At 44.0% G+C, this 144,179-nt stretch overlaps 5 protein-coding genes and 1 long non-coding RNA gene across 10 annotated transcripts; 4 read left to right on the top strand and 2 right to left on the bottom strand.

Moving 5' to 3' along the window:
- Positions 1–26,388: 26,388 nt before the first annotated feature.
- Positions 26,389–81,311, top strand: LOC120023749 (cysteine-rich motor neuron 1 protein-like). The gene is made up of 15 exons (XM_038967841.1): positions 26,389–27,069; positions 34,096–34,257; positions 34,484–34,657; positions 50,577–50,819; positions 54,768–54,947; positions 61,553–61,756; positions 63,864–63,992; positions 64,308–64,461; positions 70,285–70,406; positions 73,781–73,999; positions 74,524–74,739; positions 76,243–76,455; positions 77,300–77,425; positions 78,044–78,222; positions 78,814–81,311. The coding sequence occupies exons 1-15, from the start codon at positions 26,781–26,783 to the stop codon at positions 79,003–79,005; spliced, it is 2,802 nt and encodes a 933-aa protein (XP_038823769.1). The 5' UTR covers positions 26,389–26,780; the 3' UTR covers positions 79,006–81,311.
- Positions 81,312–86,073: 4,762 nt separating this feature from the next.
- Positions 86,074–101,696, bottom strand: LOC120023309 (eIF-2-alpha kinase GCN2-like). The gene is made up of 21 exons (XM_038967331.1): positions 101,641–101,696; positions 101,261–101,423; positions 100,831–101,061; positions 100,363–100,438; positions 98,977–99,098; positions 98,747–98,796; positions 98,421–98,589; positions 97,734–97,850; positions 97,530–97,595; positions 97,192–97,362; positions 96,924–97,058; positions 96,731–96,832; positions 96,110–96,238; positions 92,693–92,779; positions 92,208–92,320; positions 92,053–92,111; positions 91,551–91,651; positions 91,160–91,228; positions 90,195–90,239; positions 89,351–89,466; positions 86,074–86,513 (listed from the first exon to the last, which is right to left on the bottom strand). Exons 1-21 carry the CDS (start codon positions 101,694–101,696, stop codon positions 86,456–86,458), a joined length of 2,235 nt encoding a protein of 744 aa, XP_038823259.1. The 3' UTR covers positions 86,074–86,455.
- Positions 101,697–101,831: 135 nt separating this feature from the next.
- LOC120023080 lies at positions 101,832–105,737 on the bottom strand. Of its 2 annotated transcripts, none has more exons than XR_005472663.1 (4): positions 105,674–105,737; positions 104,643–104,758; positions 102,019–102,085; positions 101,832–101,912 (listed from the first exon to the last, which is right to left on the bottom strand). It is a non-coding gene; the product is annotated as an uncharacterized LOC120023080 (long non-coding RNA). The 2 variants fall into 2 exon arrangements; XR_005472662.1 differs by lacking the exon at positions 105,674–105,737 and adding an exon at positions 105,317–105,667.
- Positions 104,734–114,604, top strand: LOC120023079 (actin, alpha cardiac muscle-like). Its single transcript, XM_038967036.1, has 10 exons — positions 104,734–104,886; positions 110,510–110,636; positions 112,154–112,304; positions 112,495–112,623; positions 112,757–112,867; positions 112,983–113,067; positions 113,458–113,619; positions 113,764–113,955; positions 114,070–114,251; positions 114,380–114,604. The coding sequence occupies exons 3-10, from the start codon at positions 112,176–112,178 to the stop codon at positions 114,521–114,523; spliced, it is 1,134 nt and encodes a 377-aa protein (XP_038822964.1). The 5' UTR covers positions 104,734–104,886; positions 110,510–110,636; positions 112,154–112,175; the 3' UTR covers positions 114,524–114,604.
- Positions 114,605–115,254: 650 nt separating this feature from the next.
- LOC120023643 (rho GTPase-activating protein 11A-like) lies at positions 115,255–124,508 on the top strand. Of its 3 annotated transcripts, none has more exons than XM_038967688.1 (12): positions 115,255–115,985; positions 118,715–118,782; positions 118,908–119,004; positions 119,119–119,375; positions 119,478–119,638; positions 119,750–119,890; positions 120,054–120,128; positions 120,538–120,705; positions 120,807–120,945; positions 121,145–121,253; positions 122,073–122,193; positions 122,348–124,508. In XM_038967688.1, exons 1-12 carry the CDS (start codon positions 115,854–115,856, stop codon positions 123,895–123,897), a joined length of 3,018 nt encoding a protein of 1,005 aa, XP_038823616.1. In that variant the 5' UTR covers positions 115,255–115,853; the 3' UTR covers positions 123,898–124,508. The 3 variants fall into 3 exon arrangements, with proteins under 3 accessions (XP_038823616.1, XP_038823615.1, XP_038823617.1); XM_038967687.1 differs by having other exon boundaries at positions 119,475–119,638; XM_038967689.1 differs by lacking the exon at positions 120,054–120,128 and having other exon boundaries at positions 119,475–119,638.
- Positions 124,509–135,518: 11,010 nt separating this feature from the next.
- LOC120023813 (gremlin-1-like) lies at positions 135,519–136,886 on the top strand. 2 transcript variants are annotated; one of them, XM_038967930.1, is made up of 2 exons: positions 135,519–135,633; positions 135,751–136,886. In XM_038967930.1, exons 1-2 carry the CDS (start codon positions 135,519–135,521, stop codon positions 136,068–136,070), a joined length of 435 nt encoding a protein of 144 aa, XP_038823858.1. In that variant the 3' UTR covers positions 136,071–136,886. The 2 variants fall into 2 exon arrangements, with proteins under 2 accessions (XP_038823858.1, XP_038823857.1); XM_038967929.1 differs by having other exon boundaries at positions 135,519–136,886.
- The last annotated feature ends 7,293 nt before the right edge of the window (positions 136,887–144,179 follow it).

Here is a 144,179-nt window from a genome sequence, read left to right as displayed (position 1 = left end):
GTGTGTATGAGTACTTCACTTAATGCGTTTTCTACACTTAATGTGTTGTGAAATCTGTTGTGAAATGTAATATAATATTTATAATTGTACAGTATATACAGTAACTGCCTTAATTTAGCTGGACCCCAGTAAGAGTAGCTGTTGCCTTGGCAGGAACCAATGGGAATCGCTAATAAATACAAATACAAACGACAGCCTATCCCCTATCAAAAGGTTGGCTGGTCGTCATTAGTGTCTGGCAGATCACTTCATTATTCCCTTTGTGTTTACAAAGCTCTACTACACAGGTTTCCATCTTACCTAACTTTGTTGCGAACATATCAAAGAATGAGCTACCAAATCCGCTCTCAGGATTAGGATTGGTTAACTCTTGAGATCCCTCCTTTAGTTTTATTGTCCCTCATTGTTGGAATAACCTAAAAAATTCCTTACATCATGATTCCCTGGTGCCGCTAGAGCAGTTTAGGACTCTGGTGTTGAATGAACTCAGTGAGGATTGCAGTTGTTTTGATTGATTGTGGTGGTTTATTTGTTGAAATTATGGTGTTGAGGTTGTGCCTTGTGGTTATTATTATCCTTCTTGTTTTATTTGTAATGGTCATTTTTCTTCCTGTTTGTGAGAAAATGTGCTCAGGGCAGCATTGGGAATGAGACCCTGGTCTCAATTGGGCTACCCTGAATAAATAAAAGTTAACAAAGAAATACAAATTTCAGCGTTCACATACTAGTGCATAACAACAGTGAGCTGTGTAGCTTGTTGTCACTATATGAATACAGGAGTTATGTTGTTGAACACAGAATGATTTGTGTGGCAACTTTCAATGCATATGTGGAAGTGTGCATCCACAGAATATTAATACAGGGACTTATGTAGCTGGGGCACATGAATATAGGGGCTTGTGTGTGAGGGGCCCTGTGAAGCAGAACAATGGGTCTTTTTCAGCGGGTCACATGATGGGTGTCCCCCGTGTTGTGTGTGAGCTTGAGTGGCCCAGTCACATGAGGACAGGACTAATGAGAAGCCATGCTTCACAATAGGGACCAGAGACCAGCACAAGGCATGCAGCCCCAACCTCATGCAGCCATAGAGTGGACAATACACTGGGAGTTCTGGATGTTGGGGCACCTGGTCTTGTGGTGCATAAAACCCAACTGTATGGATAGAAGAGGAGAGACATGGCACGTGACATGCAGCACAGGGAGAGGATATTCTGTATGCACTTAATGTTCTCCAAGACATGGAATAATAATCAGATATGGACTGATATGATAGATGGGAGTTAATATTCCTTTTATTCCACACGCGTCTCTGTGTCATGGAGATAGGGAACACTTAAGTACAGTATTATAGTATCCCTGACTAGACAAAGACCGGGCTATTTATCTTGAGACAGACAGACAGACAGACAGACAGACAGACAGACAGACAGACAGACAGACAGACAGACAGACAGACAGACAGACAGACAGACAGACAGACAGACAGACAGACAGACAGACAGACAGACAGACAGACAGACAGACAGACAGACAGACAGACAGACAGACAGACAGACAGACCGGCCGACAAGCAGACGGACAGACCGGCAGACAGGCAGGTGTGGTGCTAAAGCTATTGTACCTCAGGGAGGGTTGTAGTATCAGCATAAGTATCATATCAAAGGTAAAGCCTGCTGAATCTCTTGTGTAAAAACTGTGCCAGATCCGAACCATACAGGTTTTGTATTGTGTTGTTTTCAAACCTGAACATGCTGTAGTACAATGCACTGAGACACAATTAGCTTTTAAATAAACAAAAGCACTCAAATAAAGGAGGACTCTGAATTTCCTTAAAGAAAACGAACATGTTGGTGTTTTGTCTTAATTTTCTCCTATGGTAGTAATTAGAGGCAGATTAAACGTCTCAGCATAACTCAAGACCAGCCATCTCATCCGCTTTCACTGCTGTAATCACTAAGCTTTCATTCAAGTTAAATTGAAATGGTTCTTTGGTCACATGATTAGGATTATGAAATCACTCAACCCATGTGACCCCACAGTCAGGGCCACAGCTTTAGGATCACACAGACTACGAGGCTATGATCAAAAAACATCAATCTTCGCTCCTCAAAGGGATTATTCATTTTCAATCAATCTTACGATTAAAATACATCTAAGATTGTAATTATATTTCTTCTTCCCTCTTAACTAAACCCTAACATATGAAGCAGTGCTTTATTAAACATTTGATGAGCCTCAGACTCTTTATTATTTCTACCAAAATAAAGGAAGAAAAATAAGAATAAAGGAAAAATATACACAACTGGCCTTTGGTGTGGTGTGGGCAAGAAGTGGACCGTGGACCAGTATGCTGGTGGAGTGATAACTCTTTAATGTTTCTAGTGCCAGATGAATTCCCCTGAGCTCTTATCCACTCTTAGAGAAACTAGCAGATCCCCAGAGCACCTGATACTGATCCTGGTCAGTGCATGATGGGGGAACTGACTGGAGAATGATTGCTCTCTGGCAGTCGCACAGCTAATGAAAACCATGCAGATTCCTTCTGGCCAGGGGAAGATGCGTAATGGAAAAACACTATGTGCTTCAGGCCGTGAGTGACACATTGCTTTCTAACCTTGGGGACTGTTGGGACGACAGCTGGATCAAAATACAGCAATCAATACCACATGCAGCCAAGAGAAAACAACAAGCTCTCACAGTCTCATGTCAGAACTAGACATCCGTCCATGTATCTCAAACATCAAATTTTGAAGTTATTCCAAACGTCAAATTTCAAAGTGTTTAAGGTTAAGTTTAGGCATTAACTCCAAATGGTTAAAGTAAGGGTTAAGGTTTGGGATAGGCTTAAAACTAAAATCTCAAATACAACTTTCTATCACTGGATTCAAACATGCAACCTTTGGCACCAGAGGCAGAAACCTACTGGAAGGTAACAGCGCTCACTGTTGCCCTTAATGACCAGTTTCCTAAAACATGATGATCGACGAATGCTGACTTGTATCACGGGTGACCTGGCTGAGATAAAATGCATGCATTTGGAGACCGCATAATTTCTTCATTTCAAGGACATAAAATGTATATTTCTTTACAGAAATGTGCGTGTGCGTGTGTGTTTATGTATGTGTGTGGTCTAGTGTGTGGTCTAACTTTACTATCATTTTGAGTTCCAAAGGTCCTCACCAGGATATTTAAACAATGAAAAAGGTAAAAGGGTATTTTAGGCTTAGGGGTTAGATTTAGGGTTATGGTTACAATTAGAGTTAGAGTTATGGGTAGAGGTTAGGGGTTAGATTTAGGGTTAGAATTAGGTTTAGAGGTTAGGGGTTAGATTTAGGGTTAGAATTAGTGTTAGAATTAAGTTTAGAGGTTAGGGTTAGAATTAGTGTTAGAATTAGGTTTAGAGGTTAGGGGTTAGATTTAGGGTTAGAATTGGGTTTAGAGGTTAGGGGTTAGATTTAGGGTTAAAATTAGTGTTAGAATTAGGTTTAGGGGTTAGGGGTTAGATTTTGGGTTAGAATTAGTGTTAGAATTAAGTTTAGAGGTTAGGGTTAGAATTAGTGTTAGAATTAGGTTTAGAGGTTAGGGGTTAGATTTAGGGTTAGAATTGGGTTTAGAGGTTAGGGGTTAGATTTAGGGTTAAAATTAGTGTTAGAATTAGGTTTAGGGGTTAGGGGTTAGATTTTGGGTTAGAATAAGTTTTAGAGGTTAGGGGTTAGAATTAGGGTTAGAATTAGGTTTAGAGGTTAGGGGTTAGATTTAGGGTTAGAATTAGGTTTAGGGGTTAGGGATTAGATTTAGGGTTAGGGATACAAATAGGGTTAGAGTTAGAATTAGGGTTAGTGTTAGAGGTTAGGGGTTAGTTCTAGGGATAGGAGTTAGGGTTAGGTTAACGGTTAGGTTTAGGGTTAAGGATTATGGAAAATAGGATTTTGGGTCCCCACTTGGATAGTAAAACCCATGTGTGTGTGTGCGCGCGTGTCAGAAATACATAAGAGAAGACCAAGAAGTAGAGAGAGAATGAGAGAAGAAGAAGAGTGAGTTCTATTAAAACCTTGTGTTTGGGGCAGTGCCATGGGCGTAGGTGCCAGGCAAGCCAGAGAAGGGGTGGCAGAGATGCTGCCAGGCTTTGTGTTGGCACCGGGCTGCTTCAGAGCTCAGCCTGGTTTCAATCAGGGAGAGAAATGACAAGGAATAAAGCGAGGCGAGGAGGAGAGGATGGCCTGGCTAGTATTAGTCATGGTGATCTGGAAATAAACTTTTACATCCCAAGCTGTTTCATAGTGCCATTTAAAATAGACCAGGTGCAAGCTAATTAAAAATCCCTGCAGTAAAATCACGTCAAAATGTACTAGTAAAGATGGCCGTGTGAGGACAAATAAACAGCAGAGCCAGAGACACATGGTCAGTAGCTGAGGAGGAAGGGAGGAGAGGATGGGAGGAGGAGCAGGAGGAGAAGAAGCAGGGTGTGGAGGAGTGGATGAGTAATCTCAAGAGTTTATGGGTCAGTATAACTCAAAGCTGAATCACTCATTCTCAGATTTATATCTTCAGTTTGTCTATATCGTCAAATGTGTCGTAGTACATCAACCAAGGAAAAGAGGATTGAATTCACCTTAGTCAAACGCTAAACTCTAGTATTACACACACACACACACACACACAACTCTACACACAAAACAGCCATCCACTGAGAGGCACACTCTCACGCACACGCACAGGAGTGTGAGTCTGTCAACACAGGCTTTGGGTATCCTGAGAGAGAGAGAGAGAGAGAGAGAGAGAGAGAGAGAGAGAGAGAGAGAATAAAAAACAGAGAGAGTCGCACAACCCAGTGCTTCTGCAGGTGCTCATGCTTCAGCCCAGGGGAGGAGCAGAAGAGAGGAGTGGGGGAGTAGAGGAGCAGGATTTGAGGTAGGAGCCCAAGCTAGGACACAGCAGCTCCACTCTCCTCCAAAACCTCTCCTGTTATTCTCCTAAGAAGAAGACTGGCAAATGAGGGCCAGGCAAGCACACATTTAATGACTCTCAAACTCTCTGTGGTTTTGAACAGGACAGAGAGACCCAGTGCATGCCAGAGGCCAGATGTATGACAGTGGCAGCCAGTGGGGATAGCGTGACATGAGGATATGTCAACAAAAGGAACTTAACCTTTTTAAAAGTAATCTGAAGAATGACATCTTCTCCGCCAATGAATGGTTTCCATCATGTTTTCCAACAAATTAGAAAAATACATCTTCTGAAGTTCTTCAACATGGAAACTTTCATGGTCTTTCAATCAGAAGTTTTACTTGCCTCTAATGTTCTTCTTGTGATACGCTTCCCCCACTCTCACTCTGTCTCAGACACACACACACACACACACATATATATAAGGGGGGGTAAATTAGCCCCTTCATAAAAAAAGAGAAAAAAACACATTTGCGGATTGTATTTGCTCAGCAGAATTTAATATGAGTGAGTTGGATGTGCTTTTCTTTAGGGCCAATCCCCTGGAGACACATCCATCTCCCAGAGATGGCCAGGACAAAGGGAAGGGGGGTGGGGGGCTGGCCCTGCACAGCCTGACTACAGCTCAAGCAGACAGAGGCCGCCTTGTCTGACAACCCACAGAGCAGAGTGAGTCAAGAGGGGGAGAGAGCGGGGGAGGGAGTGGGGGAGGAGGAGTAAGTTGAAAAAAGAAAGAAAGAAAGATAAATCAGGAGATATAGTGATAGCAAGTAAAACAAAAAAGTAAAAAATGAAATAGAAGGGGACATAGTCGACAGAAACAGTAAAAAGATAGAGAGGGTGCTTTAAAGACCAAGAAGGGGGGGTAGGTGTAACTCCTAACCACCCTAGACAGCCTTGTCAGATTGAGGCCACAGTGTAAAGACATGTTTATCTGCTAAGCAGAGCTGTGGCAGGCTGGATCTCTGCTGGATCCCTGCTCTATATCTCTCTCCACCACCTCACTCATCACAGGCATCTGTCATACGCTGGATAAAGGGCTCTGAACGAGCAAATACAGGCACATGTAGACATACAGAACACAGACAATGTGCCATGAAAATAGCATGATTACAATAATTGATGCATAGAGATTTTGGCCTTTGCAATCCATTATGTTAACCAAAAGAAGTGTCGAGAAAATGCCTATGAGTCATTCAGATGCATATGGAGTAAAATGGCGTTAATGATCTTTAATGGTCCATGTGTGAATCCTGGGGGAGGTTGTGTTATTGTGGCGCAGCCTCTAGCCCCTAGCAGTAGCGGTGGTTAGTTCATTTCCTGAGCCTGCTCCTGGTAATGAAGGAAATGAGCAGAGCGCTAAACTCACTGGCCCTGACCATGTGGTCGCCACGGCAACAACACCAAGCTCAACCAATCTTCAGCCAGAGAGAGGGATGCCCATGCTGCCAGCAGGTATGAGCAGGGATGGGTTATGATGGATGCCAGTGTTCATTCAACACCAAAGTCAGAGGCACAGTGTGTTCAAAACATGTCATTAAGACCACACAACACAATGTCTGAAATGATAGAGGGCTTGTTGAGAGTTGAAAGGGAGAACTAAACCACCTGTATCTGGTGTGGCATCGCGGTTTGGAAACCAGCTCAAATGTAAAAGAGTGAAATGTTACTGCCAGTGCTGGTTGTCCATGGAGTCTGACTCCGTATGCCATTTCTTGTGTGAGATATTATCTTCATCCAGTCAGTCTTTTGAAGAGAAAACGTGATGGAAAGAAATTGGCAAATGCAGAAACCACAGAGAGGGAGGGAGAACTTTTGGCACAATAAATAGTTACTTACTGTATCAACACTGAGCCATCAACAAATCAAACTTTATTCCATTTAATGGCACTGTCACAGTAATATGACTTATACCCACCTATAGTATACAGTATTATGAACAAAAACCAGTGAACTGGTAGTCTGGGTCACATTTGGTGTGGTCTGGGTCACATTTAAACTGGATTACCAACAGATATCCATGACCAACCTCATTACACACTTACCCAACTACCTAGTGAGGCAAGGCTCTGACTGGGGTCTGTGGAAGGTGGAGGGGTGACTGGGGTTAGTGTCTGGGTAGTGGGGAAAGAGGTAGAGGTGTAGGGCGTAGAAGGCGTGTAGGGAGGGAGGTGGTGGTGGTGATGTGTCCGGGCCTGGCCTTGCACCAGCTGGGTTGGGGCCATGTTGCAGGTACCACCAAAGCTCCGATACTATGTGTGCGAGTCAGTCAATGAGTGTGAGGCTCCAGAACAGGTGCAGTAGGTTAAGCTGCAGGCTGCAGGCTCCGGCACGCCAGGAAACAGATTGTTTTTGTGGGCCTTCCTTCCATCAACTCCTCTTTTCCTTTTTTTTGTCTCCCAACAGCCCAAGGGAGCAATGGAGAGGTCCAACCTGAATTTGTAATCAGAGCCTCGGCTCAGGAGGAGTACTTTTCTTCATTGTGAGTAGGCTGAAAAGAGAGTGCTAGAAAGAGAGAAGAGGTGGAAATGTTGCACAGAGACGGTTAGACAACATAGGTGGGTGTATACTGTATAGGGCTGGTGTTTTTAAGAGCAGTAAATGTGTAATCAGACCATGTAATAATATAGAGTCCTCCACCCTGAGGCTGGCTTAGACACACTGCGTCCACTCTACTTCTGAAAGACAAAGGAAATGAATCCCTTGGATAAAGCCTGCCAGTAATGACCCTGAGAAAAGTGGAGGGGTAAAAATTTGCACGGCTGCACACAGGCACACAACCCCTCAGCCCGCTGCATCCCATTATACCAAACCCAGATGTGTTGGTTGTCAGCCGGAGCATATGACAGCCTCTCCTCTCCACACCAAGCTCAGACAGACTCATCCCATCAGGGCAAGGCTTTCTGTGGTCTCTCTCTCTCTCTCTCTCTCTCTCTCTCTTTCTCTCTCTCTCTCTCTCTCTCTCTCAATTCTCTCTCTTTCTCTCTCTCTCTCTCTCTCCCCCTCTACTTCCTTTCTCTCTCGTTTTCCCTCCCTCCCTCCCTCCCTCCCTCCCTCCCTCCCTCCCTCCCTCCCTCCTCTTATGGTTGTGCTGGTCTCTAAAGTGACAGGTAGAGAAAGAAGGCATAGGGGAGCTGGCTCCAGAGAGTCTGCCCTTGTCTATCTCAGCAGTGTCACTATGAAACAGTGATTCACTGTGATGTGCTGCCCTGGTGCTGGCTGCCACAGGCCACTCAGTGTAAACAACACTCTAATAAAGACACAGTCTGTGTCTGTAATGGCACCCTATACCCTATTAAGTTCACTACTTTTGAACAAGGACCATACGGATCTGGTCAAAAGTAGTGCACTATATAGGGCATAGGGTGCCATTTGGGATGCACACACTGTGTTAATATCTACTGCAGGCTGGCAGCATGGGGGGGGGGGGGGGGGGGGGCTCAAAAGAGGTGTGTTGCTACATGCTACAGTGTTGCTACAGTGACATATCTCAGACAAGCAGTAATCATGAACACTGAAAGTTGCTTGCATGATTGGTTTGTAACTTTGTCTCTTAATCCAAATCGATTTGACAACATCTTCCCAACCATAACTGTAAGCCTTCCAAGGCCAAAACAGTAAGGAGACTTTAGAAAACACAACATAGAAAGTGATGTCATTCTCCCCTCTCCTGGCTGATTCATTCTACTGCAGCCTGTGAACTCGTAAATTCCTCTACTTCAAGATGTACCACAGTGAAAGTTGGACAATCAAATATTTCTGGACCAGTTATTGTACAGCGTACAAACACAAGAAAAAAGCAAATTATTTGGAACAACATGTGCCATTCAACACCTGTGACAATAGGACAAATTGCACGTCAAATAGTGTTAGAGGAGAGTATTCAAACCCCTTCACTTTTGCACATTATTTTTCCAGCCATATTCTAAAAAATATATAAATTAATTGTTTTCCTCATCAATCTACACACATTACCCCATAATGACAAAGCGAAAACAGGTTTGTAGAAATGTTTGTAAATGTATTAAACATAAATAACATAAGTATTCAGACCCTTTGCTATGAGACTCGAAATTGAGCTCAGGTGGATCCTGTTTCCATTGATCATCCTTGATATGTTTCTACAACTTGATTGGTAAATTCAATTGATTGGACATGATTTAGAAAGGCACACACCTGTCTATATAAGGTCCCACAGTTGACAGTGCATGTCAGAGCAAAAACCAAGCCATGAGGTTAAAGGAATTGTCCGTAGAGCTCCAAGACAGGATTGTGTCAAGGCAAAGATCTGGGGAAGGGTACCAAAGCATTTCTGCAGCATTGAAGGTCCCAAGAACACAGTGGCCTCCATCATTCTTAAATGGAATAAGTTTGGAACCACCAAGACCTTTGCTAGAACTGCCAGCCCGGCCAAACTGAGCAATTAGGGAAGAAGGGCCTTGGTCAGGGAGGTGACCAAGAACCCAATGGTCACTCTGACAGAGAAACAAGATTCTCTGGTCTGATGAAACCAATATTGTACTCTTTGGCCTGAATGCCAAGCGTCACGTCTGGAGGAAACCTGGCACCGCTCATCACCTGGCCAATACCATCCCTACCATGAAGCATGGTGGTGGCCGCATCATGATGTGGGGATGTTTCTCAGCGGCAGGGAGACTAGTCAGGATCGAAGGAAAGATGAACGGAGAAAAGTACAGAGAGAGATCCTTGATGAAAAACTGCTCCAGAGGGCTCAGGACCTCAGACTGGGGTGAAGGTTCACCTAAGCACACAGCCAAGACAATGCAGGAGTGGTTTCGGGAAAAGTCTCTGAATGTCCTTCAGTGGCCACGCCAGAGCTCTGACTTTAATCCGATCCAAAAATCTCTGGAGAGGCCTGAAAATAGCTGTGCAGCGATGCTTCCCATCCAACTTGAGAGAGCTTGAGAGGATCTGCAGAGAAGAATGGAAACTCCCCAAATACAGGTGTGCCAAGCTTGTAGCGTCATACCCAAGAAGACTTGAGACTGTAATCGCTGCCAAAGGTGCTTCAACAAACTACTGAGTAAAGGGTCTGAATACTTATGTAAATGTGATATTTCATTACCAAAAAACAAATGTTACGTTTAAAAACCTGTTTTTGCTTTGTCATTATGGGGTATTGTGTGTAGATTGATGAGGGGATCCATTTTAAAATAAGGCTGTAACATAACAAAATGTGTAAAAAGTGAAGCGGACTGAATGCTTTCCAAATTCACTGTATGTTTATGATATCTAACAGAGAGACACATTCCTTCATATTTTACATTAGACTTGCAAAACCATCAGAATGGCCCTGTGTAGTAGCTGCTAAGACAGATCAAGGTGACTTTCACAGCTCCAGGGCAGTATACAGTATATGGTAAATATGAATCAGCCTTGGGACATGTTGACCTGAGCCAGACCGGACAGAGCAGTAGCCCCTGGCCTGACAGACTCCTGTCTAGACAGAGAACAGGGCCCTTCCTATCATTGTTTGTTGGCATTGACCAGCAGTAAAAACAGGAAGCTATCTGTAGTCCAGCCAATAAAAGGAGGAAGAGGAGCTCCAGTTGTGTGAGCCAACACAACTTCCTGCTTTGATCTCTACTCTCTGGAGTCTATAGTCTGACATATATTGTCCATAGTCCTGGAGGCTTGGTGATGCTGTATCTCTGAGAGACAGTTTGGTTCATGAGTTTGTTTCAGCACACTCGCTGGTCTCTTTTCAACCTGTTGGATGAATGAGTGAGGGAAGCCAGACAGTGGTTGAGCAGGTAATGTATATGGTATACCACTGGGTGGGAGCACCACATAGTGTAAAAAGTGCAGGTCCATTTACATTAGCTGGTATTGGAGACAGACATTACATCCCAAGTCCTGGCTCTCCCTAAACAGACTGTCACAGCAAAACATATGACTTACATAAGATAATACAAACATATTAAAATCAAATCAATCAAATACAATTTTATTTGTCACATGCTTCACAAACAACAGGTGTAGACTAACAGCTTACTTATGGGCCCTTCACAACAATGCAGAGAGACAAATATAGAAAAGATAATAACACGAGGAATAAATCCACAATGAGTAACAAAAAGGTAACTTGGCTATATACACGGGGTACCAGTACCTAGTCAATGTGCAGGGGTATGAGGAAATTTTGGGGGGTATTTTATTAGGATCCCCATTTGCTGTTGCAAAAGCAGCAGCTACTCTTCCTGGGGTCCACACAAAACATGAAACATAACACAGAATGGCGTAATACAGAACATCAATAGACAAAAACAGCTCAAGGACAGAACTACATACATTTAAAAAAAGAAACACGTAGCCTACATATCAATGCATACACACAAACTATCTAGGTCAAATAGGGGAGAGGCGTTGTGCTGTGAGGTGTTGCTTTATCTGTTTTTTGAAACCAGGTTTGCTGTTTATTTGAGCAATATGAGATGGAAGGAAGTTCCATGTAATAAGGGCTCTATATAATACTGTATGCTTTCTTGAATTTGTTCTGGATTTGGGGACTGTGAAAAGACCTAAGGTGGCATGTCTGGTGGGGTAAGTGTGTGTGTCAGAGCTGTGTGTAAGTTGACTATGCAAACAATTTGGGATTTTCAACACATGAATGTTTCTTATAAAAAAAGAAGTGATGCAGTCAGTCTCTCTTCAACTCTTAGCCAAGAGAGACTGGCATGCATAGTATTTATATCAGCCCTCTGATTACAATTAAGAGCAAAACGTGCCGCTCTGTTCTGGGCCAGCTGCAGCTTAACTAGGTCTTTCTTTGCAGCACTGGACCACACAACTGGACAATAACCAAGATAAGACAAAACTAGAGCCTGCAGAGCTTGCTTTTTGGAGTGTGGTGTCAAAAAAGCAGAGCCTCTCTTTATTACGGCCAGACCTCTCCCCATCTTTACAACCATTGAATCTATATGTTTTGACCCTGACAGTTTACAATCTAAGGTAACACCAAGTAATTTAGTCTCCTCAACTTGTTCAACAGCCACACCATTCATTACCAGATTCAGCTGATGTCTCGAACTTAAGGAATGATTTGCACCAAATACAATGCTCTTAGTTTTAGAGATGTTCAGGACTAGTTTATTACTGGCCAACCATTCCAAAACAGACTGCAACTCTTTGTTAAGGGTTTCAGTGACTTCATTAGCTGTGGTTGCTGATGTGTATATGGTTGACTCATCAGCAGACATGGACAGACATGCTTTGTTTAATGTCAGTGTCAGGTCATTGGTAAAAATAGAAAAGAGTAGAGGGCCTAGAGAGCTGCCCTGCGGTACACCACACTTTACATGTTTGACATTAGAGACGCTTCCATTAAAGAAAACCCTCTGAGTTCTATTGAGGTAGATATGTACATATATGTAGGGGTAAAGTGACTAGGCAACAGGATAGATAATAAACAGTAGCAGCAGCATATGTATGAGTCAAAAGAGTTAGTGCAAAGAGGGTCAATGCAGATAGTCCGGATAGCTATTAGACTTATATCTCCAGCCTCCAGGCTTCTTCTTTATTCTTGTCAAATAGAGATTAGTTCCTAGCTAGCTCCCTCTTTCCACCTAATGACTTGTAAACACTATATTCAAATCAGACAGACTGCAAGTACACACACGCAGGGCATTGCAGTGATGTCCGAATTTTTCCTTCACCTTCATAAAGGTCATACTCTCACATATTTCACGTTCCTTTTCTGGCCCTTATGTCCTAACCCAAAAAGAGACAAGTAATTTTTTTACGCCACGAAAGTGGTTGTTTCACCTTAATGTTTGAGTTTATAACACTGTAATTATGTCAGAATTTACAGCTGTAACAGGGGGCATGGACATTCCAGAGCCAGATGGATGTCTGGCTGTAAATCTGGAGCCTCAGTTACCTGGGGAGATTCCCCCTGCCTGGCCCGCCCCACTCCCACCGCCCGGACACTCACAAAAGGTGAGAGGTTTCCAGATCATTCACATGATAAGGCGCCCTGCCACACATGACCTGTTTACAATCATGGAGGGAGACTAGCACACTCTTTGGGTTATGGTCCAGACTCCTGACTCCTGTTCATCTACAAGCTATGCTGGTTCCATAGTGTCATTGATCCCTCATATGAAGTGACATTGTAATGGGAATTGGACACAAATATTCTTTTAAGTTCCCAATCCACTCTGTAATTCTCCACCAACACAAATACTAATAGACTAAGCTTCTGAGAAGTCACACTTCACATTCCATTCAAGCATGATGGGGTGAGCTAGTATGCCACTTACAAATGTCAAACAAGCTTGTGACCATCCCTTTCTAAGGTCATATTTTCCCGGTGGTGGCGGACGGTGAGAGGCCCACTGTAAGCCGTCTGTCACAAGCATGGTCCAAGGCCAGAGGAGCTCAACCAGAACTGTAAGCAAAGCTTCACTGAGGCCCCTCTCCAACTCCATACTCCAACTCTACATGAGTGAGTGAGTCACAAGTTCTGAGGTGCCAACCACCAAACCCAGAGACACTATGTGTCACTACATCTCTATTAGTGTGAGTGATGCTGTTGGTCCTTGTTTGAATGAGTAGTCAAGGTCCACAATGTCACGGGTGTGCCATTACAACTCTACCCAGGCCTCTGACAATGGACATATAAATGCCAGCCAATGGACCGCAGATGGAAAAACAAAGCTTGCCTCTTCCTCCCCTTCATTGATTGTGAATGGATTTATGTAATGTAAGTGGTTTGATGATAAGTAAATCCTAATAGACAGCTCATGGTTTGTTTGACGTATTGGGCAGTCCGTTTCCTGTATCCCTTCACGTCCCTGAGAAAGCAGGGATGAAAAGGTCCCCATTATCTTAAAGGTTAAACAATAGTGATTACACAATAATATTTATGCCATTATCTCTCTCACACAATGTTAGGGGTCAGGCCTGATTTACTACTTGTGGACATCACTTCACACAGTAGGGTCATCTCATGGGGTTTTCCCACACTTCAAAGCCAGATTGGTGTATAACCTATCATCAGTGCTAGTGAACTCCATGAACCCTCTAACTCTCAGGTGTACTTATTGCCAGGGGCACTCTTTTGTTCTCAGTTCCAGAACGCATCCCTCTCCCTGGCTTTACAACATTGCTGTTCTCTTGACAGCTCAAAAGGTCATAGAGAATCCAACAAGATGGACACATGCCTGCTGTGTCTGTCAGCCTGTCAACCTGCTGTTAACCCTGGTTATTACAAACCCTTCACTGAGAGGAAGACAGTGTTTAACTCCATCTAGACGAGACCCCACAGAGAGAGAGAGAGAGAGAGAGAGAGAGAGAAAAGGAGAGATGCCTCCAGTGTTTGGACCCTCCACTCTGAACCTGGTGAATTGTGAAGTTGGACACTTCAGTGGGTTTCCCAGTGGTGTAGTGCTAAGTATCCAAGTAGTGCAGTGGAGGTATACACCGTATCAGTTAAAAGGGCTGATGGAACAGATCGAAATGTTTACCTTAACATTTTTATAAAATATTATTTCTTCACACGTTCACACCGCAGTACGCCTACACGTGGATGTTCCAAAATGCAATTTGCGGGAAAACACAGTTCTAAATGCACACTGCACATGCAAGTGGTTTCATGGACAGAGATGGAAATATCTGTAAGAAGGAGGGGGGATTAAAAGATGCAACAACTGTCATGATGTCACGTTCTGACCTTAGTTTCTTTTTATGTCTTTGTGTTAGGTTGGTCAGGGCGTGAGTTGGGGTGGGTAGTCTATGTTCTGTTTTCTATGTTGTTGTATTTCTATGTCTGGCCTGATATGGTTCTCAATCAGAGGCAGCTGTCGATCGTTGTCTCTGATTGAGAATCATATTTAGGTAGCCTGTTTTCCCCATTTTGGTTGTGGGTGTTTGTTTCCTGTTTTTGTGTTTGTGTCTCCATTCAGGACTGTTTCTGTTTTTGTTTTATTTCACTTTGTTATTTTTGTATTTTGTCGTGTTTGGTTATTATTAAAATATGACGAACACTTACCACGCTGCATTTTGGTCCTCTTCTCCTGCACCTGACGAGAATTGTTACACATGGGTTGCTAATATGATTAGTGTAATGCTTTTAGCAGCAAGACAATGAAAGAAAGTTTAAAGAAAACCAATAGAACAGGAGCAAGTTAATCAAAAGATTTGCCTCCACGTTTCTATGTTAGGATTTTGTCTATAGGCTACTTTGAAGCAAGGTAAGACATGCCTCATAATATCAAATAAAACGCCCAGCTTTAAAATAATTAAGGAACTGGAAAAATATGGCGATGCTAATGCGCCCTGCCCAGTCATGTGAAATCCATAGATTAGGGCCTAAGGAATTAATTTCAATTAACTGATTTTCATATATGAATTTTAACTCAGGAAAATTGTTGAAATTGTTGCATGTCGCATTTATATTTTTGTTCAGTATTAATGGTAACTAGCTACAAATTAGCCTATTTCTACCTGTCAGAGTGATATCATGATTATTTGATCATCCAGTGGCCATTTATTTTGCAAACTCCATCTCATTTGCTACAGAAACATGCAAATCAAACAATGGTGCTAGGTGCCTGCACACTTTAATTAAAGGGTAACTACTCCCAAAAATTCAATTTTTTTAGATTTTCCCCAGACCTCAAAAGTGGTCTCCTGATGTGGTTTAAGCATTGATGTGGACTTAGAACATACAAGTTGAATGTTTTTCTATTAAAAAAAACGTGACTTCGAGAATGAAAACCTGAAAGAAAATTTGCTAAATCTAAAACCTGTGAATTTCTGACTCAGTTTATCTGTTTCTACAGAAGCCCTACTATTAGCATACTGCACAGTACAGCTTGGATTGGCCTGGCTGTAAAAGACCAATATGGGATTCATAATTTTAGGTCATTCAGTGTATGTCACTGTTTCTCATAGAATTTTTCACACAGGGCGCCTTTCCTTTGCCGGGTGGGCCGTTTGGAAAATTTTGGAGAACAATTAGAGTATACCCACTTCTCCAGGCCCCACTACACAACTGGGGTTTCCTCAGTTTCTCCATGGAGGCCCCAACAAATGAAGGGTGTATAGTGAGAATTGAAAGCCCTCTGGATAATAATTATGGAAAAGGAAAGTAATAACCCATGTTTGTTACTACCTCAATATGCTGTACAGATGTCGGAGATGGGCAAGACTAAGTGTTGTGTTCTATTCATCAACTTTCTGCCACATGCCATCAAAAGCTAAAGAAATGTTGTTTTGGCTCATTATCATTCCTTCTCATATTCATGTTTTCTCTCTTTTCAGTGAGTAGGCGATGAGTGTATAAGAAACAGATGACCTAACTAACATTGCTTGTGTTTAAGCAGGGCCATTCAGCATGCTCTGTTACTTACTGTACTGCAATACCAACAGCTCCGTATCTCCACTGCTATTCATTATAGACATGTGAACGACTGGAAAATTCTTTCAACTGTCACTATGTTTGCATTGCCATCACCATGGCCCAGCTCAGTGCTATACGTTCACTGATAAGCATAGCGTGTGCGATAGCAGGCCCATATATCCCTCCTTACATCCTCAGGCCTGTAATCAGGTGTGCCACACGCTGCCCACTACATACACACTCAACACATAGCCCTCTAGGCTGTAACACATAGCCTGTGGTAATGGAGGGGGCTTGCTGCGTCACCATGGGGCCTGTACTGTGGGTCTGTGGCAGCCCCTCAAACGTGGCCCCACCCTAATAACCCCCTCCAGCTGTACTGTAGGCCTCCTCAAGTATGGGATGATGAGACAACCAGGGTCTCTGTGTCTGCACCCTGGGGTCATGGGGGGAGTGATGGACACGCTGCAGGTTGGGGGAGTTAGTTACAGCAGCGCCCCTGGTGCTCCTTAGCCCATGAGTCAGTCCACCAGCACATTCAGGAACTGAGAATGTATGGTAACCCACCAGCTCTCTGCTCCCTGCCCTGGGACTCAGAAATGTACAGTACATGTACACACAAACAAACACACAAGTTTTGAAACATCACCTCTAAGTTACCAAGAGCTCTGTACTAAGATAACATTTAATTTCAAAAGTCAAAATGAGTTGCTTGAGGTCAGAGACAACAAAGGTTTCTAGCAGGCCTTGTATCAGACTGAGGCCAACTGGCCTTATCAGAGTGGGTATAATGACATTGAACTCTGTATGTCACACTCGACTTGATCCCAATCACTGAGGTTCTGACAGACAAATGATGCCTAATGATTTGCTCTTGAAATACCACAGCTTTCCCTTCCCTTCCAGGAGTTGTGGGCTCTATGCTGTTGTTCCAGACAAAGCCAGATCTGATTTGTAGCTCACACTGCATGTAGAGAGAGAGAGAGAGCGAGAGAGAGAGAGAGAAAGAGAAAGAGAGAAAGAGAGAGAGAGTAGTGTTCCCTGAGCTTTGGTGTTCCTCCACTCTGCCAAAGCAAACCCTGCTGGACGATAGGGAAAGATGAGTGGCCTTTGCGTAGCCAGCTGGACCTAGTTAAAAGCTGATCCCGAGCAAATAGGTAATTGTACCTCTCGGGGGGCTAGATCTTTACGAGTGAATGGAAACTAACCTCTGTCTCCGATCTGTCGTTGGAGAGCAGCAGTCGGTCCGTTTGAGAGGAGATGTAAGGAGGGAAGGAGGGTTAGGGAAACAAGAACAGGGTTGTCTAGCGAGAGCTGATTATGCGTGCTGGAGGCTGGTTTCCTGGATGCAGTGTTTGTGTTGGAACCTGTTGCCCACGGCAGATGTTGCACATGAAGGAGGTGTTATTGGATGTTTACCATAATAGTAAAATCATTTGGTATGGCATTAGATGGCTACTAATGTGTCCTCTATCATTACACTCCTCTACGGCAACACTCTCTGTGTGTCTGACTGTTATTCATATGTATTGCAAGCTTTATAAGGCACTATGTATAATAGAAGGTATTATAAATATAGTATAAGCCAGCTAATGACTAGTACCCCTTCTCCCTTGCCTTGCCTTGTTTCCCCATCTCCCCAAAGCTGTCTAGAAGATCAAGACGCCTCTTCCTCAGGATCTTACCTCATGGTTCACAGAAGGCTTTTGTCATCTGTTGTTGACACTACAGGGAGCTGGGTCTGTGCCTCTGTCCTGCCCACAGCAGCTGTGCCTACACACAGAGCATCAATCTGCCACTGCAAGGAAACAAACACAGCCTAACCTTTTACCTTTTCAACTCACTTGCACTCACACCTAACGTTTAACACCTACACAAACAAATGTGACATGCCAGCCCAACAGGGGCTGATGACGCTAGTCCCTACTTCACCTTAGGGCCATTTGAGAAAAAAACAGGAGCATATGAACTTCATGTGCCTTAATTACAAACTTGCATGGGATCAGTAAATACCGACCTCAGATCTGTGTGAAAATATGTGAAATACCAACCAAAACAAAGTAATTTCACAATTTCACACCTTGTTATTCTCTTAAAGGATTGCTTATCAAACCAAATGTGTCAAAATATAATTTTGTGACAAAACGGCATATATGCTTTATGAATACAAGCCACTTTGCTCTGGGGTAAAATAGGCTACTTGTTGTGGGAGAGGTGAAGGACGCAGAGGAAAAGAGTGATAGCCTAGACTATATAAAGTGAGTTTCTGAAACATTGAGTTGTTCTTTGCTGATGTGAAAAAGAAACTGAATTAAAGAGCGTACAGTGTAGAACAACCAACAGGCAAATCGTCTGTATGGGCCTAATTTATGCACAATGTAGATATGGTAGGGGAAAAGGTTGCTCATAATTTCAAGACCTGAGCTATTTCATTTAATTGTTTTATTTATTCAATTTACTAGTTTATTTAGGCTATTTCATTTGTTTGTTTAGACTTGGCCTATTTAGTAAGCTATTTTGCTATTTTATTTGGGCTATTTTCTTTATATAAAATAACAGTTTAACTTATGTTGAATGACTCGAGTCAAGTGTGATATTTGTCAGCATAAAGCTGAGTGACTCGCTGACTGTAGCCTATTTAGCGTATACTATATAATAGTAATAACTATATAATAAGCTAGATTTTAATGTTGCACAGTAAAATAATAGGCCTACCGAATATTAGGTTACAGACAAAAGTTCATTAATTATTCGCTGCTCTCAGTCTGGCAGGTGATGATAATGACCTGAAAAAAATATATATTTCTGAAAACCTCATAATGTTCTGCATCTAACTACAGGTAGGTCATTTTGAAAATACTAAACTGTAAACCACAAATCAATTATTTTAGATACAACCGAAAATGCATGTTAAAGTTCACTGCCAGACAGTAAGAAAGGAATTCATTTTATTTTAAATAATTTTTGCACACCCATAAAACCCAAGTGTTTTTAAGACTAGCTCATTATCTCATCGACCCACTGTCATTCTCCCTGCTTTAACCGGTGGGTTTCACTGCCTGCTAACTCCAGAGAGGGTTAACAGAGTGGGGCTGTGAGGGAGGATGAGGACTCTCTGTGCCACATACAGTAGTGCACAGGGGGGATACATACTGTGGTGTGTACATGTTGCTGTTACAGTACAAACAACTTCTGGATGGACTAAGGCCGCTGTTAGCAAACTGACTCATGTGTGTCAACAGACATCAAGAGGTTTTCTGTCTTAGACATGACAGTGTTGTGCCACATGGTCAGATACATTTGCCTTCAGAATGTATTCAGACCCCTTGACTTTTTCCACATTTTGTTACGTTACAACCTTATTCTAAAATGTATTAAATACTTTTTTCTCCCCTCATCAATCTACACACAATACCCCATAATGACAAAGCCAAAACAGTTTTTTTTTTAAATGGAAATATCACGTTTACATAAGTATTCAAACCCTTTACTCAGTACTTTGTTGAAGCATCTTTGGCAGTGATTACAGCCTCGACTCTTCTTGGGTATGACGCTACAAGCTTGGCACAACTGTATTTGGAGTTTCTACCAGTGCGCAAACCAGTGTGCCTGGCACCTACTACTGTACCCCATTCAAAGGCACACCCTCTGAATGGAACATATGCACAATCCATGTCTCAAGGCTTAAAAATCCTTCTTTAACGTGTCTCCTCCATTTCATCTACACTGATTGAAATGGATTTAACAGGTGACATCAATAAGGGATCATAGCTTTCATCTGGATTCACCTGGTCAGTCTATGTTATGTATACTCTGTGTATATAGGTTTTTTGTTTTAATGACCAGATCCTGTCGGGCTCAGGTAGGAATTTGATGGATCCCAATTCTGTTTGGATCTCAATTTCTGGATTCAAGACGACCTTTATTACAGTCCCTCACGGAATGACATTTCAGAGTGGCCACATAATCCTGTAAAAGGCCTTTGCTTGAAAAAAGAGAAAAAAGCGACAATAGTACTGTTTGTCCATTTTGAAACATCGTATACACTTCATCAAAATAGTCCGAACAAATTCAAAGAAGACAGCCCTCGGCCCTAAACCCTCCGCCCTTGAATAACGTTTTACATCGTCACATCCGAGTTTACCTTAAATGTCGCTTGACCAAGCGAGGGAGAGTGATGATCTGAGAGGCAACGTCCTTTGTGGAAATCTTAAAATTGATCTTAAAAACAACCAACCTAAAGCTATTAATGTACCTAGCAAGCTAACGCAGCTAGCTAGCACTCCTGTCGGGTAGCTAGCTAGCTACAGTTACCCATAGCTGGCTAGCTAGTTTTATAGTTTGGTCATTTATTACAATACATTTCAGAATTCCCCCTCCAAAAATGATAACGCTAGCTACGTTTTATAGGGTCCCCACTACAAAACTAAGCCAATTTGCCAATGCTAAAATGAATGTCATCTACATATTTTTTTTAGCAAGCTAATTTTGCTGAAAATGCAACAATGTTGATTAAATTTGACACTTCGCATCCACGTGACACTTCGCAGCCAGTGATCAAAGTTCTTCACTCGCTCCCATAAGCTAAATCGAGCACCGAGGGGGTAACGTTAGTGAATTGGACCTCCACTTAAGATAGCAATCAAACTGCATCTGGTTTCGACGGGGATTCCCCCAAGGGAAAGTGGCTAGCGCGAGGGCTGAGGGGGTAAAAATAACGTGTTTGGGACTGCAGGGTAAAATAATACAAGAAATCTGTCATTCATTTTGACGTTTTTGAGATGTTTGGGGCAGTATTTTTCAATGAAAAAATGTGCATGAAAACGAGTCGTCTCTTGTTGAATGACAACAAAGACTTTATTGAAGAAACTTTACTGAAGAAACTTTACTGTTGAGCAATCACGGACAAAGGGGCGTAGACTTTGGCTCCGAACTTCGGCTTACCTCCAGAAACAATTTTGTGTGCCCAAACAGCCGGAAAAAACCCCTCACCGAAGTCCAAAACGAACAAAAACATCACAAAATGTCGTCATAATATATTCAAAAAATTTCCGAACTGTTTCGGTTGGGTAGCATGCGGACGCCTTAATACACACACCACACAATGTCTGAATCTAGCTGATTAATGATTGTGGGATAATGCTTGATGACAAATTTCACAGTGAGTGCGAGACCTGGAGAGGCCTACAAGCCAAAGTGTCTCGCACCCACTGTGAAATTTGGTGGAGGATCAGTGATGATCTGAGGGTGCTTCAGCAAGGCTGGAATCGGGCAGACTTGTCTTTGTGAAGGACGCATGAATCAAGCCACGTACAAGGTTGTCCTGGAAGAAAACTTGCTTCCTTCTGTTCTGACAATGTTCCCCAACTCTGAGGATTGGTTTTTCCAATGCTCCATGCCACACAGCCAGGTCAATCAAGGTGTGGATGGAGGACCACCAGATCAAGACCATGTCATGGCCAGCACAATTTCCAGACCTGAACCCCATTGAAAACCTCTGGAATGATATCAAGAGGAAGATGGATGGTCACAAGCCATCAAACAAAGCTGAGCTGCTTGAATTTTTTGCGCCAGGAGTGGCATAAAGTCACCCAACATCAATGTGAAAGACTGGTGGAGAGCATGCCAAGGCGCATGAAAGCTGTGATTGAAAATCAGGGTTATTCCAGCAAATATTGATTTCTGAACTCTTCCTAAGTTAAAACATTAGTATTGTGTTTAAAAATGAATATGAACTTATTTTCTTTGCATTATTCGAGGTCTGACAACACTGCATCTTTTTTGTTATTTTGACCAGTTGTTATTTCCTGCAAATAAATACTCTAAATAACAATATTTTTATTTGGAATTTGGAAGAAATGTTGTCAGTAGTTTATAGAATTAAACAAAAATGTTCGTTTTACTCAAACACATACCTATAAATAGTAAAACCAGAGAATTTTATAATTTTGCAGTGGTCTCTTAATTTTTTCCAGAGCTGTATATATTAATAATTTTTATACAGTAAAGGTTCCATTCCATTGAAAAGAGAGCATATCTGTGCATAAGGACTCATTTATCCTTTGCCAAATCCAGTACTTGTCACGCCCTGACCATAGTTTGCTGTGTATGTTTCTATGTTTTGTTTGGTCAGGGTGTGATCTGAGTGGGCATTCTATGTTGTTTGTCTAATTTGTCTATTTCTATGTGTTTGGCCTGATATGGTTCTCAATCAGAGGCAGGTGTTTGTCGTTGTCTCTGATTGGGAGCCGTATTTAGGTAGCCTGTTTTGTATTGTGGGTTGTGGGTGATTGTTCCTGTTCGTGTGTTCCTGTGTTTGTGTTGTTACTTTACGGGACTGTTTCGTCTTCGTTCGTTTATTCGTTATTTTGTTTGTTTCAAGTATTCACATTAAAATGGATACTCACCACGCTGCATCTTGGTCCGACATTTCTTATTCCTCGTCAGAGGAGGACGAATAATTCCGTTACAGAATCACCCACCACCAAAGGACCAAGCAGCGTGGTAACGGGCAGCAGCAGCAGCGATCGCAGGACTCCTGGACCTGGGAGGAAATTCTGGACGGCAAGGGACCCTGGGCACAAGCTGGAGAATATCGCCGCCCCAAGGCTGAGCTGGAGGCAGCGAAAGCGGAGAGGTGGCGGTATGAGGAAGCAGCACGAAAGCGCGGAAGGAAGCCCAAGAGGCAGCCCCAAAAATGTATTGGGGGGGGGAACACGGGGAGTGTAGCTAAGTCAGGTAGGAGACCTGAGCCAACTCCCCGTGCTTACTGTGGAGAGAGATGGTCTGGGCAGGCACCGTGTTATGCAGAGATACGCACGGTGTCTCCAGTACGTGTGCATAGCCCGGTGCGGTACATAGCAGCGCCTCGTATCGGCCGGGCTAGAGTGGGCATCGAGCCAGGTGCCATGAAGCCGGCTCTACGCATCTGGTCTCCAGTGCGTCTCCTCGGGCCGGTGTACATGGCACCAGCCCTACGCATGGTGTCTCCAGTACGTGTGCATAGCCCAGTGCGGCCTATTCCACCTCGCCGCACTGGCAAGGCTACAGTGAGCATTCAGCCAGGTAGGGTTGGGCAGGCTCGGTGCTCGAGACCTGTAGTGTGCCTCCACGGTCCGGTCTATCCGGTGCCTTCTCCACGCACCAGCCCTCCTGTGGCAGCCCCACCCATCAGCTCTCCTGTGGCAGCCCCACGCACCAGCTCTCCTGTGGCAGCCCCACGCACCAGCCCTCCAGTTCCGGCACCACGCACCAGGCCTACAGTGCGCCTCCAGGGTCCAGTATGTCCTGTTCCTGCTCCCCGCACTCGCCCAGAGGTGCGTGTCCCCAGCCCGGTACCACCAGTTCCGGCACCACGCACCAGGCCTACAGTGCGCCTCCAGGGTCCAGTATGCTCTGTTCCTGCTCCCCGCACTCGCCTAGAGGTGCGTGTTCCCAGTCCGGTACCACCAGTTCCGGCACCACGCACCAGGCCTACAGTGTGCCTCCAGGGTCCAGTATGCCCTGTTCCTGCTCCCCGCACTCGCCCAGAGGTGCGTGTCCCCAGCCTGGTACCACCAGTTCCGGCACCACGCACCAGGCCTACAGTGCGCCTCGTCTGTCCTGAGCCGCCCGTCTGTCCTGAGCCGCCTGAGCCGCCCGTCTGTCCTGAGCCCGTCTGTCCTGAGCCGCCCGTCTGTCCTGAGCCGCCTGAGCCGCCCGTCTGTCCTGAGCCGCCTGAGCCGCCCGTCTGTCCTGAGCCGCCTGAGCCGCCCGTCTGTCCTGAGCCGCCTGTCTGTCCTGAGCCGCCCATCTGTCCTGAGCCGTCCTTCAGTCCAGAGGCGCCTGAGCCGCCCTTCAGTCCAGAGGCGCCTGAGCCGCCCGTCAGTCCAGAGGCGCCTGAGCCGCCCGTCAGTCCAGAGGCGCCTGAGCCGCCCGTCAGTCCAGAGGCGCCTGAGCCGCCCGTCAGTCCAGAGGCGCCTGAGCCGCCCGTCAGTCCAGAGCCGCCCGTCAGTCCGGAGCCGCCCCTCAGTCCGGAGCCGCCCCTCAGTCCGGAGCTGCCCCTCAGTCCAGAGGCTCCTCAGTCCAGTGGGGCCCTTTATTAGGGTTCCCAGTTCAAGGTTGGGGGCGAGGGTCGCCGCTCCAAAGAGGTCACTGAAGCGGGTAATGACTATGGTGGAGTGGGGTCCACGTCCCGCGCCAGAGCCGCCACCGTGGACAGATGCCCACCCAGACCCTCCCCTATAGGTTTAGGTTTTGCGGCCGGAGTCCGCACCTTGGGGGGGGGGGGGGTACTGTCACGCCCTGACCATAGTTTGCTGTGTATGTTTCTATGTTTTGTTTGGTCAGGGTGTGATCTGAGTGGGCATTCTATGTTGTTGGTCTAGTTTGTCTATTTCTATGTGTTTGGCCTGATATGGTTCTCAATCAGAGGCAGGTGTTTGTCGTTGTCTCTGATTGGGAGCCGTATTTAGGTAGCCTGTTTTGTATTGTGGGTTGTGGGTGATTGTTCCTGTTCGTGTGTTCCTGTGTTTGTGTTGTTACTTTACGGGACTGTTTCGTCTTCGTTCGTTTATTCGTTATTTTGTTTGTTTCAAGTATTCACATTAAAATGGATACTCACCACGCTGCATCTTGGTCTGACATTTCTTATTCCTCGTCAGAGGAGGACGAAGAATTCCGTTACAGTACTGAACCCCAGTAGATTATTTCTTAACAGATGTTGAGTTTTAGTGAGTAGCACTGCTTTCTGTTCATGAGCATAAGCAGGGAAACATAGACCCAAAACAGATTACCACCAGGAGTCATAGTGAGCTGAAAAAGATTCAATAAACTGTGGTGCTTTGCCGACAAGTAACATAAACAAATGTAGAAATATTGTGTGTTACAAGACCTTTTCTGGACCAATATCTGATATGCCGTCATAACATAAACAACGTGAATAAAAACAACTGTAGCTAACTGAAAGCGGCCTGTCCTCTGTGTGAGAATCATTGAGTCCAGTACCCTGACTGTATGACATGAAGCCGGGGCACCCATCGGCCATCAGGGACCCCACTCTGAGCTCTGAGCTACAGCAGTGGACTCTCAAGAGACCCACCATGTTTCAAAAAAGCACCTAATGTCCAGTCTTAAGGAGTTATCTTTAACAGTAGCTAAGTTTTGCTGAACATCTCAAGACAATACACATGACTAGGGCCTATAGCCAACATGTCTTAATAGTGGCGAGCTAAACAGCTAACAGGGGATGTTGTAGGCTACTTTGTAAACAGTATTGTAAATGGCACAATATGACGTACCTCATATAAACCTGACCAAGGTGTCCACTGGTCATTGGCACCACTACTTTAGGTCTCCACTGGTCACTGCACTGTCTTGGGCAGAGAGAACTCAAGATGTGGCTGAGCCTTGCTTAACAGCTCTCTGAAGTGGACAAGGGCTATTGGATAGGCAAATTATACTTTGACATGGGCCATCAACTGGAGTTAATGGGATTGAATGATGTGCAGTGTGCAGATATAAATTATATTCCACGAATTAAGCAATGTGCCCAGCATGTTGTTGTGTTTGTGTGTGACTGAGATCACACCTGAATGCTGGTCTACGTGCTTCTTGAGATGCCCTAGTGTGCAGCCTACTGATTGAAAAACATGTATATGTTGAATTGCATACAAGCGTAATAATCAATTTGATATTTCAAAATCAGTTACAATGAGCATTTACCATAATCCTCAATTGAATTGAAAATATATTAAAATAGAAAACAGCATGTTTTAAATGAAAATGTGATAAAAAAATTAAACTATGCATTTGTCATTAAGTTAAAAAGTTTAAAAGAAAAGTAAAAGTGGAAAGAACATTATGTTCAACGGGACTGTCAAGGTTATATTGAGAATGCATACCTATTGCGTAACAAAATGAGAGGACCAGCCGAACGATTAGGGGATATCTAAATTCAAATCCTCCCTCCGTTCGCTACTTGTGACTGGGTGGCGTCCATGTCAGTCAAGAGGAAGGGGTGCTGCTAATTTCTATGTGCCTGTAATGTCAATTTGGGTCTCAGATTGCATCCCCGTGTTTTGGTGTTAGGGCATCCTCACTCTTCTCCTAACGCAGAAGACAGACATACGCACACAGTGGATGTCGTAGGACGCGGCGTGAGAGTAGCATAATATTATTTTAATTGAAACGACACTGAAAGTACACATACCTACTGGCATCTCTCCTACCGGAGAGACCAGACCAGGAGCATCCGTTCACTTTTCCACGGTAGGCTATTGTAGACGGCTATATGCTGCCTAGTCTGTAGTGAAGGTACTGACAGCGCAAGGCACCAACAACTTTTTAAATACATTTTTCAACGGTAACTTTTACATTTTGGAACAACGGACCTCGCGGATTTCATGTGGCGATTCACTTGACAGAAGAAAATAGTCTGCTTACATTTTTAACATACCGAACTTGTTGAACTCATCATCAGCTTTGAAATATGTTCAGTAAGTGTTTGGTCACATTCGTGCATTTCTCAATTATGGTGCGTGTGTTGATGGCCCATGAATGTAAGCCCTGTGATATCCGGACGTGTCCGCCGAAAGCCTGCGATAGCGGCCGGACTCTAGCCAAGGACCCGTGCGGATGCTGCGACCAGTGTAGCCGGCTGGAGTGGGAGCCGTGCGGCGGCAAGGACTGGGAACTGGGCTACTGCGCCTTAGGACTAACCTGCGCGGCTGTCAGCCAAACGGGAGCTGTAACGCTCCCTGATATAGGAGTTTGTAAAGGTGCGTAGCCTATGTCTAAAATAAGACTTGCATCACTTTATGAATAAAGTAGTCCCAATTAAATGTTGGTATTGTTTCCCATTCTGAAATGTGAGCATAACCTAGAGTGGCAAAACATATCTTAATTTTACAGTAAGGCTACTAGGAAATAATTTCTTATTGATTGATGGAAGAATAGGAGGTTTGGCTTTGAGGTTCCAACAACACGATTGTTCATCAAGATCACTCTCAGCTCAGGGCATAAAAGTTTAATCTCCGTAGTAAGTGATTATTGTCATTTGGCTTGGCTACACTACAGTGTGCCAGCCAGTTCATGATTCCATTGACTGTGCTGTGTTGACATTGTCTCTCTTCTCAGTGGGTTGGTTGGACCAGATTTCAAGGTTTAAGTAGCTCTTGACTGCCAACAGAGGACGTCTCATGTTAGATAGACTGTTCACTTTCCCCATTTAAACTCCAGCTCTCTTCGCTTGCAGGCATGACAATAGGTTTGGCAACAGCTTTGGCAGCATGCCTCCACGTCAGTCTTATTAGAGTGCAGACTTTACTGCCAGAGCCCAACCTGACATCTCTAAAAAGTAATTGAATTGAGATTAAACAAAAATTAATATTTAAAAAGCATGTGCGGCTTAACAATGGGAAATGTGTTGACTGTAACTGTGCATGTACACTTCAAGTACTCTGTCTTAATTTGATCCTGAAACAGATTGGCTGTCCTTGTAGAAAGTGTTTTGCTGTGATGTGGCTGCACAATCAGTGGGCCTGTGATGTGGCTCCTTGGGGTCAAGGCAAAATTGCAAAGGCCATTGGCAGATTTATCTGAATGACCTTACCATGAATCACACTGTAGTGTCCCTGCCTTCCCTCCTATCAGACCCATGTCCTATACCAGTTGTATACTAACAGTCTATAAAGCTGTTGTGCACATGATACCCCTGGCTCCCAGGAAGATTATACTCCAGAGGCTGGCTCTCTAAATCTCTTATAGGGCCTCTAGGCTACCCATCCATCACCATTGTGTGTGTGTGTGTGTGCGTGCGTGCGTGCTTGCGTGCGTGCAGGCGTGCATGTGTTCTAGCCAAGATTAGCTCTTCACACAGTTGGTGAGGGAGAACAGGAGTTTCCCCCTGAGAGAGGTGGGCATGGGGCATGGTCAGGATCACTTCAAACACCCTGCCAGTCAGTCCCTCACCTGGTCTCTATCCAGACTGAAATAAAGGGATTGCATGGGACTGACATTACCAGAGGTGAGAGAAAGCAGTCCCACGTTGGGGCCGGATCTACATGACCCTGCCCTCCATCATCACGTTGTGGGGTCTGGAGGTCCGGAGGTCTCCGACAGCAGGGTGTCCCAGGAGACAGTGTCCCTGATTGGGCTTTATTTAAGGTTGTGCTCAGAGGCCTTAATCCCCTTTCATACCCCCAGTTACTTCCTCTGTCAAATTAACAACTTTGAATGGGTCCATGTGAATGGCTTCCATGATTGAGTCGTGCCTCTGGTCCCTTAGCGGTGGGCCCCAGCACATGCACGTGGCCCCCCAGCAGAGTTGGCTGGGTGCGGGTAAATAAACACCTCACAGGGCCCAGGTTGATCCGGGATTTCCCTCCCATGCCAGGGGTAGGGTATTAAAGTGGTTGGGTCGCAATCAGGAGTAGGGGGTAAATGTTTCCGCTTTCTGATCCCTGCTTCTCTCTCTGCTCCTTGTTCTGGGTGGTCAATATGGAAGAGTGATAGAGGTCGAAGGAAGTAGACCAAGTATTCATGTGATGTCTGTAGTAGACAAACGTGTACATTCAATGAGAAAATATTTGGTACAATTGATATTGAATAGAATGCAAAATATCCAGTAAGTGTAAGCTTATGACGACTTTTGGACTGGATTTGCATACTGTATATTAAGTGCAGTCATTTGAAGGACAGTTTTCACCTTAAAATCAAATCAAATCAAATTGTATTTGTCACATGCACCGAATACAACAGGTACAGTGAAATGCTTGCAGTTTTGCAGTTTTAAGAAAGTAATTACTGAAATAAAAGTTTAAAAAATTCTAATAATGAAGATAAAAAATAGAAAAATAGCTAATAATTAAGGAGCAACAATAAAATAACAGTAACGAGGCTATATACAGGGGGTAACGGTACAGAGTCAATGTGTGGGGCACCGGTTAGTCGAGGTAATTGAGGTAATAATGTACATGTAGGTAGAGGTAAAGTGACTATGCAAGGATAATAAACAGAGAGTAGCAGCGGCGTAAAAATGGGGGTGGGATGGGGGGACAATGCAAATAGTCTAGGTAGCCATTTCACTAGCTGTTCAGGATACTTCTGGTTTGGAGGTAGAAGCTGTTAAGAAGCCTTTTGGACCTAGACTTGGCACTGCGGTACCGCTTGCCGTGTGGTAGCAGAGAGAACAGTCTATGACTAGGGTGGCTGGAGTCTTTGTCAATTTTTAGGGCCTTCCTCTGACACCGCCTGGTATACAGGTCCTGGATGGCACGAAGCATGGCCCCAGTGATGTACTGGGCCACACGCACAACCCTCTGTAGTCCGTTACGGTCGGATGCCGAGCAGTTGCCATACCAGGCAGTGATGCAACCAGTCAGGATGCTCTCAATGGTGCAGATGTATAATTTTTGAGGATCTGAGGACCCATGCCAAATCTTTTCAGTCTCCTGAGGGGGAATAGGCATTGTCGTGCCCTCTTCGCGACTGTCTTGGTGTGTTTGGACCATGGTAATTTGTTGGTTATGTGGACACCAAGGAACTTGAAGCTTTCAACCTGCTCCACTACAGCCCCGTCGATGAGAATGGGGGCGTGCTCGGTCCTCCTTTTCCTATAGTCCACAATCATCTCCTTTGTCTTGATCACGTTGAGAGAGAGGTTGTTATCCTGGCACCACACTGCCAGTTCTCTGACCTCCTCCCTATAGGATGTCTCATCGCTGTTGGTGATCAGGCCTACCACTGTTGTGTCGTCGGCAAACTTAATGATGGTGTTAGAGTCGTGCTTTGCCATGCAGTCATGGGTGAACAGGGAGTACAGGAGGGGACTAAGGACGCACCACTGAGGGGCCCCCGTGTTGAGGATCAGCGTGGCAGATGTGTTGTTACCTACCCTTACCGACTGGGGGCGGCCCGTCAGGAAGTCCAGGATCCAGTTGCAGAGGGAGATGTTTAGTCCCAGGGTCCTTAGCTTAGTGATGAGCTTTGAGGGCGCTGAGCTGTACTCAATGAATAGCATTCTCACATAGGTGTTCCTTTTGTCCAGGTGGGAAAGGGCAGTGTGGAGTGCAATAGAGATTGCATCATCTGTGGATCTGTTGGGGTCGGTATGCAAATTGGAGTGGGTCTAGGGTTTCTGGGATAATGGTGTTGATGTGAGACTTGACCCGCTTTTCAAAGCACTTCATGGCTACGGACGTGAGTGCTACGGGTCTGTAGTCATTTAGGCAGGTTACCTTGGTGTTCTTGGGCACAGGGACTATGGTGGTCTGCTTGAAACATGTTGGTATTACAGACTCGCGAGGGACAGGTTGAAAATGTCAGTGAAGACACTTGCCAGTTGGTCAGCGCATGCTCGGAGTACACATCCTGGTAATCCGTCTGGCCCTGTAGCTTTGTGAATGTTGACCTGTTTAAAGGTCTTACTCACATCGGCTATGGAGAGCGTAATCACACAGTCATCCGGAACAGCTGATGCTCTCATGCAATGCTTCAGTGTTGCTTGCCTCAAAGCGAGCATAGAAGTTATTTAGCTCGTCTGGTAGACTTGTGTCACTGAGCAGCTCGCGGCTGGGCTTCCCTTTGTAGTCCGTAATGGTTTGCAAGCCCTGCCACATCCAACGAGCGTTGGAACCGGTGTAGTACGATTCAATCTTAGTCCTGTATTGTCGCTTTGCCTGTTTGATGGTTCGTCAGAGGGCATAGCGGGATCCGGGTTAGAGTCCCGCTCTTTGAAAGCGGCAGCTCTGCCCTTTAGCTCAGTGCGGATGTTGCCTGTAATCCATGACTTCTGGTTGGGGTATGTACGTACCGTCACTGTGGGGACGATGTCATCGATGCACTTATTGATGAAGCCAGTGACTGATGTGGTGTACTCCTCAATGCCATCGGAAGAATCCCCGAACATATTCCAGTCTGTGCTAGCAAAGCAGTCCTGTAGCTTAACATCCGTGTCATCTGACAACTTCCTTATTGAGCGAGTCACTGGTGCTTCCTGCTTTAGTTTTTGCTTGTAAGCAGGAATCAGTAGTATAGAGTTATGGTCAGATTTGCCAAATGGAGGGCGAGGGAGGGCTTTGTATGCATCTCTGTGTGTGGAGTAAAGGTGGTCTAGAGGTTTTTTTCCTCTGGTTGCACATTTAACAATAAAGTGGTTGTTTATTGTTATGACAGCTGTGATTAGGGAAAGTTGCCTGTGAATCCAAACACGTAGATAACTAACTTCACCCCCAAAGGGTATTGCACCACTTGAGTGATATCAATGTTTGGCCAGGGTGTTTTTGTTTTAGCTGTCTCACTGTGTTAGTGCCCCCTCTTCTCTCTTCAAAGCTCCCACCTTCTCCAGAGCATTTACATACCACCTCACAGAATGTCTGTCCTCAAGAGCACAGACTGGACACTGCGTCTTGTCCAGTACTTCTTCACATGCTGTCCACTTCCCTCTTCCTCTAGCATTATCTAATATTTCAAACACTTCCTTTTTAGCCCGCTATCAGCCACAGGGTCTCAGAGGTCAACTTTCCCATCGCAGCTCCAGATGCCAAGACAAGCAGTCTCCATGGCTGAGAGGACTCCCCCAGAGACCCAGCTGTGATCCAAGCCCTGGCCAGAGTCAGAGCAGGACCAGGCCAGGCCAGCTAAGTGGGGTCATATCACAGCCAGGGGGTCAACCTAATCATTAGCTACAGTAATTAAAGGTTCACTCCCCCCCATCCTCTCATTATGCTTTGTCTACCTCCTGCCTCCAACTCCTGAAGCATCCCACAGACTCAGACCCCCAGCGTCAATGACTGCCGCGTACAAATACTCTCCTAGGCACAGAAAAGCCCAGAGATAGAAAAAAGTTGGAGGTGCGGATCATTTAAAAGTGACAGGAAATGAGGAAGAGTTTTGGCGAGGATGCTTGTCCTTTCTCTCTACCAGCTGGCTGGTCTACCCAGGCTGCCTGATAGACAGAGGAGTTTTCTATGAGATGAATAAATTAACAACGTGATTTTTCTTAAGTATTTTCTACAAAGCCAGCCAAGACGTTTCATTCATACACCATCATATTTAATGAATCATCAATGCATTGTCTCCTGGCCCATAGGACAGTATGAAAGCAAGGCCTCCCTTTCTGAAAGAAAATAATGAAAAGTATACCCATCGCAGCTCAATGAAAAGTATACCCATGGCACCGCTCAGGCGCTCATTTTCTACAACAGTTCTAAATGTGTCTGTGAGACAAGCCAGGATATTTTGATAAGCAGTAATCAAGTCTTTACGTTGTTGATTGAGGCCCAGGGGCTAAGCCGTTGGAGGGAGAGGAGAGGAGCAGAGCACTGTGCTGTGGCTTGTTCTGTTTGAGCCTGTTTACTCTGTGGCAGGCAACACTGCATCAGGCATGAACAGAGCCACCCTGTGGGGGTCCCTGAGGAGCAGAAAGGGGGGCTCGCCCCGGCAGCTGACGTGGTGGGTCTTCTGATCCCAGGGGTTTGGTGGTAATTAAGCCACATGGTGAGAGGGGCCCTGTCTCCCCTCCACACTCCACCCACCATTGTCATTAGATGTGTTTGTGTAGAGCTCAGCCTGGAGGAGCTGGGTCATTCCACGAAATCAGTCCCTTTTGGTTAGTGAATTATTCATTTCACATAATTGTAACATTCTGTCATGATGAGCACATGTTCACCTTAATAAAAACATGTTTTCCCATCTCAAGAGGTTAAATAAATAAAATGCTACTGTAAGTGACTATTAACTGTCAAATAAAGTAACAGGGTTGACCGTAATACATGGTTGACCGTAACAGGGTTGACCTTAACAGGGTTGACCGTAACAGGGTTGGCGATTTCATCTTAAATCATCCATAAATCCCCTTGTGACGGGGGGAATGGAAGCTTGTTGTGTGCAACAGGGGGGGGCATTTAAAAAATATATATATTACATTTCTAGCCTGTCTATCTATGGGTAACAAAACACCAGAAAATGGCTAAAAAGAATAGAACCAGCTCACCTGCTTTTACACCATGATTTGACTATCAGATGTTCAATGTTTCTTATGTAATAAATAATAATAAAAAATAATAGTATCACCGTATTAAAATAAGAGTTCAGTTCACATAACAGGGTTCACCTTAAAATGAGGGACAGGCACTTTTTTTTTTACCTTAAAATGAAACACTAATCACATGGTTTGGCATGGGCCATGGTGGTGGCACACAGAGAGCAGAGGAGGAATCAGGACAGCCAGCAGAGGGGAACCCTGGGAGGGCCCTTCGCTGTGGAACAAAAGCAAACACATCAGCTCAACAGCGGTGTTATGGCACGATATGCAGGGCAGGAACAGATCAGGGAGGGATGGCTGATGCAGCCCAGGCCCCACTATGCTGCGCTGGGTCGCTCTGATGCAGCCCAGGCCCCACTATGCTGCGCTGGGTCGCTCTGATGCAGCCCAGGCCCCACTATGCTGCGCTGGGTCGCTCTGATGCAGCCCAGGCCCCACTATGCTGCGCTGGGTCGCTCTGATGCAGCCCAGGCCCCACTATGCTGCGCTGGGTCGCTCTGATGCAGCCCAGGCCCCACTATGCTGCGCTGGGTCGCTCTGATGCAGCCCAGGCCCCACTATGCTGCGCTGGGTCGCTCTGATGCAGCCCAGGCCCCACTATGCTGCGCTGGGTCGCTCTGATGCAGCCCAGGCCCCACTATGCTGCGCTGGGTCGCTCTGATGCAGCCCAGGCCCCACTACACTGTGCTGGATCGCTCTGATGATGCTTCTCTTCTAGTTCTCTCCTCTCCTCTAATATCATGTTTCCTCTTCTCCACAGTTATGCCTGACAGCCCGGAGGCTGGGTTGGAGGATGAGCGCTGCCCCCTGCAGACGGGCTGTGACAGAGCAGGGGCCATGTGTGTGTGTGACGCTCGTCAATCCTGCCTGGGCTCCTTCTCCTACCCTGACATGGAATCCTGCATGAGGGCCGGCAAGACAGGTGAGTCTCCCACAACTAGCAGTCAGGAGCAAAGAATGCAATCCTTTGAACGTTGCTAATCCGTATCAGATGTTGAACGCTGGTGACTAACGCTAGGAACATATCTTAGTGATGACACACAAGCTCAGGCTTTGCATGAGGGTGCCCCAGCGTGGATCTATGTGGTGCTATTGTCAGTGACTCATGATGACTGACTATGTCCTGTCCCCTCTTCTCTTTCTTTTAGAGAGCCGTAGACATGAGCACCGGGACAGGCACAGGGAGAAGTTTGTGGGCCCCTCCAACCCAGCCTGCATGTTTTCTGGGTGCAACCTGACAGGACAGGGCTGTGTGTGTGAGTCCCAGAGCTGCCACCACCACTTCGCCTACATCAACCGCAGCCAGTGCCAGGAGGCCGCAGGTAACCTTGAACTAACCTAAAACTAACTCAAAACTAACCAACAACTGCTCAAGTCATATTGCAGAAAGTGGGCTGATACAGTGAACAAAATGTAGATGCAGATTCAAAAACAGATCTGACCTTTTTTATCCTACAAAATCCTTGTATTGCTGTTGTACACAATCTCTATTTGAGTTGCTCTCAGCTTATTAAGCATATGTGGTAATAGTGATAGGCATGTACCCTAATATTTACGTAGAGTCATGTGCTACCTGACTCATACAGTACAGCGAGTCAGCACAACCTGTGAAAAATCACAGAGGTGTAGTAGACAACCAGTCAGTCTATTTCAAAGTCCTTTCCATGCCAACACTGAGACAGACAGAAAGGCAGAGAGAAGTTATATTATGAGGAGAATGCACTGTGGAAATATGAAGTGTTATAAATCTGCTTACACAGTGTTCAGGCTGTAAAGTGTAACAGTATAGTGTGCTGGCTGAAGGCTGTCCCTGTCCAGGGTTAAAGCCCTGAGTGAGGAGGAAGATGGAACTCCACAGAGCTCAGGTACCAGAGTGACTATTATGGGCTGTTTGTTTAAATGTGGTTCATAGAGAGGCCAAGTGTAAGTATCCATGTAGCTGACTCTCTGACTGGTACTTCTAAGTGAGAATTGTTATTAAGGTGGGTTCTATTTCGCCCCTTTGACAGAACTGTGAGAGAGATGCATGAAGCCAATATGGCAGCTCTCTCTGTACGTATGAAGAACATTGGTCTCATTGAAAAAGTGCCAGTGAGTGAACTCAGAGACTCTCTCTGTCTCGCTGTGTTAGTTATCATTAGTTGCTTTATAATACTATACAGCCACATTGTGCCAGAAGGCTGGACTCACGTCAGTATACTGAGCACATTTGTTCAGCTTAGGAGGCCCAATTCCATGTTTTTTATTCATATTTTTATTATCGTTTTTTAACTCTGCATCGTTGGGAAGGGCTCGTAAGCAAACATTTCACGGTAAAGTCTACACCTGTTGTATTCATCGCATGTGACAAATACAATTTGATTTGATTTGACTAGATCCAGAACTAAAAAGTTTGTTTTAGATTTGCCACATCAGATTATGTTTGTACTTTCATTCTTTTTTTTTATTGGATCATTCAGTTGGGAAATGGCGAAAATCTGTTGTTGCAAATCGGTATAATTCCTGATAATATAATGATGTATGGGGTAGAGCAGCCAGTGTAGCTGTAGTACTGTAGCTGGCGACGTGCCATAGAGGCCTATCTGAGGTTATTAGATCTACAAAGAAATGTTGGGGTTGTTACAGAGCATTTACAGTCCCTTGGCTGTGTATTTGGATATTTCTCCTAAGCCAAATTTGATCAGTAAATCCCTCTAGACATGTGGGAAACTGTGCTCACATTGTATTGTTGAGAGAGAGTGTCATTAGCTTCTCCTGTGTCACTATGAAAAATATACACTAGTCGACTGCTGCATTTCGCAACTTCCCGTCGTCAAGGGCGGCCAAGAGAGGACGACAGCGTGAAATGACAACACTGAAAACAGTAAACAACATTTTTTAGCAGCCTATGGGTTTTCACCACTCCTCATACACCCTTCCAACAGCCGCTCATTAAGTAACGGGTTTATTTGTGTGTGTGTGTGTGTGTGTGTGTGTGTGTGTGTGTGTGTGTGTGTGTGTGTGTGTGTGTGTGTGTGTGTGTGTGTGTGTGTGTGTGTGTGTGTGTGTGTGTGTGTGTGTGTGTGTGTGTTCAAGGCAGTCATAATTAACTTGTTTTGTCTGACTGGCTTGGTGGAGATCTTGCTGTCTGTCGTCAGTGCTTTTTTTTAATGAATAACCCTGGTTGCAGTGCTCCTGCTAGCATAGTGGCAGGGACTTTAGAGGGGTCGTGGGCCTACCCATCTCACCAAGTAGTGCTTTAGCTCGGTATGAATGTGTCCGTTAGCATGTGATGTCTAAATATAATATAAGCTCTGGTTTTGCTGCATGAGATTTACAGTGATTTCGACCCCTCTTCACACGCAGTTGAAGAAGAAAGCAAAATTATTGCCAGTACATTAAGAACTTTTTCAGCCCTGTATTTGAACACTACGTCCTCTGTCTGTACATTTACATATCGTAGTGGTTTGGGACTGGCTCTTCATGTTCAGATTGTAGAGTAGCCTTCTGAGGCTGGCCGACCGTCCTGACTGCTGTTCCTGTTGACTGTTTGTTTGAAGACTTGGGGCGCAAACGTAATTTGCTACTTCACTGTCTGCAGCGCTTGATCACCAACAGCCATCTCTTAGTATCTGTAAAGGTTCTCTATATATGTACTTTCCGCATGCTGACACACGTTGTTGGACTTCAAAAGGCGGTCAATGTCATGATAGGTGCTGTGAGGTGACATTGACACAGGCACCATGTGTCACTAAGGAGGAAGTATTAGACAGAATCTCTGAGGATTGATCAGATTAGTGGAAAAGAAGGAGGCCAGGGAGCCAGCTAGGAAGCTGGCTAGGGGTAGTCAGGGAAGCCATCTTAACAAGATATTTGTGTCAAGTGCATAAAATGGCCTGGGGTCTCTGCTTAGTTCTCCGGCCCGGTGTGTGCTTTTATGACTTTGATTAATGATAAGGCTTTAAGCTGCTGTGCACAAGGAGTTTCCCGATGTGGCCTTCAGAAGAGGGACTTGTTCTGTAGCTACTAATACTTTGATTTGATTCATGTTGCTCATATGACGTAATATTGTAATGGCCTACAGAGAGCAGATCTGGGAAAACGGAAGGTGGATGTAATCCGTTGGGTTGTTTTGCACAACTACTGTATATCACGTTACATCAATGTACTTTAAACTTTAAACTCCCAACCATGGGCTGGTCCTCATGGCTAACCTCAGAAGGTTAATATGGGTGAAATGCAGTTATATACTCTACCAGTCCAAGGTTTGGACACACCTGCTCATTCAAGGGTTTTTCTTTATTTTTACTATTTTCTACATTGCAGAATAATAGTAAAAACATCAAAACTACGAAATAACACATGTTGAATCATGTAGTAACCAAAAAAGTGTTAAACAAATCTAAATATATTTTAGATAAATATATTTTAGATTTTAGATTCTTCAAAGTAGCCACCCTTTGCCTTGATGACAGCTTTGCACACTCTTGGCATTCTCTCAACCAGCTTCAGCTGGAATAATTTTCCAACAGTCTTGAAGGAGTTCCCACATATGCTGAGCACTTGTTGGCTGCTATTCCTTCACTCTGCGGTCCAACTCATCCCAAACCATCTCAATTGGGTTGATGTCAGGTGATTGTGGAGGCCAGGTCATCTGATGCAGCACTCCATCCCTCTCCTTCTTGGTCAAATAGCCCTTACGCAGCCTGGAGGTGTGTTGGGTCATTGTCTTGTTGGAAAACAAATGATAGTCCCACTAAGCGCAAACCAGATGGGATGGCGTATCGCTGCAGAATGCTGTGATAGCAATGCTGGTTAAGTGTGCCTTGAATTCTAAATTAATCACTGACAGTGTCCCCAGCAAAGCACACCCCACATCATCACACCTCCTACTCCATTCTTCATGGTGAGAACCACACATGCGGAGGTCATCTGTTCACCTACTCTGCGTCTCACAAAGACACAACGGTTGGAAACCAAAATCTTTGGACCCATCAGACCAAGTACAGATTTCCACCGGTCTAATGTCCATTGCTCGTGTTTCTTGGCCCAAGCAAGTCTCTTCTTCTTATTGGTGTCCTTTAGTAGTGGTTTCTTTGCAGCAATTCGACCACGAAGGCCTGATTCACGCAGCCTCCTCTGAACAGTTGATGTTGAGATGTCTGTTACTTGAACTCTGTGAAGCATTTATTTGGGCTGCAATCTGAGGCTGGTAACTCTAATGAGCTTATCCTCTGCAGCAGAGGTAACTCTGGGTAATCCTTTCCTGTGGAGGTCCTCATGAGAGCCAGTTTCATCATAGCGCTTGATGGTTTTTGCAACTGCACTTGAAGAAAGTTTCAAAGTTCTTGAAATCTTCCGTATTGACTGACCTTCATGTCTTGAATAATGATGGACTGTCGTTTCTCTTTGCTTATTTGAGCTGTTCTTGCCATAATATGGACTTGGTCTTTTACAGAATAGGTTTATTTTCCTAATACCAACCTTACCTTGTCACAACACAACTGATTGATTCAAACACATTAAGAAGGAAAGAAATTCCACAAATTCCACAAAGGCACACCTGTTAATTGAAATGCATTCCAGGTGACTACCTCATGAAGCTGGTTGAGAGAATGTCAAGAGTGTGCAAAGCTGTCAACAAGGCAAAGGGTGGCTACATTGAAGAATCTCAAATGTAACATATATTTTGATTTGTTTAACACTTTTTTGGTTACTACATGATTCCATATGTGTTATTTCATAGTTTTGATGTCTTCACTGTTATTCTACAATGTAGAAAAACCCTTGACTGAGCAGGTGTGTCCAAACTTTTGACTGGTACTGTATATACTAGGTGACTGACACACTGTTTTGAAGCCACCGTAACTCCATGTTGGTATTTTGGAAGCTATAGAAATGCATTTATTAATGTCTACATTGCCACATTTATTATAATACAGACACTGAAATTCACAAGTTTAAATTATATTATGTGAGCTAAACATAAAAATAAATAAATATCTAAAGCCATTTTCCTTAAAGTATCATTTTTTCGAGAGTACTACTGTTACTGTCCCCACTGCAACAACAAAATACTTAAATACATGCAATGTAATACTGTAGAATTCCATTCGTATGGAACTGCTCCTAGTGTTTGAATACATCATTTGTAAAATGGGGCAGTATTGACGTTTAGTACACTGCTCAAAAAAATAAAGGGAACACTAAAATAACACATCCTAGATCTGAATGAATGAAATATTCTTATTAAATACTTTTTCTTTACATATTTGAATGTGCTGACAACAAAATCACACAAAAATTATCAATGGAAATCAAATTTATCAACCCATGGAGGTCTGGATTTGGAGTCACACTCAAAATTAAAGTGGAAAACCACACTACAGGCTGATCCAACTTTGATGTAATGTCCTTAAAACAAGTCAAAATGAGGCTCAGTAGTGTGTGTGTGGCCTCCACGTGCCTGTATGACCTCCCTACAACGCCTGGGCATGCTCCTGATGAGGTGGCGGATAGTCTCCTGAGGGATCTCCTCCCAGACCTGGACTAAAGCAACTCCTGGACAGTCTGTGGTGCAACGTGGCGTTGGTGGATGGAGCGAGACATGATGTCCCAGATGTGCTCAATTGGATTCAGGTCTGGGGAACGGGCGGGCCAGTCCATAGCATCAATGCCTTCCTCTTGCAGGAACTGCTGACACACTCCAGCCACATGAGGTCTAGCATTGTCTTGCATTAGGAGGAACCCAGGGCCAACCGCACCAGCATATGGTCTCACAAGGGGTCTGAGGATCTCATCTCGGTACCTAATGGCAGTCAGGCTACCTCTGGCGAGCACATGGAGGGCTGTGCGGCCCCCCAAAGAAATGCCACCCCACACCATGACTGACCCACCGCCAAACCGGTCATGCTGGAGGATGTTGCAGGCAGCAGAACGTTCTCCACGGCGTCTCCAGACTCTGTCACGTCTGTCACATGTGCTCAGTGTGAACATGCTTTCATCTGTGAAGAGCACAGGGCGCCAGTGGCGAATTTGCCAATCTTGGTGTTCTCTGGCAAATGCCAAACGTCCTTCACGATGTTGGGCTGTAAGCACAACCCCCACCTGTGGACGTCGGGCCCTCATACCACCCTCATGGAGTCTGTTTCTGACCGTTTGAGCAGACACATGCACATTTGTGGCCTGCTGGAGGTCATTTTGCAGGGCTCTGGCAGTGCTCCTCCTTGCACAAAGGCGGAGGTAGCGGTCCTGCTGCTGGGTTGTTGCCCTCCTACGGCCTCCTCCACGTCTCCTGATGTACTGGCATGTCTCCTGGTAGCGCCTCCATGCTCTGGACACTACGCTGACAGACACAGCAAACCTTCTTGCCACAGCTCGCATTGATGTGCCATCCTGGATGAGCTGCACTACCTGAGCCACTTGTGTGGGTCACGCTACCACTAGAGTGAAAGCACCGCCAGCATTCAAAAGTGACCAAAACATCAGCCAGGAAGCATAGGAACTGAGAAGTGGTCTGTGGTCACCACCTGCAGAACCACTCCTTTATTGGGGGTGTCTTGCTAATTGCCTATAATTTCCACCTGTTGTCTATTCCATTTGCACAACAGCATGTGAAATTTATTGTCAATCAGTGTTGCTTCCTAAGTGGACAGTTTGATTTCACAGAAGTGTGATTGACTTGGAGTTACACTGTGTTGTTTAAGTGTTCCCTTTATTTTTTTGAGCAGTGTATAATCGTATGAGTACTTTTTAAAAGGGAGAAAGTGGAGGGAGGAAAAAGAGAGAAAGTGGAGTTGATGCGGGTCAGACACGGGAGCCGTGCCCACCATGATGCCATGGTACAAATGAAGCTCGGTACTACGGAGTTGGCCCACCTGTAGCACCACACTCCCTCCCGCCCGGGTCCTTCTCCTGAAAGCATCATTAGTTCTACTTGGCTGCAGCCTCTTTGTGGTATTGCTATTACTCGCCATTCCAGACTGCCAGTAGCTGGCAGGGGTGCTACATTTCTCCTCGCTCTGTGTTTGTGTGTCATTTGCGGAAACTACGGCCCCTGTCGCGCGCAGCGAGCCTGCTCATGTCCATGTGTGTGTGTTGTTTGTGTGTGGGTGCGTGTGTGTGTGCGGGTGTGTGTGTGTCTCATGGCATTCATTTCAGAGGGGAAACAAAACACAGCTTGTGTGGTGGTTCAGGCAAAGAGCGTCTCCACTAGGCGAGTTGGGATCACTGTCTCAGCCTGTCAGTCGTCTCACTGCTCTCAGTCAGCTTATAGCCCTGATCACCAGACACCACAACTCTTCCCAAGCCCCAGCCTCAACCCTTTGAGCCCTGCCGTGCTCCGGCCCTCAAGTCCTTCCCCAACCCAAGCCCCAGCCCTTGCCGCCAGCCTCAGATCCATCTCTGCCCTCCAGCCCTTGCCCCAGCTCTCCAGCTCTAGCCTGGCCACAGATCATATCACCAGCCTCTGCTTTTCCTGGTCGTCGGTAAGTAAACACGCGCAGATGGCCAACACTGTTGCGTAACTCAACAGCCTTAACTGCCACAAACTGGGCAGCTGCAGAGCGTGGCAGCCCAAATCATCTTTTTTGTTCAGTGTCTTCTAAGGCTGATCCAGAGACCATTAACTCTGTTTGAAGCTCCCCTTATGGCCCGTTTGTTCCTGTTTCATACAACTTAGACCATAGTTGTGCCATCCTTCCACTCCCATGCATTCTGCGCCAGCTCTGTTGTAGACAATGGCCCATTGAAAAGAATCAGTCCCCTTTTCTCAGACATTGTTCAGCCCTTTCAGCATCATAAAAGCTCAGCCTCTCTCACTCACTTTCCCTGGGCCAATCTCATTGGAGATCTGACAATATGGGGAAGGGTGTGTTGAGCTACTCTGAGAGAAGAGAACACTCGACCCGCAGCTGCAGCTCTGCTGCCTGAGTCACCAGGATCCCGTTTTTCAGCCACAAATATTTCGCCTGAGAGTGAGAGAGCGAGGAGCTGTGAGGTCTGTGTGTGTTTTTGAGTGTGGACGGTGGGCTGCTGCTGCTCTCTCTCCTGACTGTTCTAACTAGAGTGTGAGGTTCAGAAGTCTATGTTTCTCTCTCCTGTGACCCTGTGGCTTTTGCCACCTCTCAGACTTAGTTCTTTATTATAGAGAACAATGCAGACGTTTTCAGCCCCAACCGCCAGTGGGCACATTGCCAGACCTCCACAGCTTTTGTGAGAGAGAGAGAGGCCTGATGGGTCTCTTTGCAGACAAACTGTATAAAACCTGAGGACAGACCAGAAGCCCACGGAGGGCAGCTGTACTAAGACAGCTTTGTTCTCTGCTGACTTGCTTCCAAAGTCAGTCACTGAACAGAACTCACATTGTGCGCTTTTTCCATGAGTAAACTCAGGCTGTCAACACAGCCTCCTCTGCCTACCAGAGCTGCTCTAGTCAGACAAATACTGTGCATCTGTGCCCTCTGTAGAAAAAAGCTCATTTACAAAGAGTTTTTTTTTCTTGAATGAGCTCTGAGATGCCAGAAATATGCATTGTTTACAATAGCCCATTCTGTGGTAATAAACACATTTTCAGATTCCACCTCAAGCCCGGCTTCAGGTTGCGTGGGTGTGTGTGCATGTGAATGGGTGTGTGTGCATGTGAATGTGTGTGTGCGTGTGTGTGTGTGTGTGTGTGTGTGTGTGTGTGTGTGTGTGTGTGTGTGTGTGTGTGTGTGTGTGTGTGTGCGTCTGCGTCTGCGTCTGCGTGTGTTTGTTTGTACATGTGTGTATTAAGGCTTTGGTAGAGTGTTGCTAGGTTTTCCATACTATCTCACCACCCCAACAAGAGAATATTTTGGCCATTCTACAGACTGAATTTATCAAGCATGCCAAATTAGGACTTTGTGTTTTTGTTTTGAGCTAGAGAATAGCAACCATTGTGATGCAGAAATTGCTCTAGTGACCACTGACTCTCTAATTACCCCATTGGTGCTTCCAAATAGAACACAAACATGTGCTGAAATCTATCTTCCACTGAGTTTACCATGCTGTTTCCATGCCTGTTGTGCTCATAAATGTATATTTTAGAAAATTATATTAATTGGACCTCCTTGGTTTGGAGCATTTCCACAAATGGCTACAATGTCATTCATTTGAATGACAATAGTATGTCTGCCAGCTTGTCTCCAAGCGTGCTCCAGTCCGCCCATTGTTAGAAGTGAATGAGAAATCTGTTTTCTTTGACTGGGGCACATACAATACACTGAAAGTTTATTCAATGCAAACATTGCACAACGTTTAATTCATGGTTTAAAAAGTCTTCATATGCAAATCACTCTATTGGACAGCAGCACACGTACACACACTCGCACATAGACACACTCTTCACATACGCTGCTGCTACTCTGTTTATTATCTATCCTGATTGCCTAGTCACTTTTACCCCTACCTACAATTACCTCAACTACCTCGTACCACTGCACATTGACTCGGTACCGGTACTCCTTGTATATAGCCTCATTATTGTTATTTTACTGTGTTACAATTTCCTTTTTCTGGGGGGGCTAATCTTTCTTACTTTGAACACTGCATTGTTGGAAAAGTAAGCATTTCACGGTAAGGTCTACACCTGTTGTATTCGGCGTATGTGACAAATACCATTTGATTTGATTTGATTTGATACTGACTTACTGCTGTTAGGCTGATTTCAGAGGTATTATTTCTATCTAACTGAAGTTTATTTAACTCAAATGCAGGAATTAGGCCAAAAACCGTTAAAAGGGTTGTTGCTCGACTTAATTCAGGGGAATTTTCCCCCTTCTCTATGACACTATTCAGTAACAAAGTTTATCAATGCGAGCTTTGTGCCAGCCCCGACTGTTCACAGGTTCCTAGAGCAAACCGTACAGTACAGATACCTCACACTAAAGGTCTTTTTGGATCCAAAAAGTTGGATTCGAACCCAAATGTACCTGAGGACCACCAGACCCGGATCCAAATGAGCCCGAGGACAATCAGACCCAGATCCGAATGGACCCAATATTTGTATTTATTATTTTTTTATTTTTTATTTAACATTTAACTAGGCAAGTCAGTTAAGAACAAATTCTTATTTACAATGACGGCCTACCCCGGCCAAACCCTAACCAGGACGGCACTGGGCCAATTGTGCACCGCCCTATGGGTTTCCCAATCACGATCAGTTGTGATACAGCCTGGAATCGAACCAGGGTCTGTAGTGACGCCTCTAGCACTGAGATGCGCCACTCGGCCCTGAAAGGGGGACCCGGCCACGAAAACAATCAGAACCAAACCCGAATGGACCCAACATTAACCAGACCTAGACCCAACCCTGTAACCTAACCGGTCCGTTTCAATTGGACCCGAGTGACAATTGTTTTTATGTTTATCAGCGAAGTTGCTCTTTTGGTTAAGAAATATATCTTAATATGTTGGCTAGGCCTTATACACTGAAAAAATATATAAACGCAACATGTAGTGAAAATAAAAGATCCCAGAAATTTTCCATACTGTCACGCCCTGACCGTAGAGATCCTTTTTATGTCTCTATTTTGGTTGGTCAGGGCGTGAGTTTGGGTGGGCATTCTATGTCTGGTGTTCTATGTTGTCCTTGTTTTGTATTTCTGTGTGTTTGAACTGGTATGGTTCTCAATCAGAGGCAGCTGTCTATCGTTGTCTCTGATTGAGAATCATACTTAGGTAGCCTGTTCCCACCTGTGTTTGTGGGTGGTTGTTTTCTGTTTAGTGTATGTCACCTTGCAGAACTGTTTCGTTTTCGTTTTTTCCTCATTGTTATTTTATTTAGTGTTCAGTTTTGATTAAATTATTAATATGGACACTTACCACGCTGCACCTTGGTCCTCTTCTCTTTCTCCCGACGACAATCGTTACAGAACCACCCACCAACAAAGGACCAAGCAGCGTGGGAAAATGGACTCCTGGACATGGGAGGACATTTTGGACGGCAAATGACCATGGGCACAGCCGGGAGAGTATCGCCGTCCGAAAAAGGAGCTGGAGGCAGCAAAAGCGGAGCGGCGACGCTATGAGGAGTTGGCTCGAGGAGAAGTGCACGAGAGGCAGCCCCAGAAATGTTTTGGGGGGGGGGGCACACGGGGAGATTGGCGGAGTCAGGTAGGAGACCTGAGCTAACTCTCCGTGCTGAGCGTCGTACTGGTCAGGCACCGTGCTATGCGGTGGAGCGCACGGTGTCTCCAGTACGTGTTCATAGCCCGGTGCGCTACATCGCAGCTCCTCGCATCTGCCTGGCTAGAGTGGGCATCGAGCCAGGAGGGATGATGCCGGCTAAGCGCATCTGGTCTCCAGTGCGTGTCCTCGGCCCGGGTTATCCTTCGCCAGCTTTGCGCACTGTGTCTCCAATGCGTCTGCACAGCCCAGTGCGTCCTGTGCTTGCGCCCCGCAGGTGCAGGGCCAAAGTCACCATACAGCCAGGACGGGTTGTGCAGGCTTTTTTCTCGAGACCTCCAGTGCGCCTCCACGACCCAGTGTATCCGGTGCCTCGGCCAAGGACGAGGCCTCCTGCATGTCTCCCCAGCCTGGTGAGTCCTGTGCCTGTGCTAAGCCCTAATCCTCCTGCATGTCTCCCCAGCCTGGTGAGTCATGTGCGTTCTCCCAGAGTCAAGCCTCCAGTGATGATCCATGGCACGAAGCCTCCAGTGATGATCCATGGCACGAAGCCTCTAGTGATGATCCATGGCACGAAGCCTCCAGTGATGATCCATGGCACGAAGCCTCCAGTGATGATCCATGGCACAATGCCTCCAGTGATGATCCATGGCACGAAGCCTCCAGTGATGATCCATGGCAAGAAGCCTCCAGCGGTGATCCATGGCACGAAGCCTCCAGTGATGATCCATGGCACGAAGCCTCCAGTGATGATCCATGGCACGAAGCCTCCAGTGATGATCCATGGCATGAAGCCTCCAGTGATGATCCATGGCACGAAGCCTCCTGTGATGATCCATGGCACGAAGCCTCCAGTGATGATCCATGGCACGAAGCCTCCAGTGATGATCCATGGCACGAAGCCTCCAGTGAGGATCCATGGCACGAAGCCTCCAGTGAGGAGCCATGGCACAAAACCTCCAGTGAGGAGTTATGGCACGAGGCCTCCAACGAAGGACGTCAGTCCGGAGCCTCCAGCAACGCCTTCTAGTCCGGAGCCTCCAGCGTCGCCCTCTAGTACGGAGCCTCCAGCGACGCCCTCTAGTATGGAGCCTCCAGCGACGCCCTCTAGTACGGAGCCTCCAGCGACGCCCTCTAGTCCGGAGCCTCCAACGTCGCCCTCTAGTCCGGAGCCTCCAGCGACGCCCTCTAGTCCGGAGCCTCCAGCAACGCCCTCTAGTCCGGAGCCTCCAGCGGCGGGCTTCAGTCAGGAGCAGCCAGAGTCTCCCTCCTGTCCGGAGCAGCCAGAGTCTCCCTCCTGTCCGGAGCAGCCAGAGTCTCCCTCCTGTCCGGAGCAGCCAGAGTCTCCCTCCTGTCCGGAGCAGCCAGAGTCTCCCTCCTGTCTGGAGCAGCCAGTCTCCCTCCTGTCCGGAGCAGCCAGAGTCTCCCTCCTGTCCAGAGCAGCCAGAGTCGCCCTCCTGTCCGGGGCCCGCTGCGAGGGTCCCCGGTCCGGGGTCGGCGGTAAGGGTCCCCGCTCCAGAGGCGCCACCTAAGTGGGCCAAGACTAAGGTGGAGCGGGGTCCACGTCCCGCACCAGAGCCGCCACCGCGGTGAAATGCCCACCCAGACCCTCCCCTATAGGTTCAGGTTTTGCGGCCGGAGTCCGCACCTTTGGGGGGGGGGGGGGTACTGTCACGCCCTGACCGTAGAGATCCTTTTTATGTCTCTATTTTGGTTGGTCAGGGCGTGAGTTTGGGTGGGCATTCTATGTCTGGTGTTCTATGTTGTCCTTGTTTTGTATTTCTGTGTGTTTGGCCTGGTATGGTTCTCAATCAGAGGCAGCTGTCTATCGTTGTCTCTGATTGAGAATCATACTTAGGTAGCCTGTTCCCACCTGTGTTTGTGGGTGGTTGTTTTCTGTTTAGTGTATGTCACCTTGCAGAACTGTTTCGTTTTCATTTTTTCCTCGTTGTTATTTTGTTTAGTGTTCAGTTTTGATTAAATTATAATATGGACACTTACCACGCTGCACCTTGGTCCTCTTCTCTTTCTCCCGACAACAATCGTTACACATACGCACAAAAAGCTTATTTCTCTCAAATTTTGTGCACAAATTTGTTTACATTCTTGTTTGTGAGCATTTCTCCTTTGCAAAGATAATCCATCCACCAGACAGGTGTGGCATATTAAGAAGCTGATTAAACAGCAGGATCATTACACAGGTGCACATTGTGCTGGGGACAATAAAAGGCCACTCTAAAATGTGCAGTTTTGTCACACAACATAATGACACAGAGGTCTCAAGTTTTGAGGGAGCATGCAAGTGGCATGCTGACTGCAGGAATGTCCACCATTACTGTTGCCAGAGAATTTATTCTTTATTTCTCTACCATAAGCCGCCTCCAACGTTGTTTTAGAGAATTGAGCAGTACGTCCAACCGGACTCACAAAAGCAGACTACGTGTAACCACGAAAGCCCAGGATCTCCATATCTGGCTTCTTTACCTGCGGGATCGTCTGAGACCAGCCATCCGGACAGCTGATGAAACTGAAGAGTATTTCTGTCTGTATTAAAGCCCTTTTGTGGGGAAAAACTCATTGTGATTGGCTGGGCCTCTCCCCAGTGGGTGGACATGGCTCCCAAGTGGGTGGACCTATGCCCTCCCAGGCCCACCCATGGCTGCACCCCTGCCCAGTCATGTGAAATCCATAGATTAGGGCTTAATGGACTTATTTCAACTGACTGATTTCCTTATATGAACTGTAACTCAGAAGAAATGTTGCATGTAGCGTTTATATTATTGTCATTATATGCCCCTTATTAGCGTACAATAAATATGCTGTAGGCTATGCAGATCCTTGGTCGGATCCATTCAGGTCCACTCGGGTCTATCAGCTGTAGTTACATAGACCCAAGACCCGATGACAGTCAAACAGGACCCAACCCGGACCTGCTGGAAAAGCTAGAATTTTGGACCCGGACAGCTCAGGTCTTGGTTCGGGTCTGGGGTATTCGGTTTGGGTGGACCTGTGAAGACCGCTACCTCCCACTCCTGCACTATTTATTCAGGGAAGGAAAAATCCAACACCTTTATCCTTAATTTCATCTGTCAGATATTCCCCCACCCCAAATATGATTCTCCTGCTCAAGTCACAACTTAACATTTCATCTTTTCTGGGTCAGGCAAACTTCAAATGACTTCTTAACCAGACAATTAACATGCCTGGCGAGCATTGGGTCAGACCGATATGTTCAACCTCGGAGGGTTTGACCACTGAAAGTAATACTAGAGTCATTGGCTGTATGTGGAGTTGGACTGTCTGTCAGTGGGGCAACAGTCAGAACCCTGGGCTCCAGTCCCTCCATTTGTCATTTCAGTTTCCCATCTGGTGGGAAAAGCCTCAGGGATCCTCTTACAGGTGCTCAAATGTTAGGGATAAGACACCCTCTGCTAGAGTCGTGTTGCACCAGGGAACTGCGGAAAGTCTGGGAAGGACATCAACAAACCAGCTTTTGGACGATCCACTAACCCCAAGCTTTTTCAACCCATTGTATTCTCTCTCCACCAAAACCAGAATGCATGCAGAGATTGAAGTACTCCTCTCATACGCAATCATAGCCATTAAATTTCCCTCTCTTATGAGGCTAATAGTACTTTATCAGCTTCATGGCGTTCCCTTTCGTAAAGGCCCAAGGGAATACATGAAATAGAAACATAATTACCAATTTTCTCCACTGTCATCATCATACACTGCTTTCATCATACACTGCAATTTGCCAAGCAGCATACCACCCTGCATACCACTGCTGGCTTGCTTCTGAAGCTAAGCAGGGTTGGTCCTGGTCAGACCCTGGATGGGTGACCAGATGCTGCTGGAAGTGGTGTTGGAGGGCCAGTAGGAGGCACTCTTTCCTCTGGTCTAAACAAAGATCCCAATGCCCCAGGGCAGTGATTGGGGACACTGCTCTGTGTAGGGTGCCGTCTTTCGGATGGGACGTTAAACGGGTGTCCTGACTCTCTGAGGTCATTAAAGATCCCATGGCACTTATCGTAAGAGTAGGGGTGTTAACCCTGGTGTCCTGGCTAAATTCCCAATCTGGCCCTCAACCATCACGGTCACCTAATAATCCCCAGTTTACAATTGGCTCATTCATCCCCCTCCTCTCCCCTGTAACTATTCCCCAGGTCGTTGCTGCAAATGAGAATGTGTTCTCAGTCAACTTACCTGGTAAAATAACGGATAAATAAAAAAAAAATATTCCACCATTCCACTCTCTCTTCCCTAGTCCTCCGTAAAAGCCATAGATCTACACTCTAGCCTAGTCCTAGTAGCAGATCTGTGAAATGACTTAGACATTGACAATTATTGGACAGGATGTAAGTCTGGAGCACCCAATCCCTCGACTCTGTATATATTACAGTGACATGGTAGAACCAAAAATAAACAGTGGTTAAGGATTGGGTAAGCCAAGCTTTGTAAGGTAGCTACTATTCTTCTACAATATGAGTACAGAGGGGCACTCCAGTCTACTTTACTTTTCCTGAATGGTGTCCAAAGTATACCCCTCAGCCCCCTGCACCCCCTAACCAGGGTATCAGGACCATTATGTTGGCTCTGGCTTCCTGCTATGCTAAGTGTAGTGTGATTTCTAAAATAAGGCTCAGGGCAGGAGAAAAAGGCCAGTGTTGAACATGGCCTTGTATTAATGGGTGGTGAGATGGAGAGGCTGTTTGGGGTGAGAGCTGGATCCAGTGGTTAGGCAGAGATCAGGGCAGGCATTAGACAGGATGTGCTGAGAGGTTGTCGTGTTTGGAGCCTAGCGTAGCTCTTACTCTCCGTCCTAACAGGATGCTGTAAAGCTGCCACGGAGTGAAGGGGATCTGATGACTGTACTGAGCTGTGAACTCAGCCCCAAGCCTGCAACATGAGCACCACTGTTCTACACTGTTCCACTAACACTAGCATGCAGGCCAGGGAGACCCACTCCTCTCCCCCCTTTTCCCCTGCCGCCCTGCGAACAGTGTGGGCACTGTTGTAGCCTGGAGCCGGGTGGAAGGTGGTGTTACAGTATGCCTCACTGAGGGTTGTTATTGTATGTGACTGACTCGGTGTGTGTGTGTATCTATATTTCAGAGGAGATGAAGTGTGTCGGGATCACATGCCCTGCTCTGTCCATAACCTCCTGCCCTGAGGGCTCGGTTCTGACCAAGAGCTACACTCCCCCTGCTGGCTGCTGCCCCACTGTGCCCTCCCAGTGCACCTGTGACTTCCGCGCGTGCCACAAGCCCCGGTGCCCCTCTGGCCAGAAGACTGTACCACTCAGCCAGGCCACCGGCAAGCCAGAGGACTGCTGCGACGTGTTCGAATGCGTGAAAGGTAATGTATATAAACCTAGCAGGCCAAGAATTGGTGTAGTCTTCTTTGTTTTCTTGCTGAGAGAAGTGGTGCTGGTGTGAAATGTTATGCCTTTGTGGAGGTAATTATTTTAATCAGAAAACAATTTCCCCCCAAAATCCCAGTTGACTAAATGTCCTGTGATGAAAAGGACAGTCAGTAATGAGATGGTAATTACGGTTGGGTTGTTTATCAGTCTCTCCGCCACTGCAGAGTGTGACGACGGTTCATATAATTTTTTCAGGTGTATATCCGCAAATAATCTCAACGCCTCTAGGCATATTAATCATAATGAGTCTCGTTAGGCAGATTGTGTTCACAACTGGTGTTCTCACCCTTTGTGTGTGTGTATGTGTGTGTGTGTTTGTTTGTGTATGTGTGTGTTTATATATGTGTGTGAGAGAGAGAGAGAGAGAGAGAGAGAGAGAGAGAGAGAGAGGAGAGAGAGAGGAGAGAGAGGAGAGAGAGAGGAGAGAGAGAGGAGAGAGAGAGAGAGAGAGAGAGAGAGAGCAGATGTTGGTAGTGCAGCCAAGTCACTCTCCTCCAACAGCCCAGAGTTAGATTTCACATTCACAGCAGCTAGCCAATCAGCCAGCCAGCCAGTCAGGGAGGCACAGAGTCAGGGAGAGAGGGAGTTAGGCAGGGAGGGAGGGGACCTGAACCTGGCTGTTTACTCTGCCCTCCCAGCAAATATTTGCTGTTTTACCAACAGAACAAATTCCCATTCTGGCCCCTCTGCGTCCATAAATGTGTGCCGTGTCCCGGAATGAATGGACTTAATGAGTGCAGTGACCAGAAAAGTGCTTAGGCTACCAATATGCTCAACAGAAGTGCAGTGTCAAAGAGTTCCTGTCTGGTCATACGTCCAAAAGGAAAAGGTTCAACAGTTCATTGATGGGAATGCTTTTTATGTGCTCCAGTCTGCCAGGGGGAGTGTAATCGAGTCAGGCAGGCCGGTGAGGGCTGAATGGCGGCTGCAGAGGCTAGGGGATCAGTGTTTTGATAACAAGTGTCTGCTGCTCTTTGGGTCCGGACTTGACGCCCTTTGTGCCTGCCCTACTGGCGGTTAGCCCTGCATGACTGCGCCCACATCAGAAATCACACAGAGAGAGACTGGGGATGAAGACATGGCACCTACCCCCTAGTATCCCCCCCAGTCTCCCCAAAGACTTCCTCAGAAAAGAAACATCCCACATATGTTGGGTCACTCACAAACACCAAGCCCCATCCACAAAACACACTATTATTAACAAAGTTTGGGCGTCCTATAATATTTCTCTGTGAAACACATAATAGTACCCAGCTGCCAGCGACCTTAGGCATTGAGCACATGATTTTACAGACCAGAGGTTGGCTTTTGGTGGGTTTTTGGTCAGTGTACAGACTAATATGACAATGGACCCCTTGTGTTTTGCCCATGTTTGACGAAAGACCGTTTCCAGCTCTGGCTGAAGAATGAGTTTGGGTGACTGGACAGGAGCTGGCATGGTCTTTCTGACCTGATGTTATCTGACATTACAGATGGTCCCAAATGACCATGCTACAGCAGCCTACTGTTTATCAACCCTTAGATGAGCAAACAGTCTGGAGTCGCATGTAGCATGTAGCATGTAGCATGGATTTAGGTCAGGACAAGACACTTGATGTAGACTAGTATGGTACATGCTTTCCAAGATCTTTAAAGCCGTAAACTGAGAAAAATCTCCTCAGAATTCTTGTTTATCATGGCCTCCCAAGTTGCCCAGTGGTCTAAATCACTGGATCACAGTGCTAGCTGTGCCACTAGAGATTCTGGGTTCGAGTCCAGGCTCTGTCGCAGCAAGCTGCGACCAGGAGACCCATGGAGCGGTGCACAATTGGCCCAGCGTCGTCCGGGTTAGGGGAGGGTTTGGCCAGCAGGGATGTCCTTGTCCCATCGTGCACTAGTGACTCCTGTGGTGGGCCGGGTACAGTGCACACTGACACGGTGGCCAGGTGCACTGTTTCCTCTGACACATTGGTGCGGCTGGCTTCCGTGTTAAGTGGGCATTGTGTCAAGAAGCAGTGCGGCTTGGTTGGGTTGTGTTTCGGAGGACGCACAGCTCTTGACCTTCGCCTCCGTATGGGTGTTGCAGCGATGAAACAAGACTGTAACTACCAATTGGATACGATGAAATTGGGGAGAAAATGGGGTAAAAATAAATAAAAAATAAAGATTTATTGTTTATCATTTGGGTTTTGCATTTTTGTTAGCTGGGAAAGACAAGTCACACCATGTCAGTTTATCATGAATGTTTTAGGGTTGGCCAGGGTCAGGGTTTTATGATACCTTCAGCCCCGGCCACTATCCTATCCTCAATATGGATTGGACTGGAAATCAGAATGCATGAATGGAATTTAGTGTCTCTGCCGCTAGTTTGTTTTAGGGATTAGCATTAACAAATACTGCGGAAATCACATGTGAACATCCTGTCATGTGACTTCCTATTGTTTCCCAAGCGTTAAAAATGTTGCCATGCCTTTTGACTTCTGCCCGGCAAGGTACTTATTGCATTTTGTCTGCTTGGTTATGCTGCACGCAAGGCAGGCAGGCAGGCAGAGAGAGATAGAGAGAGAGATAGAGAGAGAGATAGAGATAGAGATAGAGATAGAGATAGAGATAGAGATAGAGAGAGAGAGAGAGAGAGATAGAGATAGAAAGAGAGAGAGGGGGGGGGGTAGAGGGAAAGAGAGACAGGGAAAGAGAGAGAACAAATGCTCACTTTACTTTCAACTCAGTTGGCCCACCTGCTTTGTATTAGAGTGCAGGGCTGGTCCAGGAAGCAGCGAGAAAGGTGAGGGGTCAGAACAGCACTCTACCAGGGTATGGTATACAGATGCTGCCTCCCCCCATGGAAACCTTAATAGGGCTAGCTACATTTGTTAGCATCTGGGCACCCTTGAATGCCACAGGCAGACTTCTCCTGTGTGTGGTGCTGGTACCTGTCCCTCCACTCCATCATTTATTAAACAATGACCAGGGTCTACTTACGTAACCATTCTCCTGCAGTAACTTAATGGTCATGGTTTTAATGAGAAGTTAATGTGGTCTTTCAAGGCCCTGAGTCACTGAGTCATAGTCATAGCCAATGACAGTGTCATAGACAAATGGTTTATCTGGTAATCCAATAAAATGACATATGGCAATCACTGAAATTATAGAACTTTATGGCGATAAAAGCTGTCTTTGATGAATGAAATACTAAATAAAGGGAGTGCTTTTCCTTTACCACTCTCTTTCTCACACAAATACAAACACCCACTCCTCGGGGTGTTCCAGGAGCATCGTGGGCAGTGGCTGGACGGTAGTGTCTGCGAGGCGGCTGCTCAGGGCTTGTTAAGGGTCTCTAATGATCCGTACAGTAGTCATTGTTCTGTGGGCCGGCGCTTGGAGACAGACAGTGGAGGTTTCCGGTACTTACGCTGGCTTTACATGGCCTGTCTGCTGTCTGCAGCCCAGCACCCCAGACCACACTGTGCCAGCCCAGCCCGCTGCTGTTTTCTTTTACCCAGCACTGGGCTGAGCTGAGCTACGCTGCGTGCGCCACCTACACCAAGACTCCACAGATCTCTGCTAAGTTCCACCCAATGGAGCTGGCTTCATTGTCTAATGCTGTTGGAGCCCAGTCCCCAGGGCTCTCGGCTCAAGTGCATAGCTCAGCACGACTTTACACAAATACACTTCTGTTCCATCCACAGCTAGCTACACTGTAATTATTGCATCTGAGTTAATGCACGGTTACAGAAGCAACAAACTCATTCTGGCCTGGGGTGGATAAGCTATTTAATACATACCAAATGGGATGGTTTAGCATAGTATGTTCATTCATCAGCCGTGAATGTATGTTAGCCATCAAGAGCCCCACATGTCGTTCAGGTTGACAGCGTCTGTTTCCCCTTCCACTTTCCCAGTTTCCCCCAAGTGTGTCCACAACGGGAAGGAGTTTTCCGAGGGGGAGGTGTACCGTATGGACCCTTGCTGGCTCTGCCAGTGTCGAGGAGGGATATCCTTCTGCTCCAAAGCGGAATGTGCGGAACTGGACTGTGAGAACTTCTACATCCCAGAGGGAGAATGCTGCCCTGTATGCATAGGTACACACATCATTTTAAAGTTATACAACAGTATCTATTACAGATAGTTTTATAGATATGTGAGATTTTGTTTGATTGGTGGAGGTGAGCTGGCACAGTTCGGGAGGCCGTTTGTCATTAGTGTTGCTCTGAGTGTGGCCAGACAGACAGGGAGGCTAGTAGGGAGGCATGCAGACGTACGGAGCAGACAGGGCTGTAATACACTCCCCCAGGGCTCCCAACACGCTGTACAATATCCTTACCTTAATGGCTTCCGTTTACATTCAGCTGGACTCAGCAGTCATTAACATGCTTCACATACAAGGACCGGTCAAAAAGAATGAGCAATGGGTAGGAGGTCAGGAACATAAACCTCCTTTGAGTGAGTGCTTTGGCTTCATTATATCTGGTTGCCTTAATGGAGGGAGACCCCTTTTGTACCTGTCCTCGACACTAAAACACATGCCCTCAGAGGCAAGTAAAAACACTGGTACCTGCGGTTGGAGCTGTTAAAAGGCTTGGGTTTCGGCAGCGCATATGGCCAACAAATGACGGTCTCGTGAAGCATAGTGGTGGTGGACAGATTTGGCTGCCAGTGTTTTTGATCAGACACATGAGAGGGAGGGAGACTGAGGGAGGTTATTGGAGGTCAGTGTTGGAGGTACATCTGGAATGTTCAGCCCCTGAGATTTTGGGGAATGCTTTCATCTTGTGTCCCTGCTTGGCCATGGAAATCTCCAGTCATTGATGAAGCCATTGTCAGTGTTACTGTTCTAAGCTGGGGGTGGTATTTGGTTTGTCGTCGTTATTAAGAGCAACCCAAGCTGCACACCTGTTCTAATCTATTTGTAGACAGGTCAAGTCACCTACAGCCCTAAAAGTGCTTCACGGCTGTGTGTGAAGGTATTGTAATTTGTATTTTTAGGCTTGCTATTGATAGTGTGAGAGATGGATAGAGAGAGAAATAAAGAGATTGAGAGGAAAGCAGAACTGCTTCATATTCAGTATAATCACACACAGATGGAGGAGTCACAGCAGCCAAATCTCTGCTGGAATCAAATCGGGCAAATAGGACTCCGTCTTTAGGGAGACCCACTCCTTCACCACACACACACACAGGTTCAGTGCACTACCCTCAGACCACCTTCCAACTCCACCTCACAGCGCTGCCGTGGTAATGGCCTGCCTCTCTTAACAATAAATTGTTGAATAAAAACAATCATGATCATTTATGGTAAACTTTTAAGTCATCAAAATAGATTCCCAGAATTCAGAGGGCATACATCACCTCAAATGGAGCTCCATGTGTTTTCTGGGTTGCCTCTCAAACAGGCTTCATTATGTTGTGGTCCTAGACTTCAAACAAATGGGTAAAACCTCATTGACATAAGTATTCACACCCCTAAGTCAATACCTTGTAGAAGCACCTTTTGGCAGTGATTACAGCTGTGAGTCTTGCTGGGTAAGTCTCTAAGAGCTTTCCACATCTGGATTGTGCAACATTTGCAGATTATTATTTTCAAAATTCTTCAAGCTTTGTCAGATTGTATTGTTGATCATTGCTAGACAACCATTTTCAGGTCTTGCCATAGATTTTCAAGTAGATTTATAGTACCAGTCAGAAGTTTGGACACACCTACTCATTCTGTCACAATCGTCATAATAAGCGGACCAAGGCGCAGCGTGAGAGACATACATCTTCCTTTTATTAGACGAAGACGTACCACGAAACACTCTTACAAAACTAACAAAACGACCGTGAAGCTATAAACAAAAGTGCACACACAAGCTACTAACGTTCAACATAGACAATTACCCACAAACACCTAAAGCCTATGGCTGCCTTAAATATGGCTCCCAATCAGAGACAACAATAAACAGCTGTCTCTGATTGAGAACCAAATCAGGCAACCATAGACTTTCCTAAACACCTACACTGAACACAACCCCATACATACTACAAAACCCCCTAAACAATACACACACCCTAAACTAGACAAAACACACAAACATCCCCCATGTCACACCCTGACCTAACTAAACTAATAAAGAAAATCAATATAACAAAGGCCAGGGTGTGACACATTCCAAGGTTTTTCTTTATTTTTTCATATTTTGTACATTGTCGAATAACAGTGAAGACATCAAAACGATGAAATAACACATATGGAATCATGTAGTAACCAAAAAAAGTGTTAAACAAATCAAAATATATATTATATTTGAGCTTCTTCAAAGTAACCCCCCTTTGCCTTAATGACAGCTTTAAACACTCTTAGCATTCTCTCAACCAGCTTCATGAGGTCATGAGTCACCTGGAATGCATTACAATTAACAGGTGTACCTTGTTAAAAGTTAATTTGTGGAATCTTTTCCTTCTTAATGTGTTTGAGCCAATCAGTTGTGTTGTGACAAGGTAGGGTTGGTATACAGAAGATAGCCCTATTTCGTAGAAGACCAAGTCCATATTATGGCAAGAACAGATCAAATAAGCAAAGAGAAACAACAGTCCATCATTACTTTAAGGCATGAAGGTCAGTCAATGCGGAAAATTTCATGAACTTTGAAAATGTCTTCAAGTGCAGTTGCAAAAACCATCAAACTCTATGATGAAACTGGCTCTCATGAGGACCGCCATAGGAAAGGAAGACCCAGAGTTACCTCTGCTGCAGAGGATAAGTTCATTAGAGTTAACTGCACCTCAAATTGCAGCCCAAATAAATTATTCAGAGTTCAAGTAATCTCAACATCAACTGTTCAGAGGAGACTGCGTGAATCAGGCCTTCATGGTCGAATTGCTGCAAAGAAACCACTACTAAAGGACACCAATAAGAAGAAGAGACTTGCTTGGGCCAAGAAACACGAGCAATGGACATTCGACCGGTGGAAATCTGTCCTTTGGTCCAAATTTCCAAATTTGAGATTTTTGGTTCCAACTGCCGTGTCTTTGTGAGACGCAGAGTAGGTGAATGGATGATCTCCGCATGTGTGGTTCCCACCATGAATAATGGAGGAGGAGGTGTGATGATGTGGGGGTGCTTTGCTGGTGACACTTTCAGTGATTTATTTAGAAATCAAGGCACACTTAACCAGCTACCACAGCATTCTGCAGCGATATGCCATCCTATCTGGTTTGCGCTTAGTGGGGCTGTCATTTGTTTTTTTAACAGGACAATGACCCAACACACCTCCAGGCTGTGTAGGGGCTATTTGACCAAGAAGGAGAGTGATGGAGTGCTTCATCAGATGACCTGGCCCCCACAATCACCTGACATCAACCCAATTGAGATGGTTTGGGATGAGTTGGACCGCAGAGTGAAGGAAAAGCAGCCAACAAGTGCTCAGAATATGTGGGAACTCCTTCAAGACTGTTGGAAAAGCATTCCAGGTGAAGCTGATTGATAGCATGCCAAGAGTGTGCAAAGCTGTCATCAAGGCAAAGGGTGGCTACTTTGAAGAATCTACAATTTTTATAAATCTTGGTTTGTTTAACACTTTTTTGGTTACTACATGATTCCATGTGTTATTTCACAGTTCTGATGTCTTCACTATTATTCTACAATGTAGAAAATAGTAAAAATAAAGAAAAACCCTTGAATGAGTAGGTGTGTCCAAACTTTTGACTGGTACTGTAACTCGGCCACTCAGGAACATTCACTGTCTTCTTGGCAAGCAACTCCAGTGTAGATTTGGTCTTGTGTTTTTGGTTATTGTCCTGCTGAAAGGTGAATTCATCTCCCAGTGTCTGGTGGAAAGCAGACTGAACCAGGTTTTCCTCTAGCATTTTACCTGTGCTTAGCTCCATTCCATTTATTTTTTATCCTGAAAAACTCCCCGGTCCGTAACAATTGCAGGCATACCCATAACATGATGCAGCCGACGCTATGCTTGCAAATATGGAGAGTGCTACTCAGTAATGTGTTGTATTGGATTTGCCTCAAACATAACACTTTGTATTCAGGACAAAAAGTTAATTGCTTTGCCACATTTCTTTGCAGTGTTACTTTGGTATTGGTATTTTATTAGTATCCCCACTCTTCCTGGAGTCCACACAAAACATGAATCATGACATAATACAGAACACTAATAGACAAGAACAGCTCAAGGACAGAACTACATCAATTTGTGCCTTGTTGCAAACAAGATGTATGTTTTGGAATATTTTTATTCTGTACAGGCTTCCTTCTTTTCACTCTGTTAATGAGGTTAGTCTTGTGGAGTAACTATAATGTTGTTGTTCCATCCTCAGTTATCTGCTATCACAACCATTAAACTCTGTAACTGTTTTAAAGTCACCATTGGCCTCATGGTGAAATCCCTGAGCGGTTTCCTTCCTCTCCAGCAACTGAGTTAGGAATGATGCCTGTATCTTTGTAGTGACTGGGTGTATTTCTACACCTTCCAAAGTGTAATTAATAACTTCACCATGCTCAAAGGGATATTCAATGTCTTATTTTTTACCAATAGGTGCCCTTCTTTGCGAGGCATTGGAAAACCTCCCTGGTCTTCTGTTTGAAATTCACTGCTCGACTGACGGACCTTACAGACAATTACATGAGTAGGGGTATAGAGATGAGGTGGTCATTCAAAAATCATGTTAAACACTGTTATTGCACACAGAGTGAGTCCATGCAACTTATTATTTGACTTGTTAACCTTTCTGATCTACCCATCCCGGTATCGGGATAATTGTCATCAGCAACGCTGAATAGCATAGCGCCACAGTCAAATAATATTACTAAAAAATATTCATATTCATGAAATCACAAGTGCAATATTGCAAAACACAGCTTAGCCTTTTGTTAATCCACCTGTTGTCTCAGATTTTGAAATTATGTTTTACAGCGAAAGCAATACAAGCATTTGTGTAAGTTTATCGATCGCTCGACAAAACATTAAGTACACTTAGCATCAGGTTACTTGGTCACGAAAATCAGAAAAGCAATCAAATTAATCGTTTACCTTTGATGATCTTCAGATGTTTTCACTCACGAGACTCCCAGTTAGACAACAAATGTTCCTTTTGTTCCATAAAGATTATTTTTATATCCAAATACCTCCGTTCGTTTGGCGCGTTATCCTCAGAAATCCACAGGAAAGAGCGGTCACGACAACGCAGACGGAAATTCCAAATAATATCCATAATGTCCACAGAAACATGTCAAACGTTTTTTATAATCAATCCTCAGGTTGTTTTTCAAATATATATTCGATAATATATCAACCGGGAGTGTTGGTTTTTCAATAGGACCGGGAGTAACAATGGCCGCCTTTCTCTGTTGCGCAAAACTCACTCTGAGAGCCCCCACCTATCCACTTACGCAATGTGATCGTTCTCGCTCATTTTTCAAAATAAAAGCCTGAAACTATGTCTAAAGACTGTTGACACCTTAGGGAAGCCATAGAAAAATCTGGTTGATATCCCTTTAAATGGATGATAGGCATATATAAGAACAGAGAGGTTTCAAAAAAAGAGGCACTTCCTGATTGGATTTTCCTCAGGTTTTCGCCTGCAATATCAGTTCTGTTAAACTCACAGACAATATTTTGACCGTTTTGTAAACTTTAGAGTGTTTTCTATCCTAATCTGACAATTATATGCATATTCTAGTTTCGGGGGCTGAGGAATAGGCAGTTTCAAATGGGTACGTTTTTTAGCCAAAAACGAAAATACTGCCCCCTATACTTAAGAAGTTTTAAGCACATTTTTACTCCTTAACATATTTAGGCTTGCCATAACAACAGGGTTGAATACTTATTGACTTAAGACATTTCAGCTTTTCATTTGTAATTCATTTGATTTTTCTTCTCTAAAAACATAATTTCACTTTGACATTATGGGGTATTGTGTGTAGACCGGTGACAAAAAAAATCGCTATTTAATCCATTTCAAATTGAGGCTGTAACACAACAGAATGTGGAAAAAGTCAAGAGTTGTGAATACTTTCTGAATGCACTGTAATGCTCTTAAATGGGATTTTTTGCTTTGGAGTGAAATTTATGGCACTGAACCCTGAACTGTTCTTTGGCCTTTGGGGGCACGGATGAAACTGTATCTGTGTGACATGCACATGGCTGAGGTTAACTCCTCTTATGGGGAAAGACACTGCAGAGACAGGAAATGAGATATGTATGTCCCGCTGTGTTTTTAATTAACTAATCTTTCTCCAATATGACATGCTCTTCCATCCAGCTCTACTTACGTACATTAGATCCCAGTACATTTGCTTTACATCCACTCTCTGACTCCTGACTCTTGAGGGTTCATCCACCGGTCTTGGTGGTTGGCCAGTTTCTCCTGGTCCCTCCAGGAATATCCTGCTTCCCTCACCTCTGATTCCACCATGTCCTTTGTTAACTCAATTACGTGGCTATGACGCGTTCCCACATTCATAAGCGTTGTATGAATGTGTCTAATTCCACTGTAGTTGATGATGACAACGGCATTGATGATGACTATGATGATGATTTTATTGAATCTGTTAGGAAGTAGAGTGTGTGTCATAAGGCATATGTACCACACAGCATTTACAAGTAAGGACGGCATACCAAACAGCACAGTATAGTTCCCACGCTTCTCTCCTTCTGATCCCAGCCTCTGTCTGTCTCCCTCTCTGTGTGTCCAGATGTGGAGCTCCTGTCTATGGACAGCACAGAGGCCAGCTGCTGGGTGAACAACAAGCTGCGTGGCCACGAGGAGCAGTGGAAGGAGGATGACTGCACCTTCTGTCAGTGTGTGGATGGAGAGCCCCACTGTACCGCCATGGCCTGCAAACAGAGCTGTCAGAACCCAGTCAAGATCCCTGGAGAATGCTGCCCCTTCTGCGAGGGTTCGTGTGGAGACACACACAAAATAATATCTGTATGCACATACTGTACTTGATCACATATAGCCTGTAGCAGGGACTACAGCTGACTTATAACTGCCTTAAACATACAACTGAGAAAAAACGATTGGCTAGTGTTGAAGTAGTTGGAGATTTAAGTCTGAAACTAGCAAGGAACAGGTCAAATGTAATGCTAAATATGTTCTAGACATAGCCCACATAGTCATAAGCAGTCAATTTCCTCACAAGGAAATATCTCACGTTGCACTTCTTCTGAAGTAGCCTTATATTGCATTTACAGACAATGGACATACCAAACGTTTTGATGGAAGATTGAATTTTCAGTTCAACTAGCCTAATAGGGCAGGAAAGAGAGTTACACAGACTCACAGTTTTTAATCTAATTATATTGTCTAATTGAAATGTTTCTGATGTATTGTGTAAGGGTCAGGGGCACCGCCACCAATTGCATCTGGCATTCCATTGAGCTCTTGATATAGCCAACATAGTGTATCTGTCAAAACTGATATCATAAACAACTTGCAACTCGCCAGCTGATTTTCAGGAATTCACCCCCATTAATGGTCACCCCCTCACATGGCAATGTAGCTACATCCGATGTATAACATGTCAATGTAGCTACATCCGATGTATAACATGTCAATGTAGCTACATCCGATGTATAACATGTCAATGTAGCTACATCCGATGTATAACATGTCAATGTAGCTACATCCGATGTATAACATGTCAATGTAGCTACATCCGATGTATAACATGTCCATGTAGCTACATCCGATGTATAACATGTCCATGTAGCTACATCCGATGTATAACATGTCAATGTACATCTGGCAATTAACGTCCTCATCGGTAAATGGAACTGTTCCTACTGCGCTGTACAGTCAGTTTGAGCTCGGAACCTGACTGGTGGAACTGGACTGTAGGATAGTCTCTCCCCCTGAAGCTATGTGGAGGCCATGTTGGCCGCTCATTAAAGGGGAGGCCACGGAGCATTCTTCAGCTGCAGGCTCCTTTGTGATTTTTTTATTGGCCCAGCCCGCAATATGAGACCCACCTGCATGAGGAGTGGCTTAGACTGAGGGGTTAAATCCGATTTATGGTCATTCCGGTGTCTGTATTGGCCACACAGCATTTACTGCGATGCGGCCTCTGCAGAAGTCAGGGCATTCATATTTCCTGTGCTTCACGGAGCAGAGCGTAGCTGTTGTGAAGGATGTTGTCAAGGAAGTGAGTTTGTGTTTATACAGGACGTACCGCCCCAACCTACCTTCAACCAAACATGTCAGTGCGGAGCTATACGGAGCTCTCCGCATTGTTACAAAATTTGGGAGGCTCACGGTGATGCGGTAGAGAGCTTGATTTGGCCTCCGCAAGCCTCCTGAGGCTCCGCAATCACGTCACACCTACCGTACAGAGCCTCCGGACTGCATTGCCGGATCAAGCTTAATTGGAGTGGATCACTGTTTCTTTGTGAGCGTAATTAGTTACAGCTCGTTTGGTGCTCCTCCCTCCGAATGTAGCAAGATAATGGAGAGCCCCCCCCAACTAAACCCCCACCTAGCTTCCCCTGGTTGTGGCTTGTACATGTGTGACTCAGGCCAGCATTACACCTCATCTCTGGTGGGCTCCAGTGATGATGTGGCCCTCTGGGTCTGTCCAGTGCCAGCCTCTGACTCACCAGACTCCCACACACAGGCTTCTCTGTTTGTGCTTGAGCCAAGCCGTGCTCCTGCACTCCTCCAGGTCGTTTAGACAACATGTGAGGTGCTTATTCATCAAAGCCCTCTGATAGAGAGCACCTATATCTGGTGTAATGGCCCTGCGTTTATCTCTAATCACAGCGCTCTCTCTCAGATGGCAGCAACGTGAACACTGAACCATTTCTGTTGGCATGGAGATGGATGTGTAACATTGTGTGTCTAAGTGTACTGCTCTTTACTCTTTGCTCTCATAAAAGCCTAATTTGAGAATAGTATGACATGTCTGTGAGTGTTATAGGCTTCACAGAGGCAGGTATAGAATGACATGTCATAGAGAGTTATAGCAGCATCATATGAAGGTTATAACCTGCTTTTCTGTCCCACAGAGCCTTCGTATGAGACGGTGAGCCCTATGCTGTGTCCTCGTCTGGAGAACTGCTCTTTCTCAGGGAAGGACTGCCCCTACGGCTTCCAGCAGGACAACAACGGCTGCCTGCTCTGCCAGTGCCTCAACCGTGAGTCTCACACCAGACGCAAAGAGTTAAACACAGATACATAAACACACATAAACACGAACACACATGAACACACACATACCATAAACACAGACATGCTGGAACTTGTTCCAAATGTCAAATCCCTGGCACATTATCTCCAATACAGAAACATAAAGCAAATATCTGTCGCACCTCATTTGTTACCATGGCTGCATGGTATTTGCAGTTTTTTTGTCATTGGAATTCGCTAATGAAAAGCCCTATAGAAAACTAACATGGTGTTGATGGATGAGCCAGCCTATGGTAAGGTGACCTCCATGTGAACTGTTTCAGATTACTCCTGCCCTGACCTGGGGAAATACTGCTCGCTGCAATGCCCTGTGGGATACGAGAAGGATGACTTTGGCTGCGAGGTGTGTGAGTGCAGCTCTCCAATGCCCAAGTGCCGACCCCTGACCTGCAGCAAGACCTGCCCCTACGGATATGTGTAAGTCCTCTGAAGGGTCTACACATCTTCAAGTTAAGCACTGCTCATTATTCACCCCTTATTTTCCACGCAGCTCAAAGGCTGTTACAGACCCACTGGTCACGACTGAAAGGCCAAAGCCTGAAGGAATGGTGATTTGTGTGGTTTATTATTGACATGGGCCCTGACATACAATCCACTCTCTCTTTAGCTGGAAAAACACATTTCATAAATCATTTTTCCGTCTCAAAACAACGCTAAAAAACGCATCTGCACAAAAGCGGCCTTTATGAATTGTATACAATGAGATTCTTCTTGTATCTGAACCATGCTCTCTGGAGCCTCCGCTCAAGATGGGCCTGATATGTCTGCACAGGATTCCAGCAGAGAGGCAACCCAAGGGGGAAGAGGAGCAGGAAGCGGTGGCTTCATCACTCATAAGCATCGGTTCAGGACTGGCTTCAGAAGTCTGAATCCTCGATGAGCTAAGTAATGCATCACTTTTCTAGCAGAGTGGTGCTTCTGAAATGGACCAGTGAAAAGACACAGAGACGGCTTTGTGTAAATAGGCTGCATTTATGACCTCTGCAGAGAACTCTAGAGTATATCATCAACTATATAATTTGTGGCGTATGTGACTAAACCACGATTAATACAAACCTCATAAATTATACTTGCTTTGAACAGTCCAGTTTTCTTATCTCAACAATGTAGAGGGGGGAAAGCGTGACCACTGAGCAGTGGGCTGTCAGAGTGGGTCAGAGCCCTAAAGGTGTGTTTACATTGACATTTGGCACAGTTGAGCGCCTTGGGCAGGACACAAAGGAGGACTTAAAGCGTTTCCCCTCCTCAATGGGTCTAAATCATCATCGGATCTGATAGGACGTGCACGGCATTCTCCTGCTGCCCGGGCCGGCACAGAGACAGCAGCCCCAGAGCCAAGCATGGTGCACAAAATTCCACACACCACCTTTTAACAAAGCCCAGCTCCCAAGGTGGCCAGACTTTCTGTCTCTGTGTTTGTACACGGAGGGCCCAGCCAGCTCAGAGCTCAGCCTGGCCTCTCCATACTGCCTTTACTGCCGTTTCAGCAGAGATGTGCCCTCTGCTAGTGGATCGGCTGCTGTGGGACACAGGGTTAATCTCCTGTTTTATTTATGTGGCCGACAGAGACTAATAGTATAATTAATCCCACCTAACGAGCTCAATGTTTAATTGAAAAGATGGGTTACTTATTCCAGAAAAAGAGAGAGCGTAAGAGAGGCTGGAGTGATGTAATAGATGAGCCCATCTGATCAACATAATTTCTCAACCTGCTGCTCTTCTACACTGAGTGTACAAAACATTAGGAACACCTGCTTTTTCCATGAAACAGACTTACCAGGTGAATCCAGGTGAAAGCTATGTCATGACGTTGGCCTGTGGGTAATGTTTATGAACCCCCCCCATAAATACCTTTCTCCCTTCCCTCTCTCTTGACTCTACTGGGGGACTCTTGAATAGCCTTTGTTAAACATAGAGAGTCTTGGAACATCAAACAAGTGGAGGGAAAGGAACCCTATTTCGGTAAAAGAACCAGTTGAAAATATGCGTTGGTACTTAATGAATATGATGTCAATTCGGTTGTCATCTGAGACATTATGACTGATGACAGGACGACATAAACTGTATCTGGGAAAGTCTACACATTATAGTTATCAGATTCACATGGAATTGTTGTGCAATTTAAATGCATTTAACTTCTTTATGATAGGGGGCAGCATTTGCACTTTTGGATGAATTGCGTGCCCATAGTGAACTGCCTCCTACTCTATCCCAGATGCTAATTATTACTATTGGATATAAAACACTCTGAAGTTTCTAAAACTGTTTGAATGATGTCTGTGAGTATAACAGAACTCATATGGCAGGCAAAAAGCTGAGAAAAAATCCAAACAGGAAGTGAGAATTCTGAGACTGGTCAATGTTCAACTCATCGCCTATTCAATTCCCTGTAAGATATGGATCTGTTTGCACTTCCTACGCCTTCCACTAGATGTCAACAGTCTGTAGAACGTGGAATGAAGCTTATACTGTGATGTTGAGCCGGATGGGAGGTGTTTCAGTCAGTGGTCTGGCAGAATGCCAGTTCCTGGTCACGCACGTTCCAAACGATATCGTCTTGCTTTCCATAACTTCTAGAGACACAAAGGAATTCTCCAGTTGGAACGTTATTGGATAGTTATGATAACAACATCCTGAAGATTGATTGTCTACTTAGTTTGACCAGTTTATTCGACCTGTTATATAACTTTTTGAAGTTTTCGTCCGAGTTCGCCTGCATCTGCGCGAGTGTTTGGACATGTGCACTAAACATGCTAGCAAAAGTAGCTACTTAGACATAAGTTATGGACATTATCGAACAAAACAACAATTTATTGTGGAACTAGGATACCTGGGAGTGCATTCTGATGAAGATGATCAAAGGTAAGGGAATATTTATGATGTAATTTCGTATTTCTGTTGACTCCAACATGGCGGAGAAATTTTGTTATTTTTGAGCGCCGTCTCAGATTATTGCATGGTGTGCTTTTTACGTAAAGTTCTTTTGAAACCTGACACAGCGGTTGCATTAAGAACAAGTGTATCTTTAATTCTATGTAAAACATGTATCTTTCATCAAAGTTTATGATGAGTATTTCTGTTATTTGACGTGGCTCTCTGCAATTTCTCCGGATATTTTGGAGGCATTTCTGAACATGGCGCCAATGTAAACCGAGATTTGTGGATATAAATATGCACATTATCGAACAAAACATAAATGTATTGTGTAACATGATGTCCTAAGAGTGTCATCTGATGAAGATCATCAAAGGTTAGTGATTAATTTTATCTCTATTTCTGCTTTTTGTGACTACTATCTTTTGCTGGGAAAATGGCTGTGTTTTTCTGTGGCTATGTACTGAGCTAACATAATCGTTTGGTGTGCTTTCGCCGTAAATCCTTTTTGAAATCAGACATGTTGGCTGAATTCACAACATGTGTAGCTTTAATTTGGTGTCTTTCATGTGTGATTTCATGAAAGATTGATTTTTATAGTAATATATTTAAATTTGGCTTTTGGCCAAGTGGGACGCTACCGTCCCACATATCCCAGAGAAGTTAAATGAAACTATTTGTGAAAAGATTAAATGTAATTTTAGCTTCCAAATGAGATAATTGGGTTTTCATAAGAATAGAGCTCTGCTCAATCAGTGGCCCGCCCCTGTGAAGAGACATGGGTTATAAACTATGAAACACACCCTTCTCTCCCTCCACTATATAAGCCCTTGATGAAAATGTAACCTCCTGTTCCGGGTACAATAGGACGACGGTCCGATGTCAGAAGGATTCAGATAATAACTACAGAACGAAGCCAACCTCAGCGTGAGCTTTGGTTGCGAATGGTATGAACTTTGAACTCTTATTCGCTACAGAAGTGATACCTCCTAGCCGTTGAGTTAGCAGCAGCCGCTGTAAACGTGGGCTAGGAAAGGACGGACAGAGTATCCCATCTACCACACAACGACGAGACTACAACGTATTCTGTTTACCACCAGAGACACTCTTCAAAGGACAAAGGACTCTGTTGGGCAACACGGCCTTCCATCTACCACCAACCTATTGAAGCGCAGCTCAGAGTAAATATTTATTGCATTTTCCTTTTCCAAATGGGCGGTAATTTAGAATGCATAAGATTCTGTATTTACGATAGAGTAGCTGCCTACGGCCGATAGAGACATAGCTTCTCCCTTTGTTCCTCAAGTCTTCCCGCTCTTTCACTCAAACCCAACCCCCGTTCTTTGCGTAACCAGCTGTCATATCTGTTCCGTCCGCTAGGGGCGTTTTCCTTTATGACATCATTTGTAATCAAGGTATGATTCATTCTGTGTATGTGTAATTCTGTGTGATTAGTTAGGTATTTAGTAAATAAATAATTAAACCCAATTTTGTATTGCTGATTACACTTGTTAGCCAGGGTTCGTGAAGATAACCAAGAATTTACAACTTTCAGATGAGACTGAAATAAGGTGACGATTAATATTGACTGCTATTGATGTAAAATATAACTAGGTCTTTCAGAGTTTATTCAGAAGATAACAGCTCTATAAACACTCTTTCGTGGTGCCCCGGCTTTCTAGTTAATTACATTTACATGATTAGCTTAATCAGGTAATATTAATTACAGGAAAAGGATTTTATAGAATAGCATGTCATATCACTTAATCCGGCATAGCCAAAGACACGACAGCTATGATCCCTTATTGATGTCACTTCTTAAATCCACTTAAATCAATGTAGATGAAAGGGAGGAGACAGATTAAAGAAGGATTGTTAAGCCTTGAGACATTTGAGACATGGATTGTGTATGTGTGCCATTCAGACGGTGAATGGGCGAGAAAATATTTAAGTGCCTTTGAACGGGGTATGGTAGTAGGTGCCAGGTGCCCTGGTTTGTGTTAAGAACTGCAACCCTGCTGGGTTTTTCACTCTCAACAGTTTCCCGTGTGTATCAAGAATGGTCTACCACTCAAAGGACATCCAGCCAACTTGACACAACTGTGGGAAGCATTGGAGTCAACATGGGCCAGAATCCCTATGGAACACTTTCCTTGTAGAGTCCATGCCCCAACAAATTGAGGCTGTTCTGAGGGCAAAAGGGGGGGTGCAACTCAATATTAGGAAGGTTTCATTTAAAAAAATAAAAATTGTAATTTTTTACCCCTTCCCCCCAATTTTCATGATTACGATCTTGTCTCATTGCTGCAACTCCGCAACGGGCTCAGGAGAGGCGAAGGTCGAGTCATGCGTCCCCTAAAACATGACCCGCCTAACCAAGCTTCTTAACACCCGCTCGCTTAACCCCGGAAGCCAGCTGCACCAATGTGTCGGAGGAAACACCGTTCAACTGATGACCGAAGTCAGCCTGCAGGTGCCCGGCCACAAGGAGTCGCTAGAGCGCGATGAGCCAAGTAAAGCCTGCAATGCAGTGCCTTAGACCGCTGCGCCACTCGGGAGGCCAGGAAGGTGTTCGTAATGTTTTGTACGCTCAGTGTGCGTTTTATGACATCCATAGTTGGATCCAACTAGGTCACATGATCTGTGTCTGTTCCTAGCTAAATTACAGGCTGTTTTCTCTGTTTGTATCCTCCATAGCTTTAGGACATTTAGTGGGGGTTTAGTTTCATTTCAGTCCCCATGTAGATTGTCTCTCAAACTCCTCAGGGTTTGTTTTTCCTCTGGTACTAACTCATCCCTGTGTCTAGGTCTGTATCTGCTCTCTACAGAATTTAACTCCCTGCTCTGTTTACAAATCAACCATGATGATGAGCTCATAGTTAATAGAGAGCATTGCCTCTCAGTACCTATGTCCCTTAATCAACCTGGCTGCATTAATATCATCTGGCCCTGCTCTGGGCCTCACATATCAGCCAAAGGCTTTGGTAGCAATACAGTAACTATCTGAATAGGTTGAATCAAATGGAAAGCATCCGAATTGGCTTTAAACCCAGTGCCCTAGACTCTAGCATTGATATGGTGTTTGCGCTGTGCACCATGGGGCTCTCACGTGTTCCAGGGTGCTGCTTTTATCTGGCCTCTTCAAAGGCAACTAATATACCAGGGGATAACAGAACCATGTATCTATTATACCATACCTGACCATCTGGCTCCACGGCAGCATTCCACCAGACCGCTCACAAGACTACTGGCTATTGAGCTTTCACTGAAACATGCACCATTTGAGCTGTAAAGACAGCCTTCTTATCTTGCCCTCTCACATGACATATCTGATAAAGACATCTGTGTGTTCTATCTATCCCACAGGAGGAATAAGCACGGCTGTGAGATGTGTCGCTGTGTCAAGTGTCCCCCCTTCACCTGTGACAAGCACTGCAGCGATGGCTACCGGCAGAACAGGAAGGGCTGCTCCATCTGCATGTGCAAAGGTATGGTGCTCATCTGTCTGTCTGTCTCATCTGGTCCGCATCAATATTCATCCCTCTGGGTCAGCCGTTCACACGACTACACTTCCATAACAACAAAAGTAGTGTGTGTGTGTGTGTGACCATGTGTGTGTGACCATGTGTGTGTGTGAGTGAGCGTGTGTGAGTGAGGGTGTGTGTGTGAGTGAGCGTGTGTGTGTGAGAGTGAGTGAGTGAGTGAGTGAGTGAGTGAGTGAGTGAATTACATTTTATTTTGAGTCAAATCGGCAAACCATCCCTTATGGGATTAATTGACACAAACAAATATTACAATAATTCACTATGGTAATTAAATGATCACTCTTCTTCCGGTGTTCTCTGCATCGCATAAAGAGTGGAAAAGAATCTGAAAAAGGTCCAAATCAATACATGATAGTAAATGACATCCCTAGAGCAGTACAATAATATACATACATACACACAGTATATATACACACATACTGTACATACAGTTGAAGTCGGAAGTTTACATACACTTATGTTGGAGTCAATAAAACCCGTTTTTCAACTACTCCACAAATTTCTTGTTAACAAACTATAGTTTTGGCAAGTCGGTTAGGACATCTACTTAATTTTTCCAACGTTTGTTAACATACAGATAATTTCACTTATAATTCACTGTATTCAAATTCCAGTGAGTCAGAAGTTTACATACACTAAGTTGACAGTGCCTTTAAACAGCTTGGAAAATTCCAGAAAATTATGTCATGGCTTTAGAAGCTTCTGATAGGCTAATTGACATAATTTGAGTCAATTGGAGGTGTACCTGTGGATGTATTTCAAGGCCTACCTTGAAGTGCCTCTTTGCTTGGCATCATGGGAAATCAAAAGAAATCAGCCAAGACCTCAGAAAAAAATTGTGGACCTCCACGAGTCTGGTTCATCCTTGGGAGCAATTTCCAAATGTCTGAAGGTACCACGTTCATCTGTACAAACAATAGTACGCAAGTATAGACACCATGGGACCACGCAGCCGTCATACCGCTCAGGAAGGAGACGCGTTCTGTCTCCTAGAGATGAGCGTACTTTGGTGCAAAAAGTGCAAATCAATCCCAGAACAACAGCAAAGGACCTTGTGAAGATGCTGGAGGAAACAGGTACAAAAGTATCTATATCCACAGTAAAACAAGTCCTATATCAACACAACCTGAAAGGCCGCTCAGCAAGGAAGAAGCCACCACTCCAAAACCACCATAAAAAAGCCAGCCTACGGTTTGCAACTGCACATGGGGACAAAGATCATACTTTTTGGAGAAATGTCCTCTGGTCTGATGAAACAAAAATATAACTGTTTGGACATAATCACCATCGTTATGTTTGGAGGAAAAAGGGGGAGGCTTGCAAGCCAAAGAACACCATCCCAACCGTGAAGCACGGAGGTGGCAGCTTCATGTTGTGGGGGTGCTTTGCTGCAGTAGGGACTGGTGCACTTCACAAAATAGATGGCATCATGAGGGAGGAAAATTATGTGGATATATTGAAGCAACATCTCAAGACATCAGTCATTAAGTTAAAGCTTGGTTGCAAATGGGTCTTCCAAATGGACAATGACCCCAAGCACACTTCCAAAGTTGTGTCAAAATGGCTTAAGGACAAAAAAGTCAAGGTATTGGAGTGGCCGTCACAAAGCCCTGACCTCAATCCTATAGAAAATTTGTGGGCAGAACTGAAAAAGCGTGTGCGAGCAAGGAGGCCTACAAACCTGACTCGGTTACACCAGCTCTGTCAGGAGAAATGGGCATACATTCACCCAACTTATTGTGGGAAGCTTGTGGAAGGCTACCCGAAACGTTTGACCCAAGTTAAACAATTTAAAAGGCAACGCTACCAAATACTAGTTGAGTGTATGTAAACTTCTGACCCACTGGGAATGTGATGAAAGAAATAAAAGCTGAAATAAATCATTCTCGCTACTATTATTCTGACATTTCACATTCTAAAAAATAAAGTGGTGATCCTAACTGACCTAAGACAGGGAATTTTTACTTGGATTAAAAGTCAGGAGTTGTGAAAAACTGAGTTTAAATGTATTTGGCTAAGGTGTATGTAAACTTCCGACTTCAACTGTACATACATACATACATACATACATACATACATACATACATACATACATACATACATACATACATACATAGCATACATAGCATACATAACATATACAGATAAATAAATACAGTACGTGTGTATTTGTGACATTTTGTGTGATCTTGTGTGTGACCATGTGTGTGTGATTGTGAGAGTGATCGTGTCTGTGTCCTGTAAAATGGATTCAGGGTGAGGAGTAGGATATATACTGTGAATTAGAGAGATAGGAGTCTCTCTGAAGTGTTGACTTTCTCCCACTATGTAGCAGATGTGATTTGCTGGGACCTTTAGCTGGTCTTATGAATGGATGTTTTGACTCTTGTTTTTATTTAACTCTCTCTGAGGCCTGTGTGTGCATGTCTGATTAGATTCACCAACCACAAAAGTCAAAGAAAGTTTGCGAACAGGTTACTTAAACACTGCCAGTTTTATTTGATGTGTTTATTTTCTTTTTTCAGTAATATTATAAATATTTTAGCTTGGCATATATTTTTGGTTTCTTGCTTAGCAAGACGCCGGTGCAGTGGGTCCATTTCCCCACACATAGACACTTCTGTCTATTCCACGGTCCTGTTGTTGACATTATTTTGATACTCTTGGATCAGGTACTCAGTGGACTGTTCAAGTATTTATGGATAGGAAACTTTTGGGGAGCTGTACCTTTTTCCGTGTGTATAACCGTGTGTTATATCAGTGTGTTAAGAGAGAAGAGAGACAAACATCCGCCCTGGATGTGAAAACATGGTGCGATTCACTGAACTACTGCAGTACGTTCTATTTTAAAACACTGTTCTCCCAGGACTTAACAGCCACACTGGGTCTATTCTAAAACACATTGGAGGCCAGTTATTGGCATTTGTGGGGTTTTATAAACTAAACCTATCCCTCAAAAGAAACACAGGACCTCAGCTTTGGGACCGGTGCCAAAAACCTCAGGGAAATGATTAAACTTTATTTATTTGTGGTGCTGTTGTAAATGGATTATTGGGAAATAAAGGGACTTTAAAAGGAAGGTCACATATTGGTGTTTGGTGAAGGTGGAGCTGAGAGGATCCAGGGACTGTAACAGAGCCAAGACAATAACATTTGCTGCCTTTACTATAAACCGTAAATAATTCTTCTTAATGAAATTTCCACTTTGAATTTCTGATGCCCTGAAACATCCCTGGTGACTGTTTCTCACAGGTTCAAGTCACCAGCCTCCCTCCCTGCCTAACGTCTGTTTGTCTGTGTTCATGTTTATTTTCCAGAGAGTGGCCACCTGCCAAGCACCACTGCCTCCACCCCTATGCCCAGCTACTGCCTGACCTCCAACGGGCACCGCTATGAGAAGGGTGAGAGCTGGCACGACGGCTGCCGAGACTGCTACTGCCACACTGGGAGAGAGATGTGTGTGCTCATATCCTGCCCTGTGCCCAGTTGTCCCAACCCCGTGGTCAGGCCTGACCAGTGCTGCCCCACTTGTGAAGGTACGTCTTGTCTGGAGCCACCTGGTCTATCAACACACACAGACAGGTCTGGCAGATCACAGTCCCCTAGGATCTCACTCTCCTAAGAGCCCACTTACTGCCCCAGTAGTCAACCCAGTCCTCAGGCTCCATGAACACTTTGTGTTTCTGTAAGGAGCAACACACACTGATACACAGTTACACACCCACGCCTCTTCATCCACACCTCTCCCAGAGTCACTCAGGATATTTATATGGGAGTGACTCAGTGGACTGTTCAAATATTTAGGAGTGAAAGAAGTCTACAACTTTCAGTCGCCCGTTTGTCAGTAGACAAGACATTAACTCCTTACAAATGTCAATCCTATCCTATCAATCCTACACAACCACACATACACGTTGTGTAACTGCCAGGCTTTAGTCTTTCAGCAATGATGTCACACATCTAATTGTAGTAAGCTGGGAATCTTGTTCTTTGTAGACTCTGCACTCTTTGAGTGTGTTGCTGTTATCTGTCTTTCCTAACCTATATATCATCTGTCCAGATGAATCAGGAAGTGGTCAGCCGGAGGGCAGGGACCTGGTGGTGTGCCGGGCCCCTGGGGGGGAACTCTATGTGGAGGGAGAGACCTGGAACCTAGACGACTGTACACGCTGCACCTGCAGGAAGGGCCGCGTCTTGTGCGACACTGAAGTGTGTCCCCCTGCTGTGTGTCAGGCCCCAACCAGGAACAAGGACACCTGTTGCCATGTCTGCCCAGGTACAGTACCTTACATCCCCTGCATCTGTCATAGGCTGCTTTACTAGGAAGCATCTAATGCCAAGCCATTTTCTTCTCTGTAAATGTAGAACTCCATCATCATATTAGCCTTGACAAGAGCAATTTCAGATAATATCAAAAGCCCTTACAGTACATCCAGGAATAACTCCAGAAAGAAATGTCAGTTTGTGGTCAGTCAGAGTGGGATAAATCTAAGCTGGAGCCATTATCAGCAGCATGTGGTTGTGGACTGTGGAGCCTTGCCTTGTCTTCCTGGGTACATGTTAAATGCTGTTGGACAGTTTAATGTCAGGCTTATAAAGAAACCAGACCAAACTGGCTGGGTTTACATTGGTATATATCCTCCAGACAGGAACACATGTGGACAACCCTGTCTGTTTCCACTGGTCATTTGTAGGGCCGGGAGTTTTTCCTGGCAATGTGATATGACTAGGAAAAACTCTGGCCCCTAGTTATAGCCTATATAACTAGTTTCTCCTGGTCAGGTCACGTGACCTCACCCCCTGTTGAGAAGAACAGACTTGGTGACCATCTGCACTATTTCAGTACCCTCACCCCTCCCCACCACCTCCTCCCGCCCCTCACTCCTCCCTCAGCCCCACAAGCATGAGCCCCACAAATAAAAAATGCATGACTGCTCCTGAAACCCACAGAGCCTCCTGGGGAATGCTCGGCTAGCTGCGTTATCACCACATCTCCCCCCAGAAAAGCAGTTTGCCCTTATGTATGAGCCTGGCTCTAAGGAATGTGGGAATAACGCACATTTCAATGACAGGCCCCATGATGTACAGTATGCGTACAGTACTCCTGATATGTGTACAATCTAACTAAGGCTTTGATCACAGGAAGGCCATTGATCTATGGGCCCGGGGGCAATGAGACACAGAGATAAGCCTGAGATTTAACTGACAGAGAGCACAGCAGCCATATGTTCCCTAGTCATTAGCTAGCCTCCTGCTAGTTTTTACTGTACAGTTAAAATCATCTCATCTCAAACACAGACCTACAGTTCCAATAACTGCTCTGGATTAACATGTTATACTGCCGGTGTTAGCCTGGGAGATGTTATACTGCCGGTGTTAGCCTGGGTTGATGTTATACTGCCGGTGTTAGCCTGGGAGATGTTATACTGCCGGTGTTAGCCTGGGTTGATGTTATACTGCCGGTGTTAGCCTGGGTTGATGTTATACTGCCGGTGTTAGCCTGGGAGATGTTATACTGCCGGTGTTAGCCTGGGAGATGTTATACTGCCGGTGTTAGCCTGGGAGATGTTATACTGCCGGTGTTAGCCTGGGAGATGTTATACTGCCGGTGTTAGCCTGGGAGATGTTATACTGCCGGTGTTAGCCTGGGAGATGTTATACTGCCGGTGTTAGCCTGGGAGATGTTATACTGCCGGTGTTAGCCTGGGAGCCAGGGGAATATCTGTGATAAAGTTAACCCTTGGTGTGCCTCTCTCTCCATCCATCCCTCCATCCAAAGAGGGTCCCCTGCTCCCAGTGAGCACCAGTCAGCAGGAGTATTGTATCTCCAGCGAGGGAGACGTGCTGTTGGCTGGGGACACCTGGAAGGCCAACGCCTGCACCAGTTGTTCCTGCAACAACGGAACCATTCAGTGTTTCTCCCAGCGCTGCCCGCCTGCCAACTGCAGGGTGCCCGTCCTGCGCAAGGGCCAGTGCTGCCCTCACTGTCTGGGTAAGTGTGTGTGTGTGTGTGTGTGTGTGTGTGTGTGTGTGTGTGTGTGTGTGTGTGTGTGTGTGTGTGTGTGTGTGTGTGTGTGTGTGTGTGTGTGTGTGTGTGTGTGTGAAAGTCTAGCTGGGTAAGAGCACACTGCTTGTTACCCTCTCTAATGATGTCCACTGTAATTATGGTGTGTAGAATACAGTATTTATGTCTTGTCTTGTGAAAACTGTGAGAAACCCATATTAAGCATGCATTAAAACAAGTCGTTCCTTTGGGACAAGGTACAGCTTGTTATTGAGAAAATTATTATTCACAGTGAAACTTGTAGGAAGGGAGGAAAAGTCTTTAGCTAGAATAAGGCAAGCATGTGTGAGTCGCGTCCTGAGTGCCAGTCTTGCTGGCGCTGCATGGGCAAACACGGTTACTCACAGCAACATTCCATGTGACACAACCCACTCCGACCAAAAACATTCCCCAAGCATCCGCACATTCACACGTGTTTCCTGTCTCCGGCTGAGCCGGCCCGCCACTCTCAATGGCGGCACAAGAAGGCAAAGCTCCATCAGCTTTTCCTATAGAGGAAAACCTTGGCACAGGCCTGCATTGTTCCCTGTGATTTTTAGCCGTTTCATCTTTGTTTTGGTTATTTGCTCGGTGGAAAACAGCACTTGACAAAGGAGGGTCATGGAAGCTTAGAGAACACGTGCTGTAAACACACCTGATCTACAGACACTCATCCAAACAATAACCTTCTGTTACATTCACTTATGTGGGGATTTGTTTTTGGTTCAAGTGTGTTTGACATTACATGAGTGAATGGGTATGTGAGTTATGGTTGTGATATTCTGATTTACAGAAATGACAACAACGTCTGTTCCAATGATGGTGTCGACCAAGGACCCCAAGACCAGGGTTACTACCACAGTGGACAACACAGTCTGGATCACCACTGCCACCGTACCTCCTATCATTGCTGCTACAGGTAACACTAACACTGTCTGTCTGTCTGTCTGCCTGCCTGTCTGTCTGTCTTTCCCTCTCTTTCACTTACTCACTCACTCCTCCTATGGCCCACAGCGATGGTTAACTAATAATAGTAATAATATGGGACTAGGTGGTAACACCTGCCTCAGCTCAGCCCTGTGACTTGACATGTCATCCAGGTTGTATCACAACCGGCCGTGATTGGGAGTCCAATATGGCGGCGCGCAATTGGGCCAGCGTCGTCCATCATTGTAAATAAGAATTTGTTCTTAACTGACTTGCCTAGTTAAATAAAGGTAAAAAAAATATATATATATATATATTATATAGGGACACTTTGACAAATGAGAAATGCAGTGACACATGATGAATCGATGTGGCCAAAACAATACTAACCCATAAGAGTCCTGGGACAGAGACCATTCATCTGAAGACTGTATCTGAGGTATTGGCCAGGGAAAACTGCCAAACACTAAACAAGGACACGAGCTGCTTTTCATCTCAATTGATTAGAAGGGGAATAATGTAATGGCAATATTGGCCCGTATGACAGCAGTGTGTGTAGTCTAGTCTGTGGGGGAGAGCTGATATTAATACTGTTTGATTCTCCTTGCAGACGGGAACAGCCTGGGAGAGAACTTCCCCAGCCAAACTGAGATGGCTCTCATCTACCAATCAGCAGCCTGGATACTGGCCGGTCTACTCCTGGCCATCATCATCTTCCTCATCGTGGCGCTCCTCATCAACAAGAAAAAGAAGTGGGTGCAGATGTCCTGCTACAGTGCCCCCAAGAAGGTGAGAGGCATTGTGGGTAAATCAGCTCATTAGGCCCTGTACTGAACGCAGTTTCACCAATGAATTGCAACATTTACATTTGAGCAGACCAGAGCGACTTCAGGAGCAATTAGGGTTAAGTACCTTGCTCAAGGGCACAGACTTTTAACAGCTAAACTACCTGCTGCAACCCAGCATTGCTGCCCAAACTTAGACCCCTGTGGTGCTAAATCATAGCACCATAGTGGGGCGGGCGGTTGATTTGGGTTTTAATCTGTGGGTGGGTCGTGGGTTTTTCTTGATCTTCCAGCTCCTGCTACAACCTGTGTTCAGGGTGTCATAAAGTAGGGATTCATGTCTTTTTCCAGGACTTAATTCTGAAGGAGCACTTTGAACTGTGTCAAGTTTATCATCAAATGTGATAGTTTTACAACACCCCCATGAAATAAGACTAGTGGCACAGAAAATCGTCACATACTTTCTGAACAGTCTCTCCCGTCCGAACTAGACACAGTGCACGCTAACCCAAAGCAGTAGGATCCAATCAATAACTGGCAAGAGAATTGATATTTGAAACCCAGGGAATCTTTCCTCTCTCTTCTTCTTTCTTAGACTGTGATCCTGAAGAAGCATGTGAATAAGAACTCGTTGGTGTACATGGAACCTTCAAAGGAGAACAAGTTCCAGAGCGTGAAGAATGACTGCAGCATCAACTTCTCCCCAGAGATGAGCTCACCGTGTGTGGAGAGAATGAGCATCCCCCGGGCGAAGCTGAGTATGGGCCAGGGCAGGGGGCAGCGCTAGATCACTACAGGCCCCCGACCACCAACCCCCTAACCGGACCCCCAAACTCTACACCGCCCGCAGGGCTACCCAGTACTTCCTCTTCTCTCTTTCACACATTTCCATGGTGATCGATCCACAAAACTATATATTGTACTGTACAGCCACACACATGTCTGGGATTCCCCCCCTTCTCTCTCTCTCTCTCTCTCTCTCTGGCAGTAAAACTGATGATCCACAACGAAACACAAAACATTGCAACTTCCTGTTGCTTTATCATACTGCTATATCCTGCGTTTGGAGCTTTACTGTGGCCTGGCTGCTGGTGTGGTGAGGAGAGACAGGGGAGGCAGGAGGATGTGGCCATTCTGGGACTTTGCCATACAGTTCACCAGACAGAAAGACAGCCAGAGAGGCTACTACTCAGCCAGAGAGCTCTGCACTGTGAACACTCGCCTCCTCTGGAGCTGGAACATGAAGCTAATAGGAGTATAAAAGCTTTAGGACAGCAGTTTGGGTTCTAGACTAGATGGTCTCCAGTCTGCTGGTTTCCATGTGCTGCAGCGCAGCACTCAATTGATCAACAATTGTTTTAGATTTAACTGGTCTTCCAGTTGTAATCAAAATTGGATGGGAGGGATTAGCAGATATATGGCTAGATCCATGACTCTCTCCTCTCCGCAGTCAATGACTGAGCAACATCAGAACCCAGCAGACTCAGGGAAAATAGACCCATACTCCTGCTTTAGAACATTTGGTATCCATCTTAGCTTCTTTTTTACCCTTCTATTTCTATGTGTACTAGTAGTGTATTTCTTGGTTTTGTGATGGTCTCCGTGGTGGCAAGATTAAAGCATTGCAATCACCAGACTAAACTTTCTCCATTAACGCAGAGGAAGGATGCTCTTCTCTTCCCACTTACTGTAGTGGTTCCTGTCTGCCTCAAAGATGATGACCAAGTCATTCCATTCAGAAAACAACCAGCTACCCTGGAGAGAGGGAAAAAATACAGTACGAGTGAATGTAGTCTGCCTCAGCCGTGAAGCCAGTGTGTCCGTCTGTAATACAGTATGGTCCTTCATCCTTCTCTACTCAATAACTCTTAGTCTGGTTTCCTTCAGAAGGAATCATCCCATTGACTGAACTTCATCATATAGAAATGGCAATGGACTTCAAGGTGAAGTGGATTAACATGAATCCAGACTTATTTTATAGCTTGCAGATAAGACGACTCGTTACAAGAAACTACAGAAGCAGTGCCAGACCTTCTGGAGTGACTCATGAGTAATGTCGATATACAGTAAGCCTCACTTATATAAGTTAATTTACAGCCGTGCGCAAACAGGAGCTACTGTTTCCAGAGAATGTTAACATGTGCATTAGTAGCCTTAAATGTTTATCATATTTCATTGTTTCTCCTATAATAACATATTCTAGCCCAATTCAGTACATTTTGAAGAGTTCAACTGATGTGCTATGTATTCCATACCCAGGTAACCTGACTGAAGGTCTTCCCATTCCACCAGTTTATAACGTATTACAGTGAACAAGGGCAAGGGGTTCAAGGAGACTGCTATGAACTGTAAATAATAGTACTTTACAACATCAGAGCATGTTCATGAAAATTAGCACTTTTGTAAGGATCCAGTGTTTTAAAAAGCTGTGGGGGAGAATTCCTAGAGGGATAAAGGCTTAATCGGGGATTTGATAGGCATATTTATCACGTAATGATAAACCACTCAAGTTAACATACTGTTGCAGCACAGTCTTGGCTTATTAACAATCTGATCGATCTAGTGAAAGAGCTGTGCTTTGGAGCTTTACAAAACAGACTGGGGTTTAATAAGAAATCTTTGGGCATGATTTCATAATTACATTGCCACTCTCTCGATTCAAAGACCATTGTGATGTCAAAACTGGGTGGAGACAAATGTAGATTTCTATTGAAGAGTTGTAAAAGTAATTCTGTAGATTTGGGTCTGTTTGAATCACAACCATGTGCTTTAAATGAAGTGAAGATGCGACTTGTAAAAGCTTACAGTTATTTGTTTTTCCTATGTGTAAAAAAGGTAGATAAAAGTAGTGGACAGAAGAGTACCTTATTTATTTTTTCACATAGTTTTATTTATTAATACTAATCTATAGTTTGAAATGTGTTTTTGGCAAATGAACTTGGTAGCCAAAGCTGCTGTACATTTTCGATATTGTAAACCATTTACCATTTCTATCTGCTTTGTTATTCAAGCTTATTTATTTTACTTTTGCCAACTGTAAATACATTTTTCTTAGATGTTGAACTGTAACATTTACACTTATTTTGAAAAAATAAAATGTGTGAACAAAAATGACTTTGCCTTTAACTTTGGGAAGACATTTCAGTGTTTGTGTCATTTCCATGGTGAGATCATGTTTGCAATGAGGAAGTGTGCTGTGCTTGTTGGGTTCAAAAGAGGTAACATGGTTAGATATGGCATCTGTTCCTTTAACTACTCTTTCCCAGTGCTGCCGAAGGTGATCAGCTTTCCCTCTCCCTTAGTTTGCCAAAGGTTTTAATGTTCCCTTTTCTCTTTAGCATACTTTCTCCGCTCTGCTTATCTGTGTTGTGTTACAGGATTTGGCCAGAGATCTGTGTGTGGTGTTTCTTAAAGCCTAGAGCAGGGTTCCCCAACTGGCCCGCGGGAGGTTTTATTTGGCACCCCAAGTTTTCAGAGTAAAAGAAAATCATATATATACACAGTTGAAGTCGGAAGTTTACATACACTTAGGTTGGTGTCATTAAAACTCGTTTTTCAACCACTCCACAAATTTCTTGTTAACAAACTATAGTTTTGTCAAGTCGGTTAGGACATCTACTTTGTGCATGACACAAGTAATTTTTCCAACAATTGTTTACAGACAGATTATTTCACTTATTATTCACTGTATCACAATTCCAGTGGGTCTGAAGTTTACATTCCATAAGTTGACTGGGCCTTTAAACAGCTTGGAAAATTCCTGAAAATGATGTCATGCCTTTAGAAGCTTCTGATAGGCTAATTGACATCATTTGAGACAATTGGAGGTGTGCCTGTGGATGTATTTCAAGGCCTACCTTCAAACTCAGTGCCTCTTTGCTTGACATCATGGGAAAATCAAAAGAAATCAGCAAAGACCTGAGAAATTGTAGACCTCCAAGAGTCTGGTTCATCCTTGGGAGCAATTTCCAAACACCTGAAGGTACCACGTCCATCTGTACAAACAATAGTACACAAGTATTAACACCATGGGACTCTGCAGCCGTCATACCACTCAGGAAGGGGACGCGTTCTGTCTCCTAGAGATGAACATACTTTGTTGCGAAAAGTGCAAATCAATCCCGAACAACAGCAAAGGACCTTGTGAAGATGCTGGAGGAAACATGTACAAAAGTATCTATATCAACACAACCTGAAAGGCCGCTCAGCAAGGAAGAAGCCACTGCTCCAAAACCGTCATAAAAAAGCCAGACTACAGTTTGCAACTACACATGGGGACAAAGATCGTACTTTTTCGAGAAATGTCCTCTGGTCTGATGAAACAAAAATTGAACTGTTTGGCCATAATCACCATCGTTATGTTTGGAGGAAAAAGGGGGAGGCTTGCAGGCCAAAGAACACCATCCCAACCGTGAAGCACGGGGGTGGCAGCATCATGTTGCGGGGGCGCTTTGCTGCAGGAAGGACTGGTGCACTTCACAAAATAGATGGCATCATGAGGGAGGAAAATTATGTGGATATATTGAAGCAACATCTCAAAACATCAGTCAGGATGTTAAAGCTTGGTCGCAAATGGGTCTTCCAAATGGACAATGAAACTAAGCATACTTCCAAAGTTGTGTCAAAATTGCTTAATTGCAAAGTCAAGGTTTTGGAGTGGCCATCACAAAGCCCTGACCTCAATCCTATAGATATTTGTGGGCAGAACTGAAAAAGCATATGTGAGCAAGGAGGCCTACAAACCTGACTCAGTTACACCAGCTCTGTCAGGAGGAATGGGCATAAATTCACCACACCTTATTGTGGGAAGCTTGTGGAAGGCTACCTGAAACGTTTGACCAAAGTTAAACAATTTAAAGGCAATGCTACCAAATACTAATTGAGTGTATGTAAACTTCTGACCCACTGGGAATGTGATGAAAGAAATAAAATCTTAAATAAATAATTCTCTATTATTCTGACATTTCACATTCTTAAAATAAAGTGGTGATCCTAACTGACCTAAGATGGAATTTTTACTAGGATTAAATGTCAGGAATTGTGAAAAACTGAGTTTGTATGTATGTATATATATATATATACACTGCTCAAAAAAATAAAGGGAACACTTAAACAACACAATGTAACTCCAAGTCAATCACACTTCTGTGAAATCAAACTGTCCACTTAGGAAGCAACACTGATTGACAATAAATTTCACATGCTGTTGTGCAAATGGAATAGACAAAAGGTGGAAATTATAGGCAATTAGCAAGACACCCCCAATAAAGGAGTGGTTCTGCAGGTGGTGACCACAGACCACTTCTCAGTTCCTATGCTTCCTGGCTGATGTTTTGGTCACTTTTGAATGCTGGCGGTGCTTTCACTCTAGTGGTAGCATGAGACGGAGTCTACAACCCACACAAGTGGCTCAGGTAGTGCAGCTCATCCAGGATGGCACATCAATGCGAGCTGTGGCAAGAAGGTTTGCTGTGTCTGTCAGCGTAGTGTCCAGAGCATGGAGGCGCTACCAGGAGACAGGCCAGTACATCAGGAGACGTGGAGGAGGCCGTAGGAGGGCAACAACCCAGCAGCAGGACCGCTACCTCCGCCTTTGTGCAAGGAGGAGCACTGCCAGAGCCCTGCAAAATGACCTCCAGCAGGCCACAAATGTGCCTGCTAAGGTCACTTAGAAATGTCCTTGTTTTTGAAAGAAAAGCTAATTTTTGGGTGCATTAAAATAACATCAAATTGATGGCCCCGGTGCACAACTGAGCAAGAGGACAAGTACATTAGTGTCTAGTTTTAAAAACAGACACCTCACAAATCCTCAACTGGCAGCTTCATTAAATAGTACCCGCAAAACACTAGTCTCAACATCAACAGTGAAGAGGTGTCTCCAGGATACTGGCCTTCTAGGCAGAGTTGTAAGAAAAAGCCATATCTCAGACTGGCTAATAAAAATAAAAGATTAAGATGGGCAAAAGAACAGACACTGGACAGAGGAACTCTGCCTAGAAGGCCAGCATCCCGGGGGTGCCTCTTCACTGTTGAGACTGGTGTTCTGCGGGTACTATTTAAAGAAGCTGCCAGTTGATGACTTGAGGTGTCTGTTTCTCAAACTAGACCCTCTAATGTACTTGTCCTCTTGCTCAGTTGTGTACCGGGGCCTCCCACTCCTCTTTCCATTCTGGTTAGAGCCAGTTTGCGCTGTTCTGTGAAGGGAGTAGTACACAGCGTTGTACGAGATCTTCAGTTTCTTGGCAATTTCTCACATGGAATAGCCTTCATTTCTCAGAACAAGAATAGATTGACGAGTTTGTTACTGGCCATTTTGAGCCTGTAATCGAACCCACAAATGCTGATGCTCCAGATACTCAACTAGTCTAAAGAAGGCCAGTTTTATTGCTTCTGTAAATCAGCACAACAGTTTTCAGCTGTGCTAACATAATTGCAGAAGTGTTTTCTAATGATCAATTAGCCTTTTAAAATGATAAAGTTGGATTAGCTAACACAACATGCCATTGGAACACAGGAGTGATGGCTGCTGATAATGGGCCTATGTATGCCTATGTAGATATTACATTTTTTTATCTGACGTTTCCAGCTACGATCGTCATTTACAACATTAACAATGTCTACACTGTATTTCGGATCAATTTTATGTTAATGGACATTTTTTGCTTTTCTTTCAAAAACAAGGACATTTCTAAGTGACCTCAAACCTTTGAACGGTAGTGTGTACACACACACACACACACACACACACACACACACACACACACACACACACACACACACACACACACACACACACACACACACACACACACACACACACACACACACACACACACACACACACACAGTACCAGCCAAAAGTTTGGACACACCCACTCATTCAAGGGTTTTTCTTTATTTTTACTATTTTCCACATTGTAGAATAATTGTGAAGACATTAAAACTGAAATAACACATATGGAATCATATACCGGTAGTCACCAAAAAAAAAAAAAGTGTTAAACAAATCAAAATATATTTGAGATTCTTCAAATTAGCCACCCTTTGCCTTGATGACAGCTTTGCACACTGTTGGCATTCTCTCAACCAACTTCACCTGGAATGCTTTTCCAACAGTCTTGAAGGAGTTTCCACATATGCTGAGCACTTGTTGGCTGCTTTTCCTTCACTCTGCGGTCCAACTGATCCCAAACCATCTCAATTGGGTTGAGGCCAGGTCATCTGATGCAGCACTCCATCACTCTGTAAGCAAGGTTTGAAATGTTTTTCTCAAATATATTGGTTTAGGCTTCTTGTTGTCAATTTGCAGTCTACGTTATGGCCCCCTGACCATCCTCAAGAAAAGAATAATCAGTCCGCGGCTGAATCTAGTTGATGATCCCTGGTTTAGAGGACTCTATGGATGAGGAATGCAATGGCCAGACCTCAGTCAGGGCTTCATAAAACGACAGACAGAAAAATACTGGGCCAGGAAGGCTTGAACGGACAACCTGAAGCATTCACACTGTGGACAGTGCCTCTGTTTCAACGTGTCAGTCACCATTTGCTCATAAACCTCAACATGAGGAAGTGAAGACTGCTCTGAAAACTCAATCACCTATTTGAGGTGCCTTTCTTCCAAAGGTTAGTTTCTTACAGCATAATGGTTTTTCCATACCATCGGAGTTCGCATTCAACAGGAAAATGGAAATTCGTAGTAGTCAGTCAAAAACCGCATAGATATCTCAGTAATAGAATATCCACAGTCCATAACTATTCATCAAGTTCTTCAGCTATGGTTGGGAGCTGCTTTGTTTTATGACTATATTCTTTGTTCCCGCAGACTACTGCAATCTCACAGAAGAGAACCACAAACTGAGGGAAAATATGAGATTTAATGCCATTACTCATCATGTCACTTTAAAAATATGGAATTGGCCATTTATTTGGAAATATAGCAACACTATCTGCAATCAAAAAAACATTCCTCTTCAGAATGTACATTAACCGTTACACATTAAAGCAGGTACAGTAAGAAGATTAGAAACCATTTTTTTGCCTTTTAGTTGTAGGGAGGAGCACAAAATGCAGTGAGGTTCAGAGCTGATTGTAACTGGATCACAATTTAACACTAAAAGTTCACTTTTACCTTTAGGTTCACAGTCTCAAAAGGAAAGTCATATTTCTAAACAGATACTGTTTCTCTATATAGAAAAGCGCCACAGGAAGCCTGTTGTGCTGGGAGCAGCTTGGAGCTGCTACAGAAGAATCTTGTAGTAGTCGTCCTTGTAGCTGTACAAAACCACCACAGCAACCCTGCAAAGACAACACACTCATTAAGTCCCAATACCAAAGCCCATTTCTCAATAACGCAATGTTTGTCCAAACAACCGCAAGTGGCCATTAGCAGGCTATGTTGAAGTACACTGAGCATACAAACTATAAAACACCTGCTCTTTCCATGACAGAATGACCAGGTGAAAGCTATGATCCCTTATTGATGATGTCACCTGTTAAATCCCCTTCAAATCAGTGTAGATGAAGGGGAGGTGACAGGTTAAAGAAGGATTTTCAAGCCTTGAGACATGGATTGTGTATGTGTACCATTCAGAAGGTGAATGGGCAAGACAAAAGATTTAAGTGACTTTGAACGGGGTATGATAGTAGGTGCCAGGTGCACCGGTTTGTGTCAAGAACTGCAACACTGCTGGGTTTCTCACACTCAACAGTGTGTATCTAGAATGGTCCACCACCCAAAGGACATCCAGCCAACTTGACCACTGTGGGAAGTATTGTGTTCAACATGGGCCAGCATCCCTGTGGAACGCTTTTGACACCTTGCAGAGTCCTTGCCCTGATGAATTGATGCTGTTCTGAGGAAGATGTTCTTAATGTTTTGTACTCTCTGTGTATATGTTTCCATATGTAAAGGGAATGCATAACAATTGCTATGGACATCAACGACAAACAACATAACCTATAACTGCTTTCTTGTGAAAGCCTACCACACCAGGTAAAGTTGGTTTGGTAAGTTTTAACTGGCCGGTTCATTGTGGAAAAACAGCCTAATTGGACTATTCTTATTTCATTGTCACCATCATTATTGGCCCTTTCTTTTCATTCTTTCACAGGGTATTTCAGATGATCTGGCGGGCAGCGAGTTAGGAGTCTGTTTTGACGTAAATGAAAGAGTGGCTGTAGCTGCTGCTCAATGACTGCGGGGCCATATGGGCAGAGTAGTATATAGGCACAGTGCAGCCAGGCGACTGTTTACTACTGTGGCCTTTGCCCCACTTTCAGTGCCTTCAGAAAGTATTCCTACCCGTTGACTTATTCCACATGTTGTTGTGTTACAGCCTGAATTCAAAATTGATTACATTTTTTTCCCCCCCTCACCCGTCTACACACAATACCCCACAATGACAAAGTGAAAACATGTTTTAGACATTTTTGCAAACACCCCTGAGTGAATACTTTGTAGAAGCACTGTTGGCAGCAATTACAGCTGTACGTCTTTCTGGGTAAGTCTCTAAGAGCTTTCCCCACCTGGATTGTGCAACATTTCAATTATTGTCCTGCTGAAAGGTGAATTCATCTTCCACTGTCTGGTGGAAAACAGACTGAACAAGGTTTTCCTCTAGGATTTTGTCTGTGCCAAACTCCATTCCATTTATTTTTTATCCTGAAAAACTGCTCAGTCCTTAACAATTACAAACATACCCATAACATGATGCAGCCACCACTATGCTTGAAAACATGGGTCGTGGTACTCAGTAATGTGTTGTATTGGATTTGCACCAAACATAACACTTTGTATTCAGGACAAAAAGTTAATTGTGGGGTACAGAGATGAGGTGGTCATTCAAAAATCATGTTAAACACTATTATTGCACACAGAGTGAGTCCATGGCAACTTATGTGACTTGTTAAGCAAATTTGTACTCCTGAACTTATTTAGGATATCTATAACAAAGGGGTTGAATACTTATTGACTCAAGACATTTCAGCTTTTCCTTTTTTATTATTTTGTAAAAATTTTGAAAAACATAAGTCCACTTTGACATTATGCGACATTGTGTGTAGGCCAGTGACAAAAAATCTAAATGGTATCCATTTTAAATTCAGGCTGTAACACAACAAAATGTGGAATAAGTCAAGGGGTGTGAATACTTTCTCAAGGCACAGAATCTGTCCCTCTCAGTCACCTAGTTCAAGCGAAAACAATCAAACACATAAAACCCACTGTGAATATCTCCATTGTTAGCAAATGACGGTAATTTATCAGTAAACACTTTCCCCTCATCAGTGAATGAGACACACAGGAGATTAAAACCAACTGCTCTGGATGGTTGACAAAGAGCCCTGATAGAGCCAGAGAAATGGGCTCTTCTTTCTTCTGTGTCATCTCCGTTCATGAAAGAGAACATCCATCAAATCCTGCATAGGCTCCTTGTTCTGAGCATCCAAATAAAACTAGGCAGTGAAAACCAAAAATGGAGAGGGTTTAGCCCAGTCTTTGAGCAGGGCTACAGGTAGTGAGGCTGATATTAGCCCAGTCCCCTGTACAGACTGCCTGCAGTGGAGCTTTAACCGTGCCTGTGACCTGGCCTAGGGCTCTGGGTGTCACTCACAATGGAGAAACTCAGACATACAGGACAAATCCTTACCCCAAATGGAAATCTGATCATCTGAGGAGTTGGTGTTTTATAGACTGTAGTTATCTCTGACCTGCTCTGTTTGAAGAGTTGACTGACATCCACACACCTGGAGTGTGGGCTGGGGTTTTCTGGACTGTGGGCTGGGGTTTTCTGGAGTGTGGGCTGGGGTTTTCTGGAGTGTGGGCTGGGGTTTTCTGGAGTGTGGGCTGGGGTTTTCTGGAGTGTGGGCTGGGGTTTTCTGGTGTTTGCTGGTCATAAAAGGAAGTCTGGTTTTTAAAGGGCCTTTAATGCTCTCGACCGTTTTCCTCAGGTTTCATGATTTTTTAAATAAAAAATGTGAGTCAAGGCCTGAGTCAGACCCTGGGAGCGCACAGGGGCGAGGCCATGGGGTCTACTGCCCTGCTCTCACACTATGGCTGGCCTGGGTTTGCCTGCCCTGGAACACACAGGGCCTGGGGGAAAAAAGAAAGAAAAGAAGAAAAAAAAGCTACACACCATTTTAGGATTTTGAAGCAGTGGATCTCTTCACAGATGGACTTGAGGTAGCGCTGCTTATGGAGATGTGACAGCAGACGTTTAATGCTGATGTTGAACTGCTCATCTCCATCAAACTGGAGAGAAGAGTGGCAGAAAGAGAGAGCGAGAGAGAAACCAGCAATCAGACTTTCAACATAGCGGCTGCGATCAAACAAACAGGGCTGTTTATGTAGTCTGTAGTTACCGTGTCGGAGACTGTGTATACATTCACTCCCCCATCTGCAGTTAAATGGTGGGAAATATAAAAGATAGATCTGCGAGTCCCAGGCCCTCACTGCTCTGTGGGGTAATTAGTCCGTGTGATGCATGGTTTCCTGTGAGTCTGGGCACACACACACTGTGTATTGTAATTTGTTTTATATAGCGAAAGTGTTTTCTCTGACACTCACAAATCCACATGTGTGATGTGAAAGGGGAACTGTATAGGACCGCCATTTATTTGGCGCGAGCGTCTGCTTAGTTATGCAACACTGCTTGTGTTCAGAGCATGTTTCTTAACACCATATAATTTACATTCTCATTTAAAAATAAAAATGAAAGCCAGGGGTTCCTGGTTTCGTTTGGCAGGCCCTGCGGTCAGGAGTTTGGAATGTTAGTTTACACCTTGTCCCAGCTGGTAACTCGTGGTGTTTGTGGGAGGGGGACAGGGCAGGTGACCTAAAGGGTCCTGGCAGGACTGCTGGCGGAGGACAGAGTGAAGGTGACAAGGAAGGAAACAGGACTTCCTCCCTCCTCTATCCTGCCAAGATATCCTTAATTAACTGTTTCAGATAGGTCATGATAAGCAGAGCTGGGTACAGACCTCCAATGATAGGAAGTTGATGAGAGTTCCCTTCGGCAGGTCCACCTGGGACGGAACAACAGAGGGAGGTGCGTTAAGACTCCACAAAGACAATGGATGTTATCTCACCATGTACTCCCAGACCACACTGTACATAGCATGTTGTCTGTCTTCTAAAGGAAGTAAATGTAACCACAGCAACCAAATATAAACTATAAATATCAAGACACATTGCACAGTGGGAACAAAAAACAGAAGATTCAGTTCCTTCAGCTAAAAGTGATGAAGTTAATTTGCACACTGTGCTGCATCAATTTAGTCTGTGAGCAGAACATTGCCTCATTCATGGTGCTCTCACCACCACTAAGGGCACTACTGTAAAGGTCCCTCGCAGGAAATCATAGATGGAACATAAGCTGATGGTTCTATGCCTTTATATTTTGAGAAAATTGCATTTCTCTTTAGTTAGGGGTATTACCTATGACAGACAGGTAGGATTACTGATGACGTGACCTGGAAGCAGACTTCTAGCTCTGAGTAAATACATACCGGCATCAAGGCGATTATGTCTGTAATGTTTCAAATTCAATACCTCACGCTCCAGCATCTAGCCTCTAACTCTGATGGGAACCAGACACAAACATATGGAATGACAAATGTATTTGGAGTATGTCGTATCAGTAAATACTACGCTGTATAATTTACTCAGTGAATACCTCCTTTCAAATTTACTCCAAAACCACAAATAAACGAAATATGGTAGCAATTTAGCTCCAAATGACTTGCCCTCTCCTTTTGTTTTCTGTTTATTGTTCTGCGGCAACTGGAATCACTTTGTAGCCATCTACCTCCAGGGGAACTCTAAATCCCACTGCACGCCGATGTTTGCTATTATAGCTATCAGCTAACTTCTGTGCTTATTCCACTATTATACACATGGATTCAACCGATAACATGTAAAGCGGGGGAAACAGCAAATGACTTACAGCCAGAACTTCGATGGCATTGCTCTTGTTCTGTAAATTGCTAGCAAGATAATGCAATCTGGTTTGAATCTGAAAAGAAGAGGGTGAAAAAAATGTAAAAAGTCATTTTTCCAATGAATACAATGAAACTGGGAAACAAAAGCCACTTCATCTTCACATGCAGTTGGGCTCCATGTGAGCCAATGCCGTTTAAAACTGGGCTGGCCGCGTGCGTAAAAGCCGTCGTGTTGTCTGACCTTGACGGATGCCACAGTGCTAAAGTGAGACAGAGCTGGGAACCACAGCCAGGGAGAGTTGTCTCGTGGTCGGCTGCGTGACTGGGCTGAGCTCAATCTGTTAAAAAGTCGACTTCGGGACAGGTATGAGTGACCGGCGTGATTGATTGACAGACCTGGGTCTCGTAGCGCCGTCTGGCGCTGGAGGACACCTCTGGTGAGATAAGTAACACATTGATGTTACTGGAGGCGCTGCTCCCGTGCTGCTCTGACGATCCTGTCAAGTCACAGCACGTACACACACACACACACACACACACACACAAACTAATGAGAACATGGGAATATGCCTGAGCTGAGCTCCTCTCTGACTTAGCTGTCAGCCTTCTCACACCATCACCCAGACACCAGTAGACTGAGAAGCCATAATTGTTACCCAGACTAATACGGCCGTTGTGCTGCATTAAGGTTCACATATACTGTGCATGTGAGCTAGAGGTGGTGTGAAATGTAACACGGTCATTAAATCACCTTGCAGCTCACATATTCACCATTATCCATTCAACACAGCTCTAACACCATGCAGGAGCTCATATGAAATCCAACCCAGAACCAAGTCAATGGTAATGGAGGGTCATCCCTGGATACAGGGTGGAGAAGAAGGCTGTTCAACTGTACCTGAGGCATTGACGAGTGACCCCTTGGTGTTCTGAAGAGAGACAGTCTCAGAGGTTTCCCTGTTGGAGACAAACAGCTGTATGAGTCTCTTTCCCCAACAACACTGAAAGTCTATTACAGAGTTTGTGCGTGGGGTTAATAAACCGTGTTGTCACCGGATATTTCTCTCCTCAAAGAATTTGGTCTGACATTTCTGAACAATGTGATCCACAAGGTCAGACTCTGGAATCCTCTTCTCGGACTGCCTTTCCTTCTCAAAGGACTTGACCTGGGGACACACGGGGGACAGGGAAGGGAAATCAGACCTGCTTCCAACACAAAACGTTCACTCTAAATTCCCATTTTTCATATCAAACTAATGTATACATCAAACCATTTGGAATTCATATCAAGACCATTTACATGCACTAAGCTCACAGCACAGGTGCAGTCCAATTATTGTACAAGTAGGAGAAGTAGCCAACAAAGGCAAATTACATTTCAGACTACGTAGTCAGATGCTGGCCAAGAGAATGTATCAAAGTGCTGCATTCCAGCCAGGACTTAGAATCATATACAGTTACAGTAAAGAACAGTTACTATGCAAAGAGCTTTGAGCATCTGGAAAAGCGCTATATAAATCCATTTTCATTATAATTACCTTGATGTAGTTCCCGTCCTTGTCTGAGACAAGGGCCATGCAGGTGATGCCAGCCTGTCTACAGGGCTCCAGCATAGTCTCCTGGGACTGAACACAACGACACAGTCAGACACAGAGGGGAACAAGAAACACTAACACCAAAGCCATACTGAGTTAGGCCAACTTTTAGAAATGTGAATATTGTACTAATTCTAGATTTACAGTTACATAGCATTGTTTAAATATTCCCTATGTAATGTTAAATGGGGAGCGTACATGGCTGCCATAGAACGTGTGGCTCAGTTGGTAGAGAAAGCCCTTGCTACGCCAGGGTTGTGTGTTCGACTCCCACGGGGGACTAATACAGGGGAAAAATACACAAAATGTATGCTCTCACTACTGTAAGTCACTCTGCTAAAATGTCAAATACATCATAATGCTCATTTGGGATAAGGATTTGTCCTGTCTGCCTGACTGCTGTTTGAGTTTCTCCATTGTGAGTGACACCCAGAGCCCTAGGCCAGGTCACAGGCACGGTTAAAGCTCCACTGCAGGCAGTCTGTACAGGGGACTGGGCTAATATCAGCCTCACTACCTGTAGCCCTGCTCAAAGACTGGGCTAAACCCTCTCCATTTTTGGTTTTCACTGCCTAGTTTTATTTGGATGCTCAGAACAAGGAGCCTATGCAGGATTTGATGGATGTTCTCTTTCATGAACGGAGATGACACAGAAGAAAGAAGAGCCCATTTCTCTGGCTCTATCAGGGCTCTACGTCAACCTTCCAGAGCAGTTGGTTTTAATCTCCTGTGTGTCTCATTCACTGATGAGGGGAAAGTGTTTACTGATAAATTACCGTCATTTGCTAACAATGGAGATATTCACAGTGGGTTTTATGTGTTTGATTGTTTTCGCTTGAACTAGGTGAATGAGCATTATTAATTTTTATAGTATTTTTTCATATTCCTCATGTAATGTTAATTGAGAGCTAACATGGCTGCCAAAGAATGTAAACGCTTCATGTAAATGCATCATAATGCAGAAACCACATCGGTCCTACTCTAGACGGCTCTGATTGGTCTACTCTAGACGGCTGTAGAAGCAAACACTACTTTGTAATAGCCAAGTGTAAAAACAGTACATCCTGCTCCCAAGAAGATCACAAATGGGCTCCAGATCCTGCAACCCATTTCTAGACCCAGACTAACATTTACAGTAACTGCTACTATGATGTGTGGTTTAGGTGAACTTGAACCTGCCTTGCATGTTATTACACAACATGTGCTTGCTATAGGGGTTGTGGTTACAGTGGACCCCTTCAGCACTATACAGTGTATTATTTAACTAGGCAAGTCAGTTAAGAACAAATTGTTATTTACAATGACGGCCAAACCCAAACGATGCTGAGCCAATTGTGCGCCGCCCTACAGAACTCCCAATCACGGCCGGTTGTGATACAGCCTGAAACCGAACCAGGGTCTGTAGTGATGCCTTTAGCACGGAGATGCAGTGCCTCAGACCGCTGCGCCACTCGAGGATAAGCCCTCCCTCAGCCCCATGTTTCTCATGTACGATGACAGTGGGATTATGGGAAAAGTAGTTTGATGTGATGTGTTTAGTAAAAGGTGGGCTGTCTGTCTAAGAGTACGAGTTGGAAGCAGTTCTGGTGGTTTAAGGGTGTATTAAAAGCTGGGTTCAGGCAGATTTCAGTGGCTTTCCTATGGCTCATCAGTTCCTGTGAAAACAGAGAGCGTGTGCCATACGTTTGGACAACAGGACTGGAATGTTATAATAAAAAGCAAAAAAACTCCCCCATTTCACACATTTTTAAAAAACCTTTATTTAACTAGGCAAGTCAGTTAAGAACAAATTCTTATTTTCAATGACGGCCTAGGAACACACCCCTGCCTTGTTCAGGGCCAGAACGACAGATCTGTACCTTGTCAGCTCGGGGATTTGAACTTGCCACCTTTCGATTACTAGCTCAACGCTCTAACCACTAGGCTACCCTGCCGCCCCAAATGTCAGAGCCGGTGCTGTGGCAAGGACAGGAGAGAGAACAGGGATGGCTGAGATACCACTGGGCCATGGCAGCGTACAGTCTGGATAATTAAATGTGTGCTGGTGGAATGCTTCACTTGTGCCTCAAATTCCTCCGGAGCGGCGGAGAACCAAGTTTTGCTTGGAACGGAGAGCTGCTCTGCCCAGTGCCCAAACCTGAGCCTGTCCAGGTAGTGCAGTCACCCGTGGCCGTGTGTGAGCAGCAGAGCGGATTTATCCTAATCAAATACAGCCAGACATGTTTCCTCCGGCAGGCAGAGCTGGGTCAGACCAGAACAGTAGACTACTAAGGAACAATCTCTGTGCTGTATATCACCTCTGCTCTGCTCTCCAGCAGTCTCACTCCCCCACCAGCTTCCTCACAGTGTCTCTATCACTGAGACAGAGAGGGCCAACCAGCTTTCTGCCATATGCCTCCCAGGTGACCGCATGTGGAAAGGGTTGACCATATTTGTCTAGTAAAAGCTAGAAAGGTATTTATTTCACTGTACTTGTGCACGTGACAATAAAACTTGAAACTAGACCCAACAAAAATAAAGTGGAACCATCTCCAGACAATAAATTAGCACTTACTGGAGATTTGACCAGTAAAAGCAGTGCATGTGAAAGGGGTTAACATTAGACCATGAGGATGGCATCCTTTACAACCCTGATGTGTTGGACCGACATGCTGTCTCTCTCCAGCAGAGCAGTGTGAGCTCAGACAAAGCTAAGGTTTGAATTGCTGCTGGGAGGTCAGGGGGATGGAGTTGAGCAATCAGTGATGTTATAGAGTTCGCGATGGGACAACAAGAGTGCAAATGAAAAAGTAGAGAGAGAGGATACTAGAGGGTAAGAGGGAGAAGGAGTGAGAAAGGGTGAACGTAAGAGGGCAGGGGGAGGAGAGCAGTCGGCTGCACGCTCTGCTAGAGAGAGACACACACGGACACCTCCTGGCCTGAGATCAGGCCGTCACGTAAACATGAAGAATGTGAGAGGCATGGCCCAGCACAGTGACACGACACCAGTCACATTCACCAGGGTGATAACTACACAGTAACACTTCGCAGGTTAGAGTTGGTCAACAGACTTCACCTACAAACTGAAAACAAAAACTGCTTATAGAAGTCTTTACAGTAACAGAGATGATGAAAGTCGGCCAAGGAAACAACTGGGCATTGTGTTTCTTAAACGTGATACTCTAACAGACTTATTTGAAAGGAAACTCAAAATGGATCCCGTTTCCCTGAGTGTTTACAGTTCCACATACGGTCAAGGTAAATAACTTCACAGGCAGTTTGGTCCGCCTGTCCATGTGGGGTAGAATAGAATGGAGGTGTCACCCCCTGTTGGTTAGGTATTGTCACAGCAGAAGGTGCTACGGGCTGCCCATCACTGACCTGTGACACGTCATAGACAATGTCAGCAGAAACCCCTGCTGTCCACAGCTTCTGGACCACGTTGATGGCTCGGCCCATGGAGGTGTGGCCTACTGGTACCACCAGCACGTCACACGAACTGATAGAGGGCTAGGAGACGCAGAGAGTTAGGTTAAAACGTGCTCACACACGCAGAGAGTTAGGTTAAAACGTGCTCACACACGCAGAGAGTTAGGTTAAAACGTGCTCACACACGCAGAGAGTTAGGTTAAAACGTGCTCACACACGCAGAGAGTTAGGTTAAAACGTGCTCACACACGCAGAGAGTTAGGTTAAAACGTGCTCTCACACGCAGAGAGTTAGGTTAAAACGTGCTCTCACACACAGAGAGTTAGGTTAAAACGTGCTCACACACGCAGAGAGTTCCACACACATTCTGAGTTAATTACAGAGGGGTTAGACACATCAACTGTCATTGTACAGTATAGAAAAATGTGAGCCTTTCCCAAAACAGCTACATTTTAGAGGCTGGATTATAACGGATATTAACTTTAATGGAGGCTCAAAGTAATAAGCCATCATCAAATATGACCTTCTGTATCTGTGGGTCATTAACACTGATGAATCGTTAATAGTACTCACCGGCTCTTCCATGCTGGCAGCACAGACCTTGTCCAGAGCCAAACTGGCCCCTACAGTCGAAGGGACAGGAGCAGAGGATGCTGGGCCACAGAACTCAAGGATCTACAGGAAGAGAACTCTGATAAGGACTAAACCCTGATAGTTCAACACCTCCAAGGACCTGAGCAGGAGGGTGGTAAGATGGGGACATTACCAGGTGGTCGTATCTCCCTCCTGCAGCCATGATGTCTGGCACTGTGCGTCTGCGTTTCTTGATGAAGGCCACAAACTGGAAGATGACCCCACAATGGTGTTGCACCTTATAAACCAGACCCAGATTTACCACCACCTACAAGACACACAAATATGAGAGAGAATCAATCAATCTAGAAATCCACAGGAAAACACATGCAATGCCATCCTCTTTATACACCAGACTCTGAGTAAGAGTTAGGAAGTGGGAGATCTAGTAATAGCCGTACCTGTAGCTTGACTCCCAGTCTCCTGAGCAGGCCAGTGAGTTCCTCCTGGTCTTTAAGGCCCTGCTTTGCCAGCTGGGTGACTGCAGTCTTCTGTTTGGTCAGAGAGGTGATGAGGGGGACCAGGTCCTGCAGGTCTCCTTTCTGCTCTATGTATTTATACAGCGTCTGCAACTGACAGGGAGAGACAGAAAACATCAGACACAGAAAATACATTCTGTGGTTGAGAGCAAGGCAATGTTCAAGAAAGGCGGACCCTGAGCAGAGAAAAGTCGAGACACTGATGAATTCACCAGACCGGTCATAAGCACCAGAGGCCAGAGACAACAGGGGGTACTTACACTGTTGTTGGACAGGGACAGGTTACAGAACTTGGCCTCCACCTCTCTCCTGGTCAGCTTTTCACTCTATGAACAGAGACAGGATACCATTTTAGAGTTACAGTTGTAGAACAAAGATGTAACAGTCAAAACTTATATATCACACAATGTGCGCATGCATGCTGTGTTTAACTTGCACATGAGTGCCGTGTGCGTAGTACTAACCATGGCGTCACAGAGGATGCTCGATGCGTGGCTCAGTTTGTCCTCAGGGATGCCGCTGTGTAGCAGGACGGCCTTCAGCAGGCTGGTGTGGTTCAGGTAGATGTGGCAGTTCCTCTCCTAACACAACATCCAACAACACACCATTACACCACTCAGCAGCTTCTCTCCTGGTAGAGAGAGTGGTAGTTCCTCTCCTAACAGCATCATCAAAACACAATTACACCTGTGCACAATTACAGTCCAGCCTCATCCCTAAAGCAGTACTGTAGGACTGCTCAGTGAATAACAGCCACAGGCTGGCTGCTGCCCTCTCATCCAGAGTGACATATATTCTTAAAAGCTTTCACACACACACGGGGGGGGGGGGGTTATACAGTAAGTGGTGCAATCAGGGAGAGGTAGACCATTTTAGAGGGGTCTTGGAGGTATGCTGGTCCTTTAGCAGAGCAAAGCAGGCCTGGGTTGGAATGGGTTCGTGCTGGGTGAACTGGGCCTCCAGCACTGTCTAGAACGCAAGGAGTGGGTGACCAGACCAGAGCTAGACAGAGACTGGACAGTAGTGTCTGTGCCTGAGGCGAGACAGGGAGTGTACTGTAGAGGACAACATGGTCTGTGACTTTAGCTAGACTGACAGGGGTAGTAACATGGTAAGAGGAATTACTAGACGGAGTGGTAACAGTGTGGTACCTGCAGGACACTGAACTCCTGGATAATCTCTGCGATGGTGAAAATGGTCTCAGCGTCAGGCAGCAGGCTATTAGTGACGGGGACAATGACGTCAAAGGAACACTCCAGCAGCTCCCTGGGGTGGGCCCTGTCCAGCTTTCTGGGCCGGAACACACGCTCAATGCTCCACCTGCACACTCACACCATTACATTACAATGGACATAAACACACGCTTGATGCTCCACCTACACACACACACAGGATTACATTCAGAGGTTTATCAAAGACTGAACATACATATGAAATGGATAGATTCAAGTATTCAGTGATTGACTATGAGATTTACCTCTTGAAATGGGTAATATTATTTCTGGCCACAAATCTTGCGAATGCAATCTGGAATGGAGACAAAAGAGAATAAGTAAACAGTGCATGCAAGATGACAATAAATCACTGTGGAAACACAGTTAGTCCCAGGATTGTCTCGGGGTTGTTCTGGCCCTAGTCCACTGAGTGCTGGGATCAGTGAGGGCTAGTTAACGGAGCGTGTAGTACTTCCTGCTTCCTGATGCTCACCCGGAGGTCGTAGGGCAGGGTGACCAGCATGCCACTGTGGCCCATCAAGCAGGCCGGCTCACTGCCTTCATACAGCTTCCTGTTACTGGGGAGGCGCAAGGGGGTCTGGAGACACACAGCCCCTGGAAAGACAGCCACAGAGACACTATTGTAAATGTATGATAATAAGTTCAGCATACACTGAACAAATTATAAACGCAAAATGCAACAATTTATTTTACTGAGTTACAGTTTGTAAGGAAATGAGTCAGTTTAAATCTATCCATTAAGCCCTAATCTATGGATTTCACATGACTGGGAATACAGATGATATGCATCTGTTGGTCACAGATACCTTATAAAAAAGGTAGGGCGTGGATCAGAAAACCAGTCAGTATCTGGTGTGACCACCATTTGCCTCATGCAGCATGACATCTCCTTTGCATAGACTTGATCAGGCTGTTGATTGTGGTCTGTGGAATGTTGTCCCACTCTTCAATGGCTGTGTGAAGTTTCTGGATATTGGCGGGAGCATCCCAAACATGGTCAATAGGTGACATGTCTGGTGAGTATGCAGGCCATGGAAGAACTAGGACATTTTCAGCTTCCAGGAATTGTGTCCAGATCCTTGCGACATGGGGCTGTGCATTATCATGCTGAAACATGAGGTGATGGCGGCGGATGAATGGTATGGCAATGGGCCTCAGGATCTCGACACGACGTCGCTGTGCATTCAAATTGCTTTGATAAAATGCAATTGTGTTCGTTGCCCGTAGCTTATGCCTTCCCATAACATAACCCCACCGCCACCATGGGGCACTCTGTTCACAACACTGGAATTAGCAAACCTCTCGCCCACACAACGCCATTCATGCAGTCTGCCATCTCCCCAGTACAGTTGAAACTGGGATTCATCCGTGAAGGGCACACTTCTCCAGCGTAGCAGTGCCCATCGAAGGTGAGCATTTGCCCACTGAAGTCAGTTATGTATGTGTGGGAACTCCTTCAAGACTGTTGGAAAAGCATTCCAGGTGAAGTTGGTTGAGAGAATGCCAAGCGTGTGCAAAGCTGTCATCAAGGCAAAGGGTGGCTACTTTGAAGAATCTCAAATATTTTTTGATTGGTTTAACACTTTCTTGGTTACTACATGATTCCATATGTGTTATTTCATAGTTTTGATGTCTTCACTATTATTCTACAATGTAGAAAATAGTAAAAATAAAGAAAAACCCTTGAATGAGTAGGTGTTCTAAAACTTTTGACTGGTACTGTATGTGAACAGATGTTCAAGTCAAGGCCCCAGTGAGGTCTTCATAGCAGCAACTTTAAAGTGGAATGGGTCAAGTCACTTGCCCAAGAGCGTAAACGACTTCAGCTCTTAAAATAGGAGTCTGAATCTGGACTCACCATGTTTCTTGAAGATCCTGGTGATTGTTTCGTACACATACGGTTGCAATCTGGCACTGTCGAAATTAAAGTTGCCCTGCAGCAAAACAAAGTCTGTTAGGAATCAAAAGGCATCGATGAAAGCTCAAACAGTTTCGCCATTATGTGAACCAGATGACAGGAGATCTGTATGATCACAGAAGCAGCATCATTACTGTGTCTACAGTGACACCTACAGGAGGAGATGGGTAGCTCTTCCTACTTTGGACCACTCTATTCTGCGTTCAACAATTTCTTCAATACCTGTCTGTCACAAACAATGGTTTGAGATGCTATGACGTGGTAGAGAGGATAGTGATGCCCAAGTGTTCATGTCTGGTTGGCTTTGGGATGTGTTTGTGTGGTAGTCCGCTAGGCCAGGTTTGAGGGTCTGCTCCACTGCGTCAGTGGGTAGGCCTGGTACCTTGCCCGGAGCAGTAGGCCTGGTACCTTGTGGAGGTCGATATCGTAGGTGTAGTCCATGACGGGGGAGGTGATCTGGGAGAACAGCTGGTTGACCATGGTGCGGTAGGCCTTGCCATTGACGTTAGCCATGGTGTGCTGCAGGACCTCGTGGAGCTCCGACTCCTCCATCTGGGGCGGGGGCAGCAGATCACTCTTCAGGAGCTCCTTGGCCGTGGGACGCAGGGCCGGGTCATGGTTCAGCAGCCAGCCAATAACCTTCATTTGAGATAAGACACAGGGCTAAGGATCAGTCTATCAAAGTCAAACTGCCTATACTGTGTAATGTCACTCAGTTTGGTTTCATTAACAACTTCCCATTGTGGGACTATAAAGTGAACTTCTACATAGTTTCACACAACTTCAGGGAGCTAAGAGTATAACTTGTGTAACATAAATTGAATACGTCCTTCCTCACCTGCTTTCCACTCTTATACTCAGGGAAATCTTCAGGGAAGTTGATGTCCTCCAGCAGAGTGGAATGACAGAGTAATGGGACAGTGATGAGCGAGTGAGACCCTTCCCGTGGCCCCCCCGCCCCAGTCTGTGTTCTCTGTGCTGGACAGAATGACCATGCGCAGCTGGGTCAGGACTGAGATTCGTTCAGAGCCGGTGGTCATGGGTCGGTAGGACATCTCAAACAGGATAACACCCAAGCTAAACAGATCCACTTTCTAAGGAAAAACACAGATCACAGGATGAGCCCTCTTCCCTTTACATCTGGTATATACAATCAATCCTGAATTATATATTTTTTTGTGAGGATACAGTAACACTGTTGGAAAACCTTGAACTAACTCTAAACAGATAGAGGACACTAGTCTATGCTCCACCCAGGAGTCAAGGCCCTTCATTCATTACAATATATAATTCCTAGACTACTTTTGAGATAACTTTTTTGAATTAATGATTGTTCTGAGACAGTTTCTTTAAATCTTTATTTTATTCTTCTGAATTGACATTGGTGTGTGTTCCATTCATATTTCTTGCCTGGTTGTAAGTGGCTTTGGTATTTCCTTGCACCTCTGGACTGACATATAGGGCAGTACCAACCATACCAGTTATATTCCCTGTTCAGAAATAAAAGATACATAATCAATTTTGCAAATATATAGTCATAGACCCTGAGACACTTTATAAGCTAGTTAGATAAGGAGGGATTTTGCTTCTCAGTACCTGTTGGGTCCGGTTTGAGAATCAGAACAGAGCCACTCTCCTCAATATCCAGTATACTTGCTGCGGCCTGTAGGGAAGAGATGATTTCTACAAAGTCAGTTCTTTGTTCATTCTTGAGTTATTTGGGAAACACAGAACAAAAAGAAATACTCAAACTTTTTTAAAGCGTCAACATTCCACTTTTGCCAGAAGATTCCAACTCTACAGTTTTGCTTGTTTACACTGAGCTGCACTGGGGTTAGAATGGTTAGATTAAGACTTGTGACTGATGCCTTGATTGTTGACCAATGACCAGTCGTCAGCATTGGCGCAAAGGCAGGCTTGCATATCCAGAGATTATGGACCAGAAAGCACTTGCTTATGTAGGCCTATATTATTTCATTGATCATTTCCTATTTCAGATAGTTAGTTTGGGTGGCTACTGGCTGGCTATATGTCTAAAGATAGCTGTAACATTGCATTATGGGATGATAACATATTTTGGCGAATTAATTATGGTATTTGTGAGGAAGAAAAGGGCTACCCAGTTCAGTTGGCAATAAGCATTGGAAATGACTCAACTACAAATGCAGGCGAAAAACACAGTTTATTTCTGTATCTTGCGTTTTGAAAATGCATCAGCGTTTATGGCTATAATGAGAAGTTACATTTGTGCAGCTGTTGTGCGTGCATGGTCGCGAACTTTGAACACTGCTTTTTGGGGGTTGCGAGAAAAAAAAGTTTGATAACTACTGAGCTAGCAAACAGATTGCTGATTTGCTATACAGCTATAGGATTGGGCGCAGTGTAATCATCAAATTGTAGGGAGAGAGGATTGCCATAAATATACAGCTCAAAAAAATGTTGGTGATCAAGAATACTAACGGTTACCTTTACAAGCTCACCAGAAATGGAGCATCAAGCAACAATTACTAGCATACTAGCCTTAGTGGTCTTCTGGTACGTCAAAATTGCTTGAAAATAATAATTGACTTATGAAGCTTGCCTTTGGAATTTGAGCTACCCATCTCTGGCCAGCATTGGGCAGTATCAGAGGCTATTGTCAGGGAATTTGCCTCAGGCGGCATACAGCTACAGTGCCTTCAGAAAGTATTCATACCCCTTGACTTATTCCACATTTTGTTGTGTTACAGCCTGAATTCAAAATTGATTCAATTGAATTTTTTTCTCACCCATCTACACATAATACCCTATAATGACAAAGTGAAAACATGTTCTTAGAAATTTGTGCAAATTTATTTTAAATGAAATACAGAAATCTAATTTTCATAAGTATTCACACCCCTGAGTTAATACATGTTAGAATCACCTTTGGCAGCAATTACAGCTGTGAGTCTTTCTGGGTAAGTCGAAGAGATTTGCACACCTGGATTGTACAATATTTGAACATTATTCTTTTTTTAAACTTTAAAAAAAAACATTTTTCAAGCTCTGTCAAGTTGGTTGTTGATCATGGCTAGACAGACATTTTCAAGTCTTGCCGTAGATTTCAAGCCGATTTAAGTCAAAACTGTAACTACTCAAGCACAGTCAATGTCGTCTTGGCAAGCAACTCCAGTGAATATTTGGCCTTGTGTTTTCGGTTATTGTCCTGCTGAAAGGTGAATTTGTCTCCCAGTGTCTGTTAGAAAGCAGACTCAACCAGGTTTTCCTGTGCTTAGCTCTATACAGTTTATTTTTATTCTAAAAAACTCCCTAGTCCTTGCCGATGACAAGCATACCCATAACATGATGCAGCCACCACCATGCTTGAAAATATGAAAAAAAAATACTCAGTGATGTGTTGTGTTGGATTTTCCCTAAACATAATACTTTGTATTCAGGACAAAGTTCACTTCTTTGCCAAATTATTTGACAGGATGCATGTTTTGGAATATTTTCACTCTGTACAGGCTTCCTTCTTTTCACTCTGTCATTTAGTTAGTATTGTGGAGTAACTACAATGTTGTTGATACATCCTCAATTCTCCTATCACAGCCATTAAACTCTGTAACTGTTTCAAAGTGACCATTGGCCTCATGGTGAAATCCCTGAGCGATTTCCTTCATCTACGGCAACTGAGTTAGGAAGGACGCCTGTATCTTTGTAGTGACAGGGTGGATTGATACACCACCCAAAGAGTAATTAATAACTTCACCTTGCTCAAAGGGATACTCAATGTCTGCTTATTTATTTTTATTTGTACCCATCTAACAATAGGTGACCTTCTTTGCGAGGCATTGAGAAACCTCCCTGGTCTTTGTGGTTAAATCTGTGTTTGAAATTCACTGCTCCTCTGAGGGACCTTACCGATAATTTTATATGTGGGGTAAAGCGATGAGGTAGTCATTCAAAAGTCTTGTTAAACACCATTATTGCACACAGTCTCAATGTAATCAATTTTAAATTCAGGCTGTAACAACAAAATGTGGAAAAAGTCAAGGGGTGTGAATACTTTCTGAAGGCACTGTATGTGGAATCACCCAATGTAATGTAATTGGAGTCATGATAAAGGTCATACAGTCTTCCTAATGCCAGAGGTGTATACTAAGGAATAGTATGCAACATTATAAACATCTAAATCTAGCGAAAGGAATATTCCATGACATATCCATCCCATTGATGGATTGAGTAACGATACTCACACATCAGGGTACGTAGGTGGGCATTGGACCTGCAGGTCCACTGTCACATAACTTTCCTTCCCATTGCTTAGTCCATTAGGTCGCAGGCACAGGTATACCTCTAGTGGTCTTTTGATCTTGATGAGGAGAAAACAGAGAGGATCATGGAAACCTAGCCACAAATAGACATGCATGGCGTTTGTGTAATTAGCACAACTTTGCTTCTGCAAGTCAGCAATAGTGATGGACATTCCGAGTCATATCGGTGAGTCGCCTCATTTGGCTCTGTTCACGTAAAAGTGTTCACGTAAAAGAGCCCGCTCATTTGGCTCCAAAACAGCTATTCGTTCAAAATGCTTTACAAATTTTCAAATCTACAATGTAAAGCGCAAAAGATAGGTTACCATTGTCAGATCGTGAAACGCTCCTTCAAATATTGTTTTACCTGGACAAATTATTAGAGTTATTCTACTACACCCTTCCCGCTATTTATTGTTTATTCAGTGAGGATTCATCCTCTTTCGACAATTATTTTGTAATTTATTTGCAGAAAAACGTTGTTTTGAGCTCAAAAAGCAGTAGTAACAGTATGCTAATCAGGGAGCCAAGTAAACGGCTCTTTTACCGATTCAACGTTTTTGGTAAAAAGTTGCTACTATCTATTCATAAATCAATTGTGTTGAAAGTAGGCCAACCTTCCATGGATGGTTATTACTCAGATCATTAAAATCTTCTCCAAAAATTGATGCAAGCGCTTCTAGTTCGTTTTCCTGTTGTACAGAATAGTCGTCCGCCCATGTAGAAGTCTGATGACAACTCATCCTAGCTGCGCTACATGGGCACTCATGTCTCGCGCACGCACCCCTCTCTAAATATCGAGGCGATTTAACTACAACGTAACACTCGTCTTTTGTTACTTCCAAACATTACATTATCAATATTGAATAAAGTTACGCGATTGACATTGTGTCTGGTTCGAAAACGTTGAACTTCCAGCATTGACTGCACCACTGTAGCCAGAGGCGTAAGAGGAAGCGATACATCCCACTCACATTTTATTTTTATGGTTCTTATACTGTCAAGGAACTAAGCATTGGCGCCTATGAGAGAGCCACCCCATTAAAAAAGACCGGAACATAATGGTAGGAGGCCTTCTTCTTCTTCGTCTTCGGTAATATGGCGCTCCACAAACAAATGTTATAGGTGCATGCCGCCACCTACTGTATTGGCTGTGTATCAGCCTACTATTCTGTAGTGTGAATTTTCCCTACCATCTAACCCTACACCCATTTCAACCTCATCACCGATAAACGGCCTTCAAGTGTTTTACTGGTGGACTACATACAAAAATATGTATTATCGCCACCTACTGGTTGGGGTAAAAACAAAGATACTTTAAAGAATAAAAAAAAAGATATATATATATATATATATATTTTAAACGAAACAGAAGTCAATGTACTCCTTCACTTAGTCAAATGTACTCAGATCTCTACACAGGCTCTGGGGCCTGAGAGGGGAAGCATCTATAGACATTATTCAAGTTTCAAGTTTTAATGTCACATGCACAAGTACAGTGAAATGCCTTTCTTGCTAACTCAAAACCCAACAATGCAATAATCAATGACAAAATATTACTAGGAAAATAAAAATAAGAATAGGAAATACAAAGTAAGTAAGCATACTACATACAGGATTTTTTTTTTTTTTTTAATCAGTTCCAATAACATATTTACATGTGCAGGGATACTGGAGTGATGGAGGTAGATATGTATAGGGGTAAAGGGACCTAGGAAACAGGATATAAGATAAACAGACTAGCAGCGGCTTGCATGTGAGTGTGTGTGCGTGTGTATAGTCAGTATAAATGTATGTGAATATTATGTGTGAGTGAGCAGATGATGAAGTGAGTGTTTGTGTGTGTGAGTGTGTAGGGCACTGCATAGAGACAGTGCAAATATTGAAATAAAAGGTAAATAAAGATACAAGGTAAACTCAGTCTGTGTAGCCATTTTGGTAGCTATTTATCAGTCGTATTGCTTGGGGATAGAAGCTGTTCAAGAGTCTGTTGGTGTCAGACTTGATGCACCGGAACCCCTTGCCGTGCGGCAGCAGAGAAAATAGTCTATGGCTTGGGGTCTTCTTTTCACATCGTCTGATATAGAGGTCCTAGATGGCAGGGAGCTCGGGGGCTGTACCCGCTGTAGCGCCATGCGATCGAGGGCCGTGCTGTTGTCATACCAAGCAGTGATGCAGCCAGTCAATACACTCAATGGTACAGCTGTAGAACCTTTTCAGGATTTGAGGGCCCATGCCAAACTTTTTCAACCCCCTGAGAGAAGAGGCACTGTCACTCCTTCACGACTGTGTGTGTGTTTGGACCATTTTAAGTCTTTAGTGATTTGGACCCCGAGGAACTTGAAGCGGTCTAACTGCTCCAGTGCTGCCCCACGATCAGCTCCTTGGTTTTGTTGACATTGAGGGGGAGGTTGTTGCTCCAGCACCATACTGCCAGGTCACTGACCTCCTCCCTGTAGGCTGACTCATCATCGCTGGTAATCAGGCCTACCACCGTTCCCTGCAATGTTTCAGCTGGGAAATCCTGGAGATCCAAGAACATTTTAGCCGCTTTCACAGTGATTTCCAGTTTCTTACATTTTTTGTTAGTTTATCCTGTACAATTAATCACCTGTGCAATAAAATCAACCTTCTTCACGATTAATATTTAAGGATCTCTCATCTGACTGACATCGACAGACTGTTGGGTATCATCCACTGCCATAGCTTCATCATCTCTACTTGATGCTTCAACAATTTTCACTGCCTCTGCATAGGAGAGCTTCTCGACAGCCCTGAACCTTGGTACTTTGACCTCTTTCACCTTAACAGGGCACTCAGGGAACTGGAACGTGATTCCCATCATAATTGCAACACAGTGCATCCTCAGACTCTTAAATGATATTCCGTTTGCAAACACATTGAAGTGGCTTTTGTACATAAGCTTGCACCACAAATCCCATATATCCCAGCTTTACATGGGTCGTGGAGAACTTCTTCATTAAACATCAATAATACAGAAAGGCCGGTGAGACATCATTTATCCACCATCTTTGGCTGGAACATGGCATCACTTGCTATCACAGACGTAACATCATTACTTAACTGTTCCAAAAGACAACTGTAGATGGCAGTAATGTTCATCTAAAGAAAACAAGAGTGCAGATAAATTCTATTTCCTGCAACGAATCTATGCAATCCCATTCACTACAAACATATGTCCACCTGATAGCTTTATTGTCTTAATTGGCGAATTTGTTGTTTCATTATCAGGGACAATAATTCCTGGCTCAAGTGCTAGAGGCGTCAGTATAGACCCTGGTTCGATCCCTGGTTTGATCCCGGGCTGTATCACAACTGGCTGTGATCGGGAGTCCATATGCCGGTGCACAATTGGCCCAGTATCGTCTGGGTTAGGGGAGGGTTTGGCTGGGGTAGGCCGTCATTGTAAATAAGAATGTGTTCTTAACTGACTTGCCTAGTTAAATAAAGGTTACATTTAAAATAAAAAAAATACTGGATGATGGTGATGAGGAAGCAGAGTGGATAAGTAGGGAAAACAGACCAAGACTTTTACTACATGACAAATTAGGATAATAGTACATAAAAAAACAAATATTCTGAATAAATTATTTTGGAATAGATATTCAATGGTATAGGCTATTGGTGTAAAAGGCTCTGGGTGTGATGAGAGAGTTCAAAGAGATGCCTGTGCTCAGAACAAGCTGTGTGACATTGAGTTGTGTGAGATTCTAAAAATGATCTCTCCAATAACATCAGTGATCAATGCTGGTTTGGTCATTGGATGGCAAAAGAACATAATTGGACTGCAATGGAATCCTAACCCATAGCATCCAGCACCTATCTATCTGTGGAGAAATAGCGACAAAGTAACACCTATAAATAGGCAGGCCCAACATCCATTGGGACAGCCTAGAGGAGGAAAAATGCTCTCATATAATCCAGCCATGGATATAATCTAACAGACTCCAAAGATAACCATCCGCCACAGTGTCCCCCTGTCTGACCCGCCTAAAGGGTGTTGAAGGGGGTGGGACGAATAAGGATCTCAGTTTGCTAACTCAACATGACGGGACCCCACTGGATTGACACCTGTTACACACCATGACCCTAAAAGGAGAGAGCTGAGCCAATCAGGGCTCAGCATAGAAGACGGCGGCCAGTCAGACAGCCAGCTCGGAGGAAGGACAGGACTGTCATTACCCTCAGCTGTTCACCAAGTTTAGGGGCTCAGCCCACATACCAGCAGCAGCCTGGTCCACTGACATATACAGTGTTCTACTGACTGGTGGACCAAAGCCTCTCATTCATCTCCTTAAGAAGGCCCAAAAATCTGTTTTTGCCACCATGCATACAAGGAAGGCCCTCATATTGCCATGGTATAAGTGTCTCATACCAGTCAGTGGATTTTATATAATGTGTCTCCTCCCTCAGACACCCATTGACTACTCCACCCAGATCAAATGTGTGTCAATAAAAATGCTGTGACACATCTGCTCAATATTTTTAGAGATAATTGTATTAAGTTCAATTTCAGTAAATGTCAGAATTGCTTTTCAGTTCTCACAAACTCTGTCCTTAAAACACCATAAATCTACATTTACAATGACCAATGCAGCTTTTTGTGTGATCTCAAAAATAATGATTATTTTAATCATGTCTTATCAAAAGTTCAGAATTCTTTGAAAATCCAAATGTAATTTCAAAATGATCTTTATTGTTGTGTAAAAAAACCATGTAAAATAAAAGCAAACCTACAGTGTACAAAACATGAAGAAAACCTGACCAGGTGAATCCAGGTGAAAGCTATGACCCCTTAATGATGTCACTTCTTAAATCCACTTCAATCAGTGTAGATGAAGGGGAGGAGACAGGTTAAAGAAGGAGTTTTAACCTTGAGACAATTGAGACATGGACTGTGTATTATTATTTGACCCTGCTGGTCATCTATGAACATTTGAACATCTTGGCCATGTTGTTATAATCTCCACCCAGCACAGCCAGAAGAGGACTGGCCACCCCTCATAGCCTGGTTCCTCTCTAGGTTTCTTCCTAGGTTCTGGCCTTTCTAGGGAGTTTTTCCTAGCCACCGTGCTTCTACACCTGCATTGCTTGCTGTTTCGGGTTTTAGGCTGGGTTTCTGTACAGCACTTTGTGACATTAGCTGATGTAAGAAGGGCTTTATAAATACATTTGATTTGTATGTGTGCCATTCAGAGGATGAATGGGAAAAACAAAAGATTGCCTTTGAACGGGGTATGGTAGTAGGTGCCAGGCGCACCAGTTTGAATGTGTCCAGAACTGCAACGCTGCTGGGTTTTTCACACTCAACAGTTTCCTGTGTGTATCAAGAATGGTCCACCACCCAAAGGACATCCAGTCAACTTGACACAACTGTGGGAAGCATCGGAATCAACATGGGCCAGCATCCTTGTGGAACGCTTTCAACACCTTGTAGAGTCCATGCCCTGACGAATTGAGTCTGTTCTGAGGGCAAAAGGGGATGCAACTCAATATTAGGAAGGTGCCCTTAATGTTTTGTCCACTCAGTGTATATGAAGTATTTTAATGAAGAAGACAATTTAAAACTGACCTAACATCATGGCCTGACATTAAGAATACCATTATAACACCCAGACATGTTTTTTTTTAACATTCCCTTTTTTCTAGAACATTCCATTTTCACTTCTCTCATTTTATTTCTAAAGCAGATCAGTCTGGCATTTTTCAGGAAGTATCTCATCATTTTGAGGAGTCTCATCCCACCTGCTCACATACATTTACTTCCAATGTTGTTTTCTTTTTTCTAGCTGCTCTTATTTGGACTTATGTGAACTCCAGGCTCCGCCCCTGATCCCCAGACCTGCTCTTATTTAAGGGGTCCTCTCACTCTCGCCCTTTGTCCCAGTGGAAGCATCAGTCTTGCAATACAACTTGGTGAGTGCATATTACTTGCATATTATTACTACTTATTTCTATGGAAAACATCCGACTTTGTCGGGACTGGGAGTCCACTTTTTGGTTATTTGAGTACATCTTGACCTGGCACTGACCAGACACAGCTGGTCTCTGGCATTGGATGTAGTTTTTTACCAGGATGAATTCTTTGTAGCTTTATTGAGGAATGAACTAGAAGTACACTTTAAACTGAAGTCACTGCTTATTGGAATGAATTGAGGGTATCGCTCCAAAATAATAAGCAACATTCAGCTATTCAGAGATTTGTGAATGATACATTACTTATCATGAGCTGATTGTGAGGAGGGTGCAGGTAATTATTGTGTAATAACTTGGTAAACAGTTACCGGTACACTGATCAATGCTGGTCTGGTCAGGTACATCTTAAAGTGTCTAATAAATGAAGCCATTATAGGGAGATGGGGTAAGGAGCCATGCTGTAAACAGAGGTGTTACAATGTGCCAACAGCTGCTCTCTGGGTTGGCTCCAACTCTCCCATGCCTGAAATAGCTCCAGATAGGAGCTGGAGGTCAATGTGGCACAATGTGTAAGCTGTGTTTGTAGCAGCCAGGGTGTGGAGCTTAAAATAGATAGCTGGTCTTGCCTGCTGTTGCCAATGATCTGGCCCTTTTTGGAGCTACCTCTATTGCCCTAAAATGTCATAAGAACCATCATGACAGCTGAGATACAGTATCGGTAGGGGCACAACTTTCACTGGGGACACATTCTGGAATTGCATTTTTGCCCCGCCCCCAGTTGTATCATTGGAACGTGATACAAAACAAACGCATCTCTGTGCTTTAGGACCATGCGGACGCCTCCAAATGGTCGGGTAGGCTGTTTGCAGTGTTCATCAGACTAAAAATATTTATTATAATTATGTCCTCCCCACTTCTAAAACCAAAGTTGCGCCCATGAGTATCAGTAACTTCACAACAAGCTTGGCTATATATATATTTTTAAAAGCATACATTGGTTAGGATTCTATAGATAGCTGCTATTTTAAATACAAGGAATTGATAAATGACTAAAATGTATTTTGAAAATGTTATCAGATGTTCTTCTTCCAAAGTGACTTACAGGAGCAATTAGGGTTAAGTGCCTTGCTCAAGGGCAAATTAAGATTTTTCACCTAGTCGGCTCAGGGATTCGAACCAGCCCAATGCTCTTAACCACTACGCTAACTGCCACCAAAATAGTTATAAAACAAGTTGTAAAAATTGCACTGCAGTAGTAAAATAAATACAACTATATTAACCATTGTATGAAAGAGAGAGCAGTATATTATCTTCCAAAAGACACAAAAATGCAGGATATTGAAAAACCTGGATTTGCATGGAGACATTTTCCATGTCAGTACAGTAATAAATTGTCTGTGAACAAAAAACAATTAGGAAAGGCCTACTTGAAATGCAATCAATGGTTAGGGGGGGGGGGGGGGTTACAGCTGTTTCCACCACTCATTCTCAACCCTATATCTCTCTGTCACCCACAGACCATACCAGTAAAGCCTAACCATGTGTGACGACGACGAGACTACCGCCCTTGTGTGTGACAATGGCTCTGGCTTGGTCAAGGCTGGATTTGCCGGAGATGACGCTCCCCGTGCTGTCTTCCCTTCCATTGTGGGAAGGCCCCGCCACCAGGTATTGTACTTAGGAAAAACTACCACGACGTAACTGGGGCTGGTATAGATTGTGTCATTGTACAGACACAGATTTTTAGGGGAGGGGTGTCAAACTGTGTCAAAAAGAGTGCAGTATGTTGCTGTGTCATCTGTCATGTAGGCTCTGATGGTTATAGTGTAATTCCTAAGCTCTCTTTTCTCTTCTCCAGGGTGTGATGGTGGGTATGGGTCAGAAGGACAGCTACGTAGGTGATGAGGCTCAGAGCAAGAGGGGTATCCTGACTCTGAAGTACCCCATCGAGCATGGCATCATCACTAACTGGGACGATATGGAGAAGGTGGGTCCTAGATTACAACATCTTGCACTGACATCAGAGTCTTGGTATGGATTTTGGCACAAGACTAGAAGTAAATACATGCAGCATAACAACATAATAAACAGAGAACTTCAACTCTCTCGTATTCTTGCAGATCTGGCACCACACCTTCTACAATGAGCTGCGTGTTGCCCCTGAGGAGCACCCCACCCTGTTGACAGAGGCTCCCCTGAACCCCAAGGCCAACCGAGAGAAGATGACCCAGGTACTTGTAACTCCTTTATTCCCCCCACTTCAAATCCAGATGATCTGTTAGAAGCAATGCTATGGTTAACCGTCAAGCAAACTTCGGAAATATATCCCTTATTCTTGTGTTATAGATCATGTTTGAGACCTTCAACGTTCCCGCTATGTATGTGGCCATCCAGGCTGTCCTGTCCTTGTACGCCTCCGGTCGTACCACAGGTCAGTATTCCATGACACTGCCTCTTATATGTATCAATATCAACCATGGGTAGTTGCTATATTACTGATACAATATGTAGTTTGCTGTCACACATTAGTGGTCAATATGACAACAGGAGACAACTCAAATCAAGTTGATGCACGTGTTACAATATGTTGAATAAGTGTGCTGTTTAGTTGTCAGAGACAGCTAGATTTATTGTGCCCTGGTTGTCGAGGACGTGTTAAACCCTGTTTAGAAGGATATGTGGCACACCTGCCATTGATGTCAGCGGCATTGTTAGTTTATGATGTGACAAATGCTTGGAATGATTCCCATATGACAGCCGGCCATTCCTCTGTCAGTCATGTCTGTCTGACTCACTAATGTGCCTTGTCTGCTCCCTATAGGCATTGTGCTGGACTCTGGTGATGGTGTGACCCACAACGTCCCCATCTATGAGGGTTATGCTCTTCCCCATGCCATCATGCGTCTGGATCTGGCTGGTCGCGATCTGACTGACTACCTGATGAAGATCCTGACAGAGCGTGGCTACTCTTTCGTGACCACCGGTAAGGATGTGTAGGAGAGCTAACTGTCAACGAGGTTATGCCTCATTTTTTAGATTATTGTAATTTCTGTGTGATTACAGCAATCTCTTGCTGTGCAGTTGTGTGAAAGTTCTTCATGTCATCCTGTAAACTTGCCCCCCTTAGCTGAGCGTGAGATTGTGCGTGACATCAAGGAGAAGCTGTGCTATGTCGCTCTGGACTTCGAGAATGAGATGGCCACTGCTGCATCCTCCTCCTCCCTGGAGAAGAGCTACGAGCTTCCCGACGGTCAGGTCATTACCATTGGTAATGAGCGTTTCCGATGCCCAGAGACCCTCTTCCAGCCTTCCTTCATTGGTGAGGCATGCTTATGCATTATACGTTATGGTTGCATTACAAAATGCTATTACAACAACAACAAAATTGTGTGTTCTGTGTCAATTAATGGACGTCTGTAATATCTTCTATCAGGTATGGAGTCCGCTGGTATCCATGAGACCGCCTACAACAGCATCATGAAGTGCGACATTGACATCCGTAAGGACCTGTATGCCAACAATGTGCTGTCTGGTGGTACCACCATGTACCCTGGTATTGCTGACCGTATGCAGAAGGAGATCACAGCGCTGGCCCCCAGCACCATGAAGATCAAGGTGGGGGACAATACCACCATATTAACCTTCTGGATGTCAACCATCAAGTTAATTGAAATGTTCAGGTATGCATATGCAGTGAGTCTACGTGAAACTAAGCAATTCTCTGTACTATGTTCATCTTCTAGATCATTGCTCCCCCTGAGCGTAAGTACTCTGTCTGGATCGGTGGCTCCATCCTGGCTTCCCTATCCACCTTCCAGGCCATGTGGATCAGCAAGCAGGAGTACGATGAGGCAGGCCCCTCCATTGTTCACAGGAAGTGCTTCTAAACAGTCAACCCCCTTCACCCATACATTTGTAATGTGTCATTTACTGTATATACATGTTGTAATAAAATTAGATCCTTGTAACAACACATTTGTTTTGACTCTTTTCTGCATTGTAGGGTGGCAGGTAGCCTAGCAGGAGAGTGTTGGGCCAGTAATTGAAAGGTTGCTGGATCGAATCCCCGAGCCAACTAGGTGAAAAATCTGTCAATATTCCCTTGAGCAAGGCACTTAACCTTCATAAATTGATCAAGAGTATCTGCTAAATGACTAAAATGTAATTATGATATAGGCCTATTAAGATGCCATACACCAACTTGTAGATCTATATTTTATTCAAATGTAAAAGCACATAGAAGTATTTAATTTAAAACGTGATAATAGCATAACATTTTTACAGTATTGTTGGTATTCATATTTTACTTGCCATTAGATATGTCTCCACATATTTCTGGCCCAGTTTCTAAACTTTACAGTAGCCTATCTTGAGTCTAGCAATCAAGCTGTTGGCTGTTTTTCAATTATTGCATAATTTGGACAGTCTACATATTTAACAATTTAGGGATATTCAATGCACAGTCAGACTGGTACAGGTACAGTAGCTGCTCAACAGGCACTTATAAAGGCATCTGCATTTCCTTTGTGTGGGTCTTGATATTTGAACCCATTCTAGCCAATCAGAGCGCAATATGTAGAAGCGCTGCCGTTTGAAAGATAAGAAAAAATATTTTAGGGAAGCGTAGTCTGCAAGCAATGTAGCTAGCTAGGACAATTAAGATTAGATAAAAACAAGACAGTAGTCATATCGTTTTCGACACATGTATTCAAGTAAATACTATAATATAGATTTAGGCATACTGTACTATAAATTAGCTAGTACAGCTAGCTAGCTATGAGAATCGTTATTGAGCTAACTTTCTAACGTTCGCTACAGCAGGCTAGCTAACTGTTAACAGTAGCGAACGTGGGCATGCTACACAATAATGATAGCGCCTAACAGGGTCGATTCTGCTGGGACTGGATAGTTGGCACAGCGGTTGTTTTTATTTGATGGTCGACCTAGCTAGTTGCAGGTTGTGTCAACGGATTTGGTTTGTCAAATTAACGTTAGATGGATTGTTTTGAATGAGAAGAAGCGCGTACGCAAAGAGTTGTTGCTGATTGAAAGGAAGGGAAGTGCGGACGTGGGATAGTTAGCTGGCCACTTTTAGCTAGCTGTTATGCGAACGTTAGAGAAGGATACGCATAGATAATCTGCTAGTTGGCTAGGTAAATTGGTAGCTGTGTTGAACATTTTAAGAAGGCACAGTGGAAGTCATTGTTAAAGTGAAAGATGAAGAGCATTGAAAGAAATGTGATGCGTCTGGCTGTTGTGCAACACCTTCGTGCTGCTTATGGGATAAAGACGAAGAATTGGAACAAAAACAAAGCTCACACCAGCTGCAAGTTGACAGTTAGCTATTCGGTAAGTCTGTTTTGTTTAGTTTGCAAGCTAAATACACACTAGAAACGTGCACAATTTTAGACTGAATTTGTCAGCTGGATAAATTCCTTGTTTGTGAACCATCCTGCCTGACTAATTTGCATCATTCGGTGCATTTTCACCAAAGTAGCCCTCATGACTCACAGTTCCATTACATGACACAAGTCATTGTATTAAGGCGTCTTCTGTAGTTAGTTTTTTTGCTACGATCCCCGACGCTCGGGTTGAACATTAACATGCATCACTTGAGGTACAGTTTTGGAAGAAAAGTGACCTTTCATATCAGCGAGAAATATATATATTAACAAGGTTACATTGATACACACCTTGTTAGTGTTCCCACACATCCATGTTACATTGCAAGTTTATGGAAAACAAGATGCAACCACCTGTGCTAATGAGCTATCTAGCATCCTCTGAACACCTGTGTAAGCGTAACGTTACAGTAACTCGGAGTGAAACAGAAGTGTAGTTTTGTTGGATGGAGGCACCCATAACTGTATGTATCTGTGCAAAACTGCTACAGTACAGTAAGTGTATCTTTTTAATTTGAAAGATTATTCCATGCTGATCAAAGATACCGCCATATGTTTCGAAAGCCATATTGCTAGTGATTTATTATTGACTCTAAAAGTTCAAACGCATCTTTCGGATTGTTGTTCATGTGAGGCAGTCGTGAGCGAGGCTACGGAACGCAAACCGGCTGCGCGCGTGCGCTATCGTGCATACATTTATTTTGTCCCCATACACCAAAGGCGATCACGACATACAGGTTAAAATATCAAAACAAACTCTGAACCAATTACATTAATTTGGGGACAGGTCGAAAAGGATTAAACATGTATGGCAATTTAGTTAGTTAGCTTGCACTTGCTAGCTAATTTGTCCTATTTAGCTAGCTTGCTGTTGCTAGCTAATTTGTCCTGGGATATAAACATTGAGTTGTTATTTTACCTGAAATGCACAAGGTCTTCTATTCCGACAATTAATCCACACATAAAACGGCCAACCGAATCGTTTTTAGTCATCTCTCCTCCTTCCAGGCTTTTTCACCTTTGAACTTATATGGTGATTGGCATCTACACTTTTACCACTACAACCGGCAAAACATTTCGTCTTTCAATCACCCACGTGGGTATAACCAATGAGGAGATGGCACGTGGGTACCTGCTTCTATAAACCAATGAGGAGATGGGAGAGGCAGGACTTTCAGCGAGATCTGCGTCAGAAATAGAAAGGACTTCTATTTTAGCCCTTGGCGACGCAGACGTTGGTGTGCGCGAGCAGTGCAATAATTGAATAACATGGATTTCTAAATTTATTTTGCGATGCTCGAGCAAGCGAAGTGTCCGGACTGGTCAGCATATAATGATGGCTGAGAACTGTAGGAAGAAGGCAGAATTCTGCCTGGAATTGTCAAGAGCTAACTTTCACCCAGCCCCATTTGTTAAGCCTATCATTGTAATTCACTTTCATTGTTGATTAATGTTAGTCTGTCTGCCAACCCAAGATGTACTCTTACTGGGTGTAATGTTCAGAGGTAGACTGACTCTGGCAGCCAAATACTCAATCTAAACGTGAATCGAATAAATGTTGTATTCGGTGCACGTGACAAACGTAGATTGGATTTGATTCTCAGTGTAATAGGTTTCTAGAAACATAAAGCACTTTACTTTCATATCATGGCTGCGTGCGAACACCAACCCTATAAAGGTGTCTATCAATTTAACCTTTTGGGAAATTATTTCTCTCTGATATGAACGATAAGGTCCTTATGCTTCCAAATCCGTACCGCAAGCGATGCATGTTTATGTTCAACCCGAGTGTCAGGGATCTTAAGAATAGGACCCCGTAAAGAATATGTCTTTGTCCAATGGCACATAATGACTTATGTGTAATGTAATGGAACTACATGTCGTGATCAAGGGCTAGTCTGTCAGCCAGAACTGAGTTGGAGGTTCACTCCCCAACAAGTAATGCTGTTAAGGGGTGGACTAGCCATAGCTATCTAAGATGTATGTATTTAGCTAGCTAAGTCAATTGTTCCTTGTCTTAAATGTGAGTCAAAAAAATGACAATAGAAGACACATTTGGGTCAGTCTGCCCCCTGTTATGACAAATTCCTAAAGAGGCATACATAATAGCACAGACTGTTTTATTGAGCTTGGTGATGAGAGAGTGGCTCAAGGAATGCTTGCCTTTGGCAGGTAGACTAATTTGATTTAAGGCAATTGGTTTTGTCCATTTAACTCATACATTCTCTCAAATGTACTGGCAAGAAATCTATTAAATAAATGGCACAGGGCTGTGGTAGGATATAGGCTGTTGTTTTTCAAAAGCACATTGAAGCACTTGTTTTCTAGTCTCTCCCTCTAAAATACTTAAGAGAACTGTTTGGCACTTGGCAGGCACAACATACAGATAGTCTGTATTTGATCAGGTGATGAGTTATAAACTACCGCCTTGGGCAATGGAATGCGTAACCGTTCTAAACCAGTTGTCATTGCCTTCTGCTGAGTAGGGACGATTCACATGTAAAGACTTGAGTGCCCTTTCACAGATATTTCTGTGGTGTGGTTTGATTGATGGGGTACCAAATCGAAGTTTATTAGTGAGTTAGGCCTATATAGGAGGATTAAACCAGTGGCCGTGCAAAGCCTTCCTTATTGAAATCAAACATGAAGTGGAAATAATGACATTTGTTTTTCCAGGTGAAAGTGTTTGGTGTACCGCTGGAGAGCCTTCCGCAGTACAATGTGGAGAATGGCAGTGTACCATGGTAAGATAAACACCTGTCTTAGCTAGAACTTCTACTTCTTTTTAACTCAATATTTTATTTGTGTGTATTAGTCCAATTATTTGTCCTTTTCATGGTCTGTTTCTCCCACCCCCTTGCTTTCCCAGCTTTCTCATGGATGCGTGCACAAGTCTGCTGGAGCATGTGGATACAGAGGGTTTGTTCAGAAAGTCTGGTTCCATTGTCCGCCTGAAAGCACTCAGGGTGAGTGATGGCTGGAGGTTGACCCTGCTGCAGTTGACCTTGATATGAATAGGGAGGCCCTGGCTGCTGGGATAGTTAAACACAGGGCATCATTGTTTGTTTTTGTCTGGGTAGGCGAAGTTGGATAAGGGTGAGGAGTGCCTGTCCACTGCCCTGCCGTGTGATGTTGCTGGCCTGGTCAAGCAGTTCTTCAGGGAGCTACCAGATCCTGTTCTGCCCACAGAGCTGCATGATGCCTTCCTCAAGGCCCAGCAGCTGCCCACAGAGGAGGAGAGGACCTCTGCCACCCTGCTGCTGTCCTGTGTACTGCCTGACAGAAACATGAGCATCCTACATTACTTCTTCGCCTTCCTCCACAAAGTCTCTCAGAGGTACAATTTCACAAGTTTGTCTCGTAATTAAATAGTATATCTGTACCATTTTGGACTGGGGCAATCATTCTTTCCCACCCTGGTTTTGCTTTGTCTCAGAAGTGGTGTGAATAAGATGGACAGCAGTAACCTGTCTGTGATCCTGGCTCCCAACCTCCTGCATGCTGGAGACGGGGCAGACAAGATGAACGCCAGCACAGAGAAACGCCTCAAGCAACAGGCAGCCGTGGTCCATTGTCTTATAGAACATGCTCTGGATTTCGGTAACAGTTCAAGCTTTGTTATTGTAGTGTCATTAATCAACTGGGGATTAAATGTGATAGTTAAAAGTAAATGTATATAGCTCACAGTTTCTAAATGTGTCTCTGTGGTAGGTGTGGTACCTCAGTTCATCATGGAGAAGATTCCAGCCATGCTGGGCTGCGAGGCTGCTGTTCTCTCCCCTACTCTAGATGGATTAGAGGAGTTAGACACAAACTCTGGGACCAAGAGGAGACACAGGCGCAGTTTAGGAGGTCAGATACACTGGAAAAACTGGGCAGGACATTGCCTGATGTAGAATAAATGTATTCTGTATAGCATTTGGTCATTGAAATTATCCAGTGCTGTAGGCTTATCGCTTTCTCAGTAAAGCTCTATTGAATTTCCAAATCTAGAATGTTTTATCTCGCATTTCAGATATGGTCAATGGAGCTCGGAATAAGTTAAAAACAAATAGAACACCCACAAATACTCCCCAGTCGGACGGATATGGTAGGTATTTATTCAGGTTAGGTCACGCCTCCTGCCGTCAAATGAGAGCATACCCCCGTAGCTCTAACACATATTCATCTCATCCAGTTTACAACAAGGAATCAGCTGCTTGACTTTCACAGAAATGAAGAAACTCTTAATTTCAATTTGATCAGAGATTGTTTTCATTTGCTCATATGTAGTGAATGAGTAGCAACACTGTCTTGTTAGCATTTTTTTCCTATTACGTTAAATGATTTGATGCTTGCCCAAATTGTCTTGCCTACTCTTTGCCTGTGTGCTTGTCCATTGGCTTTAATATTCTCCCATCAATGCAAATCCAGAATTATTTCAGTTGACTCTGTTCTGAATAATTTTCATTGGGTAACTTGGGGAACATGAACCTAAATTCACTCATGATTTTTCCCAGTTTTTTCTTCAACTCCTGTGATAATTACTCCCAACTCCAAGAGAAAACTTCCTTTGGAATCTGGTCAAAGTTATGGCTCCAGCAAGAAACGGAGATCCATCAAAAAGAACCTTGTTTTAGAGTTACTACCTAATGCTCTGTTTGGTGGAAGCTCTACTCCTGTACCAGGTAACACGGCCCTATATAATCAAAATGGGTGACGTAAAAAATTTTTAATAAAAAGACTAAAAGGAGTGTGCTGAGTGTTCCCTTTCGTTCCTGTTGTTCAGGATACATGGACCCCAGTGCTTCGGAATCCCTGAACTCCTCCCAGAATGCATTGTCCTCAATTGGGAGGTCCAACAGGCATTGTGCCAGCTCCACAAGGAGAAAGAGCAAACGACTGAGTCACCGGCATGTTGTCAACAGGTACATACATGCATGTGGTTTATCAAAGGCTATTTCCCAATCCTATGTGGTAATGACGATGCATCCTGTTCCTGTATTCAAACTGATAACGATCTGAAACGCACTAACCTTCTTGAATATTTGTATGTAATTATGTATAATATGTCTAACTTGACAATGGTTGAAACGGTATGCTCACATGTTCTTGTCTGTTTTTCAGAGTGGAGTCGGGGAAAGCTGGTTGCTTCTCTCCCAAGGTCACCAAGAAAGAAAACGTTTGTAAGTCCCTGCGCCTGCGCTTCAGCCTGGGCAAGAACAGCAGAGACCCTGTAAGTTTAGATACCCATGTATGACCTCACACTGATTATCTGGTACTCAAATTGAAGGGAAAGACTGCTCTCAATCCCAGCCTTGTTGACCCCTGTTAGCCTATTGACTTTAATTGTACTAATCAAATATAAATAATGAACAGTTATGCATTAGGGTGCAATTGTAAGGTACAATTTAGCACGGAAGCACTTATTTCTAATATTTTTAGGTTGTATTTTTAGCTTTAATCTTTGGATTAACTACTTACATGTTGTCTGTCGATTTATGGCAGTTTTAGCGTATTCATGTTTACTTTCAATAATGCATGGTGGGTTAATAAATTGAACGGAGCCCATTTTAAGAGATTATTATGAATTTTTCCTATAAGTCAAACATTATTATTTTCATGACGAGAATACCGTTATTTCTGCATGACTGTTCTGTAACATTTGATGGAATGTTTATACTGATTAACTAGTGAACCAAGATGTTTATACTCTCAATTCTAGGATATTAAATATTATTTTTGATTTTTGAAATCTTAACATTTTAAGACTTTTAAAACATTTAATATATTAACCAAATATTATATTTACATAAATGGAACTGTAACCTGGTTTAGGTACGACAGTAATTTTATAGTGCGTCATAATGATGTATATTTGCAATTTAATAAAACATTGACCAAAGCATTTCTTCAGAGTAACTTTTTACCATACTCCAAAGACCCTTAAATTCCAATCCATCAGTCATACATCTAAACAACGTTCTAGTGCATGGCTACATCTAGATGCTTCCATCCCAACAATGTCATTTCTCATTCCATGCTGGCGATTCAGAAAGAGGGTTCAGAGTCCATTGGTTGGCGACTTGCCACTCAAGAGTGCACCACCAGTTTTCGTTTCACCAAAGATGCCGAATTTAGCCCGACTGTATTGCGAAACAAGAGCTCGTCGAATGGTGAGTCCATATTTTAAAAACTAACATTATTCTAAATGTACTTTCATAATTAATGTGCTAAGAGTTAAAGTAATGCATGAAATGGATCAGTGTTTGTGTTATACGTTGTCCCTTGAGGGAAGCGCTGTCTGCTACTGCCCACTGTACTCCACAGGCTCCAAGTTCTACAGTAAGTCAGAGGACAACCTGCTGACCTCCCAGTGTGATGACGGCAGTGCCCTCCGGACGTCCTGGAGCGGGGAGACCCCTGACGGGGGTCTTGTCTTGGGCGGGGGCTCCTTCACCGACACACCCATGAACATGTGCCTGAACAACAACTACTACTCTGAGCCTGCCATCGTGGTGGCCAAGCCCCCCATGGTGGCCAGCTTCCCCAAGAAGCTGTGCTGTGGCTCCAGCGCTGAGAGCCTGGAGAGTCAGGGCTCGTTCAGCCAGTCCCAGACCGGGCCCACCTTACTCAAGATCAAAAAAGCCTTCACTGAGTCAGGCAGTGACCTACAGGCAGTCCTGAGAAACCACAGTGCCCCCTCAGGAGAGGACAAGGCATCACAGCCTGAGAACACTGAAACAGATGCAACTTCTGAATCTGAATCTTCAACACTCAAAGGTGCATCACCAAACAAAGAGAGTTCTAGCATGCCAACACCTCACAGGTGTCTGGCTGATGACCAGAACATCACATTTGGTCAGATCAAGTTTGTTCCTCTGTCTCCCTTGTCTATAGACAGCACCCTGTTTAAAGTGGGAGGGAGTGGCAGTCTGTCAGAGAAGGCCTGTGACCGGTCGCTGTGTGCTGGTGACAGCGGTGACAGATCTGTGGAGGGAGAGGCAAAGACTGTGGCTGACCAGGTGAACTGCAGTAGGCTGATCGATGCCCTGGACATCCAGAGCCCTGCTCACTTCACACGTAGCATGGCCGCTGGGGTCCAGACCACTCCATACAGAGCCTCAGGGCTGGAGTACTTTCAGGAGCTTAACACCCCTCTACCCCCCATGGGTACAGTATCTGTAATGGTAGATGATGATGTGGCTGTGGCATCCCCAGAGCCCAGTACCCATCCCTGGAGGCAGGAGCATCAGCAGGTGGAGCTGCCTTCCCCAGGCACCCTGGAGACCCGCAGGGTAAGGGTGGCAGACCACATCCAGCGCTTCAACAAGCTCGTCCTATATTCACCTAAATCACAGGCCAAAGCAGTCAGGTCCCCTCTCAAGTTCCAGCGTACCCCCGTGCGCCAGTCTGTCCGCAGGATCAACTCTCTGCTGGTGGACAGGAGGCCTGTAGTGTTTGGGAACACCTCCAGCCGAGCCCAGGACACCCCCACCCCTGTGGGGAAGGCTGTCAGCCTGGAGAGTGGCCTGTCTGCTGGGGCTCTGCTCCTGCCTTACCAGTGCCAGGCAGACAACAAGGGAGGACTCACAAATGACAAGGGCTGCTCCACAAAAACCCGCCCTCCTCCTGTCCCACCCAAGAAGACAGCCAGCATCATCCGCAAGCCCAGGAATTGCGCTCTAGGAGACGTGACCAACAAGGTACAACCTAAGGCCAAAGGTGACACACCCATTAAGAACAGCCCAGGAGGTGAAGGTCAGAAGTCTGTGGTGCAGCAGGTGGCTGAGAAGGATGTGTGTTGCTACAGAGGCTCCCCCAGGAAACCCCTCAACGATGGCAGACTGCTGTCAGCCACCAAGCCCATAGACCTCTAGTCTGGTAGAACTGCTCCTTTTACTATGCAGGTCTCCCTATCTGGACATAGACCGTCACTGTATGACTCCAAAACATTCCCCTCTATGTTTTCAGGGTTTAATTTATTTTAATTTCTAGATGCTGTTCTCCGTGAGTTGTGTTTGGGGTGACTGATCTGATGTATGGCACCTTTTTTTACTCTATTGTTGGTAAAAGTGGAGTTTTGCAAATGCATATCAGTGTAATGGAATGAGTTTGTTTGGTAGTCTGTTCGACTAGTGTGAAAGCCAAATGTTCAACGGTTGGGTGTATGGCTGGAAGTTTCCAGATTTCATATTTGCTTTTACTTATCTTTTCATTGAGTTTGTCATTTGGTAAAGGTCTACAAAGCAAACTATTTCCCCTAAAAAACATTTCATGTATTTTCTTTAAAAAATATATATTTTGCATTGGATTAAACATGTGAACCGATCAAGGCACCTTTTGGGCAGATTTATTGATAAAACCTTTCAAGCGGTATTGATTTAATTCACCTCTGCAGTTACAGTCCTAGTATTTCCAATCTCTTCAGAAGTAGTGCATTACCATGTGAATTTTTGTTAAATAGAAAAATAAATCAAAACACTCAGAACACTTGTTTTTTTTAGTTGGGAATAATTCATAATACTGTGTGCATTTGTCTGCACTAATGCTGCAATAGGACATTTTATTATAATTTAGGGAAACAACACCTCGACATCACTACTGGTCCTTAGAGCTTCGTTCCACAAGGGGGTGTACTATAGTCACTTGTTTGGGCAGCTGCAATGTAGCATGGGTACTGTATGTAATTTGTCACTACTCAGGGGCAAAACTTGACTATAGGACCTAGGACTTCAGACTGACAAAAAAAATCTTCCCATTTACGTTGTATCAAATCAAGAAAATAGCATCGCTTAATACGCCCGACATATCTTCTGTAGTCTGACCGTTCTAGTCAAGGAAGAGCAATGCTTTTTGATGCCATTATGAATTAATCAAACAGGCCTGGCCGTGCTTCGGGCTGCCGCGCACACAGAGACAACTGGCATTGACACGTGTGACACACAGCATAAAATAATGCGACCAGAAAAACAAAAAAAACTGTTTACACAACCTGTGGTAGCCTAACACCACTATCACACCATCACCAATAGCGACAACAACAGTGTCACATCAAAGGTGACAGGCTTGTGGTGCTGAAACGACAGCGACCTTAATACCTGTGCACTCCATGGCGCTGAAGGAGAGACTGTTTTGGTCAAATACATAGACACGGCTGGTATGGTGACTGCAGTCACACACAGCATCAAATAATGTTAAAGAATATGCAGCCCATTTACTCCCCATGAAATCATAACAATAAGATTGCATTGCAAATATATTTTTAGAACGTTCTTCCCCCTAATCGGTGATCTAAAGTTTAAATGCAACAATGTTTCACGATCATTATTTTCAGAAAGATTGCTAACAGCAAGTGAGCCGCAACAACAAAAAATTGCCACTCACCAGGTGATGATTTGTAAACTAAGTTTGAAAGTTTATCTTGAAAAGGGTGATGCTAACAAATTAGCAACATCCACTTTGAAGTTGATAATATCCACTGCAGCTGCTGTTGCCATTGTCACACTACTACAACACAAGCTAGCTAACACTGATCACATTTACATGCACACCAATATCCCATTATTATTCAGGATACTGAAATATTCTGTTATTGAGTAGATGCATATAAACACCATACATATCCTGTTTACAATAACCCGAAAAAGCTTGTATCCAGGTTATGAGAAACCCAGATAAGATGCCTGGGATATGCTGATCTTAAAGGGGATACAGTGCCATGTAAACATTTTATCCCGTTTACTGTTTTTGTTTGCGCAGGCTCAGTTTCGCATATCATGGGTGTTGTGTGATGTTTTCATCTGATGTTCAAACAAATCACTTCAAAAAGTAAGCTACCTGTGCATTTCGATCCACTATAATTCCATAATTTATTTGACAGATACTCTGTACTGGACTGTATAACCTACTGGCTACTTTCACCCCTAATTTAGACAAGTTTCTGCTTATAATTTCTGACATTTGGTAGGCCATATTATAATTTTTTACATTTGGGAGGCCATTTGTTTATCAGCTATAGTTAGATACATGCAGCTTCTCTTCTGTCATAACGTGTTGCCCCAGAAGACTAAATAAAGTAGTGCTCACCAGAATGTCTTACATTGGTAGAATGAATGCATTAGTAATCCATACTTAACAAAAATATAAACACAACAGTTTCAACGATTTTACTGAGTTACAGTTCATAAATTCATTAGGCACTAATCTATGAATTTCACATGACTGGTCAGGGGCACAGCCATGGGTGGGCCTGGCAGGGCATAGGCCTACCCACTTGGGAGCCAGGCCCAGCCAATCAGAGTGAGTCAGTGTCCATATTTTTGTTACCGGGACACAAACTCTGGCCCAGCGACTGTCAAGCCAACACATTAACCGGGGTAACGGTTAAGGTAGTGGCTTGACAGGTTCGAACCTCTTTAGTGTAACGGTTAAGGTAGTGGTTTGACAGGTTCGAACCTCTTTAGTGTAACGGTTAAGGTGTTGGCTTGACAGTTGCATTTGCGTGTGGATCATTTTTAAAATGGGTTTAATAGTAAATAGGTATTTTTTTATTGTAAAAATGTATTCTCGTTTATTGTGCCATGAACACAACCAGTCATGATGTTTGCATCTGATTGTCAAACAAATCACTTCAGAAAGTAGGTTACCTTCGCACGTTCTTCCAAAATTATTCCAGCATCCGAACAGGGCACTGTACACTCGCCAACTTTCCTTCAATTCACAAGTGGCTGAAACTACAGCATCTCACCGGAGAAAGCATCCATACTCTTTTTGGCCAGACAGTGTCAGATACCTGGGCTACACACAGATGACGATGGCAGTATTATCAGCATCACCTGTCTTTTTACTAAAGAAATGTATATTTTATCCCCCTAGAGCCCTCAAACTCAACTCTAGACCTTGAAGCCAATTCCACTTATTTTTTCATTGTTCCCACTAATCAGGGACTGATTTAGACCTGGGACATAAGGTGGGTGCAATTAATTATTAGGTAGAACAGAAAACCAGCAGGCTCTGGACCTCATAGGGTAAGAGTTGAATACCAGTGCCCATAGCAATGGGAAATAGTTTGAGGGTGGGGGGGCTGAGAATTACCCGCTCTACAGGTGGCTATATCGGTATACTAATACAGGACTATTAAAGGCCCAGTGCACTACTTTTGGGAGAAAAAAATCTTGAGATATTTTTTAATTATTCTTTTTCAGGGGGGGCTGCAGCACCCCTACTTCCCGCGGCTATGCCCCTGCCCTAGACTCTTAAGGGCTGGGTTTCTACTAAGGTAGCCTCATCGAGAACCAGACTTCCCTAATACAGTAAGCCTGGGGAAGTTCATGGCAGAAAAATTGAGAAATAGTGTTGGAGACCCGGTGTAAATCAGTGACGCCTCGCTACACTTGAAACCAATCAAATGCCTTGCTTGGGCGGAGCTCCAATAGTGCTCACTAGATTCGTGTTGTAGATGCTACAGTGTGATGATTATTTTTGTAGTTTATAACTATATTTCCATCCACAGTTTTTATGCAGGTAAAGTCATATCGTATAAACAGGACGTTTCGGTGTAATTTTATAAATGCCAACAGATCATTTGTTTGTTCGACATAGTGGGATCTTTTTGTGTGTCTGTAAAATGTATTATGTGGGAAATGGTGGTGGAAACGCCTTTATGCACAAATATTGATATAATAACCATCATATAGTTCTCCCACTACGACTCGGGAAACCATGCAGTTTATTAGGCTACAGATGAAATAAGTTATGATGAAATTCACAGGGTGGTGAAAGTGCACTGTGATGAGCTTGATGCTGCTTTCCAATAAATATCGAGTGTCTTATTCTGGTGACGTGATCGATGCTTGACTCGTTTGACAAATATAAATATTCTTGCTCTTATCCATAATAATCTCATCATCACCAACCCGCACAGCCTACCCGCTAGTGCGCGGGCCACCACGATGGCAGGCTCAGAGTAGTAGTTGTTGTTCCTAACTGTATCTGCAAGAAGTTGGCTAGAGCCCAGGTGCCCGGACCAGAGTACAGATATTTGCTATACAAAACTATCCGTAGAGTTGAAAATGCAATGGAAACACATTGCATTTTAGATTTTGTTTCGGTACATGAAAACTTAAGCAAAAAAAGTACATTTTGTGTATAATGTCATCACGCACTGATTTTTATCCGCAACGAGTCCATTTGGTGGAAACATTGGTATTCCAGAATATTTGCATGAAAATCTGTTGCCAATTGGATGAAATGCGAGCTAGTGTTGAGGAAGGTTGGTAAGTTGCCGATTTTAAAACCCCGTCAAAATATGTTGATGTCGATTTTGTGTAATAAACACAATTAGGTTTCTCCTCCAGGTTTTCGTCCATTTTCTGCAATGTTGCAAACTAGCATATGGAATAACTCTGCAAAATGTGTCCTTCCCGGTCGGAAAACAGTGATGAACATAACACGTTCCACCAACGAGCATGTGGGGGGAGGTTTCTAGAAATGTAACATCCAATCAGATTCTTGCTGCTTGAAGTCAGCGGACCATTCAAACCATGTTTGCAATACAAAATTCTCCAGAACTGCAAGAGAGGCATGAAGCGACGTGGTTTGGAGGTATGACTACTACTAAGCTAACATATGGAATTGATTTAAGATGGTCATATCAAGGATAATTTAGCTATTTGATTAGGACTTTTAGGACCCCTGTAGGTTAAAATAAATACAGTGCATTCGTAAAGTATTCAGACCCCTTGACTTTTTCCACATTTTTCTACATTACAGCCTTATTCTAAAATAGATTAAATATGTTTTTTCCCTCATCAATCTACACACAATACCCCAAAACAGTTTTTTTTTTTAATGTTGCAAATTAAATTAAATATCAAACATCAATATCAATTTACATAAGTATTCAGCCCCTTTACTCAGTATGTTGTTGAAGCAGTGATTACAGCCGCAATTATTCTTGGGTACGACGCTACAAGCTTGACACACCTGGATTTGGGGAGTTTCTCCCATTCTTCTCTGCAGGTCATCTCAAGCTCTGTCAGGTTGGATGGGGAGCGTCGCTGTCCTGTTGGAAGGTGAACCTTTGCCTCAGTCTGAGGTCCTGAGCGCTCTAGAGCAGGTTTTCATCAAGTATCTCTCTGTACTTTGCTCTGTTCATCTTTGCATCGATCCTGACTAGTCTCCCAGTCCCTGCCGCTGAAATACATCCCCACAGAATAATGCTACCACCACCATGCTTCACTGTAGGGATGGTGCCAGGTTTCCTCCAGACGTGACGCTTGGCATTCAGGCCAAAGAGTTCAATCTTGGTTTCATCGAACCAGAGAATATTGTTTCTCATGGTGTGAGAGTACTTTAGGTGCCTTTTGGCAAACTCCAAGCGGGCTGTCATGTGACTTTTACTGAGGAGTGGCTTCCGTCTGCCCACTCTACAATAAAGGCTTGATTGGTGGAGTGCTGCAGCGATTGTTGTCCTTCTGGAAGGTTCTCCCATCTCCATAGAGGAACTCTGGAGCTCTGTCAGAGTGACCATCGGGTTCTTGGACACCTCCCTGACCAAGGCCCTTCTCCACCGATTTCTCAGTTTGGCCTGGCGGCTAGCTCTAAGAAGGGTCTTGGTGGTTCCAAACCTCAACCTGTGACACTGTGTTCTTGGGGAACTTTACTTAAATAGACAGGTGTGTGCCTTTCCAAATCATATCCAATCAATTGAATTTACCACAGGTGGACTCCAATCAAGTTGTAGAAACATCTCAAGGATGATCAATGGAAACAGGATGCACCTGAGCTCAATTTCGAGTGTCATAGCAAATGGTCTGAATACTTATGTAAATAAGGTATTTCTGTTTTTATAAATTTGCAAACATTTCTAAAAACCTGTTTTCACTTCGTCATTATGGGGCATTGTGTGTAGATTGAGGATTTTTTATTTAATCAATTTTAGAAAAAGGCTAACGTAAGAACATTTTGAAAAAGTCAAAGGGTCTGAATACTTTCCGAATGCACTGTATACATATTTTTTTTAATTATTTGATTAAATATTGAATTTGCACTTACTGCTATTAGCCCATAGAAATGCATTCAATAACATGTAAAAACGGTCAAAATTGTAGTCAAAAGGGAGTCTTTTTTTAAGTGTCTGTCCTATATCTGAGAGATGTAAGAAAGCTTAGGAAAAACAAAAACACATTTTTACCATGGAATTACCTCTATACCTTTAACATGGAAATGCCCTAATAACTTCAATACATTTTTCCACCCAGTACCGGCTTACCTTCAGAGGAGTTGCTTGTGGAGGTCGTAGAGCAAAACGGAGAACGCCATCATGAGAGCCTCATCTTTCCCTAGAGGGGTCAAATTAATTTGTAGGCCAAACAGACGTTTTTTGAGAAGACCGATCTTCGAAATGTCTCCTGGTCTGACAAGCACAGCTGTAGCTCTGCCACCTTCCACAGATGCAGTGGATTGAGATGCAGCCCATGCAAAAAAACACATTTTTTATGTATTTATTATACCTTGAGCTGAGAAATAATTGTAATGTTTTTTGTTTAACATTTCTTTATGCCCAGCTCATGAGGCCCCTTGATGATGTGAGGCCTGAGGCAATTGCCTCTTCTGCCTGATGGTAAGTCCGACAGTGTGCGCAGATACTGTGTTTGACTGTGTGAGAGTGAAGTCTTGCATCTCGCACATCTCAATGGGTGTGTTCCAGCGGTAAGCCTAACGAAGCCGACTGTAGACGAAAGTCGGTGGAGGTGCATCTGCAACAGCCGAAAGTCGCACACTGTAGTGGATTTCCAACAGCAAGGCTCAGATCCACATGGCAGTATCAACATATCTGCTATTGTTTGTTTAAAAAAAGTTTTTCTGTATAAATGTCGAAATAAACTTCTATACCCCCATATCACGCACTCACTGAAAACATAATGTGTGGTCAATGGTGGAAAAAGTACTCAATTGTCAAAAATGACTCAAGCAAAAGTCACCAAGTAAAATACTACTTGATTAAATGTCTAAAAGTATCTGGTTTTAAATGTACTTATGTACAGTGGTGGAAAAAGAACTCAATCATCATACTTGAGTAAAAGAAAATGCTATACATCAAATTTCTTATATTAAGTAAACCAGATGGCACCATTTTTTTTACATATATATGGACAGACGGGGGCATACTCCAACACGCAGACATCATTTACAAAGCAGTTTTTGTGTTTAGTGAGTCTGCCAGATCAGAGGCAGTGCTTGAATTGGACCATATTGCTGTCCTGCCTGAGTATTCGAAATGTAAGGTGTACTTTCGGGTGTCGGAAAATGTATGGGAGTAAAAGTACATATTTTCTTTAGGAATGTAGTGGAGTAAAAGTTGTCAAAAATATAAATAGTAAAGTATAGGTACCCCAAAAACCTGTGTCAAACAAACACACCCTAATGATTGGTTGACATATAGTGCCTCCCACAATGAAGGTGATGGCTGCATGGTGCAGTTGGTGAGAAGCAACTGCAGCGACTTTAAGGCAACTTCATCACATGATTTTTGTCAAGTTCATGCAGTCCACATGTAGTCGCAAGTCGAACAATTCTTATACCCATAATGCAGAACACTTTGACAAAAGTGATCTGTGATCCACTTGAGCTCGCCTAATATATGCTGTGCCGCTGGTGGCAATTGCCTGTCCAAGAGGATCAAAACCGTAATGTATCATGGGTAAATTGTGACTGACTGAATGATCTACAAATAATAATGCACTCTTAGAAAAAAAGGTTCTGGATAGAACCAAAAAGGGTTATATTGCTTGCTTCATATATGGTACCATGAAAGGTTCTATATAGAACCCCTTTGTAGGGTTCTTTGATCAGAAACCCAGGGGTTATTCTTCACTGAACCAAAATTGGTTCCAAGTAGGGTTATATATGGAATCAATTTCGGTTCTATATAGAACCTTTAGGGGTGCCATTTATGAAGCAAGCATATAACCCTTTTAGGTTCGATGCAGAACCTTTTTTTATAAGAGTGTGAGTAGTTTATGATGCAAAGTTCTTTGTAGATCAGTCAGTCTGCAGTGGCCGGCACTGTCGGATGCAATGTGGAACACGCCCAGTGTCATTTCGCGAGTCTTAAATTGCCCCTAATTTACCCTTCTTCTTTTTTTACTTCGTAGAGGATCAGTTTGAGCAAAGTAAGGTGTAGAATCACTAATCTACAAATAGTATTACCTGCCAAATAATAGGTTTTGTGCAATTTAGATTCGTATAACTACTTAGCCTCCTCTGACTAATTAGACGACCCCCCACCAAACACTCACGCACAACCAGAGATTGATTGATTGATTGATTGGAAGCAACTTGTAATTTAAAGAACATTTCCTAGGATTTTCTACCAGAAAACCTAGTGGATAATACTGGAAGTACACGTCAAATACATTAACCCACCAAAACAACTGGCCCTAGTTATCCTATTAAACATAGAGGTTTGTAGACTGTCGTGTTTTATTTGAGACAATGGAAGTAATATAAGCCTGATGTAGGCTATCTAATTATTTATGTATAATAAGATTAGCTGTAGGCTATCAAGCCACAATGGAGTGTTCAATCTGTTCAAATAATAATTGGACACAATGCATCCTGACGAGGTCTGTCAACTAATTGAATTGATTCAGCAATAGGATTAATATCCCATTGCTGGCACCTCAATTAATTCCCTTCATATCACACTCATCGCACTACTGTGCACAACCGTAGACGTGTTCTGCATGTATTTTTATTTGAAAGCCCGTTATATTATGGCTTCGCATTGTGTTGCTGCGAGGATTGGCCGCCAACCATGTGTTGCGCAGATGGGGAGTAGCCCAGTATGCCTACAAATAATGCAGGACTCTGACGAGCAACAGCGTGGAGAGACTCAGGATGTACTGTTATAACTGCAAACATGGCCAGGTCACCTAATCCAAACTTTTCAGAACTCAATATAGCCTATGCAGACGGTCAGGCGGCTGGGGATGTGATAGGTTACCTCTGGAAAAACACCTGACTACCGAATATGAGGAAGCCTAAGTACGCATAGCCTAAGGTGTAGAATACTGTGACTGGTTTATCCGACAGAGAAATGAATTTGTTTTATATTTGTTTTGTGTTTTGTATTTGAAGATATATAGCAGGTCATTAGTTTATTTGCCAAGGTGAAATAACATAGGCTTATAGTTCGTTCGTTGTCCTAAAAAAACATGTAGGCTAATTTATATGCTAGGCCTATTGAAGCCTAAACACACTTGTGATAGGCTATCACTTTTGCTTGAACAGAACACATATTTTACGCACTGTCTTTAGCATATAACCAGAAAAGTAGCGATGCTTCAAATAGTTTTGAGATTGTATCAATTGCAGAACTCCTTCTGTTTGTAAAACGGTCTTAAAAACACTTAAGAAGTGTGAATTGATGGGAATTAACTGAAGTGAGACAGAGGAGCCCAGGCGGAAATGTCAAGAATGGAATTGGACTTGTCTTGAGGGGCTTATGTTTTAATTTCTAAATAACAAAAGTGTTTTTGGCTGTTACCCTAAATATATTCTCAAACGTCATGCTAATTTCTCAACATTTCATCCCGGCACAAATGTGTCCATAACAGTTTCCAACCAATTACGCACTAACTAAGAACTCTTTATTTTATTTATTTTTTTAATGAGAAAATTGGACCACTTTATTTTCTGTTAAACATAAGTCTAATTTAAATAAATCGTTATTAGCCTACTCAATTTGGCGCAACAGGTGATATAAAGACTTGGTCCAGAACATATTTTCTCTTAATTTAATATGGCTTATTCGTTTCCCAATCGTAAATATTAGTAGGCCTAATTTCTAACAATTTGTATCTTTGGTGAAGTAATGCATCCAAGTAAAAAAATACTTTTTAAAAATGTTATTCTACAAATCGAAAACAGCTCACTAAAATTGTAATTTCAGAATAAATAACACAATCAAAAACATAGCCTATAATAATACCTAGGCATTAGGGAAATTCTAAATAATTCAATAAATAAATGCATTCTATTGAAAACGTAATTAAAATACAATTAGGCCCTACGTGTTGTGGAACTATGCCTATGATATTAAACGTAATGATTTGATTAAATCTACCATTTACATTTGTAGGCAACGTCACACAAATAGCCTATATTGCCATTATAAATTGAACCAAAAAATGGTAACTTGTAATTCCGTTCGGCCACATGCATTGTTATTTGTGGTAACAGTTTCTTATACAGTCCTGTCACTTGGCACTGTTTCAATTGGCATTCACAAACGTAATTATCCGGGACCATTATGTAAAGATCATTAGCATGCATTTTATATAATGTAAAAAGCAGACTGTAAAATAAACCATTACTGGCCCCTCTCCCCCTCTCTGTTAAACTAGCCTATAGACAATTAGAGATAAAACAATTAACATGCAGTTGAACCAAATAGGCTATACCTGCTTTATATTTATGACATGCATAACATTCCCAAATGTGTGTCCAGTATAGTACTGAAGTCTGCATGGTTTCCATGAAATTCGTGCCAAAATTATCCTACTCGCCCTCCCCCATGGTATTCTTAAAGTGGGTTCGAGGAAGTGTTGAGGGGGCGGATAGTTTTGATTTCCTTGCATCGTGCTTAGCCAATAATGTGGAAGGATCTGTTGTGCACATCTCAGCTGACAGACATTTAAAAAGGAGACAGTCAGGCGCTGCTGCAATTTGTATTAAAACCTCAGTCTCTTTCTATGGAATCCTTAGCGACTCCAGACTACCAACAGCGCAAGCCCCCAGAGCAGTACTACAGTCTCCACCATTAGCTGCCTCTTGCCTCGGGACACTTCATAAAGAACACCCACCACAGATAATTTCATTTGCAGCTACTTTGAGCTTTTGACAGGTTAGTGAAGTTTAACGCTTAACATCTGAGAAAGTACGTGCGTAAAACTTGGGCATGTTATCGAATTAGATTCCTTATCGTCATATCGCAGGGGGTCTTTATGCGTAAACTCTGCTTGTATGTATACCTATTCTGTAGTTAGACTACATGTCCCAGTGATTATTGTAGCCTATTGTAAATATACATGTGAAATTTAATGATTATTCTCATGCATAAAGGTTATTGTTTTTCTGTATTCTGTTTTACGCAATGGCTAGCGCCCATTAACTTCGCCATCGCAATATCTATGAAATATTCATTTGCATTCTGATATATCTTCGTTCTGATTTTACTATTGAATTAGGTCATGTGGACTATATTGTCAATATAAAACACGATACAAAATCAATAGGCAATGTTTAATGTTTCTATTCCTCTTAAATCGTAAATTACGTAATTTCAACAACAGCGTTGAAATGATAGGCTATGGATAACCTCTCGTGTATAGATATCTACGTGTTAACCAGCTGACCAAATTACCCGAGATTTTAGTAACCGAGATTAGGCTGTGGATGATAATTCAACCTTCACTTATCTTTCCCCTCAAGGATGGCCAGATCGGCGTATATCCTCTGTGGCATGGTTTTAATCCTGGGGCTGCTCTCATATACAGTGGCTTCCAAAAGGAACAGGGGCTCCCAAGGCGCCATCCCTCATCCTGACAAAAACAACCCTAACGAATCGGAGCAGCAACCACAGGCACCGCAGGCGGGCTCTGGTTCCCGACGACGGGAAAAGAGTTCTGCTGCACCGGCTGAGGAGGTGCTGGAGTCCAGCCAAGAAGCGTTGCATGTCACTGAGCGCCGCTATCTGAAACGCGACTGGTGCAAGACCCAGCCACTCAAACAGACCATCCACGAGGAGGGCTGCATCAGCCGCACCATCATTAACAGGTTCTGCTATGGACAGTGTAATTCTTTTTACATCCCCAGACATGTCCGCAGGGAAGAGGGAGCCTTCCAGTCTTGTTCGTTCTGCAAGCCGAAACGATTTACTACCATGACTTTCACTTTGAACTGTCCGGACCAGCAGCCGTCCACCAAGAAGAAGCGCATCCAGCGCGTAAAGCAGTGCCGCTGCATCTCCATAGACTTGGACTAGCCCTGTGATTGACTGGGATGCGGCCAATTAGTCTCCTCATCAAACAATTATTGGATTGTTCACATGAAGGATAATCACCGTATGTCTGGGAGCATTTTTCCCTATTCCAAATATGAGAAAATGTTCAATCTGCAAGGAACGTAAGATCAGACAGACATGTTCAGCATGTTATAGGCTTCTGTAGATATACTTGGGCATATTCTTTTGTAAACAAGGACTGCTGTACCATGTCAATTTATGCGCATAATTGCCTATTAATCAAATTGCAATAGCTCAAATTGCAATAGCAGCCTGTGGCAAGCAACGTTGCATGGTAAAATGACGTGGAATGAACACAACAAACTGCTGATTGTGTAAACAAGCGCACGGCTTTTCCAACCTCCTCAAATAGGACTGCAGAACCTTTTCACACAATGTTTTTACACTATTTTGAACAGAGACAGCAATAGGCTATCAAAACCAATTTCAATGGGGGAAATAGGACAGACAATGCGTTTATATAATTAATGGTTGACGAATAGATAGTTTCCACTATGTGGAATTTGAAAAAAAGTAACGACTATTTAATGTGGCAAAAATGCTCCACTGATTTATTTGACTCCAATGTTCAGTGTTATAGTGGAGAACGGAGAGTTTTTGTAAAGTAGGCTAGGACTAATATGTTCGATGCTATAAATCTAAACAAACGAAATATCTGTATTAGTTGGACATGGAAATGAAAATGTTCGATGTAGGCCTACATACTTGTTTATAATGCTGTAGATAGAAGCTTTTCTTTTAGTTATAAAATGTTATTCATACACGAATTGTATATGCAACCAGTTTGATAATTTTATCAGAGCAACTGATCCACAAAATAAACAGATATTGACATTGATGCAGTGGTCACTGAACCTGTTCGCTTTTTGCTTACATTGTTCATGTCTGAACATTTCAGCGTCAGGGTGCAGGGCTGACACCACCTATGTGAAATGGATCGTTAATTAACCCACACCCAAACTGCAAAGACTCCGATTTCATGCAGAGCATTTTATGTATCAGGTTTAACCCTAAACACCAAATAAAAACATATTCTCTAGTGATGGGTTATTTTCTTCTTGCTTGGAGCCAACCTCTTGCTGGGACTTTTATAAGTTCCTTAGACCCTTGGATACATTTCGTCGTAAAACGAAGATCATTTATGAGAAAAGACCACAAGTAACGCGATTACATGTTAGACTCAACAACCTTTTCAATAACCCCTTCAAACGATGTTATCGAAGTTTACAATAGGATCTCCCCTGGCTCCCAAATCTGTCAAAGGCCCATGTTTTTGTGGGGACAATCTGATGCTAAACAGGGCTAACGCATTTGTAAAACCATTGCTCCCTTACGGTTTCTTGTTCAGATGGTGCAGGCTTACATGACTCTCTAAAAATAGATACATCAACCAATCAATAGCCTTCTTAAAAAATGTAACACCGATCAAAGTTTTCTTTCTCAATTATTTATTGTCGAGTTGTTTAAGCCTCTTACGCATTTGGGACTTCAGAGTTGTTTTGCCAGTTGCGTCGCTCTGCTTCGATTTACACTTGCATTCATTGTACCGAATGTAGTGCTGACATAATCAAGTTTGCGCCACCATTGGCACATGTAGCCAAGTGTAATAGGCTACAAGTCATGTACAGAGAAGTTGCGTGTTTCTATCCATTTCTATCGATTTAACTTAGGTGCACTTTCTCTCATTATTATCGTGCTTTCTGACATTTTCAAATTATTAATTTAGAATGAAAATGTGCATTGTGAGATATATAGGTGCAAATTAATAAATCATTGCGCACAAATCAATGAAACAATTAGGCTATGGTCATTTTCACCTTTATTTGGCTACTGCATCATTACTGAGCCTGAATGGTATTAGGGAGTGCTGAAAGTAGAGAAACAACAGACAAGGAGGGTTAAACATCCGTTTCCATGCGAGCCAGGATTCCTCATCTGTAGACTCCAGTTAAGACTTTTGTGACTGAATTGTTTGCAATCTATTACTTTGACCTCGCGCAAATTCATTTTTAACGATAAAACACCTAAAACACGTGGGCACATAGAGTAGGCCTCTCACGAAATGAATCAACATATACATGTTATACATATAGGTCTTTATCAAAATTGAAATTTTTGCCTACTAATTTGGTTCTGAAAAACTAGTAAACATAAAGTAAACATAAAGTAAACATAAAATGCAATTTAAAGATTATGAAATGTCTCCATACAAAAAATAATGGCACATTCAATGATTATGAAACAAAGGTGCTATTTTGACACTTAATAGGTTCTGGCAGGGGTAAAATATAGGCCTACACATGGCTTGATATGAGTAATTGTTTCTATTTTTAAACAAAGTAAACATTGTCTTGATTTAAATGAAACAAAAGGCAATATATATATATAGCCAAATTATACTCTCTATAGCAGTTCAGGTAGGGTATGAAACAAGACCATTTGTGGTAAATGATGAGACTTCATATATACAGTGCCTTCAGAAAGTATTCAGACCCCTTGACTTTTTCCACATTTTGTTAGTTACAACCTTATTCTAAAATAGATTTAAAAATATAAAAAATCCTCAGCAATCTACACACAATACCCCATAATGACAAAGCGAAAACGGGTATTTCAAAATTTTTAGTGTGAAGACCCTTTGCTATGAGACTTGAAATTGAGCTCAGGTGCATCCTGTTTCCATTGATCATCCTTGAGCTGTTTATACAACTTGATTGGAGTCCACCTGTGGTAAATTCAATTGATTGGACAAGATTTGGAAAGGCACACACCTGTCTATATATGGTCCCACAGTTGGCAGTACATGTCAAAGCAAAAACCAAGCCAATGGAAGAAGTTTGGAACCACCAAGACTCTTCCTAGAGCTGGCCGCCCAGCCATACTGAGCCATCGGGGAGAAGAGCCTTGATTGGGGAGAAGAGCCTTGGTCAGGGAGGTGACCAAGAACACGATGGTCACTCTGACAGAGCTCTAGAGTTCCTCTGTGGAGATGGGAGAACCTTCCAGAAGGACAACCATCTCTGCAGCACTCCACCAATCAGGCCTTTATGGTAGAGTGGCCAGACGGAAGCCACTCCTCAGTAAAAGGCACATGACAGCCCGCTTGGAGTTTGCCAAAAGGTACTTAAAGACTCTCAGACCATTAGAAACAAGATTATCTGGCCTGATGAAACCAAGATTTATCTCTTTTGCCTGAATGCCAAGCGTCACGTCTGGAGGAAACCTGGCACCACCAGTGAAGCATGGTAGTGGCAGCAGCATGCTGTGGGGGTGTTTTTCAACGGCAGGGACTGGGAGACTAGTCAGGATCGAGGCAAAGATGAACAGAGCAAAGTACAGAGAAATCATTGATGAAAACCTGCTCCAGAGCGCTCCTTATCCAACCTGGCGCTCCCCATCCAACCTGACAGAGCTTGAGAGGATCTGCAGAGAAGAATGGGAGAAATTCCCCAAATACAGGTGTGCCAAGCTTGTACCGTCAGACCCAAGAAGACTTGAGGTTGTAATTGCTGCCAAAGGTGCTTCAACAAAGTTCTGAGTAAAGGGTCTGAATACTTATGTAAATGTGATTTTCAGTTTTTTGTTTTTTAATAAATTGGCAAAAATGTCTAAAGAACTGTTTTGCTTTGTCATTATGGGGTACTGTGTGTAGATTGATGAAGAAAAAACCCAATTTAATCAATTTTAGAATAAGGCTGTAACTTAAAAAAAAAAAAGAAGGAAAAGGTCAAGGGGTCTGAATACTTTCCGAAGGCACTGTAGGTCACATCCATATGAAACTAAACACTTCTTTCACCTGACTACTGAGCCATTCATGCATCCTCCTCAAGCTAAGGCAGGAATCAAAATAATATACAAAAATACAACCGCAAAGAAAAAAAAAAAATTCTTTTGGCATACATTTTTCATTTTAATATATAAATAAAGGTTAAACCCCTGTCTATAGTTTTCCAAGACAAAGTTGAAATCTTCCAGAGTTCAAAGACATTTTTTGTTGTTAAATAAATATACTATAGTTCTCTCCAAAAAATACATGGATGATGCAATTTATCACAACGTGTTAATTCACAAATGTTATCATAGCACGGAAACCATAGAATTGCATAGGAGTTCAAGTTGAAGTGCTAGAAAGTTCAGTACATTTGATTAAGTACCATTCTGACAATAACAGAAGGATGTAGCTACTAAATACAGCTGATGCAAGCAGGAAAGTGCATAGGATTGTGACATACATATGTCATAAACAAAATTAATTGGAAACAACTAACTACTCTATCATATACACTTCAAAAATGTGTCAGGGCAGCCACAATCAGATGACCTGTTGCTTTCCTCAGCATAGCGTATAGCTAGGTTGCTTGTTCATCTCAGAGCGTGACGTCTGACTCAGTGGTTGAGAGCAAGGCGTTGCTGCATTCTCTGGCTATCACCCAGAAGGGGTCAGTCTGGTACAGTGAGAAAGTCAACACTGGTACGACATCCTGTTTCTACCATTTGACCAGGACCCACATCGCTATGAATTCAACAGGACTCTCAGTCCAATAAAGACTACCGATTCTCTTCATAAGACAACATCAGGTCAAACGTTTCTGTCCCTGCTCATTTGAAAACAAACACCAATTGAAATACATTTACAAGACACACTTCAAACATGGATGGGCCACAGCAGATGAAAAGCTATTCTTTACATTAAAGTATTGTATACTGCTTTCATATTCTAAATCATTGTTAGAATAACAACTCCTGAATGTCTTACGTAATCGTAATAATTTCACTGAGTGAAGATCGACATATTTGTTAACATAGCTCAGCAACAATGAGGCCTCGTCTGTAGTTGTTGCATAACCTGGCTACAGTACATGTGTGATGCTGTCCTGAAACCCAGAGTGAGGAATGTATGCAGGTCCTCAGCTCCAGCAGGCCTAGGAAGCCTAGAGGTCAGTGGTCATCAATGTAGATATGTCAGCTGGAGTGCTCATTGTCCTGAACCCCAGCATGCCTCAGAGCAGGCTCTACAGGCTGGCCATTCAAAGGTCACACCAGTCTGGATGAATGAGGTTGACCTTTATCCCCTGTGAGTCTCATCATGTCAGTGGTTTAGTCAGCCATGGACCCTCTGTGTAGACTTAGCAGCCTGCATATCTGCTGCAGGGTGGCATTCAGTTTCCTCTTTCCCATGGTGTACATGTTGGTCTGGATGGTGGTCCTAGGGATACACAGTGATAGAAGCCCACAAAAGGTGCCTCTCATCTGGGGAAGAGGCTGAGTTGGAAGAGAGTAGTGGATATGGTCCAGTCAGTAAGGACGGTAGAATGGGCCGTAGTAGAGAGGTCCACAGTGTGGGGGCACGGAGGGCTATATGAGGTATGATGTTGGGTAAGAGGCAGGTGGTGAAGGGAAGAAGTGATCATCTCCTCTCTCTCCACTCTGTTCTTCATTGATCATCTTCTTCAGCTGGAGGACACGCTGGCTTCTTTCTGACGCAGTCTCTCTTTCTGTTGACAGAGGGAAAAAAAGGGAGAGCTGATCTTTATAGCAATGTGTTATATGATATGATCCACCATGATTGACTGCGTCTGTAGCCAAGGTAATAGCAACAACGTTATCCATCAACATATTTGAGGGTGGTTGAAGGAAGTCCAGTTCTTACCAGACTGTTGGCATTGATCTTCTTGGTTTCCACCCTCTTCTCAGCTGTGATCTTTTTGATGTTCTCCTGTGCTTCCTTCAGCCTGGAAGAAAGGAAACATCAACCTCAATCATATCAAGAACATTTCTCTATCTATACAGGTTAAAATAACCTTTGCTGGTAGTACATACAGTGAGTGTACAAAACACTAGGAACACCTGCTCTTTCCATGACATAGACTGACCAGGTGAATCCAGGTGAAATCTATGATCCCTTATTGATGTCACCTGTTAAATCCACTTCAATCAGTGTAGATGAAGGGGAGGAGACAGGTTAAAGAAGGATTTTTAAGCCTTGAGACAACTGAGACATGGATTGTGTATGTGTGTCATTGAGAGGGTGAATGGGCAAGACAAAATATTTAAGTACCTTTGAATGGGGTATGGTAGTAGGTGCCAGGCACACCAGTTTGAGTGTGTCAAGAACTGCAACGCTGCTGGGTTTTTCACACTCAACAGTTTCCTGAGTGTATCAAGAATGGTCCACCACCCAAAGGACATCCAGCCAATGGCAGGCCAGTGGTTGAAAATGGGTTATTGATGAATGATGACAAAGGAGGCTGACACGAATTGTGCAGAGCAACAGACGGGTTACAGTTAGTCAACTGACAGTCTAGTTCAACATTGGTGCCCAAAGACCCATAAAATAATGCACAACTCGTCGTACCATGAAACGAATTGGGTATGGCAGACGACAACCTTACAGAGTTCCATAAGAAACTGGGGTCGCACTGGGCTAAGGAACAAAAAAACTCTGGACACTGGAGAATTGGAAAAACATTGCCTGGTCTGATGAATCCCGGTTCCTGCTGTTTCACGCTGATGGGAGGACTAGGGTATGGAGAAGACCCTATGAGTACATGTATCCATCTTGCCGCGTGTCAACATTGCAGGCTGGCGGAGTGACGGTGTGGGGTGTGTTTTCATGGCACACATTGGGCCCCTTGATAAAAGTGGAGCAACGTTTGAATGCCACAGGATATCTGAATATCATTGCCAATCAGGTGCATCTATTCTATGGCAGCAGTGTATCCATCTGCAAATTGATTTTTTTCAGCAGGATAATGCCCCATACTACAAGGCTAGGATTGTCAAGGAATGGTTCCACGAACATGACAGTGAATTCAGCTTACTGCAGTGGCCTGCCCAGACACCAGATCTCAATCCAATTGAGTATCTGTGGGATGAGATGGAACAAGTTATTTGGAGTAGAGATGTCACGCCTGCTCCTGCTCCCCTTCCCTGGTGCTTGATGGTGCCAGGCTCCCCAGAATTACGCTCTCCTGCCACCATCATTACCCACATCTGCCTTCCCTGTCACTAGCATCAGTGATTATTGGACTCACCTGGACTCAATCACCTCTGTCATTACCTCCCCTATATCTGTCTGGTTCCCTTCTCTGTTCCCTGCTTCATCATTAATTGTTGTTTGTCGTTGTTTACCCATGTGCTGACGCTGTTCCTGTTTTGTTCCCAGTCTGTTCCTGAATAAATGTTGACTCCCCGTACCTGCTTCTCATCTCCAGTGTCGGTCCTTACAGAATGCTGAAGCATCATACGAAGCATCGGGGAGTGCTGGCGTTCCAGTTGGTGGTGACGTCGGGTCCGGGGGCCGCCACCGATGGAACCGGGGGTGCCTAAGCCAGCTCGTCAGGCTGTCACGCCCTAGCTGGCGCAAGAGGTTATTTCCCCGGCGCCCAACCCACGTCGGGTCCCAGCCGGATCGTAAGGTTTTTACGCCCAGCTGGCTCGTCAGGCTGCTACGCCTCCACCCGATCATCGGGCTCCCACGCCCCAGCTGGATTGTCAGGCTCCTATGCCTCAGCAGGATCGCCAAGCTCCCATGCCTCTGCCGGTTCGTCGGGAGTTCACGCCCAGCCGGCTTGTCCAGCGCCCATGCCTTGGCCGGCCCACCAGGCTCTCCCAGGTGAGACGCCGGATGGCGCCCCTAGAGGGGGGGTACTGTCACGCCTGCTCCCGCTCCCCCTCCTTGGCGATCGAAGGCGCCAGGCTCCCCAGCATTACGCATTCCTGCCACCATCATTACGCACACCTGCCTTCCCACCGTCACGCGCATCAGTGATTATTGGACTCGATCACCTCTGTCATTACCTCCCCTATATCTATCGGGTGTGGAATGCTTTAGAAACCTTGTAGAGTCCATGCCCCGACTAATTGATGGGGTGCAACTCAATATTAGGAAGATGTTCCTAATGTTTTGTACACTCAGTGTAAACCATAAAGCTCCCTCATATTGGTACATTGTGTCACATATCTGACCATGTGGCACAACACTACCATGTCTAAGACAGAAAACCTCTTGATGTCTGTTGACACATGAGTCAGTTTGCTAACAGCGGCCTTAGTCCATCCAGAAGTTGT

Source organism: Salvelinus namaycush, chromosome 28 (assembly GCF_016432855.1).
Source record: "Salvelinus namaycush isolate Seneca chromosome 28, SaNama_1.0, whole genome shotgun sequence".
NCBI lineage: Eukaryota > Metazoa > Chordata > Actinopteri > Salmoniformes > Salmonidae > Salvelinus > Salvelinus namaycush.
This window is presented reverse-complemented; position numbering and strand designations above follow the sequence as displayed.

Excerpts from the sequence above, each read along its gene's own strand:
- LOC120023749 (XM_038967841.1), top strand. The coding sequence starts at position 26,781 with ATGTTCAGTAAGTGTTTGGTCACATTCGTGCATTTCTCAATTATGGTG. Across the intron at positions 27,070-34,095 it reads TGATATAGGAGTTTGTAAAG|TTATGCCTGACAGCCCGGAG; the intron begins GTGCGTAGCCTA and ends TCTTCTCCACAG. Across the intron at positions 74,000-74,523 it reads GTGCTGCCCCACTTGTGAAG|ATGAATCAGGAAGTGGTCAG; the intron begins GTACGTCTTGTC and ends TCATCTGTCCAG.
- LOC120023309 (XM_038967331.1), bottom strand. The coding sequence starts at position 101,696 with ATGAAGGGCCTTGACTCCTGGGTGGAGCATAGACTAGTGTCCTCTATC. Across the intron at positions 101,062-101,260 it reads AGTATAAGAGTGGAAAGCAG|GTTATTGGCTGGCTGCTGAA; the intron begins GTGAGGAAGGAC and ends TCTCAAATGAAG. Across the intron at positions 92,112-92,207 it reads TTTGAGGAGAGAAATATCCG|GGAAACCTCTGAGACTGTCT; the intron begins GTGACAACACGG and ends TGTCTCCAACAG.
- LOC120023079 (XM_038967036.1), top strand. The coding sequence starts at position 112,176 with ATGTGTGACGACGACGAGACTACCGCCCTTGTGTGTGACAATGGCTCT. Across the intron at positions 112,868-112,982 it reads ACCGAGAGAAGATGACCCAG|ATCATGTTTGAGACCTTCAA; the intron begins GTACTTGTAACT and ends CTTGTGTTATAG. Across the intron at positions 114,252-114,379 it reads CCAGCACCATGAAGATCAAG|ATCATTGCTCCCCCTGAGCG; the intron begins GTGGGGGACAAT and ends TTCATCTTCTAG.
- LOC120023643 (XM_038967687.1), top strand. The coding sequence starts at position 115,854 with ATGAAGAGCATTGAAAGAAATGTGATGCGTCTGGCTGTTGTGCAACAC. Across the intron at positions 115,986-118,714 it reads AGTTGACAGTTAGCTATTCG|GTGAAAGTGTTTGGTGTACC; the intron begins GTAAGTCTGTTT and ends TTGTTTTTCCAG. Across the intron at positions 120,946-121,144 it reads CACCGGCATGTTGTCAACAG|AGTGGAGTCGGGGAAAGCTG; the intron begins GTACATACATGC and ends TCTGTTTTTCAG.
- LOC120023813 (XM_038967929.1), top strand. The coding sequence starts at position 135,519 with ATGGCCAGATCGGCGTATATCCTCTGTGGCATGGTTTTAATCCTGGGG.